We start from the raw sequence: 144,179 nt of genomic DNA on the forward strand, positions 1-144,179 counted from the left end.
GAAAATTGGAATCTCTGATGCTAACGAGCTAGACTTGTATGAGCTCAGTGCTGTGATGGTTCAGAGAGCTGGCTTGGAAGTCAGTACTGCCACTACCTAGCTGTCTTGGGTTGGGTTCCTCCAGAAGCTAACCCTGAGGTAAAGATTTGCTTGCAAGTAGTTCATTTGGGAGGTGACCTCAAGAGTACTGTTGGAGAGTGGGGAGTAAAACAGGGAAGAGAAGGTGGCTGATAAAGGGTGTGTTATTGATCAAATTCTCACTATGGGCAACTGGGGCTCCATCCCACTGGGGAATCTGGGAGACCATGTAAAACACAACTCAGAGTGATGCTGCCCAAGAAAGCAAGGAAGCTGGGGTGTTTAATCTTCTAAGTCATATCTTTCAACAGTTGAGGGCTGCTCCAAGGCGCATTAACTCCTGGCCATTCTAGCCTGCCCCGTGTAGGACAGAAGAGAAAACTTCCAGATGGAGAGTTGCAGATACTTGCAGGAGGACACGGCAAGGACTGCAAGGATGAGTACTAAGGGGACATGGATGGGCTGCCAACCCACCTGGTATTTAGCTGTGTGGACTCTCTCTGCCTCAAGTTCCCTCCCTGTGAAATGACTGACAATAGAATCTGTCTCTCATAGAATGCTGTGATGATTAAATGAAATCATGCTAGAGTGCACACACACAACCTGTTAGTGGCTTCTCTCCCCTCCATGATGTGTGGGGCCTCAGTCAGAAGACCTGAAGCCTAGGAGCTAGAATCTTTTGAAGGCTGGACCAAGGCTAGAGCATCCATTTCTAAGATGGCTTACACACAAGGCTTGTGAGTTGGCACTGGGGGTTGGTAGAAGACCTCGGTTTCTCTCCACATGGGCCCTTCCAGAGGACTGCTTGAGTGTCCTCACAACATGGCGACTTGCTTCCCTCCAGAGCAAGCTCTCCAAGAGGCCAAGGCAGAAGCTTCACTATCTTTTATTGCCTAACCTCACATATGGTCCCTTCTGTGCAATTCTCTTGGTCATGCAGAACAGCTCTGGGTCATTGTGTGAAGGGACTACCCCAGGGTGTGGGTATCTGGAAGCAAGGACCTTTGGGGGCCATCTTGGAGACCTGGCCACCTAACAAAGTGACAGGAACATAGTAAGAGCTAAGTGAGTAAGGGCTATGGGAGCTCTATTTGAGCCACTATTTATACTCTCAAAACAAAATAAAACAAAAAAACCTCAATAAAGACTTGACTCTGGAGAGACAGAGAACCAAGAGCCAATTTTCCCACCTGGCATTGGCCCTGCTCCCCCCAGCCACTTCTCCCTGGGGGTAGACAGTTTATTCTCCGCTTGATGAAAGGTCTCATCTCTAACCTTCCCTGGAGCCAGGCAGGTGGAACTTGGCTTTCAGCAAGGATCTCAGCAGGCAAAATAAACAGAGGGTGTAGAGATATCCGTAATGCTGTAATTAAGCAGAGAAAGGTGCTAACTGCAAATCCAGAGCCCCAAACGTCCTCCAAGGGGTAGTTAGGGCTGCGTGGAATCTGTTAACTGGCAATAACTTTGAAAGGAGGGTTTGCCAGAGAGAAGCCAGTGTCGGCATAGATCACCTGCAGATAACCATGGGCCGACTATACATCCAACCTCATTTGTTTTAAACTGAAAGTGCTGAGCCAAAGAGTCCAGCCTGAGTCTGAATTAATGATGAGCATGAATGAGGTTTGGCATCACCTCCCTCACAGAGAGGCAGGCATTTAATGAATTTTTCATGGCTTGCTCATGGTGCCATTTTCCATGCCAGATTCTGAGACCACAAGCCTTCAACAGCAAGGGTTCCTCACCTTTGTCATAAGTGCTATGACAGACGAGCTGGGGTGGTAGGTGGGATTGTGATGTAATTCTCCACTTGCTTAAGCAAGTGGAGACTGGTTTACAATGGGCTCTTGACTCACACTGGACTGAGTCCCATCGAAGTCCCTTCCCTGGCACTGCTGAAATGGAACCCTGAGAGAGAGAGTCCTTCCCTTGGGGTGCCTGATAGCTGTGAGTGAGGCATCTTTCGCTGACAAGTAGAAAAAAAAATCTTCTGGCGAGAGAAGGAAGGGATGTAGCAGAAATGTAGAAAGAGAGATGAGTAATAGGAACATAATCCAGATTCTCTAAAGGCCAGTTCCAGTCCATTCCTGGGGGACATATGTATATTTTCACCTCTGAGTTCTAGGAGACACCCGTTTATCCCTATAAATTTCCATTTTCTGCCAAATAGTATGAACTGGGTTTACTGTTCCTTCCATAATAAACTCACTGATGAATTATTATGTCTTGATTTTAAAAACTACTAAAATAATCACACAGACACATAGACAAAATGAGAAGGGCTTCTTCTCCCTCTCCCCAGGACCGTCCAAGCTCTTGGGTTCTGGAGCACTGTGTCAGGAAAGAATGAATAGGCCTTTGCTCTGAAGGGCTCAGTTGGAGCTGGTGTGCCTGGAGGCTGGAAGCAGGCAAATCACCTCCATGAGAATAGTGAGCCAGGAGCGAGGGCCATTTTGAAGGGACACAGTTACTCAGCTCTGCATGATTCTAGGCATCAGGGTGGGTCCCTGGGGCTGGATTTTTCTGGTTTTTCAAAAGTGGGAAGCCGGAACTTCTGTGTAAAATTTAATGATTTGAAAATGTTACAGATAAATTTTAACATGTTTAAACACCCTGAGCACCAAACAGAACATGTCTCTGGGCACTGACCTGCCTGCAGACCTCTGCTTTGAGGCCCGTGTTCCAGACCCCCAAATGATGGAGCTGGGACAGTGTGCAGTGTGTCAGGTGGAGGGACTCAGGCCAAGTGGGAGGCGTGGCCCAACCCAAGGAAGCTGATGGTGGCTTCCCTGAAAGCTGGGGTATTACCAACCTGAAGGAGGGTGCTACTGTGAAGGAGGTGCCAGGGAAGGGGGACCCTAAACATGATGGTCTTGAATGTTTTGTCATGGGTCCCCTGTAGCTGAGGCCGTTGTGGGCAAAGAAGACTACTGAGAAGGACATTTCTGTGACTGACCCAGGAAATGAGTCCAATAAGTGATGGAGACCCTGAACTTGACAGTGTGGTCATGAAGCAGAAGGAGCGATGGTAACAACAGGGGGCCTGGTGGATCAAGGACCGGATCCCCACCCCTTCCCTAAAGACAGAGTGAGACTGAGATTCTTACACAGAGAATGGAGATAAATCCCAGGGCTGTCTGATAAAGGACCTCCAGCCACACAGGTGGGACATTTAATCAGTTTAAAGCCAATTAAAGTGTAAAGAAACATGACACCCCAACCTTAGAATTGGGGTACAAAATCTTTTGGTTATGCTTGCAACCAAGGTCCTGATGAGGATGCTGCACCAAAGCCTCCACACTGGGGCTGGATCAGGTAGGGTTCCACTCTAGGTATTTTTTTTTAAAGATTTATTTATTTGAGAGAGAGAGAGAGAACATGAGTGGAGAGCTGGGTGGGGGGCAGAAAGAAAAACCCAAACAGACTCCTGCTGAGCGCAGAGCCCTACCTAGGGCTGGATCTCAGGACCCTGAGATCACCACCTGAGCTGAACCAAGAGTCAGATGCTTAACTGGCTGTGCAGGGCCCACTCCACTCCAGGTATTTTAAACAGAGGCAATTTAGTAGGAGGACTTGATTTACAGGACATGGAAGAGGATGAAGAGAAGACATTCAGGACTTAGTGAGGAAGCCCCAGAGATGAGCAGGTGTGGGAAGGCACCACCGATATTACACTAGAGGGACACACGAGCAGAAGTGCTAGTGGGGCCCAGGCTCTAGGATCCTTTAGCAGAAGCCAGGGTCATGGCATATGTGCTGGTGGGAGCTACAACCAGGGACAGAGTAGGAGAGAGAGAAGCTGCAGCCTGGGCAGGGAGCAGAGCACAAAGCACCTTGTCTTCTCCCTTCCTTCTGCTTCTGCACAATATCCCACTTTGCCTCTGTCTGACTTTTAGGTGAAATCAACTGTGCATCAGCCCCCCTGAGATACAGAACAGAGCCCAGGAAGGGCAAGGAGTGGACCTGAGGCAGATAGAGTAAAGATGGGCAGAAGTACCATAGAAGGTAGAGAATGCAGATGTTCCAAAAGCATGGGTGTGCAGTGCCAGGAGCTCCCTCCTCAGCCCGAGCTGCTCCTCGATCTCACTCATTTATAGATAGGTTCTTAGCTGGAAGATGGCCAGACTGCCATGCTAGTGAATGGAAAGGAAGAAAGAACAACGACAATGGTCACTCCAGAATTGTCACTTGTACGATAGGAGCCATTTTAAGAACCTTGCAATGTCTACCTCATTTAGAATAAGACTTCTCCCCTTTTCCACAGACAGGCAAAGTGAGGACAATAATGGTAACATTTAGCCATGCCCTTTTGGGTACCAAACCACAGAAGTTACACACTAGGAAGAGGAATTCCTTGGTTTTACTGGCAGTTTGTTTCCTTCAGGACCTAATTTGGTCTCCAAATGTATTTTATTTTGGCAGTTAGGATCCCAACCAATTTATCTGATCTTAGCCTGCATATTTATATTGTGACAAATATGCATGATAAAGAACAAGTCTGTTAGTGTCAGGGGTATAATGGATGGCCATGGGCTGGTTCGAATGTGTAAAACGAGTCATACAAACAAACACATGGCATACATCTCCCCTCAACATCGCCCGTGCTCTCCCACAGAGCCTGAAATATTAGATGGGTAGTGGTTGACAGTTTTAATTACAGGATGTCTTTTATGGATATTGGTCTCTCCAAGTTAGAGTTGAAGAACACTGATGGTTGTTCATGTCATCAGTTGTGGCTGGAGTCTCTGGGGAACTGTGATATATTGGTTTTGTGGCCTTTGCTTCAAATTCCTCTCTGTAAACAGAGGTCTGGGTTAATTGCATATGGTGGAGCTGGATGTGGGATTGGGATTAATTTCAGCCAATCTTCCTTCCAACCACTCCCTCGACACAGATCTTCTCTCCTACTTGGGCCGGTCTTACAATTACTTCTAAGCCCATCATGCCTGACTTTCTTTTTCACTTTTGTCTGGGCCATTCCTCCAGCTTGGGATAGGCATCCCATTTTTCTCTGGAAACCTTCTTCTGCAAGCCTCCATCAGGATCCATATCCTCCATGGAACTTTCTCAAGTTAATTCTATGATACAATAGCACAAATTCTGCTGGCACTTACAGTGTACAATCGCCCTCGTCATTAACAAAAAATCTCTATTGAATGACTAATACATAAAATGCACAGGGGCACCTGGGTAGCTTAGTCTGTTGAGAATCTGACCCTTGCTTTTGGCTTGGGTCCTGATCTCATGGTTGTGGTACTGAGCCCCAGGTCAGGCTACACGCTCAGTATGGAGTCTACTTCAGATTCTCTCTCCCTCTCACTCACACACACACACTCTCTCTCTCTCCTTCAAATAAACAAATAAAATCTTTTTTAAAAAAATGCACAGTGCTAAGCATGGAGGTGTCACAGTGACATAAGCTATAGCTTCTACCTGTCATGTGTTTACAATCTATTTGAAGCAACAGAACGTTCATTCTTTCATTCATTCCATAAGCACTGAGTATCTACTAAAAGTAAACACAGCATTAGGCAGGCACTGAGAAGAGATATCCATCACTATACACATATAAGCATGAAACATTCATTAAGCAACAACAGAAAAACATGCAAATGCCAAGCGACAAGTTGGTCATCATCCAGCAACACAGCAGAGTAATTAAGAGAAGGAGAGCTGGGTCTGGAGTCCTACGGTTCAGAGCCATGTGACCTTGGGTGGCACACTTCATGAGGACTCCCAAGGACATTTGGATCAGTTTTGTCCTGTCATTTGTGCCTGGCCTAGTAGGTGTGTAGGGCTGAAATTAACCCATCGGCTGCTCACCAAGCTGAGCTGTTTGGCTCTCAGTCTCCATCTTCCTGGAAGAAGGAGTGCCCTCTTGTAAGTCATTTGCTGAGTGGGTGCCATTTTGAAATTGATTATCTGTGAGGAGGCTCCCTTTCCTGATCCACACAAGGTACCAAAAGAGCTAACAGAGCCCTGAGCTTCAGTTTCCTTATTTACAAAATGGGGCAAATAATGCCTACTTCAAGAGGATTAAATGAGATAATATAAGTGATTTATCCTGATTCTTTAGTTGCAAGGCAAAGAAATGAGAGAGTCAAAGAGAAACTTCTGGCGTATGTTGTGGAGGAATGGCACGGAAGTCTCAAAAAGGAAGGAACTGCTATAGGAACAAGGTCTTGCACTAGAAATGGAGTCTCTATGTCAGGGTTCGGGAAACCAGAACCACTCCAGGTATCTGGAGCAGCAAAGAATGGAATGCAGGCAGTGGGAGTTTGCACTGGGAGTGAGAGGGCTGGAGGAGCGAGGTCAGGGGCACAGCTGGATAGCAGAGGTCAAGGGCTTTACCAAGGGTGTGGCCCAGGGTTCAGGGATCCTCTGTAAGTGCCACCTCTGCTGCCACCACAGCTGCCACTCATGTCCCAGGAAGCAGGAGACTAGACTCAGAACATTTGATCCATAAGTAAATAAGACCCACGGAAGCACTATGGGAGGGCTCTAACGAGGAAACAGACTTGTTGCCAATAGCGTCATTTCCTGGGCAGATCCATATGAAAGTTCTCTACTCTACTGGAGGGGAGGGGGGTCTCTCCTCCTAGGGCAGGATGCCAGAGCAGCCTTCTACAGGAGTCTCAGAGGGAAGACATTGAAATGGAGAGTGCACCTGCATTCTTACCTGAAGGCCTCTCCAGGGAGTGGAAGAGTGTCATCTTACCTCCACTTAGTGGGGCTAATGCCCTCCCTACCCCACACCATAGAAGTTACCTGAAGCCTACAGCCACTGGGGCTGCTTTGTGGCTAGAAGGAGCCCACATACCAAGCAAGCAGCAGGAAGCACACCATGTACCAGGGTACCCACTGCACAACACAATCTGTGTTGGCACTCTTTGGAGGTCTCCATAGACCAACCAGCGCTGCTCTAGGGTAGTGGTGAATGCCAGTATGACTAGACCATGACATGCCCCTCCAATAAACCCCAGCTCACCCACAGTGATGGTCTGGCCAGGCCTAAACGGGAAGGTCTATCTGGGGGGACAGCAAAGGCTAATGCTCCTGTTATACCGTGAGAGGCAGAGAAAAAGACACACAGGTGGAGAAAGAGAGAGACAGGGAGAGACAGGGAAATAGACAGAGTGCAAAAGAAAGAGAGACAGAGACAGATAGAAAGGGTGTGAAACCCGGGCCATCTCTTTCCTCCTGGCAGTCACTAGCTAACCTCCCAGGAGCACCTCTCCGATGGCCTGGCCGCTGAATCACCACCACCACAGTAACTGAAACAGAAAATCATGCTTGACAGAACAACCTAGCAACACCACCATTAGCAGCTATGTTTTTTCATTGCGAACTGGGGAGATAATATGCCTCTTTATGTGTGCACAGGCACAGTCAGATTTATATCTTCACCAGTATTTCAATTGGGACTGGGCCCTCCCCACTCTTTCCTTTTACTTGGTGATATGTGGGGCTGCTCATTCAGGTAACCCAAAAGGAACAGTCAACTTTTCTCTGTTACCTGAGGCTGCCCAGCTCCACGGCTAATGCAAATGTTTCTTTCACCTCCCTCCCTCCCCCCTCCCCGCCTGCCACTGCTGTCGTTGAGCTGGCACGTGTGCATGGGAGACAGAAACGGAACAAATAAGCACACAAATCCGGAACGAAAAGCGGCAAGGAGTGCTCAAATCGAGCAAGCTGTGCCTGCAGGGGAGTCTGATGTCTCCGGAGAGAAAAAGGAAGGTAGATTTCGAAGCAATGCTGAGAATGAGGTGAAGATGGGCGAAGGCAAGAAAGGAAAAGAATGATGTTCTAGAGAAGACAGCAGTAGGTGCAAAGGCCCTGAGCTGCAAGGGAGCTTAGTGGGCAGGGGCGGCCCTGGAGGAGGCTGGTGGGAGGGGAGGGCAGACCACCAGAGGAAGGGCAGGTCAGAGGAGCGAGGCTGCAGCAATGGCCCAGGGTGATTCCTACGTCTGAGAAGCAGTTAGGAGATTTTCCTGTGCATTTTTATTAGAAGCATCATCATAATGCCTGGGTCTGATTTTGTTGCCTCCTTGCCCCCAGTTGTCTGTCGCTCTCAGTGATGCCATCAGGCTCTCAAGGTGAGGAGATAAGGAGATGCCGGGGATGTGTTGGATTTTCCCAACAACAGAGAAGTGCCACTGGCCTTTGGTGGAGTAGGGAGTGGGTGACAGAGTATCAGGCATCCTGTAATATGTGGGATTGTCCCAACTAATGGATTCTGTGCCCCATCCCACACTATTTCTGAGGGGGGAGCTCATGGAGGTGAAAACCAATGTTATCGGAGCCGCAGTGTTTGTTCTAGATGTCTGAATATCGGTCTCCACATCTCCCTTCAAAGCATGGAGCCTAATGCCCCTCCCCTTGAATGGGGATCAGCCTGGGTGACTCTGCGTTGTGGAGATGAATACAGCAGGAGTGATGCTTTGTGAATTTTGAGGCTGGGTTATCAAAATGATGTCTTCTGTCTGCCCCTAAGACTCTTGGATCACTCACTCCGGGTAAGCTGGCTGCCAGGTTGTGAGGACACTCAGACAACCCTGTAGGGAAACATGCCCAGAGAGGAACAGAGACCTCCCGCCAATACCCACCACCAAACCCCCAGTCGTGGGAGTGTACCACCGAGGAAGTGTATGCCCCAGCCCCAGATGATTTTAGCCCTCACCCTTCAGAGTTGCAGCTGAGGCCCCAGATAACACAGAATCAAGACAAGCTGTCTCTTCCGGGCCTTGTCTGAATTCCTGGCCCTCGGAAACACTGAAAGATGATCCGTGATTATTTGTGTTATCAGCCACTAAGTTTGGGCGTTAATGTCATGTAGCAGGAGATAACAGGTTACATGAGCAAATAATTTAATTCCACATACACAACAGCACAGTTTTTTTTGTTTTTGTTTTTTTTTTTGGATGGTTTCAATATGTATGGATGTTTCTGGATGGATTGTTTATAGTTGTATTTCTAGAAATCCAACTACTGTGTAAATGAAGGGGTAGTTGCACTTTGTTCTGTTTGAGACTTTATCAAAATTTGTTTTCTGATGGGGCGCCTGGGTGGCTCAGTGGGTTAAAGCCTCTGCCTTTGGCTCCGGTCATGATCCCAGGGTCCTGGGATCAAGCCCCGCATTTGGGCTCTCTGCTTAGCGGGGAGCCTGCTTCCTCCTCTCTCTCCCTGCCTGCCTCTCTGCCTACTTGTGATCTCTATCAAATAAATAAATAAAATATTTAAGAAAAAATTGTTTTCTGCTGAAAAATAATCACCCATAGAAGACTTATCAAGGTATATGAGTCAGCAAAGCAAATATTCCTAACAGTCTACATTTGCAGATGCTGCGTCCCCCATGATTCCCCATGAATTTGAATATTCGGCTGACTATTGTCCTACATTTCTTAAATCACAACTTTTCTATAAGCTGCAAGCTTCTGACTACTTCCTTATGTCTTAGAAATCCATGTCTGAGGTTTACATATTGAAATGCATATGATATTATAAATAGCACTTTTTTTATTCCTTTGTGCTAACACGAGCTGGGCCGTCATTCTTTTTTCAATGATGTAAGTAGATTATACGTATATACATTTACATGTGCTGCTTACAAAATATATATACATATATATTGCAAGCAGGTTATATTTTTTAAAAGAATTTCATTTCAGGGTGATGAAGGGGCATTACGAACTATTTTTTAAGAAAAAGCTAAAACTTTTGGCCAACAAATAGAGAACATTTCACTGACTCAGGAAATGCAAATCAGCTGTTCTGACCCTAGCTACCTGGGCAAGCTTCTAGCACTATTTCCTGCTGCCTCATGTCATGAGGGCTCTCCTGCAGTTAAAATGAGTCTTCTTACTGTTCTCCACACGCACTGCCTTATGCTACATCCTTACCCTGAATTCCCTCTCCTTTCCCCTCTGCATTTCAAAATGCTGCTCATGCCTGACTTACATATTCATTCAACACGCAGGGATGGAGTGCCTCTGTGGGCCGCTGCATGTGTGCACTGGGGCTCTGGGGACGGTGACGCATGACACCCGTGTTGTGAGGCTTCCCCCGAGTCTCCAGGTAACTGACTGTGGGCACCCACAGGAAAGGGATGGTAGGTGAGGCTGACCACCTCCATGCACTGACATCATGGGGACATCAGGCAGGTGAAAAGCTTATCTTGAATTCTCCAAGCTGTAGCAGTTTTAAAATATGTTCTGTGGAGCAGAGCAAGCCTCACCTAGTCCTGGAAGGAGTGACTGGCAGGTGGGGAGGCCACGCTGTGCAAAAGCCTTCCCACCTCCCAGCCTGACGCGCTCCTCAGCTCTGAGTGTTCGTTCAGTTTGCACAGGCCTGCTCCTTACAAACTAGATGGTGGGCGCTTCACAACTAGGCAAGCCCACCCCCCTTGTCCCCCATCCTCCAAAGCTTCTGTCCTGGAGGGGCATTCTGGTGAACTGAGGCAGGCCTGGAAAATTCTAGAACTGACATGCCTTTCTCACAGCTGCTGCGTGCTAAAACTGGCGAATTGAGAGCGAACACGGGGTCTGTGGGATCTGGCAGCACCTAACTGCGGGCATTTGAAGAAGGGCTGCTGGCCAGCCCTCTCTGGCAGCCCACCTGGTCCTGACAGCTTGACAGGGGCCTGGCCGCCCTCTGCCTGCACCCCGGGCTGACTCACACACGCCCAGGTCAATCCAGCGTGGCCTGCAGGCGCTTCTCTCCCGACTTAACCTCATTTGCCCTCCTGCCTTACTTGACCAGACTTTCAGAATGCCCACGCCCATGAACACACACGTCCCACAGGGTAAACCTTCCACGGAGACTCTAAAAATTCAAGCTCCAGGTCAAAGCAGCCTGGAGAAGACGCTGCTAAATTTTCAAAGCAAAACTGTGAGGAAATAGATTTTCCAGAAGACATAGCAAAGAGAAGGTCTCTGTCCACCCCCCCACCCACCCCACCCACCCCCCCCACCACCACCCCCCCCCCCCCCCCCCCCCCGCCGCCCCACGTTCTTTCCAGAGTGGCCTGGAATTTGGAGGGGAGCCAAAGGTAATGGCGGTTTCTTGCCACTTGAGGGCACTCTGGAATCCTGAGACAAGGAGGGAGCTGATTTGTTAGTCCTTTTTACCGGAAACGCAAGCCGGTTAACCATCAGCAGACAGTCTGGAAATCCATCCTCAGAAAGGAGCAGTGACAAATGGGTTTTATAATGAGGGCTTGGGGCAAGGCGGGGCAGAGGGCAGAAGCGGCAGAGGTGAACCAAAGGGCTTTAAGTTTTACTGCAGGTGGAAAATGGTGAGCCTGACTTTTGCTTGCCACTGCTCAGAAGAAAAAGTGTTCAGTTAAGGCAGTGGTTCTCAGTGGGGGGTGATTTTTGTTTCCCCTCCCAGCAGTGAGGGATGTGGGGGCATTCGGCAATGTCTAGAGACATACTGGATTGTCGAATGGTGGGGAGAGGGTGGTATTACTTGCTGCTAAACCTCCTTCAAGGCCCAGAATGCCCCCTGCCCCTAGCAAAGAATTATCTAGTCTGAAATGCCCAGGTTGGGAAGCTCTGGGTTGACCCAAGAGGGATTTTAAGGCCTGCCTGTTCAGTGTGCAGGAGCGCCCTTTTCTACTTTTTTCCAGAGCTTCTATTCCATGCAGAATTGAATTGTGCCCTAGGAAGTGGTTTGGTTTTCCAGATGCTGTCAGTCACCAGAGGAAGAAAAACCAACCCAGGATCTTCACTGCAACCCCTTTCTTCCCTGTCCTAGGTTGGGTTTCCCCAGGAGTAGATCCCAAGACAAGGTTGGAAGCATAAGTAGTTGATTTAGAAAGAAGCCCCAGGACGTACTTTAGGGGAACAGGAGAAGGGAAGGGAAGGGTGCCAAGGGTGAGGTGGAATCTCAGGTAAGTTACCACTGTGAGCAGTGCGAGGACGATCCTGCTGAGGGGTCCAGGAGCCCGCACACATCATGCACTCCAGGGTCACCCCGTGGAAGTGAGGGCGTGGGGTCCCTATGCTCTGTCTCATCAGCCACTGGCTGAAAGCTGCTGAGGGGTGGGGGTGGGGGGATGCTGGGGCATTCATTCGCTGGGACTGCAGCCTGCCTTGTAGGCAGAGGGGCTCCAGCTGCTCCAAAGGTCTTCAGGGACAGACGTTATGGTGATGGCCAGTGTGCTACACAGACGGTCAGCATCTGCTTCTTTCTACCCCCCTCCCCGTGACCCCAACAAGTGTCAGAAATCCTGTGCAGGGCTGCTTATCATCTATTTGAGGATCCTGACTCCAATGGCATGCACCACGGTGCCTTAATGAAGGACAAGTGGATACTGGCAGTGTCTCCTTCAGAACATCAGTGTCTTCGTTCCTCAGACTAAGCAGGCAGCTTTAGCCAGCAGCAAGCTTGACCACAGAGCCCGGGGGGCAGAGGAGGATTTACCCAGAAGCTGATGGAATGTTCCAAGGCTCCCATGATGCATGGGCCCTGTGAGGTACTGTGAGTTAGTTGATGGGGTATGATAGAGTTCTAAGTCAGGGTCAACCCATATGAACCAACCCCCGAAGGCCTTGTGACAAAGCAGCTTCCGATCGAGTAGGTCTAAGGTGACACTTGATGTTCCATGTTTCTTTCCTTTTTTCTTCTTCTTTTCCCTTCTTGGTTCTGTGTTGTTGTTGTTGTTGTTGTTGTTTTTCCAATATAATTTTAAAGTCATCTCTACACCCAACATGGAGCTCAAACTCAAAACCCCAAGATCAAGAGTCATATGCTCTACCGACTAAGCCGGCCTGGCGCCCCTGATTCTGCGTTTCTGATAGGCTCCCAGGTGATGACCCTGCTGCTGGGCCACTGAACCCAGAGCAGAACAGTGGCCAAATTGCCACCAGGAAGCGTTTCTGGATAAGTATTTCTGTGTAAGCATTCCCAGGAAATCACCCAATGAGATCTCAGAAGGACATCTGCCTGTACAAGGTGCAAGTAATGCCCCATGATGCTTTTGCATTGATAGAAACTTTCATATCTAGTTTTTTATTTTTCTTCAGGGGCCCTCCCCAACAGCCTCCCCTACCAACATATAAGCCTCAGGTCTGACAAAACTGGGATCTTCCCCAAGTGTGTTTGGGAGGGCTAGCATCTCGCTCTGAGAATCTGGGACCCATGCAGCTTGATTTGTGTAACGGGAGTTGTGGAACTTGTAGTTTCTAGGTCCTGCTCCACAATCTCAAGCAGCTTTCAAAGTCAGAGGCCAAGTGAAACAGAGGACAAAGGGAGAAATTGAGGAAGGGGACTACAGCGGTTACATAAGAGGCAGTGTGAACCTGGGTACTCAAGCAGTTGGAACAGGTATGAAAGATCTAAATGTTCAGACTATTTTCATTAAGTCATTCATTCAGCAAATCTTCGCTGAGCATCTATTATGTGGCAGGCATTGTTCTAGGTGCTGGGGGGTAAGGTACTGCACAAAAGAGACAAAAACCACTACCTTCAAGGAAATGATGTGTTCTTCAGAAGGGAGATAGACAATGTGGGGGCAGGAGACGCTTTTACTCTATCCTCTTAGGTGATTTCACTGGCCCTTACAAATTTAGGTGATAAAAGGCATACAGATGTTAATATTATTACAGGCATGGAGGCTTCACAAAAAGAAATGAAAAAAACCCAAGAGGCAGTTAGACCTAAGGGCTTCTACATCATTTTAACAAAAGGCAGAATTGTGAAGAAGTGACTAGACAAAAGAAAAGGGAGGTTGGGCTTGGTGGGGATTGTAAATGTAGGCAGGTGACTAGGAAATGCTTGGGGGAGACTATGATAGATAAGAGCTCTTTATGCATACTCACCTAGGTCCCTTCTCCAGTGATAAGAGTTATCTGCCTCTTCTTGGTACTGGAGAGGGGGGTACCTTTGCAAATGGAAATTTCCTTTACAAAAGGGAAATCACTGCCCTACTTTTAGGCAGATGGCAGGAGCACTGAGAACTCTTCCTGTATCTTGTTTCTTAATTGCCTTTGGCTCAAAATAATCCTTAAGCCAAAGTGGTAGATCTTGAGGTACATTATTCTGAGTCTGCTCCAAAATAAGTAAGAACTGAGTTAGTAGATGACAAAAACTAGAGCTGAGGAGGGGGTGCAAGATGGGTGGGCATAGTAGGGTCACAACAGAAAGAGGAATCAGGGAAGATCACCTTGACATTGATTTAAGACTTGAACAGGAGGAGCACTTTAGTGTAGAATTTCAATTTCAATTTTATCCATTAGTCTACTTTTAAATTTCATATGAAATTTAAATTTTTTATTAATTATTTTTATTAATACTTTTATTAATATATAACGTATTATTTGCCCCAGGGGCACAGGTCTGTGAATCATCAGGCTTACACATTTCACAGCACTCACCATAGCACATACCCTCCCCTTGGGTTATGGACATTGAGGAGGAAATTTAAACTTTTTGTTCTAGTTTCTTTTCTTTTTCTTTGTAGCTCTGAAGGATGGAATGCAAAGAATCCCCCCCCCCCCCCCCCGCCCCCGGAAAGTTTGAAGATTAAGCTGCCCTGGAGAAAAGAAGTTTCTGGGTTACAAATGAATTAGACATCATGGTGTATTGTTACAAGAATGGAGCTGAGAAGAAGCCAGAGAAAGGAAAGAGAGGGTGGGATTTTCCCTAGCAATGAAGGAGAAGGAAAGTCTGGGAGCCATGGGAGGGGCAGTGAAGTTCCCCTCTGCTGGCTTCTTGCTTGCCCTTGAAGAACTCGTGCTCAAATCTGGGTAAGCACAAAGAGCACTGGCTCGCAGAAGACCACCATCATAATTGTCAAGAATGGCTGGCAAATCTTTGATAACAGGTTAAAAAGGGGGGGAAAAAAAGATCATTTGGTGTTTCTTCAGTGGAATATAAGATGCACTTTTCTGGGCGGGTTATCAGATTCTATTGGGGTCTGTCCCTTCTGATGTCTTTAATGAGCTATTTCAAAATCTGTACATTGTACGAAATCAATTATACGGCGATAATGCAAGTAAGTTTTGTCCAGTGGAGAGGCAATTCATCCCTCACTCTCAGCACCCCTCACCACTTGGAAGAGGATGGTATTACATCTCTCTTTTTAAAAAAATTTTTTTAAAGATTTTTATTTATTTGACAGAGGGAGAGAGAGAAATCACCAGTAGGCAGAGAGGCAGGCAGCGGGGAAGGGGGGGAAGTAGGCTCCTTTTCTGGATCCCATAACCCTGAGACTATGACCTGAGGTGAAAGCAGAGGCCTAACCCACTGAACCACCCAGGCACCCCTGGTGTTGCGTCTCTTAACAAAAACCCACGTCAGCATTTCTACCTATATATTTGTCTGCTTTTTTTTTCATTCTTCTTTGAAATGGTTGAAATACTTATTTTTTTCAGTAATTAATGAGTTAAATAAAATCTTGGACCTGTGCTCATTATTTATGTGCATAAGAATCATGCTTTTGACTTTTAAAACATATTTCTCTTTCCCATGGATCACTTGTACATACTCCCACCCCACATGTCCTGTCCTTTTCATTGACTGGCCAGTCTCTGCCTTTGGGAGCCCAGAGAATTCAAGGAGAGGCAAAGGCTTTCCACTTCCTCTCCTCTTAGGAGCTGGTGTTAGATCTCAGGAGTACTGGGGCTTATGCCAAGTCCTGAGGCCGAGGACTCCCTGCTTCCCTGTATAGAAGAGGCAGGATAGCTCAGGGTCAGGGGCACAGGCTTTGGTTTGGGTCCAATTCTACCCTCTTCTAGCTGTGTGAATCTGCGGAGCTTACACAATCTCTCTGAGACCTGTTTTCATCATCTGTGGTCTGGGCCATATTCATAGAAACTGTCCTGATAACATCATGATGATTACATCAGCCCTAGAGTTGGAATTTAATGAGTATCTGGCCCACTATCACTGATATTATGTTATTGTCACTGTGCTAGATGTTTTCCACTTTCTGCCTTCTATCCATTGTCCACCAAGTACCCTTGCCTGCTCTGTGCCCCAGGAGGCTGACTTCCTCATCCTCCAGTTTCTGGGTGGGTGTCACTAATTCTTCTCCCTTCCCCTCTTTGGAGTTGTCTTGGGTTCAGTAGCATCCCTTAAAGATCCCCACTCATGCCAGGAAGCCCTGGCCACCTGCAGGGCCGTGGGACCACACCTGCTCTGATTGTTCTGCGAGGGTCATGGCTCCCTATCACTGCCCTGGAGGGCGCGTTATCCACTGCGGAGTCCCTACGCTGCCCACTGCTTTATAAATAGTCCCTTGACTAAACACTCCGCAAATGATCCACACAGAGCACACCACCTGTGTGCTGTCACAACCCTGACCGACAGAGTTATTAGCACCCTTAGTATTCACTTCTCTGTGTTCATCTCTTTTCCTAAGTGAGCACTGCGCCTCTGTGCCTCCTGGAAACCCAGAGCCTGTATCTGTGCTCCTGTTTTATGCATTGCCAGCAGCACAGAAAGGGTCCGCCACCCATGTCCCTCCCCAGAAGGCCACATTCCTGCTCACAGCTCCTCTGAAGCATACACAAAGTCCAGGAGAAGATGCGCAATATGATGCCCTTTCCTTCTCCCTGCCAAGCAGCCAGCCTCTGGGTGTCCTTTCTCTGTCTCTGCTGTCCTCTGCCCTTGGCACCTCTCCCTCTGCAGCCCCCCTGGCCCTGCTTTGGGTCTAAGCTCTCCTTCCCTGTGTCCCTACTCCATCTCAGCAGAGGCGGTGGACCTCCACTGGGGCTCCTGTGGGAGAGCTGTAAGTCCCACACTTTCTTCAGATAGGAGCACGGTGCATCTCTGGCTAGCTGCCTAACGCCCATGTGTTCATAAGCAAATGTTATCAGTTCACTGAACAGTCTGGATTCCAGAAGGGGACAAACAACTGTGTTCTTTTCACCAGTTGGACCTTCAGTTGTGTGATGTCTAATAATCTCGCTTAATTAAGGTTCAACACATCCCTTCCATGTCTAGGCATTCAGGTTTTAAAAGCCCAGTTCAGGCTAGCTTCAAGTTCCCATCTCATCTCCAAGCTAATTCTCACTTCCCAGCCCCAGGCATCCATGGCTTTGACCCAGGGGGTCCTGTGAGGACCGGGGGCATAGTCTCTCCTTTGGCTCCTTCCCTGCATCGCTTAGCCTCCCTCTTCTGGTATGACAAGGAGTGAGAGGCAGACGAGAGAAGAAGGGACAAGCATCTCCAAACTGATACTCTCGTTTCTCTTTAAGGCTCTCCCGGCTCCTCTGGCAGTGCCTTCTGCTGGGCTGGTAGCCAATACAGGATTTCTCCTGGGGCAGATAACTAAGTTATACAGGAAGCCCTGGGAGAACAGTCTCCCCAACCGCATTTCCCTGACCTGAGACATACCTTCTGGCTAGACATCTGCCAAACGCCTCCAGGGTACATAAAGATGGCTGCAGAGTCTTTGCTACAACTTCCTTGGAGAAGAGGGATCTCTTTCCTCTCCCTTTCAACCTGGGAAGAGAGAACACAATAAAAGGGACATGCGGGACTTCTCAGGCTCAGTCATAAGAAACCTTGCCGCTGCTGCCAGGGTCTCTTGGAACATTCTCTGGGAGCCCAGAGTCGCCACACAAGAAGTCCTTGCTGGCCAGGCAACACAGAGATCCTCAGAGCAATAGTCTGAGTCCAGTCATCCAGCTGTCCCACCCAGTCAGTGGACCAGCCTGTCACCTACTGCATACCACCAAGGGACCACAGCCAGCACCACGTGGAGCAGGCGAAGTCTTAGCAGAGTTCTGCCTGAATGACCCACAAAATCAAGCAGAAAATAAGACGGTTATTGTGTGAAGCCCTAAGTTTTGGTATGGTCTGTTACAGAACAATAGGTAATTATCAGAACACCACCAGCCCCTCCCCCTCTGACTCCTGTCCGTGGTGCTGGAATCATTCCTTGCGTGGGTTAATGGCAAAATGGCCCAGATAGAGACACAATTTTTGGAATCTATATGACCCACTGCTGCACTGTGGACTTTCCTCTTTTCACATCGCTCTCCGAGACTTCACCACCTGCCCAATTCTGTGGTGAGTCTCTTGTGACTCCCCTCACTTGGCTTTAGGGATGAAGCACACCATTCCATCGTCCATGAGGAGGGATGGGAGATGCAGCAATGCTGCCTTCCAGGTAGCCATCATGAAGGAACACCTCCAAAGACCCCAGGCTGATGCAGGGGAGGAGGGCCAGGAAGGGCACTGCTGCATGGTGGCAGACCGTCATCTGCTTCTTAGTAAGGCCCAGAGATGTGTCTATTTGGTACCTCTTTGACATTTCTTTGTCTTCGACTTTGAGCCCCAGTGGCTCATTTTCTATCTTTAATTTATGTATTTATTTGAGAGAGAGAAGCACACTCTCTGCTGAGCAAGGAGCCTGAACCTATGCCCTGTCCCAGGACCTTGGGATCCGGCCCCAAGCCAAAGGCAGGGGCTCAACCAGCTGAGCCACCAAGGTGCCCCTCCAGTTGCTAATTTTAAAGTTAAATAAATACAGCTTTTTCTTTTCCACTTTAGGTTGGAAACTGAGTCATGACAAACACGTAAGGCAAGAAAAGATTAAAATACAAGGTTCATTTCTGATAAAGCCAAATCGGAGATGTATTTAGATCTGGTCAAATGACTCACTAATACTGCATCCTAGAGTCTGATGTATCTACCTAGCCAGTCCCAGGCAACACTGGAAAATCATAGGCCGTTCTCCTCAGGGGCAGGGATCTATTGCTAAATCTGCTACAGCAGACCTGTACACATACTTTCTGTGAGCAGACAGGTCCCCACCGGGGATAGATAGGGAAGGGGCTGGGCTACTGTGCCTGGTCTGTCGCAAGCTGGCTATTTAATTAATTCTTCCTCTTCTAATGAATAAATGAAGCAGGAGAAGGAAGCCAAGGTTCTCCTCTTTGAAAACAGTAACAAAAAGCCAGCCAACCAACCAACAAAAACACAAGGAGGGGAATAAGAATTCTCCCCAGTAGTAAGCTCTGAGGAAACAAGTTTCCATGTCCTGTTACACACCTCTGTTTTGTCACTCTGTTCTACTGGGTCCCTTTGTTTCTCACTCCAGATCCAATTCCAACTTGGCCCACCTGCTGTGTGCCTGGAGGGGGGCTACCCCCATGAGGAGAACCCCTGTGAATGGCGCTCCTGTGCCTGGGCTGGGTTTGCTCAATGGCAGGCACTGGCAGGAGAGCACAAGATACAAAGAGAAGGAGGTTGGGGGTTTGTCCCTTGTTCTTGTTGCCAGTTCACAGGGACGTGGCTCCGTCCCTCTAGTGAAGGCCAGGGCTCCTGTCAAGCAGCCATCACCATGCACCACCTTCCCTGGAGATCTACAACAATGGTCCTTTTTCCCTTTATATCTACAGGAGGTAATAGCTCTGACTTTTGCCAGACTTGGAATTTTCTCCCACCCCTTCCTGATCCACTTCAGCTTTACCCTCAGCTTTGCAGAGTCCCTTTATTAAACAGCCCACAAACTACCCTGTTGGAGTGAGTCATCTGGTTCCTGTCAGAACTCTGACTGTTGCATCTCTCTTACTGGAGACTGTGCCTGCTGGGGGAAAGAAAGCACCATTCTACCACACCAGCTGTTAAGGATTGAATGTCTGTGTCTCCCTTGGCCCAACTTCACATGTTGAAATTCTAACTCCCAACCTGATGGTACTGGGAAGTGGGGCCTGTGGGATGTGACTAGGACGTGAAGTTGGAACCCTCGTGAATGGAACTAGTGTCCTTGTAAAAGAGACCCCAGAGAGCTCCCTCACCCCTTCCACCATGTGAGGATACCATGAGAAGACAGCCATCAGTCAGGAAGCAGGTCCTTGCCAGACAGCGAATCTACCAGCGCCCTGATCTTGGACTGCTTAACCTCCAAAACTGTCAGAAATGAACGTTTGTTGTTTACACTCTACAGTCTATGGTATTACCATTTGAGCAGCCTGACTAGACTAAGGCGTGAGCCTCCTCTCAAAGCCCTCAGTCTGTCCTCATGCTTCAACCTGAACCCTATTCCGCCCTCCCAAGACAGTAGTGGGAAGAACCTTGGGGCAAAATGAGAATTAAAAATTCTTTCTGAGGAGGGTATACTTCCATAACCAGAACAGACATGAGTCACCTGTAAATTTTGAAAAGTGAATGAGAGAAGGATAGTATGATGGTGAAAACCCTGAGCTCTGGAGTCAGCTTGAGCTTGATTTCCAACTCCTGTGTGGCCTTAGACAAGCCACTTTCCCTGTCCCAACCTCCACCTCCTCATCCCTATGGGTAATGACAGCAGTGGAGGGAGGTCATGCTTGAGTGCATAACAAATCCTCATTCAACATGAACAAGGACAAGCACATGCAACAGTGCATCCACCAGAGCCCCAGCCAAGGGTAGAGGGGGAAACTGTTGCCCCAGCCCTCCTCAGCAAGCCAAGGCCTGCCATATGCACTATACCTGAGATCTGGAAACCGTCAGAAAATGGTGGCTGCATGAAACCAAAATTCCCTTTCGAAATGTGGCTTTGATAAGTTGATTCAAGAATACTTCGAGAGAAAGACTTTCGTTCTATCACCTGCAATTCTCAGAGTTCTCACCTGAGTTTAACCCTGGCAGAAGACAGGACAGAAGAAAGGTAACAACGACAGAGGTACAACTGCTCCTTAATGCCTTTTGCAGGCATGTGTTTGAATGGACAGAGCCATTTGATCATGAGAGTCCTAATTTAGTGGTCTGTGAGAATGGGGTGCCCCCAGAAGGCCTGCTGCAAGCATGGGATCTGTTCTGAGACCAAGACTGATGGGTGAGCAACTTTAATTACCCAAGAACTGTGTTAATGGCCCTTGGGGTATCTTATTGCTATTCTGACACTTGGGAACATGGCATTTTCCCATTAAAATGCCAATTATCCTTGAGCACTTCTGCAAATCCATCAGCTGGAGGCTGCTGGATTGTTGAGTGATGCAGTTTGATGGTTTGAAGCAAACCTATCAGATCAAGGGCATTTTATCTGGTAGTCCATGACTGCTCTGAGCTCTGTACCAGCCCTGCCTGCCCCACTCCAAAGACATGCACACACATATGCACCCACATATGCACACACACACACACACAGAGTCCACTTAACAGAAATATCAGAATCTCTAGTTCCAAGTAGCTAGGGAAGAGGAAGTGTCCAGGAGCTAGGAAATGAGCAAGAAAATCAAGATCTGGTAAAGGGCCAAAAAAAATGGAATTTTTCTTCATCTGGATAATTGAAAGCACAAGCCCAATAGAAAAACACATCTCATTGGGGAAATCAGTTGATTTACCTCATCTGACTACCAGGAGACAGGGTCTGCTTGCAAAACACCCCCCACCCCCATCACGTCTTTGTTGCAGATTAGTTACAGCTGAGGGATTTGCTAATGCTGAAATTTGGGCCTCCATCTGATGTGCTCTTCCAAAACACCTCTGCCTCAGCCCGCACAGCAACGGGTTCTTTCTCCTGGAGGAAGTGCTTATGCTGGGGGTCATACCTGGGTGCATGGAGTTTCTCAGGAAGGGGAGTTGTATACCTGTTTGGTCTTTGATTTCTTGGAATTACGTTTAAACTGAGTTATCAGTCTAAATGATTATGTAGTAGAAGATAAAGTTTGTTTTGCTTTATTTTGTTCTCACTGGATTCTATCCTAGAACAGCGGTACAGGAGTGTGGTTAAGAACACAGGTTATGGTTCCCGATGCCGAACTTCCAATTTTAGTTCTACCACTTACCAGCCATGTGAACTTGGACAAGCTATTTAGCCTCTTTGGACCTCAGTCTCCCCATCCATAAAATGAGAATAATAGTGGTATTGACCTCCCACGGTGGTGAGGATTAAATCTGCTAATATCTAAAAAGTCCTCGGAATAGCATCCAGCCCATTTTAAATGCTTTACTAGGGAGAGTATTATCATTTGAGTGTCTGAATAGAATTTTAAAATGTTCTTTCACTTCAAAGGCTGCCCCATTTTTATAACAGAAGAAGAGTTTGCTACAGCAGCTCATTCAAAGGGAGGTACAGTCTGCACAGAGCTGGTGGTTATGTCTCTGTAACAGGTGTTCTTGGTGCTGCTCCCAGGTCCCCATTTCCAGACCAGAGTGCCCATCAGGCAGCTGGAACAGGCTTGCACCCACCCTGAAGCCTGGCCCATGGTTGGCAGGAGACGCAGATTCAGAGATGCCTGGGAGATAACACAAGTTCTTTGCCCACAAGTTCTTTGCCATTCCTCCTATCTGAAGGCACATTCCAGATTCTTCTCCCTGCTGAAGATGGGCCAGGCTTAATGACTTACTTCTAAGAAGCAGGAGGAGGTAGAAGTGATGCTGCATGCCTTCTATTCGGGGTTCAACTGTACTCCCCAAAATCTATGTCTAAGTCCCAACCCTAGTAGCCCTCAGTATGACCTCATTTGCAATTAGGGTCTTTGCAGGTGTAATCAATTGTAATACAATGAGGTCATGACTTGATTAAGTCCAATGACTGGTACCCTTACAAGGAGAGACAGAGACTTAGACACACAGAGACACACAAACAGGGAGAATGACATGAATAATAAAGGCAGAGACTGGTATGACATGTCTACAAATCTAGGAACACCACAGATTGTGGGCAACACCAGAAGCTAGGAAGAGGTTAGAAAGAATTTTTCTAGTGCCTTCCAAAGGAGCGTGGCCCAACACCTTGATTCTGAACTTTTAGCCTCTAGAACTATGACAGAAACAATTTTTGTCATTTTCAGTGACCCAGTTTGTGGCACTTTGTCATGGTGGCCTGAAGACATGTACCTTTTGATGTTAGACTATAAGCAAAGATGTAGCTTGGCTCTGGCCCTCTGCTTCTGTCTCTGTCTCTCTGTCTCAGAATGTGTGCCACTGTAGTCTTGAGGCCTCATGTTAGAGGTCCAGCAACCCTGAAGCCACCACACTGGAGAGTCTGTGTGGAGAGACCACTGTGAAGGAGCTTTGACCCTTTAAGTGTTCTCTGACCAAGGACCAGACATGTGAGGGAAGAAGCTTCGATGGAGCCTAAGCCCCAGCTGCCCCTTCCCTGCAGCCTCCTGACAGTCCCCACCTAAATCAGAATAGCCCAGCCCAGCCAAGCCACTCCCACATGTGTGACCTAGAGACACAGTGACCATTAATAAATGCTCACTGCTGTTTAAGAATTTACTTTATTTTTAGTCATGGTAAAGAACACATAAAATTTGCCGTTTTAATCACTTTTAAGTATACAGTTCAGTAGAGTTAAGTATATCCACTTTGTTATGCAAGAAATCTTCAGAACTTTTTCATCTTGCAAAACTTAGACTTAACAGCTCTCTATTCCCCCTCCCCCAGCCCTGGAAACTACCATCCTACTTTGCCTCTATGAATTCCTCTATTTGGGGTAGAATCAGGTAGTACTCATTTTTTTATGTGTGTATTTTTTGAGTGATTTCTTTTCCTTAGCATAACATCTTCAAAATTCACCCATGTTGTGAGAAACTTCCTTTTCCAGGCTGAAAAATACTCTACGGTACATGCAGACCATATTATGTTCATCCATTCACCCAGCAATAGACACTTGGGTGGCTCCCATCCTCTGGCTGGAGTGAATATCACTGCTTTGAACATGGGTGTGCAGACAGGTTACCATTGATTGAAAACACTGTCTTGGGTGACTTATGACTCAAGTGGCAAGGGTACTGTATAGCAGCCAGGCCTACATACCAGGCCTGCATACCTCGTTGTGGCAGAACAACGAGGTTCAGTTCCTGCTCTGGAGCTTCCCATGGGATCACATACAGGCCAGGCTTCTGAATTCATGTCAGCCTGCTCCTTCTCCTGCTTTATCATCATCCTTCATTTAATTTCAAGGTGTCTTTTGAAAGTACCCCCTTTTTGTGTTACTTGCACCAAAATCCCCATCTTAGGCTCTGTTTCTGGGGCACCAAACAAAGACAGCAGATGCCACGTGGCCAGGGTGGTATGAGTCCTTGAGGATGGTTGCAGGGAGGCCGCCATGACCCAGAGGCACTGCACACAACATGATGGTCTTTGGTTAGTTTACTACTTGTCTGGGTGGACTAGGTGAGGTTCTCCAGGGAAGCACAATTGGCTCCCATGACTATAGAAGCTGACATTCAATGATCTGCCATCTGCATGCTGGAGACGGAAAAGCCGGTGCTACTGTTCTAGACAGAATCCGATGGTGTTAGTTTTAGTCTGAGGATAGGAAATGATTGACGTCACAGCTCAGCAGTCAAGTAGATAGAGAAATGACCCCTTTTGTTCTGTTCAGACCCTCTACGGATCGGATGAAGGCCACCCACATAGGGGAGGTCCATCTGCTTTACTCAGTTTACCACATCTCACCCAGAAACACCTCCACAGACACACCCAGAGTCATGTTTAACCAGATATCTGGGTGCTCCTGACCAGCCAAATTGACACATAAAATTAACTATCACAGTGGGTATCAACTCTGTTAGAACACTGAGTAGCAACTGTACAAATAGACTTAGTGAAGCTAACAAGGTCTTCTCATGATCTTTGTTCTCTTCTGAAGTTAAAATCCCTAACTCTGGAAGTGGTGGTAACCCAGAGCAGGTCAGGCAAAATCTCCCCAGCAGCAGAGTGCTTGGCAGTTGTGAAACATCGCGCACATTCTCTTTGTGCATCCTGCCCTCAGGCTGGGAGAAGGGTGGGGAATTGTCACTTTGCTTTACAGAGGAGGAAAGTGAGGTCCAGAGAGCTTATGAAGTGAACCAGTCAAATCAATGGCAGAGCCAGGACAAGAACAGGCCTGGTGTTTTAATGCTCCTGTGGGCTTCCCTGCTTCGACTCAGACCCCTCCTCACAGAGTAGATCCAGCAGTACTTCAAAAATGGAAATTAGACACTTTTCTTAAGACCTTACCATGACTTCTAGTCATGGCACTTAGTATAAAATACAAACCCTGCCTCATGACTGAAAAGGCCCGGCCACGGGTTAGACAGCTCTTCCCTGGGGCTTGTCCTTGAAGCTTTGGCCGCAGTGACTTTCAGGAAGGGCCCTGCTCACGTCAAGCTCTTCAGGGCTTCTGTCACCTCTACCCAAAACACTCTGTGCTGGTTGAGTTGCTTGCTGCCTTTTAAAATATGTCCACAAATTCTTTGACACTGCTTTCTGTAAAAGGTGAAGCCTCATTATCCCTCCTTTGAGTGTGTCCTGGTCTCAGTGACCCACTTATGAAAAGAATATGGCAGAAGTGACATGGGACTTCCAAGACCAGGCCATAGAAGACACCGCAGGTTTCTCCTTGTTCTCTCTCCGAATCACTCACTTTGGGGGCAGCCAGCTGCCATGACATGAGGACACTCAAGCACCCCTAATGAGAGGCCCTCACAGGGAGGAACTGAGGCCTCCTGTCAAAAGACCCTCGAACAGCCACAGGAGAGAGTGGGATGGTGTGACAGCTCTGCAGTGTGTCAACTTGACTCTGGTGAACAAACAAATTCCCTTTTCTGTGTATTTCCAGATAGGGATTCGTAGAGACTTGGGGGTGGGGAGTGGATGGTGGGCAGCAGCAATTTTGTACCACATACACCTCTTTGCTTGTCTTCTGGTTCATCTAACTGGTGTGAAGCAGGAGCTGGGCCAGGTGTCTTCAGCTCTGTCTTGAAGGGTGTGGACTATTGTAGGCCTTCCTCATCACCAGTTTCAGCCTGGGCTTGTGGGGTCTAGCTTGGGCTCATGGGATTTTAGCCCACTTATGACCTTCTATCTGGGTGCTGCTCTTTGGATTTTAAGTTCCCCCCTCAGACATGGTGAGAGCCTTGTAACCAGCTACCACAAGTCCCTGACCTACTTCCCTCCTGTTGTTGGATGGAGCTGACATGGTGCCCTGCTCAGAAGCAGATCCACCAACCCCAGTCAAGGCTGTGGATGATTGTAGCCCCAGATGACATCTTATCTAAAGCCTCTTGAGGAACTCAGAGCTGGAACCACCCAACTAAGTTACTCCCAAATTCCTGACCCAAGGAGAATGTGGGATATAAATGTCTATTACTTTAAGCATGAAGTTTAGGGATAATTTTTTATGCAATAATAGATGAACTAATATACTCCATCCCAGATGCCCTCCTGAGAATCAGACTCCTAGCCACTGCTTTGTTTTCAATTACGGCACTCTGTTTATGCCTTTTAGAACATGTATTACACCCTGCAAATATTTTACGGATTTATATACTTACTTCTTTCTTTTCTGGCTTTCCCACTAGGATGCCAACCTCACGAGGGCAGGCACCTTCTCTGTTTTGTCCATCTGTATCCCTAGCACCTAACAGGCTAATTCTACTTCCTACTAGCTATGGAGCCATGGGAAAATTGCTCTTTGTACCTCAGTTTCCTCATGTAGCAAATGGGATGATGATAATAGCACCTACCTTACTGGGCTGTTGTGAGTCTGAATGAATTAATACTTAGAAGATATTTCAAACATTTTCCTGGTACATGGTACCAGGTATATGGTAAATATTCAGGAAGTACAAGCTGCCAGTATTTTTATATTATGGTATAAACTCAATAAATACCTACTGGGGGACTAAATGAAGGAATTCATTGATCTCTCTGTCCCATAATCTTAAGTATCCAAGACACAAATAAAAAAAGTCCCAAAGGCCTCTAGACAGCTAAAACGGATGTCCCAAAGGCTAGTAGCAAAGCCCATCTAATTAACTTATAGGCAAGCTCTTAGGCCATTACTCAGGACCTAATTACTTAATAGTCTTAACAGATATTTATTAGTTACCTAACATATGCAAAGCATTGTGTTAGGTGCTGGGGGAAGGGAACAGAAAGACACAGAGGTGAATTAAGCTCATTACCTTCCCTGGAAAGAGCATGCCGTTTAGAGGGGGGACAGATACAAGAGCCACCAATCACACAATTACCAGAGAGTGAGCAAGGCAAGGAGGTGCGGAACACAGCGATGCTGACTCTCAAGGTGGCCAGACTCAATTAGTCACAATTATAACAGAGGTAACAAGCTTAATTATCTGGTTTCCTAGTCCATAATGGATTAGAAACAGCACATTAAGGGGGAGGGGTGGCTATTGCTAGAGGCAGGTATGTTGGCAACAGCAAAAAAGTGACCGATAACAGGAATAAAGAACATAATTTTAAAAATATTGAAAGCGGATGTTAGATAACTGGAGCAACTTTAGTTTAAGGTCGTTTAGTGTAGGGCCAACTGCTACTTAAGACGTGAGAGGCAGATAGGATTATGGAGCCCAACTGCCTGGGTTTGAATCCCAACCCTGACACTTACTGGTCCCTGCCTACATTACCCATGCTGCAGCTCACTCTTCTCAACAACAAAATGAGGATAAGGGCAGCAGCTATTTTATAAGGTTATTGTAAGCATTAAATGGGTTCATGTTTGTAAAGAAGAATTCCTGGCACATAGCAATAGTGAGAGCCTGTATCAGTCAGGATGCATTGCAACTGCTGCAGTAACAAACAATCAGTCAAATCTGGGTGACTTGAAATAATGAAGGTTTACTTTTCACTCATACTCTTGTCCATCATGAATAGGCAGGTGATTTTACTCTGATTCAGGACTGTCTTCACATTAGGATCCCTAGCTCATGGAACAGTTACCATCTATTATAATGTTGCCATGGCAAAGGGAAAAGAACACCTTCATGGATAACTCATTGACAACTAATCTACTAACTAATCGTTCACCTTGGAAGTGACATACTTTCTGGCTCACAGCTCATTGGCCAGCACTGGTCACAGGCTCCCACCCTTCTGTGTACTCAGAATGGGGATGATCAGAGTGTGTGTCTAATAGCACAGACCATTACCAGAGGGCCTCTCTGTACTAACACATCACACTATTGTGATTAGGTCACAGCATTAAAAAACTGTATTGCACCCAAGACCAAAACCCATTCATTTTGAGCAAACGAAAAATCAACATTCACAGGAATTCCCTGTTTCTCAGGAAACCACTGGCATATGGTGGCTTGAGGGAGGGAGTGGTGTGAAGTGAGACCAGTTCTTCACTTTGTGGGTCTGGTTGGTATGCACACTGAAGGACATCAAACACCCCAACTCCTGCCCACTAAATGTCTATAGTATCTCTTCTCCAAGTCACTGTGACAGTCAATAACAATGTCAATGACAGTAGGCTTTGGTCTACTTTCTAATACTTCTTTGGGGTAGAGGGAGCGATACCCTTCTTTGGCTAAGAACTACTAGCAAATGTTTAATGTGACTGTGTTGTCTGGAGCTAGAGGTGGTACCTAAACCCAGCTCCCTACTTCCTCGATCACAATGTGTTCATCATTATTTGTTAATTGAGAATCAGAGATCAATAGTTAAGTGGTCACCAAGAGTATGAGTTGGACCAATGATGGAGTGTTAATTTATCTGCCCCTTAGGAAACTTTGGTCATTTTTTGGCCCTGGATCCCATGAGATAGATGCCCCTGTATCTGTTCCACAAACATTCTGCTTAAACTAGTCTTAGGTTTTGGTGACTTACTACCAAATAATTTCTGACTAGGACATGCAACTCCTAGAAGCATTGCTTTCAAATATGATTAAAATTTTTAAACGTGTTGTTTGCAAAGGACAAGCTCCATTTAGTTGAACAATTTACTTTTGGGGAACTCTTCCTTTTCCTTCTCAGTCGATCAATGAACTATTGATGTGTGGCTATGCAAAATTACCTACGGAGGCTAGAGGAGAATGATGTGTGTGCTGATAAGGAATGGTGTGGAAATAGCCTCAGGAGGGTTTCAAAAGGAGCAGGGCTGAGGGTCAGCTGTGGGATTAGTATCTCTGTATCCCACACCCAAATGAGCACATAAAACCTGGGGTGAACATCTCCTGCTGGTGTGACAGGATGAGTCATTTAATGACTTTCCCTTCTGTTAATGGAGAACGTTTCTTTCAAGCTCCAGAGAAAAACTGACATGATTCATAAAACAGAAAAATAAGATGATATTAAACCTAATACAAACGTTCAAACTAAATTTATAAGACATTTTTAAAAGCAGAGATTTTGCTCAAGCATTATAATAATCTCGTACGAGGATGAGGTCTCCTGTAAAGGTTTATTTTATCCTCATGAATGATCAGCAATTATCCAAACAGCTCTCTTCTGTCCCTGTGGTGTGTCATCTCACTCAATTTGGATTTCACAGAAAGTAGATGGGGTCACCGCGTGCTCAATCACCAATCCTTCCAACACACCGTATTATAGGCATGCACTGAACACTTTGGGGACGTGAAGGTGGCCAAAATTAAAACTTGAAAGAAGCTACTTGTGATTCTCTGTGCTCCCCCCCACCAAAAAGGGTACTGTGTTTAGTAAGCACCATTTCAGGTAAAAACACTTCAAAGTTATTTGATAAAAACACAGAAAACTGAGTGTGTGTCTAGGTGGAGCTGGGTATGGAGAGGAAAGCTTTCAGTGACTTCTTTCAAAATATTTATTACTATGATATCCCAATGAATGCCCACTTGTATGGTACAGATGAACAAACCAAAGCCACAGAGATGCCCTAGATCACTGGGTAGATAAGAGGAGGAGCTCGCATATACTTCTGCTCCCTGTAATGTTCCTTTGTGTCTGTTAAATGCAACATGCAAGATGGCAGAGTGTGGAACTAGTCCACCTGGGTTCAGAGTCAGGCTCTGGTAGTTACTAGCTGAGTGATCTAGACTTTGTTAATTAGAACTCTTGGTGTTCAGATCTCTTTTCTGAAAGATGTTCAACAAATATTGGTTTTAAATTCTCACCCAGATTCCATTCTTTCCTACTGCAATGGATCCTAAGCTAGTGTATCAGGCACCTTTCATGGACCTTGAACTCACCAGGACAACCACTTCTATGTGGTCTGATAAAGAACAACACATTCCATCACTCATTAAAAGTGCTTAGGAAGACTTTATCCAAGGTACTGCTACAATGTGGCTCTGCAATAAGAGAGAGTGGGCTACCCTCCAAATACATCAAGAAAAAGTAGGGAGTTATAGCGAAGGAACAGGGAAAGGGGGCCATCAGTGGATGGAAAATTACTAAGAGGGCAAGGTAATTCTTTGCTAAACTGACCTAACAAGATTTTGGCTGAAAGCAGGCCACAGAGATCAGCTATCACCTGGAGTGGGGAATGGATGATGGATTCTGGCAAAACTGACTTAGCAGGATTCTTGCTATAATTGGGCTTTTGAGGACCTGCCCAAGGACAGAGCCTTACTGAAAGACAAAAAAGAAAGAAAGAAAGAAAGAAAAAAAGGAAGGAAGGAAGGAAGGAAGGAAGAAGGGAAGAAAATAAATGTTCAGAGGTTCAGGGGATCAGAGGCTGGTCAAGGAAGTCTTCATCACCAACACGGCATGACCCAAAGAAGCTCCTGCCTCATGCTCACAGGGCCTTCTTCTGTCCTCCTGCCAGGACGCATTGCTATTGCTGCTGAGATGCCATATGCCTCCGCACCCCCGTATGTGCAAGCCCTGGAAATGTGTGTTTTGTGGGGGTGGTAATGCTCCATGGAGCAACCTTTTGACCGGTGGGAGACAGAAGCTAAAGGGTTAAGTTCTTCCCTCTCCCTCCCATGAGCACACTGAGCTGAGATGTTCACACAGTCTGGGATAGTGATTGGAGACAGAGCAACTGGTTTCTCCTCTAACCAACTAGGTACGCACGTTCTCCTATCTGCTGGCATTTGTTCCTCACCTCATTCCCCTTTTCCCTCACTCTAGCTGCCCTGGGATTGCACTTACCCATACAGGGTTAGCATATGATCATCTGCCTCAGGCTCTGTTTTCTAAAGAACCTGGGCTAAGACAGTTACCATCATGACTCCCGAAGGAGAGTGGGATTCCAAGAATAATATGTTTGAAGAACTTCATGGCCAGCAGAAACCTTATGGGATACAGGATTAAATTAGGATTAAAACTTATATCATGCTTAAGGATCGCTCTGTTTGGGAAGGCTTTCGAGTATAGCCCTTCTCTTTGGCTGTTAATATTTAGGTGGGTGGGAAGGTATAGTCCTTTTCCCTGAACAATCTGACTTCTTGCAGGGCAAATACACTCAGAGCAGCTATAGGATGATTCAGGCTCTGCCTCCATGGTAGCAGTCAGTCCACACTGCAGGGCAGTCTCCGATGGCCACCCGGAGGGTCTCCTTTGTGCTTCCTCTTTCATTTTCCTTGGCCTTTTAAACCCTTTGAGTAGCTGAATACCTCCTTGCTTTGTCCTAACTTGTTGCAGACCAGGACCCAGAAAAGGAAGGGGCTAAGTACCATACTCCCGGTGACACTCTGATATATAAAAAATACATATTTTGGTCTTCACCCTTGGCTCCTGGCCAGAGCTCCTCAAAAGTTTTTAATTTCCAAGATGATAAAGGTTCTAGATGCATGTTTTGTTCTCCTAGTTGGTCTTTAGCCACAGTTCTTCCTACAGACCTCCTAAATCCCTCGGAATTTCAGTGGTGATAGGAGTGTCTTTTATTCCAATGAGGCAACTCTTGGTGGGCTCCTAGATTAGGGGCTGATGACAAAAAGTCCAAGCCATGATTAGAAGCTTAGAACTTTCAGCTTTATCCCCCATCCTCTGGGGATGGGAGAGGGGCTAGAGACTGAGTTAATAGTTGCTCATGCTCACATGAGGAAGCCTCCAAAAATTCCTGAAGTGTGGTGTTGGAGAGCTTCCAGGCTGGTGAACACATCCACATGCTGAAAGGCACACCCTTCCTCCATGGGGACAGAGGCTCCTGCACTCAGGACCCTTGCAGTCCTTGCTTTCTGTAACTTTTCATGTAGCTGCTCATCTGTGTCTTTACCATATCCTTTCTTTAGAACACTGATAAATGTAGGTGAGTGTTTCCCTGAGTTCTGTGAGTCATTATAGCAAATTATCAAACCTGGGAAGAGGATCATGGAACCTCCCAATTTGTAGCCCAGTTAGACAGAACGTGGGTACCCTAGGGACCCACTGCTTGCAGTTGGCACCTGAAATGGGCAACAGGCTTGTGGGACTGACCCCTTAACCTGTGGGGCTTGATGCTAACTCCAGGAGAGATAATGTCCAAATTTAACTGAACTGGAGGACACCATGCTGGTACTCACTCCCAATCTGATACCCAAGAATGTAGTTATTCCAGGACTCAGGTAAATGATGGTATACCAATATGTGCACCACATAATGTCTTCTGCCAGGGTTCTCTGGAATTTCGAGGTCCATTCAAATGAGATCTATAGTGTTAGTGCTGTGTTCCTCTTATGATTGGTACAAAGGAGTTCCTGGTCATAAATTCTTCCTTCACAGCAGACATATGCCAACCATTTCATATAAGCGTTTCATTTTTAATCAAAACTTTGTGAGGTAGATATTATTATCCTCAATTCACAAAGGAGGAAAATGAGGTTCAGATTGATATGAAACTTGCCAGAATCTCACAGTTATCTGAACAAGGATTTGGATCCAGAACTTTCTAACTGCAAAGGTTACAGTCATGAGCATAGTGCCACATTCACACCCTGCTGGGTCTTACTGTCTCTATTTGTCTGTGGTGTCTTCTGCAAGCACCTGTGATCTACCAGAGGGCTTTCTCTCCTGGCACAGATGTGGGGCTTTCAGTGCTGGGAAATGGATCCATGTCAGAGTAGTCCTCAGACAAGGATGAATGAAAGTTAGAGGATAAATACCAGCTTCCTCACCCCCTGGGCAGCTTAACTCTGAGGGATGTCCTATTCAGTTTTCTGAAAGTCCCAGGAGGATTGAGACCAAGTTGTCCACAGTGATAGGATGTTCAGCAACACACATAACTGGCCTCCTTCTCTTCCCTGTCTCATTTCCTCCCTTCCCTAGTGGGACTGGCTCTCAAATAAACAACCTGTAGTTAAATCCCTGTCTCAGAGTCTGTGTGTGTGTGTATGTGTGTGTGTTCTTTAAGAATGTTATAAATTCTTATGGAATAATAAATCACATCTCCCATTGGGACTGTCTTATAAAAACACACATACACACACACAACACACATACACACACATGCATACACACACACACGGACACAGAGAAAAAAACCAAGAATATTTCCTGAAAACAGAACTGTGTTGTTCTGTGTATGAAAGTGGCAGGAAGGAAAAACTTTTACTCTATCTGTAACTCTTAGGTTAGTGGCTAGGGGCTTGCAAATTAAACTGATAAAAAACAGACTGGCAAGAGAAAAGGCAGAATTAATCATGTACATATGGAAAGTCATAGAAAAATGTGGCACCTACTGATAAATAACTTTTTGAAATGGTAAGTGGGCTATCAGGAGAAGAGATAGGAGATATGATAGGTTGTTTTTGTTTTTTGAGATATGATAGTTTTGTGACAACTTTTGATCTGTGTGGTATGGAGACTCTAATCTCTGGTGATGAGTCAGTATTCCCTGGTAACTCCTGGGGAAGGGATTTATAACAACTGAGTTCTTTTGGGAGGCTCTACTTTTAGACAATAAGAAATTTCAGGTACTCAAATGGTTTCTCCTCAAAATAATTGTTATATCACAGTGGTATATTCTGGACTCCTTCAAGAGGCAGGATGGGCCTTGATGGTGCAAAGCTAAGGCAGCCATATCTCATTATCCCTGACTTTTTACCAAAAGATCTCAGCTTTTCTCTCTCACCACCCCCGTAAAAGGGTACAAACAGAATAAAACTTGGGTCTTTGGATTTTTCTTTTCCCCCTTCCAGGTTCTTCCAGGAAAATCCTATTTTTCCAGAACACAGGGCTGGCTTAGCAGGAAAGTGAGGTTTGCGGTCACATGGGAGGGCTCTTGGTCACTGATGTCTTACCATGGAGTTTATCTTTGAAGTTCCAGCTGTAAGCCTTTCAGTCATTCTAGCAAAGGTTGAAAAGCTCTCAATCACCCTGCTACTTATCCAGGTGACAGCTCAGGTCTTAAGGCAGGAAACAGTATGTTTTGGGAATGATCTGTCATTTCTGTGTGTTCACTCTTTTCTTACAGGAGCTCCAAAAACACCTTCTGGACTCTCATCAAAACTATATTGATGGTACAGATTCACGTGAGCAACTCAGGTTATGCAAACTTCTCCCTTCCCAACTGCTGTCCTGCACTGGGATTATCAACACAAAAATAAATAATGGGTCTACTGCTTTGGCTGCCCAGCAGCCAACCTCTTTTGCAATCCTTGAGAAAAAGTAAAAAGAGTATAGGGGGTTGAATGGTGGCCTCCTAGAAATATGTCCACCCAGAACCTATGAATGTGACCTTGGAGTGTCTTTGGAGAAAGAGTATTTGCAGATGTAATTAGGTTGGGATCTCAAAATGAGATCATCCTGGGTTATCTGGGTGAGCCCCCAACTGGATAACAAAAGAAGACAGAGAAGGAGAAGGTGTGTGTGGGGGGGGGGGGGGAAGCAGATATGGGGATGATGTAGTCACAGCCCAAGGAATGCCAGCATCTACCAGATGCCTAGATAGGCAAGGGATGGACTTGCCCAGAGGGGGTATAGCCCTGCTGACACTTTGGTGTTAAATATATCGCTGAAATTTCTAAATAAATTTCTATTGTTTTAAGCCATCCAGTTTGTGGCAGTCGGTCATGGCAGCCACAGGACACTAATAGAAGTCGCTGAACAACTTTTGGCCCTAAAAATTTGGCCCTAGAAATGAGAGCTCTCATTTCTATTTTATTTCATAAGGATTCATTTTTACCCCTTTTCATAAGCAAGGAAATGGAGAAACAGATTTCAAGTGACTTCCCCAAGCACACTTAGCAAGCAAATGGCTGACATTGGCTTCAAATCCAGGCCATCTGATCCTAAAATCTACTTCTTTAACAACCATGTTCTCCAATAATTAGCTGGACTAGGTTGCTTCCCTGCCTCCCTCTGCAAGCAGGATGTATACCTGTCAGAGGGGGCAGAGCTAGTTGGACTCTGCCTCTGCAGGGAGCAAGGCAAAGCCACAGGGTGTTTGATTCGTTCCTGGCAGTGGCAATGGTAGTATCCCAGACAGGTGCTTCCTTTTAACTGTGGGTCCTCCTGTTGATTGATCTGTGGCACTACCTTGGTTCCTGCCCATGTTTGAACACACGGTCTCCAGTACCCTCCAGGTTCCTTTTCCATGGAAGTAATGCAGAGTTAATTTCTGTCATTTAAAATCAAGAATTCAACCACTTTCTGGGGTTGGGGGAGGAGGGCTGTGAAGTGTGGGGGGGGGGCAGGGGAGCTGGCAACTGGTGAAAGCCAGGAAAGCCCACAACTCAGCTTACCCTGTGCCCACTTGGAGACCAAACTCGACCCTTTCACTAATGCTCCAGCCGCATATATACCCACTTCAAAACATACTGCAGATAACGTCGATGTTGTTGAAGACCTACATCTTGACATACATCAAGACGTACATCTTGCTGAAGATGTTGTATAAAGAACATTTATAGCACAAAACAGACAGAACTTCACAAAACTCTCAGAAAAGAATTGTCTTTTCCTGGGTCTGTCTTAGAGAGATGGCTGCTTCGTGCCCACCGCCCCAGACTCCCACCACTCTCTGCTTTCCACTCTGGCCCTCAGTTCACATTCCCTATTCCACAGAAAACACAGCCTTGAATTTAATCCTTAAAACAACAACAATAATAACAACAATGACAGCAGTGCAGTAAACATATGGGAACATACATCCTTGGGTACTTGACCGGCGTGGGATCCCTACATTCGCTCAGCCCCACAATTCTAAAGCTTCACTCTTTAGGCAACCCAACCTAAAACACCTCCCGGGGAAAGCAGGTATTTTTTGAGTGGCTGGGGATGTGCAGTACAGGAGAAGATAGCATTTTCATCTCATCAGTCTATCAGCGAAGGGCCCACACCCATGTGCCATGCTCCTTCCATTCAATCCCAGCAGTGGCTCCTTCTCTTCTGCAGGGAAGGCAGAGTTGTCACCTGGCTTCTGGCACACCTGCTGGGGGTCCAGGACTGGTCTGCCCTACTGAGTCTCTGGCTCCTTCACCCCTTCCGGGCTAGGAGAAGCAGCACACTCTGGGATGTGGAATCTGACTTCCTCTGCAGCCGCTTGGGTGCCCATATCACAACCAATCAAGGCCCTGTGGGGCTGACCAAGACCAGTCAGAGATTTGGGAGTGAAGGACCCAGCCCTTAAGCTCCCTGTACCTTATTCTGCTGGACTACGCCCCAGCACCGTTCTGCAGACATACACCCTCCATGGTCCACCTGCCAGGCTTCCCTGTGCAGCCGGGATGTTTCAGCAATGCATACCTGCACTGGCTTTCCTTCCTTCTCTGCTTTCTTTCCTTTCTCACTCATTCTTGCGACCTGGGATTGCATCCTCCCACAAAGCATTGTCAAAGAACCACTTCGGATCTGTTTCCTATGGAACGTGAACTAAAATAACTCCCAAGAAAACAGGTCCTCTTAGCAGGGTAGATTTTTCTCTGAATAAAAATAATAAATTTACCACATTATTATACCAAGGAGTGGGCCCAGAGCCACATGCCTGAAACCCTGAAGATCTTCTACAAAATACAATGAATATATGAGAGATGCTTCAAGGACTGGCTTGACCTGAGTGCAAAGAAACAATGAGCTGGGAAAGAAGGTCAAAGAGTCTGCATGAATGAAGTATAACCATGACCACTGATGTTATCATCACCATCACCACCACAACCACCAGCAGCATCGTGGCAATGACGTGGCATGACACTTTCTTAGAACTTACTGTGTGTTAGGCACTCTTCTAAGCACCATGTGTTGGGCCCATTTCATCTTAGTGACATAGCCAGGTTAGTACTATTAATATCCTATTTAACTGATGAAGAAACTAAGATTTGGAGCAATTAAGCAAATGACTCAAAATCACACAAGTCAGGAGTGGCAGTACTGGGACTTGACCCCGGACAATCTAACATCAGAGGCCAGCCTGCCAACACTACTGCTTCTACCTCACATTCTCTTTTCCCTTCACCTGAGTATCAGTGATTCAGACATGGATAAATAAAGTCTTTGAAAGAACCCATCCTGGCTCCCAATAATTCACAGAGAGACCACTCTGTATAAGAATAGGAAAATATGGGGCGCCTGGGTGGCTCAGTGGGTTAAAGCCTCTGCTTTCAGCTCAGGTCCTGATCCCAGGGTCCTGGGATCAAGCCCCATGTCAGGCTCTCTGCTGAGCAGGGGGCATGCTTCCCCCTTTCTCTCTCTGCCTGCCCCTCTGCCTACTTATGATCTCTGTCTGTCAAATAAATAAATAAATAAATAAATCTTTTTAAAAAAATAGGAAAACAAAGAAGGAGAGATTACTATTTGTGGCAGTGAAAAGAGGACCAATTTGAAACAATAAGCAAATTATTTTCTTACAAAAAATTAAAAGTTGAACACTTTATCATTAGTCTTTCTTTTTTTAAGCTTTTATTTTTATTTATTTGACACACACACACAGGGAGAGCGAGAGAGAGAGAAAGAGAGAGAGCGAGCACACACAGCAGGGGAGCAGCAGGCCAAGGAAGAAGCAGACTCCCCACTGAGCAGAGACTCCATCCCAGGACCCTGGGATAATGACCTGAGACAAAGGCAGATGCTTAATAGACTGAGCAACCCAGGCACCCCTATCATTAGTATTTTCAATATGACTCAATGGGGTATCATATCTATGAAATGAGGGCAGACAGTATGATCTGAAAACCATACTTCAACATCTGATAAATACTGGAGGGAGCTGGAGAGGGAGATGCAGACTTCCCTGCTGAGCAGGCAGCCCAACACAGGGCTCCATCCCAGGACCCTGAGATCATGACCTGAGCCGAAGTCAGATGCTTAACAGACTGAATCACCCAGGCGCCGCAAAGATGGATGTCACATTTTAAAAAACACAAGAGATTTTATACATCAAAGATATTTCAATAAAGCTGCAACACACACACACATACATATACGCTCACTCTAAAAGTGATGTCTTTCCTGGGATAACACAGAAAACTAAGATCAGACAAACATGCTTATGAACTTCTTTAATCATCCTGCAAAAGAGATTAAGGAGATAAAGAAAATTAAAAATGGTAAGTCCATAAGATCTAACACACATATAATAGAACCCCTAGATGGAAAGAACAGATGAGACCATCTGGAAGTCAACTTGAGGGCCTGACTTAAGCTCTCACCTCTGTACCATCAGTTACTTGTAGAAGAATGGACACCATCAGAAGGTACCTTGTGAAGAATTAGTTGCAAGGTTAATTCCCTTAAATTGTTCTCTGTCCTCCCAAAAGAGTATCACTGAGGTCGATGTAGCAGTGGAAGTCTATAAACCTCTTTTTGTCTGAATTCCATTGTAGATCAGCATACTGATCCCCTGTGAGGTCATCAAGAGACATGATTACCATGTCCCCACTCTCAAAGAGGTTCCAGTCCACTGAGGGAGGCAGGATACCCCTAAGAGATCTGAGAACCTGTATAAGAAAATTCCCCCCTTTGGGAACTTGCTTGTCTCCTGCAAACTGAATGCCATAAAGACTCTTTGCACCCTCGTCCAGGGCTCCCTCAATGACATCAGCACTAAATCTCTGTCATATTGTTCTGAACTAGCCAGCTTACTTTTTAATACAGTAATTTAAAAATGATGAATTTATGCTTTGTTCATAATCATACCTCGATCTATAAAAACAACAGCCTTGGGACCAGGCAGACCTGGGCTTGAGTCCTGGCTCTGTGTGACTTTCATTGGGTGACTCAACCTTTCCGAGGGTTAGGTTTCCTTAATGGTATAATGAATATAGTAGTGCAGCAGCAGAGGGGTTCTCAAACGTTTCACGTAAACAGACTGCAATTTTCATCCTGTGGTGGAGCCCCAGAGTCTGCATTTCTGACCAGCTCTCAGTCCTACTGCTGCTTGAAAGAGAGTAGGGGTTGGCAATCTCTAGCTTTTTGCCCAAGTTTATTCAGCTCCATAAGCCAGGAATGTTTTTCCCATTTTTAAAGGATAGTAAATCAATAAATAACAAAACAAAGAGGAATACGCAACAGAGCCTACATGTCACATGCAGGGCCAAAGAGTCAAATCTTTACCACTTGGTTCTTTCCAGAAGCATGTGGATTCCTTCTGTCACACATGCTTTGGCCATTGCTGCCCCATCCCCTATAGTCCGGGCCCATCTGAGTTCACCGGCAGCTGTGGGCAAAGGCTTTCTCCAGCCTGCTGACAACTTCCTGCCTCACTGGCCTGTGCTCTCCCTTCTCTGCCTAAAGCCTTAAGCTTGCTAGGGGCCCAAAGGCCTAACTGGAGGTGGGGAGGGTTAGGAACTGAGGGGCCACCACAACCAATAGAGGAGGGAGTCTGACGAGTGTCCCAAAGACCCTGTGGATGCATGCCAATGGGCACTTCGCGTTGGTCCACAGAACACACCACTGCAATGTGTCCCACTAGCCCACACCAGGGACCTGCTCATTTACAGCATCTCTCACTGGTTTTATCCATTTACCTCTTCTGATTCGCTGGTGCCACCCTGCACTGGTTTGTGAGAGCCAAGTGTGCTTCTCTTTTCAACTCTGCTTAGTGATATTTTGATGGCACATTTACCCCCATGGAGTCACCAACTGCTACACACCAGGTCGTAGTTGGTGGAAAACCAGTGGACACACAATCTCCGCACACCACTTCCTCACTCGTCCTTCCTGGCACCCCTGCTGGGTCAAATACCGACACCCTGTATTCGTCTCAGGTCAGCTTTAGGTGGAAGCCAAACTAAGAGACGTACCTACCTACCACTTGGTTTCGATGTAAGAGAAAAACACAGCAGGTCACATTTGAGAATTATTACCACAAGACTTGATATGAGACAGTCCCTTAAAAAATGTCCATCCCTTCCCCTCTCCTCCCTTTCCTTTGGCAAAGGGGAGACTCCACCATTTTCCAGGACACCTGTATGGCAGGCTTTCTGTATCAAAGTCAACTCCCACTCACTGGGCCATGTGGTCACTTTCCTGGAGGTTCTGGAATGACTTCCTTGGCATACTTCCATGCACAGACTACCCCATACAATGGGCAATAGGAGATGGGCTGAAACTTTAACCAGCATCAGGAAGGAAGCGTATCCATTACAACCTCATGAAACTGAAAACATGAGAGCCAGGCAAGCATGATGGCACCGAGAGTTCTGCCAGCTTTGGTGAATGCAGTGCAGACAATGCCCTTTTGTGCAGAGCTAGGGATGTACACCAGGGATGGGAGGTTAGTGGCTCTTTCAGGTGCTGTGCACTGAGGATGGAACTCAAAGCAGGACAGGAAGAGATGAGGCCCAGAGAGACACAAAGGAGAGGAAGAAGGAAAATGCAGGGATGGGAAAGGGGTGGCTTGAAAGAAACTGTGAAGTGCCACCCAATATCCATCTTCCTTTCCGATTTAGTAAGAGACCCAATTTTTAATTCGGTGCTCAGTGATGAACCATGTGACCCAACTTCCCTTGCAGTTGGGTATAGCCCACATTCTAGTCAATGAGCTAAAGAGTACAGGTTGAGTGAGGAAGGCCTCTGAAAGAATGTTGGTTCATCTGACTCATCATGCTGTTTTGTCCTCCTCTGCTTTCTCCTTACACCAGCCCGGGATTTGGTTGTGACAGCAGGCACTCCAGCAGCCATCTTGGATAGTAAGTGGACCTGGAGAATGAAGCCAGTGTTGAGGATGATGGAGCACAAAGACAGAAAGAACAGCAGGGGTTCCTGCTGACAACATAGCTAGCCTTTGATTGTTACCTCAAGATGTCTCAGAAAGAGAGAGACAGACTTCTTGCTTGTGTCAGCCACTGATAACGTGCGCTTTTCTGTTACAAGCACCTAACCTAAACCTGATTGATACAAGAGGTGAAAATGAACAGGAGGACTCCAGGGACAGGAGAGTGGAACAGAAAAGGAAGATAAGACCTATGGAGTGAGTGTGAGTCTCAAACTGCAAGCTCCAGCGGTAAGAAACACCTTTATGCCTGATTAGCAACTTCAACTTTATGCCAAGCCCCCCCTCCCCCCACCACCTCCCAGTGTGGCAGAAACATAATTTCTGTCACTTCAGAGCCCTGTCTCTTCTTGGTGTAGAATTGCTTCAAAGCTCTGCAGGGTGAAACTGACAGGCAGAATGCACTGCTATCCTCTTTCCAGTGGCACCCTGGCATGCCTGTTCTGTCCGACATGCCTGTTCTGTCTGGCCTTGGACGGCGCGTCCTGCCCGGTGCTACAGGTCCCCCTCACCTTTCAGGACCGCCAGCTTTCTGTGCTCCAGCAATGTCCCTTCCCTGAATTACTCAGGCCTGGGACACTGGCTGGGTCCTTGGCAGATGCCTACGTGCTTCCCAGGACAAGGATGCAACCTAGATGACCCGTCTCAGTGTGGGGGTCCTGCTCTCCCTTCTCCAATAGCACTCAATGCTCTTGTGGGGTCAGGAATGCCCAGAACCCAAGCCAGCTCTTTTCCTCCTGTCCCCATATTTCCTCACACTGCTGCCGAGACTGTTGGAACTTTATAAACGGCAGGGGGGTACACAGAATAAGATAACCTCTCTCTTTCATTTTATATTATTCCAAATTTTTAAAAACAGTTCGAGTTGGGAACACAAAATCCTCAGAATTATCTGCCTGGTCCTCAGTGCAGCCTTTCCCTGCAATAGTCAGAGCAGGTGGCCCAGCTGTCCAGAGCGGGGTAAGGGCTGGCCACCATAGGAAATACTGCAGAACCACAGTGTCCACTTATACCTCAGTTTCTCCTACCCTCCTGAGAAGGCGAAGAGAGACCCGGAGAAGAGCCGAAGAGCATCAGTGTCAGAGGCATCAGAAGTCTGTATTGGGGATGACAGTGGGCATGCAATTAAGAGACAGTGTGATTCACAGTGTTAGCAAAGAACCCCCAAAAGGCGGGTCCTGTAGTTGTGCCCTCCTTTCCCTCCATGTCTAAGCCCACAGCAGAGGCCTCACTGATCTTAAGAGAGGAGGCTGGTCTCACTCCCGCCTTTCAGAGATGGGAAAGGAACACCCTTCTGGGGATGCCCAGGGATGAGAAAGGGCCTGGGCCCTTGAACAATGGGAGCACAGCCAGATTTTCTAGACCCTCTAGCCAAGTAGAGGGGCTCATCTGGGGAACATGGCCTGCTCAGAAAGATAACACTCACTTCTTAAATAATTTCTTATTGATAAGATTCAAACGAGTCAGCCTGTGGCCCAGGTCAGAGTAACTGAAGTTTGCTCAGAGTCATCAATGGGTGTTGAACCGGATGGGTAAAGTTTCATGAGGAACAGCTACTCACATGGTCTCAGAGACTCTTCCCACCATATGGGTGTAGCTCATACGGAGGGAAATGGTCATGTGACAGCAGAGAAGCTTGCCAGACTCCCCCTGCGTCAATGTTAGCAAGCTTCATGTCACCTGTGAGGGCACCGGCAGACACCGTGTGCCCTCTTATACCGAGCACTGAGGAAAACACAGCACTTTCTGTGACACTGTTGCCAAAAACATGTAACCTGAATGGAATCAGAAGGAAGCAGCAGACAAAGAGAAACTGAATGGCAGTCTCCCACATAACTGGCCCGTTCTCCTGAAAAATGTCAGAGTCGCGAAGCCTATAGGAATGAATGAGAAGCTCTTCCCAGCCAAAAGGGGCTGCATAGCGACCATGACCCAAAGCAATTCGGCCCTAAGTTTGAGCCTAGACCAGAGAGGAAAGGATATTTATAAAGGACAATATTGAGGCAAATAGCCCCATTTTAAAGGGGGCCTGGATTGGATGGTGGTATTCGTCTCAATGTTCATTTTCTGATTTTGGTAACTGTATTATTTATGTATAAAAAGACTTGCTCCCAGGAAATAAACACTAAAATATTTAGTGATAAAGGAGCATATTCTGTTTCTCTCTCTTGCTCTCTCTCTTTTCTTCCCCTCTTCCCATCCTGCCTCCCACTTTCCTTCCTTCCTCCCCTAAAGCAGCTGTGGTAAAATGTGCATCAGTGGGGAATCTGGGTAAAATGCATAGGGGAGTTATCTTTGGCATTATTCCTGTGAGTTTTCTATAAACCTGAATGTATTTTGTTTTTTCTCTGTTTCTTTTAATCTGTATGTATTTCAAAATTAAAAGTTACCCTCCCAGCTCCTACTCCACAATGACTGAGGAATGGGCGAACTAGGACCTAAAAGGGGCCTTAATGAGCGTGAAGTCTCACCCTCTCTTCTTACTTCTAAGGCCCTAAGATCTTAGAGATGTGCACCCACTTAGGTCTGCTGGACCCCGAGCCAGGGCCTTAGCACCTGCTCCCCTACCGAGTCCCTCCTCTGAATCCAAGCCCCACCACCTAGTAGAGCTTGGGTGAGCTACTTACCCTTTCTAGCCCCCAATTTTCTCATCAGACAAATGAAAGGATAGGGAGGTTCCTTGAGGAGAAAGCTGAGATAAAGTCCCAGCCCAGAACTTAACACAAGGCACACCCACTAAATGCTAAATCAGTGTTACTACCAAACTCCAACTACTCTACTGTCATTATTAATTATGCCCCAGCTCAGTGGCCTGGATTTACAAAGAAGGAAACAGACTGCTGTAGCTATTAGAATGCTCCCGCTTCAAGAAAGAGAAAACGCAAGGGAAAGTACTTTTTTAGTTAAAGGAAAGATATCATTTCCTGTAGTAGGAAGTCTAGATATAAGATGGGTCCCTGGGGGCTGGGGGCGCGGGGAGACTCATCCAGTGGCTTCTGACGATACCAGGGATTCAGGTCTTTCCTGCTGCCCACTCTGCCGACCTCTGCTCCACCTTGGGTGTACTCAGTATCCCTGGGTCACTTTTGCAGTTTCAGCATCACATCAAACAAAAACAAGATAGAAAAGGAAAAGGAAGCTTCTGTTTGTCTCACTCTTTAAGAGTAAGGAAAAATTCCTAGACTCCCACTAGATGTTCCATTATATCTCCTTGTTGAGAATAAATTCACGTGCCCAAGGCTGAATCAAGCATGGAAGAAAAGAATTAGCATGTCTATGCATAACAGTTATATTTGCTTGAAAGAAATGGAAACCTCATATCACATATGAAAGACAGAATTTGACTTTCACATCTGGAAGTTTGGCCGGGCTGCCCAGGAATCTCTCTTACTAATCTCCTCTATGGTTCTGTCCCGTGTTGCTTCACAGCCTAACATGGCTGCTCCAGCTCCAGTCCTCCAGCCTTTGTGCCAGCAAGAAGAAAGAAAAAAGGCAGCAGAAAGGCAAAATCCCTTCCTATGAAGAACACTTCCAGAAATTGTATGCACCACATCTGTTTACTCCCCCTGGGCATAACTTAGTCACACAGCCTTACTTAGCTGTAACAGAAGCTGAGAATTGTCTTACTCTGTACAGCTATGGGCCCAGCTAAAATCTGGGATTTCTATTACTACAGAAAATGATGGGGTGGTGGGAAGCATGGATACTGGCCACCAGTCATCTATGCCACATCATGACTCCATCATAGGACTGAGGAGGATCTAGCTTCCCTGAGACTATGGCTGTCTCATACCTATACAAAATCTGGGAGCTGCTAACATGAAGATAGGGAACAAGTGTTGGATAGGAAACAACAGGTTCCTGACACTAGCAAACTCCTATCACTTCTTCCCAGGTTACCCACCAATAGAGATGAGCACACCCAGTTTTAAAAAGAAGGCCCAAAAAATAAAAATTAAAAAAGAGCAGGTATTCCTTTTGGACTCTTCAACGTACCACAGCTTCCTCCTACATAAAGTCTATAAAGCGTGCAGCAGGCGATTGCCTTACTCATGAGTCAGTCACGTGACTTGTGTTCAGCGAGAGCCTGAATCACTCGTGAGACTAAGAGCACAGAACATTGCACCTCTGTCAGATGAACTGGGGGGAGGAGGTGCCATTATCCTGAAAGTCATTTGTATTGTACTAATCCACCCTCCTTTGCCAAAATGATTCATTTTTAGTTCTCACAATCTTTCTTCCAAGAATAGCACTGCATATGTGTGTGGCAGGGTGGGGGCGGGGGAGAATTTTATCTCCCCAAAGCTCGACAATTGTGGCTCTGTTGACATTATTTCTAGAGCTCAGAAGGAATAGAATTTCTGGGATAATAGAGGCTGTGATTCCATGACGACAAGACCCCTAGAAGAAAAGGCACAACTGATTCAACTATGCAGATGTTTTACCTACATATTTAAATATGGTGTGTCACGGAAGTCTCATGAAGAATGCTCCAGATTTTAATATCTGGCTAGTCTATTTTTACAGAAGACACTTAAATTATTTTTCTCTGTCTAACATCTAATTCTTCAACTTTTGGTGATAGAATTTCCCTTGGAAAACCAGCCCTCATGGAAGCTTGGCCCACACTGAGCTTAACACTGCCTTTGTCTTCATGGTAGACATGTTACTTAGACTGGCATGTGGAACACTGTATTCTCTTGTCCAGCACAGCTGGTTCATAATTGGTAGAACACACTGGGTCATCCAGGGTGACCCATTATATGGTTTTTCCCAGAATGGTAGCAAAGATAGAGGCTCTGTTTTCTGAAGCGACTTGACTTGGGTCTGAGAAGATACAAGTCTAGAGTGGCTGGGTGCCACAATGTAAAGAGAGGCTATGGCAAAACAGGAGGGTTTCCTAGTTTCAGTAACCTGTTGGTTTCTGGTATAACAAGCATTCCTTCACTCTGTCATTTTAGCAAAGTAGAGCTAAGCAGTATAGAGAGCTCGAGTCCTCATGTCATATGTTGAGACACTACATCTACTATTTCTGAAGAAATCCCTCTGAAATCTTTTATTTGGTAAGTTAACATTTTTGCTGAAGTCACTTACACCTGAGTCCCTGTTACTAGCAATAAAAAAAATGCCAATCAATATAGCCATCTCAATCACTGACCTGGTATGTATGACAACAGGATACAGTCTGCTCCTCCTGAAATGCTCCCTTCTCCTAATTCTGAGTGTCCTATGCTGAACTTAACCATGGGCATCTCCAAAGCTCGGTTTTTGGTCTTCTCATTTTATCTTTCTCCAATCACCTTTGAATAATCTATCTATTTCTAGTACTTCAAAATTCCCTCTAGGCTGAAGAGTACCAAGTGATACCTGGTCTAATTTTTTCAAATTTTGAGTAGATATCCATTCAACATGACCAATGAATGACAGAGACAAAGAATGCCTCAATGTGTGCAATTCAACGTTGCAATCAAATGAAACTTATGACAAGATTAATCTGTCACGAATCTGATGAAAGTTAAATCACAACCTTGGATGTGTGGAAGAAAAAATTATTCTGACACTTGTTAAAATGGCAGGAAGACTTTAGATGATTGTGATAGGTGTCAAGACTACTGCAATAAGGGAGAGAGATTGGCCTTAACTTCACTCTAAATACAGTAATGATGACTGGGGATTTATTGCCAAGGAGCAGAGGGAGGGAGGAATATTACTAAGAGAAAACATCAAAGGTACACGAATTCTTGCTAATCTGATTTAATAAGGGTCTTGCTGAAGGCAGGCCAGGGTAATCAATTATCAAGGAGTTGGGGGGTATGGAATTCTCTTTAAATTGACTTACAAGGTTTCTTGCTAAAACCAAACTCAGCAGTTCAAAGACAAGAGCCAAGAATGAGGTGTAGTTGAAAAGAGGGCTTAGAGGAGACTTTGTCAAAGGTAGGCCAGATTAGGTGTAAATGGGGAGTCTTCAGAAAAGATGAATGAATATTGTGGGATTACAGTTTTTCCCCATTATGCATGGGGGATACGCTCCAAGACCCTCAGTGGATGTTCGAAACCTTGGATAGTACTGAACCCAACATAAACTCTGCTTTTTCCTATTTATACACACTTACGATCAAGTTTAATTTATGAGACACAGTAGGAGATTAACAACAACTAATAATTAAATAGAAGTCTAACAACATACTGTAAAGTTGTAATAAAAGTTATGACTGTGTTCTCTCACAATATCTCATGATACCGAACTGACCCCTCTCCTTCTTGTGATGATGCGAGCCGAGAAAATGTCCACGTGCAGAGGTGTGGTGAAGGGAGTGATGCAGACACTGTGACCTAGTGTGGGGCTGCTGCTGAGCGTGTGACATTCATCAGGAGAGTCATCTGCTTGCACCACAGGTAAAAGGAAAGCGAAACCACGTTAAGATGGAAGTACTGTGTTTTTACCCACAGCAAGTCCTGAGCAGTTCTTCTCCCCTACAGCTTCATTTCACTGTCCGAAATTGCTACTCTTCGGCACGGAACGCCCACATTTGTATGGGGCCACAGACCAGCTACGCTTCTCCTGGCCTCCTCCCTGTGCCTTGTCCCTTGTCCCTGCCCTACCCCTTCCCTGAGGCCCCTGCACAGGCAGCTGGCTCTGTCTAGAACTCCGTCTTCAGTTATAGAACTCTGAATCATCCTTTGGCTCTCTCCCTACGCCTGGGTTGGTTTCCTCCCCGGGCCAGGGGTGCTTCACCAGCATCTCTGACTAGGACACACCCCCATGGGGATCAGATTCCGAAGCACCAGGTAAGGCTCCAGCAGGGCCCCCCCACAGGTGCAATGTGCACCGTTTAGCTGAGTGTTTGGGTGATGTGCGGCTCCCTCAGTACCCTGCGGGCTCTGAGAGGGAAGAGACGGGGTGCCTTTGCTCACCCACATGTGGCCCACATCAGGCACTTCACACGGATTGACACAATATCCGCGAACCAGGAGGTGCACAGAAGGAGGCAGAATGACCGCTCTCCAGCTTTGAACCCCTCCATTCAGAAAGAAGGGTTGAGACAGGACTCATGTAATTCAGCTGCTCGAGAAGGACATCATGAGAGCTAAGAGCAAGCAGAGCTGCCGCAGGCCCCGTGACTGAGGGTGGCCCCTGCTGACACGCACCCAGTGACAGTCTTGGCCAGTCCCCCTGGGGGATGTGGAGCTAGCCCTGCTCTTTAGAATCCGGCAACACTGGACCAAGGCACTCCCCTTTGTCTTGTGCATGGGGTGTAGGCTGCAACAGGAAAGGGCGGGATCTTAGCAGGACATGACTGGCGGCAGATGGGCAGCAAGACAGTCACTGAGTGAGATCTGGAAGGTGTGGAAGGCAGGGCATGGAATCTGCCTCACCCCTTCAGCCTCATAGTGCTGACAGCTGCCGAGTTTCCAGCTCACCACCCGCCCCCTGCTCTCGCCACCCCTGCTCTCGCCACCCCTTGCCACCTCTGTGCCATTCCAGGCCTGGTTCTGTCCCTCCCGCACCTCTGCAACCAGTCCTCATATTAAACTCTCCTGTAGCTACGGCTTTGAGCATGCCCTCTGCTTCCTGCTGCGCCTTGACGGGGGTCACCTTAGGCCCCCCTGCAGAGGGTGGGGAATACCATACCACCAATGTCAGGTGGCTGGATTGTGTTTCAGGACTATTGTGAGACCTATCCAGACCACTGCAGTAGGGGAGGGAGCCAAGCCTCAACTCTGCTCCAAATATACTTAAGACAGCCGGGGCTTTAGAGCCAAGGAGCAGATGCAAGGAAACATTTATGGTGGGGAGGTCCACTTACAAGGGACAGTTCCCTTGTGCCTGGAAATTTCATAATTCTGGCATGATGTCACCCTCCACTTCACCCAACAGAGGAACACCGCTCTACAATCCATCCAGATCCTGCCTTTGGAGATAACTCTGATTGTGAAGCCCAGCTTAAATGGCTAAACTTACCTTCCTATGAATTCCCCGTAGGATTTATTTATTTATTTATTTATTTATTTATTTATTTTCTCCCATAGGATTTATTGTCAAAACTTCTGGAAGCCATTTATCTTATCTTGCTTTGTATTGTAACTTTATTATTTGGCTCTTATTCTTTTTTCTGGTTTTTAATGGGTACACATCTCACAGCCTCAGTTAGAGTGGATGTGACAGCACTTCCCTGCATTTATCCTCTCTACCTTTCGCAGCACACTGCCTTACAATCCTCTCTACCTTTCGCAGCACACTGTCTTACAAATGGGCACATTTTGATGAAAAAGAAAAAATGATGAATCAAAGAATGTACAATTTGGAAACTAAAACATCAATCCCATCAATCAGTCTCCAGAGGGGACTGACTTTTCTACCTCTCTCTCTCTTTATTTTTAACTTAGTTATACTTGGAAGCTAGAAACAAATTAGCATTCAACATTAGCACGTGCCTTGCTCTATTCATGAATTTGTCCTCTGTATAGGAAATGATACATGGTACTTCTCCCCCTCGTTCTAACTCAGGGGGCCTGTAACATGAGCTGGAAATATGAGGCAATTAACCATGTAATTCAGACAAAATCGCCTGGAAATGTACTTCGTGAGTAGGTACACAGCCCAGTAATGGAAGACTTGAAAAATTCATTCATGATAGATATGGAATCATTTATTAGCGGAAGCGTGGGATGTGCCGGGAACATTTCTAATCTGTTAAAGTCAGCATCTTGCAGGGAAGCAGGCTTGATGACACAATCCCTCGCGTTGCCACCCTAGACACAGCATCTGGGACTGAGATGAGGGGACCCTGCTTTGTGCAGGGATGGGAGGGCTTTGTATTTTTGGTGCTGGTTCAGGTTCTAGGTGGCAAGTGACAGAGACTGAATTGCACGATCAGGCCAAATTAAGGAAAATAAAGAATTGATTGGAAGCCACTCTCAGCAGTGGACAAAAAGCTGGAAATGAGGCTTTTGGAAAAAAATAGAACCAAGAAAGCTCTAGGTTCCCGGGTAGCAGGAACTAACACTTGGACATTTTCATGTGAAGTCCCAAGGGGACCTGCTCTCCCAGCACCCCTCACCTCTGCCTTAGAGGGTGCCAGTGTCAGGCTAAACCTGCTCCAGATGCTTTCTCCTGATGTTTCCCTCTGCCATGTGCCTTAAAATGGGTTAATTATGCGCAGATTTGTATGACATGTTGGTGGGTCTTTTCAGCACTCATTCATCCATTTAATAAGTATTTCTTAAAAATTATACAAACCTTGTAACAGGTATTATGGAGGATTCAAAAGTAAATTCATTATAGATTCTACTCCTAAAGGAGATATAGGGAGATAACTATTCTAGTACTTGTTAGATGGGATGAAAGGCTGCATATTCATCAGGATCTTTTCATTACATGGAACAGAAACCAGTCTCAAACCATCTTCAGAAAGGAGGAGCAACTGATTCAGATAAAGGGAAGTCCAGGGGCACAACACCAGCTGATACGTGGCAGAGGCAGGCACCAGATGGTAAGGTCAGGACCCGGTCCTCTGTGTGATCTTGGCTGGTTTTGTTCTCAGGGAAGGTCTCTGCAGCAAATCCTATAGGCTCCTGTACACAGCCCTTCCACACTTAGCATGGCACCCAGGGGCAGCTCCTGTGAGTCTCATCAACCTGGAGCTTTCTCTGGCAAAGAAGCTAGTTCAGGCTGTTTGTTGGCCAGGGAACTAACAGTCCTGAAGGGAGAATGCGTAGTTTCAAACATGATTATCTTTGGAGGGGACAACTCTGGGCCATGGTCTCTGCTTTTCTCTAGATGTCTCCAATAGGATTAAGCCCCAGTTGCCCATGGCAGTATCCCGCTCACCAATGCACTTTGCTTGGGCTTACTTCCCCTTTCCTATCTCACTTCTCTATTCTCCTACCCATGCCCTTCAGGAACACCTGCAAATAAAGCTTTTGCACATAAACCTTTGCCCCAGTCTTCTTCCTGGGGGGCCTAGCCTAAGACAACTTTAGTTACATAGTGGCAAAATGGCTGCAAACAGCTGTAGGTTTGCAACCTGCCAGTATCTGGTACAATGCAGAAACAAGTTGCCTACAAACACTTTCATTTAAAATACAGAGTCTGGCTCTCAGGGTTCAAGGCTGGCCCCATTTTCACCCCTGGGTTGAAATATACCTATTGACCAGATCTGGCCACCTATTCAAAGGGAGCCCTTGCAAGCTGGAGCTACATCTGTTCAATTGCCACGGTCTGGGGGAGGAAGAAGGATGGATTCCTTATGAATAATCAGGATGCCTGTACCAGGTCTTTGCTGTAAGGATCATTAGCAGGTCAGATCACCAGGTGTTCACAGCATGTGGGCCCCCAAACAGGGACAAACAGCTCAGATGAACATGATGTAGGTTTTGGTTTGGTGGGGGAGGGTCACAGGAGTTTAATGCTGAAATTCCACCTTCTGAGTCTTCCACACTGAACCCCTTTTAAATTAGCAAGAAGCTCAATAATTTTCTTTGTCACAATAACCCTTTGTTTTGTGTTTTGAAATATCATGTCATTCAAATGCAACAGCGAGCAGTTAGAAGTAATTAATTCTTTCTCGCACTTTAAAAATTAATAATGGCATTATTGAGTCCATGTTCTCCATAAAAGAGAAATATACACTTTCTAGTGGTTCTCAGAAATACAAGAAAGAGCTTCTAGTCCCTTTTGTTCTTTTTTTTTTCTTTTAAGATTTTTATTTTTCAGTAATCTCTACCCCCAATGTGGGGCTCAAACTTAGAACCCTGGGATCAAGAGTTGCATGTTCTACTGACTGGGCCAGCCAGGTGCCCCTATTTTTTTTTAGTCCCTAGGAGCTGAGGGACCCTCCTCATTTGGTGGTTGAGGTCCTCCAGCACACACAAAATTTCAAAAGAATACTGGCTAGCAAATTGGACTATTTCATTTATATTAGTAGACTTCATGGCTTGGTAAATTGTCCTTCAGGTCACATTTGCAAGGGAATTCCCCATGCCTCATTATTAGAGCATTTATAGACTAGAAGTGATTTCTCAGAGATTATGTATTTCAACTCTTAGCTAAAAAAAAAATCTGACATGAAGTAATGTACCCAGATTCTTATATCCATCCATAAACCTGGGATTTTGAGCAACTATTATGTGCAAACCTATACTCTAGGATCTCATGGAAACTAAGTGAATAAAAGGGAGAAGTTCTCTGTCAAGTGGAGAGGCAGACAAAACATCATAATAAAAAACATCACTGGTAAAAACAAACAAACAAACAAACATCACTGGTTTCTAGTCCAACATGTGAAGAGCAGACACTGTCACTTTCACCCTTACTGCAAAGAAAAAAGGTGAAACAAAATGAAAGTAAGCAAATCTTAGATCCAAGGGGGAACTGAGACCCAGGGAAAACGGCTGCCCCCAAGACCAAAGTGACAGACAGATGGACACAGAGAATCGTAGCTTACTGAGAACAGAAGGCCCAAGACTGTGGCCAGTGAGTAGGAGCAAGCTGAATGCTAGCTGACAAATTGCTGGGACTTCCACATGGACCAGCCAGAGAGTTAGAAATTCCATGAGAGGGTCCCATCATTTTGTGAGTCTTACCCCAGGGGCCCTACCAGGATCTCACAGTGAAAGTAGGGAAAAAATACCTTCACACTTCTGGCATGACCAAGGGGGAAAGGCACCATTTTGAAAAGCTTATACTGCTAAGCATGATGAAGGTCATAGAATGACTATGAAAAAGCCTCAAACAAGGACCTTGATGGAGGGGACAGCAGGCACCACCAAGCCATGGGGTGAGAAAGAATTCAGCCTGTCCCAGGGACTGGGAGGAGTCCCTGCAGCCAGGGCAGGTGACAGAGGGGGATTGGGATGGAGGGGACTATAAAGGAAGCAAGGTCAGAGGGCTCAGAGTCATGGGAGGGATTCTGGTCTCCATGCTTCCTCTAAGAACTTCATTCTTCATATACAAGCTTGAATGCAGATGAGCTGGGACATGAGACCACACGGCCCTGCTCCACTCTCATGCCTACTTCCTACAGCCCTGACACATAGATGACTAATTCTGGAACGCACAGTCTTGAAAAAAATAGATTCAGAAACAGGAAAGATTTTCAGCAGCCTCAAACCATGAAGCCTCCTACAGGTACAGAGAAGGAGTGAAACAACCATGTATAGTTGTGCAGTATGAGTACAGACTAACTATTGTCAAGTTCTGGCTCTGCCACTGACCAGGGTTGCAGTCTGGGACAAGTCACTTTACTTTTCTGAGTTTCTGTTTCCTCTTCTAGGAAGAGGAAATGATAGAAGTACCTCTAGATAGAGTTGTTGAGGCAATTAAATTAAATGGGATGAAGACTGATTTTCCCCAGTGCTGCTCATTCCCAAGTTTCCTAGCTCCATAAAATGGTACTATCTCCTACTCAGTGTAGTGGTTCAAGACAAAATGCTCAGTCATCCCTGATTTGTTTCCTTTCCCCAAATCCCAAATCTGTCAATAAGCCCACATGATTCTTTTCTGGAATACAACCCGAATGTGTGCACTGTGGTTTCTCGCCATTGGCCAGATCCTAGACTCAGACACTACTGTATCTTCCCTGGTCTACTGCAATGGTGTCCTATGTGCTCTCCCCGATCTTCCTCTTGTTTCCTACAATCTACTCTTCACAAAGCAGCCATTTGTAATTGTTCAGTGTAATTATGTGTAACTTCTTAGATTATCCCATCCAATGGCTTCACAGGGCATTTAGAATGAAATCCACAGGCCACCTCTCTATTCTTGCCCCAGCCTGTTTCTCCAGTCCTACCCACCTCTTTGCCATAGAGGTGGATATGCATTCCATTCTTAATGTTCCATGACAGCCCTGCCATGTCTTTACATGATAGAGTAGACTTCCTGATCCTTCAACTTGGGACTTGGACATGAGATTTGCTTTGGCTGGTAACATGTTAGTAGTTATGATGCGAGAAGAGCCCTGCAATTACTGTGTGCTTAGGCGCAGCCTCTTGTGTGTGATCATATCCCTGTGATCTGCCAGGAGAAGAATGTGCCCCAGGTAGCTACTTGCTCAAGGACAGTGAGGGAAGCTGTGCAGCTGATTTGAGCCCACCCTACAGCTGGGAGCCAAGCCTAGATAAGTAGTGCCTGAGGCAGAACCATCCTGAAAGACCCCAGAACAACAAAAAGAAATGACATGCTTGCAGTTATAAGCCACTGAGTTTTGTGGTAACATTGGAGCATTATTGCAACAAGAGCTGATGAACAGACTCAGATCCTCAGCTTTCTTTTTGATTTCTGCCAGTTTCTTGCTGTTCCCTCTCTTTGAAGCTATCCTCCTTATCTGGAACTGAATTTTTCATCCTGGCACTATTGACATTTGGGGCTGGATACTGGTTGTGGGGACTGTGCTGTGTGTTGTAGGATGTAAAGCAGGATCTTGGCTTCAAGCCACTAGAGACCAGTGGCTCAGCTGTCCCCAGCTGTGGCAACCAAAACTGTCTTCAGACATGATGAAATGTGCCCTGGGGTGGGTAGAATCATCCTTGAATGAGAACCACCGGTCCAGATTGGGCATTCCCAAGATCTCCCTGGACATAGCTCTTTATCATTTACTTCCCACCTTTGAGATCCATGACATTGCTCGTTTCTTTCTTTACTTGTTTTTCTGCCTCTCCCTGTCACTATCACAGTGGAACCTGGCACGTGAGACAGGCACCTTAGAAACTGATTCTAACAAATGAAGGTTGGAAAGCATCTTGTCCACTGTGTTGACCGTAGAGCATTACGCAAATTAATTATAAAAGTAATAATAGAGAGAAAAGTCATCAGAAACAGATCCACACAGAATCTAGCAGCTGGGAAGTTTCTGATTTTCTGTAATTTCCCCTTCTGCAGCTGCTGTCCTCTGAATGTTGGACAGAACTACCATCAGAATGAATGTTCTGGAGCCTGAGCTGGGTTTGATTGACTAAGAAAGAAAGAGCCCTCATTGGTCTTAGGATATCTTTAGAATGGATTTAAACAGCAAAATAGTTCAGTGGACGTGATTTAATTTGTTTCCCCCAAACAGCTGTGCCCCCCACTGATATCACTGGCTTTGTTTGCATATGAAACCTTCAAATAGCCACAAGTTAATAGATGGGGGAAGACGTGTCAGAGTAGATGAATAGGGGTGCCAACCTGTTTCTTAATAATTAATTATGCATGGAATTTATCATCACCCTCTGCATATCCTCTTCCTTAATAACAGTTGACAATGACAGTTTTCCCACTGGCGTCAGCCCATCACAGTGAGGTTTCTCTTTCTTTCTTTCTCTCTCTCTCTTTTTTTGCCCCCTCAAATGAAGACATCACCTAAATACAGAATCAGCAACATCAAAGGGTTTGCTCTAGCTTTTGGTAGTTCCATGGATGGAAAGGCAAAAAAACGGGGGGGGGGGGGGGGAGGGGAGGTGGCACCCGCCCTCGGGGCCCAAATCACACTTTGATCTGTGAGTTAATGAGACAAGAAATGGCCCATGCTGTTCTGGGTAATGGCAGTCAATGAGATTTGGAGCAAGGAGACAAAGACAGACAAGGTCTTCCTGGATACCAGCCAGGACAGACCTGCTTGGACTCCATCTGACAGGACCTGAGACCCCATGGTAGATTCTCAGAGCCTTACAATTCCTTTACAAGTTTTCCTAAAGTCTGATTTAAATTCCGTGTTCCAGTCTCAGCCTATTTCACCTCGATCTTGCTTTTCTGGAAGCTGTGGAAAGTTGCTTCCAACTAATGATACAATGCCCACTGACACAAAGAAGCTGTAATTAGTTCTACCTTGGCATCCTCCCCCCTGCTCCTTAGGTCCCACCCTGTCTGTCACTCTGCCTGCCCAGTAGCCATAGTTCAGCTGAGTTATCCTTCCCAGGGACATCTGGCACTGACTCAGACTACCTGAACCTATCCCTGCAGTACGGAGCTCCACAGAAGGCAACTGGGTCACATTCCAGCAAAGCACTAAAGAAGAAACGACAAGCAGGGCAGATCCAGCCAGCAGACGTTTTCTTTGGCTTGCAGGATTTTTTTTTTTTTTTAAACAAATTGGAAACTTCACTCAAAAACCAGATTTTCCGTTCCTCTTAGAAAACTGGACCATCTGGCCACATTATGCCTGTGCTCCTATAAGGCGTAGACCAGCTAAAGCTGAGTAGTGCCCTCTTCAGATGGGGCATCTGCTCGACCATTGTTCACACCTTTTTATTACTGCCCTCATTTTTCATTTCTCCTAATGTGGGAAGCATTTCAGTTGGAGAACCAAAGATCTCAAAAAGTGGGAGGAGCAGCCCCATATCCGCTCTGTTGCAGCCTGTTTGCTTGACGTATTGATGGAATCCATGAAAGATCCTGTATCTGTTATGGGCTGAATTGTGTCTCGCATCCCCTGCCCCTGCCCCCCCCCCCACTGCCCTCCCTATCATCCCTGCCCCACTACATTCATATGTTGAAGTCCTAACTCCCAGGACCTCAGAAGATGACCGTATTTAGAGGAAGGGTCTTTCAGAGGTAATTAAGGTTGTACCAAGTAATTAGGGTGAGCCCTAATCCAATATGACTGTGTCCTTATAAGCAGAGTAAGGGATAGCAGGGATGCACATGCATAGAGAAAAGACCGTGTGAGGACACAGCAAAAAGGTGGCCAATTCTCCTGCTAAGTGGGGGGACCGCAGAAGAAATCAGCCTTTCCCATGCCTTGACTTCAGACATCTAGCCTCCAGACCTGTGAGACAGTTAATTTCTGCTGTTCAAGCCGCCAGTCAGCCTCCCTCTGGTCATGGCAGGAGCACACTAAGGCAGTCTCCCATCAGTGAAACCCACCACCCCCGCCAAAAGTAACTCTTCAGGTACTTGCAGACTCAGAGTCTCCATTAATGAACATGTTTTCCTCTGCAAGGTGATAAGTTTCCTTCATTTTACCTAGGCTCCTTTCTTGAACTTTTAATTATATTTTACTATAAGTACCACATTCGAAGACTAATAAAATAAGGAGAATGAGTTAAAGTCTTGGCCAAAAAAAAAAAAGGCAAGTCAGAAATGGAGGCAAATATTCATCCTTTCTTCAGGGCTGGGTTAACACATCTGAATACTGTGGCTAGACAATCACTAATATCCACATCCTCAGAAAATATGAACTGTCTGTCTGAAAGCGCTCAAGGGGGTATTTAGATCATGCCTTTCCAATGGGGACCCTATGACAGCCAAGAGAAAATTGAATCTCAGATGCAAAAGCATCTTCCTCTTTATGTACAACTCACGCATATACATACAACACACAGATGGATCTACATTACTTGTTTTAAAATTTCATGGGAGGCTTATCAGAGAAAAATGCCTAAGAAAGCTATTTGGAGAGGAGAATGATAAAAATGGTTGAGAAACATTGACTTATATGTTTGGTGTGGTGTTAATACTCCTTTCTTGGAAGGCACTGTGCTTTGGGGACTTTGTTTTCAGGTCCTTTGCTTGGTGATACTAATATGGACAATTTGGGGGATTCCTAAGGAGAAAAGGGATCTTCCTTTTCTACTCTTGTGTAAATCAAACACAGATAAAAGTATTTAATCTTGCTGACTGAAGGGTAAGGCTAACAAAGAAGGAACTGGTGAGGGTCTGGCAGACACAGGTGGATGTCTGCCTGACAGTATCCCCTCCACATCTGTTTTGGCAAAGGAGCTTCCCAAGATGGACCCTGAAAACTGGATACTTGTTTTCTCAGACTCCTTTGCAACTGAGCATATAAGCATGTGACCCAGGCCCCAGGGATGCAGGTTTCTAGAAAAGAGGCTCTTAACCAGTAAAAGGAGTTTCAAGAGAAGAACAGCTCTGTCTCTCCTTCAGTGGGTTGCTCTCATGTCCCATATGTTGCTGGACAATGTGGCAGCCATCTTGTGGCCGTGAGGAATCAACAAGCTAAGTGAAGTGAAAGAAGCAAGAGCTAGAGTCACCGAGGAAATGAATCAGGGAGCCAGAAAGCGTCAAGAGAAAAGAGTAATGAATAAAACTGACATTTCATAGCTAAAACTTACAAAGCTAAATTTCGGGAGCAAGTGATCAAGTACAATAGACCAAGGGGAAAGTAGAAGAATAAAGTCCTGGGTCTTAGTCTTGGTTCTAGTACTACACAGATGGGTAACTTTGGGCAAATTTTTCAGCTTCTCTAAACTTTGGAAGGGAATATTTATCCATCTTTCTTTAGAGGGTTTGTTGATCTGCATTGTCGATTTGGCTAAGCTGGAATGACATTTCCTAGGATCCTCTTCCCTGTGTGTATCTGGGTTGCTATTGGTAAATTAATTAATTTTAATTAATTAATTTTTTAAAAGCATGAATTTGGAAGGGAGAAGTGAAGTAGCAGCCCATGGCTGCTCTTGGGCCATTATGCTTGATTAGAGATAGATGAAGCGGTACCAGTAGTTCTAGCTTGGCTTCACTTTCTCTTACCTGACTTCCAACTTCTTCCTTTTTCTTCCTTTACTTTCTTTTTTTTTTTTTTTTTACGATTTTATTTATTCATCTGAGAGAGGGTTGGGGGGGTGGAGAGAGAGCATGAGCAGGGAAAGGGCAGAGGGAGAGGGAGGAGCAGACTCTCTGCTGAGCAGAGAGCCCGATCTGGGGCTCCATCCCAGGACCCTGAGATCATGACCTAAGCCAAAGGCAGATGCTTAACCAACTGAGCTACCCAGGTATCCCCCACCTCTTCTTCCTGACTGCCGTCCTATGTACCAACAATGACTCCACACCTCCCATCAGACTCCATGATAACAGCCTTCTGAAGACTTCATACCTGGTTCTCCTTTGCTGCCTGCACTGTGGCTATAGGACATGCCTGACTTCCCATATTCCCTTGCAGATTCCTGCCTATTTTCCACCTGTATCAGCTCTATAGGGGGACTGGTTCAAGAACTGATTCTTGCTGACTTTACTCTGATCCTCCAACTTTTCCTTTTGGACCCTTAGTTTTCAGCTTCTCCCACAACTGTGTGAAGTCTTCCTCAACAAAATCCTTTATTCCAAAGTATGCACAGTGGTTGTGCTTTCTGGATTAAACCCCAAGTGATACAAGAATCAAATGAAACGTGAATCCAAAGCAATGTCAAGAACTTAGTAAGTTAGTAACAATTATTATCAACATCTCACTATCAACATCTATCTCACTATTAATGCAAAAGGACTCTGAGACACTACTTTCTAATTGCTTCATTATGCAGAGAACTGACCTATGATCCTCCCAGGTTAAATGACTTGCCCAGGATAATACAGCTCAGGTATGACCCAAAAAGCACCAGAATTCAGGTCTTCTGATTCCTAGTCCTATCACTTTTTGCAGATCCTGGCCTGCTGCCCAAACGATCCTACTATTCTGGTTTCCACACAATACAATACCATGGGCTGCAAATAGTATAGTACACAATTCTAACTGGCCTAAACCACATGTAGGGTTTATTGGCTCATGTAGCCAAAAAGTCAAGATGGAGGGTTGACTTCAGACATACTATCATGACATCAGTAGGGCTAAGCTCCAATTTTTCTCTCCTCTCTTTCAGTTATGTCCCTATCATGGCTCTCTGCTCAGAACTAGAAATAGCTACTGCAGCGCCCAGCCTCATACTTCCAAACTACAGCTGTCTCAGGGAAGAGAGAGTCTTTGTAAGCCAAAGGACTGAGATTCAATATGATGGGATGGCTGTGGTCCATGTCACGTGCCCACCTTCACCGAATCTCTGTGGTGGGAGAGGAAGACTTGGCATGCAGTGACTAGCTCAGTCTAGGTCACATGCTACAAACGTAGGCCTAGTGGGATCAGAGGTGGGTAGGGAGAATCAGCCTTGTCAGAACCATGTGGATCCATTAAATCAAACTAGAGGTGGGGTACGAAACTGGGAAGTGACTTCTGGGGAAGCAACACGCACAGTTATTACATTTCTTGCCTTAGTATCTTTTCCCAGTGATCCTTCCCAGGTATCTGGGATGAAGCCAGATGAGTACCATTTCTAAAAGAAATGCACAGTCGTAAGTGATGTCTTTAAAAGCAGTGCCCTGAGAGTAAATCTTTATGATCATTTAGTATAATCTAAAATACACATCAATGTGAGGCTCCTGAGTCACGTGGATGTTGGGGGCATTAGGACTGCATCCAACTCCTGGTCTGTCCTATTAGTTGGTTTAAGAAACAGAGTGCCCTCAACCTCCTCCCAGGGGACATCCCATGGGATGGAAATGTGGGATGAGAAATCTGCCAGGATATAATAATTCTGTCCTTTTGGAGAGTACAGACCAAGGAGAGAAGCAACAAATTTGTCCTGTACCTAAAAAAGGGATTCTTTGTGGGTTTTTTTTTTAATGGCTAATCTGGCCCATAAATAATGTAGAAGAAGGTGTAAGAATCTTGGGTTTTCAGTTTTATGTTCTGATAATTATATATGCCTGGATAACCACCATTCAAAACAAGGTATGGGACATGCTTATCACACTAGAAAGTTTCCTCACGTCCCCTTGCAAGTCAATTCCAGACCTCTACTCCAAACCACTCTCTGATTTCTATCACTGTGCATTAGGCTTTTGTCTCTTCTTAGAGTCTACACAAATGGAACAAGACAGTATGTGTCTGGCCCCTTTACTTACAATGTTTTTTGAGATCCATTCACATTGTAGTGTGTAGCAGCAGTGTGTTCCTTTGTGTTGCTCAGTAGTATCCTACCCTATGGTCAAATGATAATTTTGTTTATCCATTCTCCTACAGATAGACATTTACATGGTTTCTAATTTGGGGCTATTATGAAAATAATGCAATAAACATTCTTGTATAATTTGTTTTGTGCATTATTTTCACTGCCCTTGAGCAGACACCTAAGAGTGAAATTGTTGGGTCATTTGGGTGGATGTATGTTGCATTTATCAGAAACTGTTAAGAAGTTCTCTACCAGTGGTTGTGCCATTTTATACTCCCAGAAGGGTATGAGAGTCCCCATTGGGGGGGATCCCCATTTCTGAAAGAGGCTGGTGACATGTTTGGTCCCCAAAGGTCCATTTCTTCACAGGTGAGAAGGGGAATGCTACACATGGAAACCCAGCAATGGCAGCTTTAGGGTGAGCGAAGTGTGCATCCCTAGGTCTCTTTGCTCCCACCCCCATCCATTCTTGCCTACTTCTGCTGTGCTCTGTATCATAGGAAGCTCCTGGCCTCAAGGCTCCTGGTTGGTTGTGGCTACTAAAAGAAGCTGGGTTGGGTGTGGCCACTGGAAGGAAGCTATTGTGAGTTTGGAAGGTGGAAGGGATATGGCAGATTCTTTCTCTTATTCTCTGTGTCTCTTGCAGTGACAGTATGTCTTTCTTGGCATCAGCACAGACCTGGCCAGCTCCAGACTCTGGCGGGTGGCTCTAGCTCCTAGACCCAGGTAACACCACTGGCTTCCCTGCTCTCTCTAGCCAAGTAGTGGTAGCATCTTCTTGCTGGTGCAAACCTCTGGGTTGCCTCTCAGTTCTCTGTCCCTTGCTTCTCAGCCCCTTCCTTCAGCTGAGTAAACAGTTTCTTATGTTACATTGCTTTTTGCTCAAATACTCTGAATGGGTTCTGTTTTCCTGGTTGGACCCTGACAGATACACGCAGCATCAAGGATTAACAGAGACCATTTTGAGGCCAAATCACATCTGAGGCCTGCCAGGCAGATTTATTGTCAAATCCTAGAACTGCAAAAATAGGACAACCTTCTTCAGAAACACCATCTGGTACCACAATATTCCCCTAATGTCTAGTCTAAGTCCCTGCTGTGACAAAGTTTGCATCTGATAACCAGACAGAACCAAGTCACTTGGCCACAGGAGTGAATGTGAACGTTGGTATTAGTGCATTCATGGGCCATGTCTTAGAGCTGACAGAAACCGTAGTTATGTTGGTGGGAGAAGAAAGGGAGAGTTTGGGAGGAAAAGGGATATTTCTAAGCAGCTACCATAATTGGATGGTTTGACCCAAATTCTAGGTTGTCAGGCCACATGCTTGGCTTTCAAAGGAGGTAGTCATTTCTGCTTCTCCTCTGCTTCTTTCTTCAGGACTCAAAATGATGCCTGCCAAATAGGATATACTCAGTAAATATTTGCAGAATTGCATTTGCTCATTCATTCATTTGTTGAATACTAAGTGAGTACTTGGATGATTTAGGAGTCTTGATTGCAAGTGACAGAAAGCTGAACCACACTGATTCAAACAAAAAGGCATTATAGTAACCCACGTGATTAAAAAGTCTAAGGATATATTAGCTTTAGGCATGGCTAGATCCAGGTGCTCAAATGATGCATCAGGAGTTGCTGGCTCTCCATCTTTCAGTTCTGCTTTCCACTGTGTTGATTTCATTGCAGATAAACTTTTCCAAGGATAGTGAAAAGGCTTCCCATAGCACCCAAGTGACATCCTATCAGAGCAATAATCATAGGGGAAAAAAAATAATAATCATAGGGGAAGGAGAGGACTTGTCTTTTTAAATACCTTTTTGTGAAATTCTAGGGCTCATCGCTCACCAACTCTGGTCGTTCTGGCCTGGGTTTCCTGCCTCTCCTTAGCCAGAGAAGGAGCCAAGGTGCTTTGATTCATACTCTCTCCAAGACTGTCTATAATAGGGGAGGGGTGGTTCCCCAAAGGAAAAACAAGGAGCTACTGTCAGAAGAAGGACAAATGGATGCTAGACAAGCAGATATGACAAATGGTCACTATGAGGATGTCTGTAACAGGCACTGTGGACCAGGGGTAAATGCAGGGAATGTTTCATAATCTCTCTGTCCTCAGATGCTTACACTCTAGCAGAGAAGCCTGGTGGGGAGCAAACACCGAGAATCAAAGACATAAATCTTATCGTACCACAAGTACAAGTTGTAAGAAGAGCAATCTCCCCCAATGTTTTTCATAAGTTACTATTCCAGTACCCCAATGTCCTCAGATTTGGCCAGCCTGGATGCCAGGAAACTAGCTCTGTGTCCACACTGGATTCTCAGAGTTTCAGTGATGTCTTCCAGAAAGCTGGAAGTTATATAGTTCCACTGGAGCTATAGTCTGCAACAGATTGCGCAGCTTACTTGAAATGCCAAGAGTCTCCGGGAGAATGGACTGTAAACAATTTGGTCCCATTGTGGCAGGGGGCAAGAGGGCACAGAATGAAAACTGCTGGGTTGAAATGCATTCTGGGAAGTCTTCCAGCTTTCAACCAGGTGGGAAGAAAAAAAATTTCATTTTTTCCAATTGAACTTTTTTATGTTCACCTGATTAGTTTGACTTGAAATCACAGGCAGTGATACAGAGAGGTCCCATGTATACAGCTCCCTGGTCTCTCGATGATAACATTCCGCAAGAGCAGCAGAATACGAGGACCAGGTTTCTGACATGGATGCCATCCACACACTGTATTCTGATCACCCCAGTTTTACTTGGATTCACTTGAATGTGCATCTGTGTATTTAGTTCTACGCAGTTTTATCCCATATGCCAGACAGCATAGCCAGCACCACAGTGGAGATAAAGAACAATTCCACTCTCACAAGATTCATCCAGTGACTTCATTATAACCCCTCTCGAGGAGCTCATCTTCCCTCCTCCCTAGCCCCTGGTAACCACTGGTCTGTTCTCCATTTCTATGATTTTGTCATTCCAAGAACATTATGCCACTTTTTGAATTGGCTTTTTTTTACTCAGCGTAATTCCGCAGGGATTCATTAAATTGTTGCATCTTCGGTGGTTGGTTGCCTGTTATTAGCAAGTGGTATTCAAGGTTACAGTTGCACCACCCAGGGAAAGACGTCAGCCTTCTTTCCCGTAAAGATGCTATGAACTTTTGTGCATAGGGTTTTCTGTGAAGGTGAGTTTTCACTTCTCTGGGATAGATGCCCCCAAACCGTGGTCCGCTTTGTGCTGTAGCTCACCCATATCTGTGCCTTCCTTGGCGTGACCTCCTCCCCTTGGAGACCTCACTGATGCTGACCAGCTCAGGTGTTCCCCAAGCATTTTTAACCACTCAGAGCAAGCTGACATGGATCACTCATTTGCTATTTCCCAACATTCTCACTGAAGGGGTACTGCCTTGTGTTTTTAAGTGTTTTCTTTCTTTTCCCCGCTAGTCCTACAACAGCCTTTTACTTCCTTTCTTCAGCTCAAATGTTATCTTCCTTCCAAGCAGTTCTGTCCTCCCCGTCTGAATGCTGGTCCCTGCCAAGTGTCACTGTATCTTCTGTGCTTTCTGCCCTGTCACACATTGCATTTCAGGATGGCAATTCCCCGATGCCTTTATTCATGCTCCCAACACATTTTTAATTACCTACTACTTTGTGCCAAGACCGAGGGAGACCTTGGCAAACCGACCAGATACAAAAACACAATCCTGCCTTCGTGGAGCTTAGAGTCAATGAGGTGTAAGAGATCAGAGAGGAAAAAATAATAAATGGAGCAATTAAATAAACCAGAGAGATACATATTGCCATGAGGGCTCTGACGGAAATTACATGGGACCGCATGAGTCGGTGACATGAGGGAGGTGCGCAGTGCTATGTGAGGTAGTCAGGAAAGGCTGCTCTGAGGATGTGGTATCTCATCTAAGACAGCCCTAGCTCGAGAACTCCTGCGCCACCCTCTTCCTCCCAGTGCCTGTGACAGACCTCCTTCATCCATCTGCACACAGCTTCAGAATCCTTCTTAACACTCTGCTGAGGAACACATGAAATGAAACTGTCTTGCTGACTTGATGGAGTTGTCCTTCAGTGTACTTGGGGGAAGAAAGAACACACCATCCTCCAGGAAGAAAGGACACGTATTATGGAACTCATTGAATCAATAAAGAAATAAATCCAAAGGCAGCCTTCTACTTGCCTAAAGCCTGAAAGCCAGCCAGGGCAGAATAATAAGCAGAGTATAGCTGCCCCAGGCACAAACGTAACTGCGCCACTTTCAAACCTACATGGCAACAAAGTTATGTGGCCTGATGGATGAAGTGCAGGTTCCTGGGCCTTTCCCCAGAAATTCTGCTTTGCTAGGTCTTGGGTAGGACTTACATGACTATATATGCACATATATTTCTGGTGATTCTGATGCAGGGGATCCATGGGATCTCACTACTTCCCATCTCACTACTTCTCACTGCATTAAGGACTTCCCCTTGATAACACTGATCACAGCTGCAATTGTAAACAGCAATGCTGATTAAAAACCTCTTTACCAGGGTGTGAATAGGGAATCTGTCTGGTTTTATTCATGTTTGAGTCGCTAGGACCTATGGTAGCGCTTGGCTCATAATAGGGGATGAGCTGGCACTTTTTTAGGGGATGTCTGGGCACTTTTGCTCCTACATAGCTCTTCAGTCCTCCTAAAAGACCTCTTTTCAGGGTGCCCTTTCTGCCCTACTGTGAGTCCCCATAGCACCCGGCTGTCGCTATCACTACATGTATTGCAAAGTTTCACCATTGGCTGGTTTCTTGTCTCTATTTCAACCCACCCATTCCCTAACACACTAGGAAACTCTAAGCTCCTTCAGAGCAGGAGCCATGCCTGTTCTGTTCATGCTTTGTCTCCCTGTGACTTGGCTGGTGTGCAGTCATTGCAGAGTCTGTGCTGAGCACTCGCTAATTCTGCCAGTCTGCCCTGGGACTGGGAGGTGGGATGGGGAGGGGAAGATGACCCCTGCGCGGCACCTCTCCAAGAGACTGACTGTAAGAAGGCTGGCCCCTAGCTCACTCTGCAGGGCAAAGTCTCCTGTTGTGCCAGCGATTACTATAATTCGAGCCACTTCTCACTCAAATCCCATTGGCTGATAAGAGAATGAATTTAGAGCATTGTCTTTCAAAGAATATCTTTATTCAGTCCCTGCCAATTTCCTATTCAGTCCCTGCCAATTTCCTACAATGCATCCCCCTAATAAGCCCTGAGACCCAGAAGCCAGAGGCAAACAGGTGCTCCAGAATGGTCAACCTTGCCATCCCAGGCAGCCCTTGAACCCACTTTCTCAGCCTTTACAGTCAGATCTCTGCAGAATAATAAGACCCACAAATCTTTTGTCTGGAAAATTATCTTCCCGTTAACACTGGAAGCTGTTACCATGGAAATAAAACAGCCTATTAGCCCAAATCTACCAAAACACGGGAGCGGCCCGGCTGCATTTCCAAGGCCCTTCATTAATAAGGAGAAAAGCAGATTAACCTTTAAGAGAATTGACAAGAATGGCCACGACTTGCTGGATTATGATTTCCACGTTGAGTTTATCGGAGCTAATATCTCAGCCCGGAGCGGCCATGCTGGATGGGGAAGGAATAAAAGACACCACTCAGTCTGAAGATTCAAATGCCTGCCTGGTCTGGCCTGTGGGTCTCTGCTGCCCCCGGGGCTCCTTTGGTCCATGGATTCCTGGGGAAGGCTCCTCCCTCGACTGGGTCTGCTGGAAGGAGAGCAATTTTCCTGTCTCCTGTGGCGCAGCTGCTGAGAGAGGCAGGGCAAGGCAGAGGACTCCTAGCAGCACAGCCAAGATGCCAAACAGAAGCCGGAGACAGATGGAACTGAACCCAGCCTGGCCTGGTCTGCCTCCTGCTCCCTGAGACTCCCTGGTGCCAAATCCCAGACACGCAGGCTGCCGGGAGAGGCAGCAAGGACTCTGCTGGTGCCAAGCAGGGGAGTTTGCAGCCCTCAGCAGCCCGGGGCATCCCAGGGCCAGGCAGCCAGCAGAGACTTAATCCCTGCAGTGCCCTCCCATCTAACCACAGGCAGGTGGGAAGTGTCAGGGTCTTGACAGGTGTTCCAGAGAGACTCTATCCTCAGGAAACTGACAACAGGGCACAGAAACTTGGGCTGTGCTTGACAACAGCTCACAGATTTCTGGGGATTTCTTTTTCATCCTGTTTTTGCTTCCAAATTCAATGTAGAAAGAAATGTGTCCCCGTGAGTGCTGGTCATCATTATATCATGAAATACATCCTGATATCCCCCTCAGGTATCTTTCTGTGCCTCTGGTGACTGACAGCAAGGAAATGAATACAAGGCACCTGTTACTGTCAGCAGTGGCCTCAGGGTCAGAGACACGAGGTATGAAAAAGGCAAGGTCTTCTGTATGTCCTTCCACTCCCTTTCAATAGGAGTGGCACAAGTTGTATGGTAATGTTCCCCCTGAATAACTACCATTAGGCAGCCTCGGTGATTGCTATAGCAAATGAGTCTCAGATCCCAGTCCTTTCAGACAACAGAAGAGCCTTCGGAGGCCCAGATCCTCTCCATCTGGTGGCTCTACCATTTCCCAGGGCCTTGGGACACCCTACTGGATCCTTGTATCTGCCTGGGAGTTGATGAGGAACAGTATGGAAGACCTGAGTGGGGGGAAACGGGCAGTTTCCAGAGGCCAGGTCTCCTGCTCTCACCCCATTGGCCAAGACTAGGCACAGATTCTGCCCCTAGAGGTAAGGGGCATGAGAAAAACTCGCTAGCAAGGTGCTGGGGTTGAAGAGGGGACCTCAGGTATCAGAGATATAGCAAGAGGCTCTGACACAAACACTGGGTCCCAGCTGATCATAACAGACCCTCAGCTCCCTATATTCACTGTTGAGCTTCTACCTATAAGAGTTAAGGGAGTTCCTAGCTTTTGTGCTGTCCAACATTACCCAAGGTGTATGTCATGGAATTTAAGTCCTGCAATGTGCTTTTCAGAAACTGGTTTCCTTGAATAGATATGTTTGGGAAATAAGGAAAAAGACATTCCGTTTGGGCATTCACACCATACAGTGGAATAAGAAAGGCTCTGGTAAGTCCTGCATTTCAAAAATCTTTCTTTAATTAAAACATGCCCCTCATTTACCCAATGAGTAGACCTGGTTTTTTGAGATGAAAATTGAGTAACATTTCCTGGAGTTAATGTTCTAAGTGATATACTTTAAGAAAATAGACCTAATCCAATCCCGTTTTTGTTTTTTTGGCACAGAAATGCACCACGGCTCAGAATGAGGACCTGCCTTGCCAAAGATCAAACAGCTTCTGAGAGAGCTGCAGTCCTACACCAGATTCTCGGTGTGTTCCTTTCTCTAAACTTCTCACACAAGGTTGTGTTTCCCAGGAACACGAGATTAGCAAGTATACGCTAAGCTGCAGTGTAACCACAGCATTTCTTAGTGGAGGTTTTTTTCGTTTACCAAATAAATGAATAAACTGTGCCTCAGCTTTCTCACCTGTAAAATGGGATAAGATTGTGCATTTGAAACACTTAGCCCAGAGCAAGGCACTGGGCTGCAACTGGACAAACATGGCCCCTGTCCTCATGGACATGACCCATCATAGAGGTGACAGACAGATAACTACAATAATCATGAACTGTGCAAGTGCTAAGCCGAAATCACCCAAGAGGCTGAGAATAAGCAGGTGGTGAATGAGCCGTGCTTGGGGTATAATGTAATTAAGATTGTGACAGTTCTGATTTATGGGTCTTTTCCAACACCACCGAGCAATTCTTTGAGATGCCAGCTGGCTGACCTACAATTTCACTCTGTTCTGACAATACCTACCTGGTAATAGCATCAGATCCCACAGGTTAAGGGCTCGGTCCTACAAGACTGCCCTCCTGCCCCCATTTAGAAGCTAGTGGAAAGTCCAGATTGTCACCTGTGCTTCTGAACAATAGGCTATAGATCAGAGGTTCCAATGATCCCCTCCTGGGATTTGATTAATTAGCTAAAGCAGCTCACAGAACTCAGAGAAACACATCACTAACAAGATTGTTGGTCCATTATAAAAGGAGCGTCCCCATCCTCTCCAGGCACGCCAGTCACCCCAAATATCCATATGCTCGCCAACCTGGAAGCTCTCCAAATCCCTTCCTTTTGGCTTTTTGTGGAGGCTTCATTCACAGGCATGGCTGATGAAAGCACTGGCCGCTGATGACTGAACTCCATCCCCAGGGATGGGGTCTGAACAGGGTCTGTTCTCCTGGCAACCAGCCCCCATCCCTAGGTGTGGTCCCAGACCCTCCTCATTAACATAACACAAGACATCTTTATGGCTCTCATCACAGGAAATTCCAAGAGTTTTAGGAGCTCCATGCCAGAAATGGGACAAAGACCAATCTATTTTTCTCATTCTAAATCACAGTTACCACTGGAATATTTGGAAATTTTCAGATAAAACACTTCAAAGAAATGTCCCCTTTGCACCCTCATGCACTTAGGGCATGCCTTTTCTCTTCCCACTGCTCTTTGTGAATAGGGTTAGTTCAGAAGGAATGCTCCAGATGTCTTCGTGCCGGCCATCGCAACCCGAGCAGTATGGACGTTTGCGCAGATGACCTGTCTTGTGCCTAGTATGATGTTGCAGAGCATCCCTGGCAGCTACCCACTAGATGCCAGAACTATTCTGCCCACCTCTAGCCCCTACTTGTGATAACCAAGAATGTCACCTGTGGGACAAAATTACCTTCAGGTAAGAGCCACTGCCTCATGTCCACTCAAGCATTTCATTGTAGAGATGGGAAACAGGGACCATAATATTACCAGACCTTCTCTTTTCTCCCTCCTCATCTGCGCCCTTCTGGAATGAGTGGTGTACCAGCTTTCCAATCAGAACAGGTCTGGAGGAACTCTGTCTGTGCTTCTCTCTCCTCCTTCCCATGCCCCAGAAAAGTCCAAGTTAATTTCCAGCCATCCTGCTACAATCTCTCAGGAGAAGAAAGGAAAGCTCCTTGGTTTTGCATTCCAGCGGCACAGCAACCCGAGCCCTTTGTGTTTCTGACATCCTGTTTCTGATTTCTGAGCTAGGCTTACAGTAGGGAATAAACCCTTCTTTGAAAGCCCTGGGCATTCCAGAGAAAATCAGTCAGCAGCCTCTGAAGAAGAGAGTGTGATCCAAGGACTCATGGGTAGGAGATACTGGGCCCATCACAGGGTGTGCAAAGAGAAAGAGTGGCAGGATGAGTTGTGTGCATGTTCACAAGACATGGCTCTTCATTGCCCATGTGTCTCTGCCAAGTCACTTGAACAGAAGCTGCTTCCTCGCTTGTAAAAGGAGAGCAACGCTGTCCTTACTAGGGGCTGCCATTTAGGTACCATGCCGAGGACCACATCCTAATGATTCTCACCCTATATGACTCAAAAGAATCACGGTGAGTGTTACATTAGGTCACGTGAATTTAAGGGCTTTGTGAACAGCAAAGTGCTGTAAAAATCCAAGGTCTAATTAGAGTTACCACCTGCTTCAGATATTTATTCCTACAACTGAACAAACCTCCAGGAGGCAAAACAGCAAAGTGGTTAAGAACACAGGTTCCAGAGGCAACCAGCTCTGCTGTCAAATCCTGGATAGGGCACCCCGGCTGTGTGACATTGGCCCTATCAGTCAACCTTCCTGTGTCTGTGTGCGCACATGCAAAGTAGAACTAAACAAGGTTTTTCACAGAATTTAATACGTTCATTTAAAGCACTTGCCACGGGGTCCCCCACGGAGTGACTCCCCACTGACACACTTTCTGTGTATTGCTCCATCCCAGAGGGAGGGAGGGTTCTTCAACAAGAAGAGGACAAAGCCAGGGTTGAGAGAGAAGGGAGGTGTAGGGAATGAGGGAGCCTGAATGTGCCAGTGGAGGGGGAAATACCCCAGATCACAGGAATGATTCTGGGACATTCTGACTCAGAAGGCAAGGAATAATAAGTCTTTGCATGTGCTATGCCAAGTGTGATCGAGTGCAAGAGTCTTACCAGTAACTCTTCTCAAACTTCGCATCTGTCTCTACTGCCAGGATGGGCTCCTTGCCCATGTTACTCCATTTTTGTTGTACCTGGGAGGCTGGGGCTAATCCCTGGGGTTCTTCCTGTGGTCAGGCCAGCCCCCACCCCTGCACACGCACGCAAGAGTGTGCGCATGCTCACACACAATCGCCATGGGTATTTCTACCTCAGCCCAGCCCTGCTACCAGGCAGTCTTGCCCATCCACTGGAGGAGGCCAAGGAAGAGGAAGGCAGGTGGCAAGTGTGCCGCAGAGAACAGTGCCCTCAAGCCTATGACAGTATGAGAACAGAAACATTAGTGCTAACCAAAGACACTTCTGTAGATTTCCAGGTTCTTGCTCTTTAATTCAGATCTCCCAGGTGGCCCTCTATTGTGGGGAACTCTCTCCCCTATCTTACAGGCAAAGATTTGAGTACAAATAGTTTATTTGGGAAGAAGCACAAGCGAGGGGATGGGGCAGTGAGGCAGGGAAGGGAAAGATGCCAGTAGAGGGCACTGTTAAGCAAGGTCCTGTTGGGGACAGTTGGGGCCCATTCCTTCTGGGGAGCCCTGGGAGACTGTGTGGATGACGCCTAAGAGTTACCCCACCTGAAAATGCACGGCTGGGTCTCATCCATCCATCATACTGGCTGAAGGTGTGTCCTAACCCATTGGGGCTGTCATATCAAAAACGCCACAGAATGAGAGGCTTATAAATGGCAGAAAGTTATTTGTCATGGTTCTGGAGGCTGGAAAGCTCAGGATCAAAGTAGGAAGGGATTCCGTGTCTGGTGAGAGCCTGCTTCCAGGCTACATGTTCTCCCATAGTGGAAGGGGCAAGAGAGCTCTCTGGGTTCTCTTTTATAAGGACACTACACCCATTCATGGGGGGGGGGGTACTTTCCTGAGGCCTCACCTTCTAATACTGTCACCTTGAGGGCTGAATTTCAGGGAACACAAACATTCAGTCTATAACAGACTGCTCCCAGAGTACCCATTCTCTGCTCTACCTGGAGCATCTGTCCTATGGGGAGAATGCCCAAAGCAGAGTCTCAGTGGCAGTCAGCAGCAGCCTTCACCAGTAGAGATGACTCTCGAAAGCATACAGTGGGTCCCCTATATTGTTTGCTCCCCTTTCCTCAAACTTCCTGAACCTCAGGGCCCTAGACATACGCCTGGCATTGGCCATGGCAGTGGGGCAGAAGAGACATCAGGGACCCTTCCCTCTCCCCAGCCTCCCTGGGGGAACCATGTTGAACCTGTTGAAATATTGATGGAACTCTAAAAATTATGTGGAATCCGCTAAGGAACTTGGAAAACATCAGTCACAGTTCTGTTTATTTGATGCCTCTCTAACCATGGCAAATTTTTCATCAGGAGAGAAAATTAAAACAAAGTAAAAACTATGAGCACTCTCTCCCAGGAGAAGCCCAAAACTCATTTTTCTCTCTGTTCCCAGCCAAGCCCCCTCAATGCTAATACTGAAATGTGTTTTAAAAAGCTCTCCTCGCCCCCATCTCCCACCCCCTACCCCCAGTACTGCAGATCTCAGTCCCTCTCTCATTAGTCTGGCAGGCTGGGCTGGGGGAAGGGGATGAAGGTTCGGCAGTGTTCTCCGTAGAGGATCTCCCCCAGATCACAGCAGACTGCCCTCTGTGTGAACCTTGCCCAGATGCCGAATTCCCTGAAACTCCCTGGTAATAAGAGCACCCACCTCTAGGGGCTCTTGTGAGGACTGAATGAGATCATAACGGCACACGCTGAGCACCATGCATGTCAAGAGTCCTGTCCTGGGGGTGCAGTGACGGGCTTCAGCCCCCGACTCCTTCCCTTCTTACAGTTTTGGTCCCCTGAGTCTCACTCGATTTTGGTGATTGATTCTCTAAACGGGTTATGAAACCTTTAAACAAAAACCCCGGGTGGCCTGCCTGTGATTCCTTCACATGCTGGAGCCCCAGTGGGGGACATTTCCAGGAGCCTGGCACATTTTCCCAGGAATCAAGAGAGGGGAGATAATGCTCTGTCAAGGGCAACTGCCCCTCGGTGTTAGGGTTCATCCTAGCATTCAGGAGTCAGTATAAAGAGGAGCGTGGAAGAAGGGGGGCTCCATTCCCAGCCAAGGGGTTGGTTTCGACCACATCTGCATTATTCTATTTCTTCCTGGATGTCACACTCTGAGGGATGCTTGCACATGGAAATACTTTTGAGATACACAGATCAACGGCTAGGCTGTATGGGACATGGCGTGTGGCTGGAATGTGTGTAGAGAAGGATGGAGGGGATAGGGGTGAGGCAACCGTGACATTTTTAAAGCCTCTAATGCAAGAGGCTCAGTAAATACTAATGACATCGAACTAATGAGAATATTAAAACATAAAGCTGTGCATATCAGATCAGACCATTTGTGCATAATCATAATTTAGCAGCAGGTAGCAGCTCAAGATCTCAGGAATACTAAGCCCAAAATGGAGGGAGACATTCCCTTCATTAGAAGGCTAACTGCTCAAGCTCTAAGAAAGAGTAAGCTGAAAACAGAGGGGGAAATCCCCTTCTTTCAGGAGGCTACTGAGATCCCGAACCATGGGACTCCCAAACATTGGCAGTGGGGGAAATTAGCACATCTCTTCCCACCCTCTCAGCGCCAGCCAGCATCTGGTGCCCTGCTCCTGGTACGTCCAGTTGTCTTACTTCTAGCAGCTGTCTCACGGGACCGGGGACCAAGCCAGCTCCTGTTCATTCCTAATTCTATTTGCTTTGGCCAAAATATCAGAACAGAGGTGTTAGATGTGGTCCCTGTTTGAATGTAGCTCACAGGGGAGACTGATTAGGGAATCTGAGCAGTACGTGGTCATGAATATTCAGGGAGAGAGAAAAACAAACAGGGTTTGTGGGGCATGGAACTGAAGACAAATTCTCAAGCAGAGTCACCAAATGGAGCTTAGGGATCATGGCAGCCACTTCACCAAGTGGACTCCCTTGGATCCCCTAGTAACAAGGTACCTGGAAAATCAAGGCCAGGGGTGTAGCTCTTGTTTGCTGCCCTATTCTCAGTGCCTTGCATGGTGCTGACCCCCATTGGGAGCTCAATAAAGATTTGCTGAATAAAGGAAAGACCAAATATCAGAAGCCCCCAACCCCTTTCCTGTGGACGTTTTATTTGTCAGAAACAGGATTTTAATACCTATTAAAGTTAAGTGCTATGGTAAGCAGAATTCTAAACGTAGTCCCCCAAGATTCCCAACCCATTATTCAAACAGGAATCTGGGCCCTGCTGTGAAGCGATTTTGCGAATGGAATTAAAGTCCCGAGTCAATCAACCCAATTGAGATTATCTGGGTGGCTCTGACACAATCAGGCAAGTCCTTTAAAAGCCAAGCTGTCCCCCACCTCCCCACAGGTAGCAGAAGGGAAGTCAGAGAGATTGACAACACAGGAAGGATCTGACACACTGTAGTGGGTTTTCAGGATGGAGTAGATGGTGGAGAAGCACCCAAGAACAGCTCTAGAGGCTGACATCAGCCCTGGGCCTACAGCCAGCAGAGAAATGGGCACCCAGTCACACGCCCACAAGGAACTGAATTCTGCCAACACCACGAATGAGCGTGGAAGCTGATTCATCTGCAGAACTTCCAGATAAGGGCCCAGGCCAGCCAACACCTTCATTTTGGCCTTGCAAGATCCTAAGCCCAGATGTCACTTGAGCCCATTCTGACTTCAGTCCTAGAGAACTAACTGTGAGCTAATGAATGGCTGCTGTTTTAAGCTGCAGAGTTCATGGTAATTTGTTATCCAGCAATAGAAAACTAATACAAGTGTGAACATAAGAATCCAGAAGTTTCTCTTCTGACTAACAGTAGAGCATGGTGGTTAGGGTCTTGGAGTCACACCTCCTAGAGTCACTTCCCAGTTCAGCCACTTTCCAAGCTGGAAGACCTCAGGCAAATTATTTACTTCCCCTGGGCCTCAGTTTCTTCTGCAAAGTGATGGTAATAATAGTACCTTCCTCTTAAAGTTGCAGCGACAATCAAATAAGGTACAATATCTGAAGTGCTAACAGCAGTGCCTGGCATGTTATACGTGCTTTATAAATTCTTTTGTTATTGTTTTGAAAAACATTGCTAGAATCTCCCTACAAAGCCCAGGACCTGGGGAAAGCTGGGCCCACAGACCCATATGGCAACCGTCATCTGAAGCTGCCCTTTCTACCCCATCACTCCTGATTTTCTCCTATCCAGCCATCTTTGTTCATGTGTATTTCCTGTAGGCTTTTGGTCTTGCAATCCCAAATCCTAGATTGATGAGCTGGAGAGTCAGGCAAAACCTCAGTTCCGACCTTCATCTGTGAAGGCAGGCCAAAATCCTCATTCATTAGCTGAGTGGGCACAGTTTTCTCCAAGCCCTATTCCGTTTTTCTTTGGAAAGATTTAGAGGGCTGGCTGGAGTTTGGCTTGAAAGGAAATGCGCAAGGACTCTTACGGGTCTTTGAACTGAAGATCCCAATGGACGAAGGAGAAGTGGCCCGTAAGTGCTCTTGAACATCTAATCCATTTGGGGCTGTCATTGCCTCCCCGCTTGATAAAATAAAGGACAACATGAAGCCTGTGAAAGTTGCCATCCATCCCTCTGGTGGTCTCAAAGTCCAAGCCCACTAGACGCTCAGAACTGTGAATGCTGGCCGCTCAAGGGCCCTCACGCCCCCCTCTCCTGTGGTCCTAAATGATCCCATGGCCTTGGAGCGTTGCCAATAAGGAGGAAAATGCCACTTCAAGCCTGAAGCCATCTTTCTGTCTAGCTCCAATTAGCCCAGAGCATTTGTGGAAGCTGTGTGTGTGAGAGACCAGCCGCAGGGCAAGCAAAGTGCCTTCCAGCCGGCGGGCAGATGGACGGGAAGAGGGCCAGCATTTGTGTTCAGTCCAAAGAAGGGCCTAGGGTGGAAAACACAGGCAGCTCCCATCCTATCTTGGAAGGGTAGTCTCTAGAGGCCAGGAGGAAATGCTTCCCTACTATAGTACCTTAGTTTCCCCTCTGGGACTCTATGACTTCCCCAGCCTGTGAAAATGGACAAGTGACAATAAATTCTTCACCATCTGGTTTTCAGCCTCCATTTGGAGCAAAAACAGGGGAGTAGACTAGTTAGCTACAATCATCTTTCTAAAACTCTCTCTCTTTCTCCCTTCCTCCCTCCTTCCTTCTCTCTCCTTCTCTCTCAGTCTTGTTCCTAGAACTCAAGTTTCTGAGTGGTACAAGAATGTTTTGAAATATTAGTTGATGGTCCTGTTCTTTGTTCTTTCATGCTAGAATTTTCTTTTTTCCATAGAGCCTTGCTACTCAAAGTGAGCTTCTTGGGCTAACAGCGCTGACATCACCTGATTGTTTGCTGGAAATGTGCAGTCTGTTCCAGACCTGTAGAATCAGAAACTGCAACTCACCAAGATCCCCTGGGGATTGATCTGCACATTAAAGTTTGAGAAGCTGGGGCACCTGGGCGGTTTAGTCATTAAGCATCTGCTTTCGGCTCAGGTCACAATCCCAGGGTCCTGGGATTGAGCCCCACATGGGGCTCCCTGGTCTGAGCGAGGCCTGCTTCTCCCTTTCCCACTCCCCCTGGTTGTGTTCTGTCTCTTGCTCTCTCTGTCAAATAAATAAATGAATAAATAAAATCTTTAAAAAATAAAAATAAAGTTTGAGAAGAAATCCTTAACCTAGGGGTCTTTCTCTTTAGCCCAGATAAGCCCCTGCTTTGTGGGAATGCAGTTATCATGGAATATATGTTTAAAAAAAAAAAAAAAAAGAGGAAGAGGAGGATGCAAATTCCCAATTCTTGGGTTTAAAAAACCCACTATTTTAAATTCAAGGCAGAAATATTTACATGCATACTTATAGAACACGTATTTCCCCCACTGCCAAATAAACTGAAAGATTCCACCCCGGGAGAGAGAAGGAGAAGAGGGACCATGGAAGCAGGAGCTAAATGAGACCAAGAGACTCCAGGTCCCTGGGAGTGAAGCCATCCCTTCTAGTGCCAGGAGGCCACATGGCAGCCCCGTCAGTGCTCAGTTGCCCTTCTCATCGCCATCTGCTGGGGAACACTAACGGACATGTTGCCAGCCAATCATAGGGGAGGACTGCAGCTCTTCTGTGCTCAGAGAATTTGCCTCAATCCCCACCTGACTACCCACCACTCCCGTGAGGCCAGCCCCAGGGGAATGCAGTAGGGGCCCTAAGTACCTAAAGAGATAATGCGGCCTGGGCAAAAAGCTCCACTAGGACCACACTGGCACTCATGTAGCGGGCTCTCAATCCCTCGTCAAATCAGGGCTATCTCACCAACCCAACCTATGCTTTTGATTTGGTTTCCTCCTTGCATGACCCTTCCTGCGAAGAGAAGGCTCTCAAGCTTTCAATTTTGATCCTTCAAGGAACAAGTTGAGACAATGCAGTACACATAAGCATAACAGATGGTGAGAGCTGGGAATTACCTACCATCCATCCAGTATTCCCTTCCTTTGACAAACACTTATCGAGTATCTCCCACAAGTCAGGGATCATGCTAGGTACCAGTGTACTCATTCCCAAGAAAATCAAATCTAGACCTTGTCCTCAGGTAGCTTACCTTCTAGTAAAGAACTGTCCCTAAACACATGACAGGAGTACAGCATGTGGGTTTACTCAAGGTCATGCAGGTAGTGACAGAGTGTGAGTTCTCATAGGTGGTTTAGAGCAGGGTTTCTTAGGAAAATGGGGAGTGAAATCCATTTTTTAGAATAAATAGATAAGGTTAGACAGAAGCCATATGATTGCCTCTCAGCTTTTCCCTTAGCAAACCGGGCCAGGTTGAATCTGTGATAAGAGCAGCACTTGCCACCACATAAGGTCATATGTGACGAAGTAGGTCCACTTTCTTATTTATGTTAATGGAACCCTGCCCATTGGTTTGTTTCCTTTAGCTACTTATCAGGTACCGCGAAGGAGGGAAACACAGGATCCCTGAATTTGGAAAAAGTGGGAAGGACTACTTCTCCAAGAGATAAACTGGAAGGATGTGTCCCTTTAAAAGTCACTTTTCTAGTGATCACTGACAGTTGTCACAGTTTTGCTTTATGTCAACCACTAAGCTAAACCCTACTTGCATCATGTCCTTCAATCCTTGCAACAATTTTATGAGTCGGGTTCTATTGTGCTTGCCATTTTATTGATGCAGACACTGGGGCGGTGGGGAGGTTAAACAATTTGCCCAAAGTTGCAGAACTAGTGAGTGGCAGAGCTGGGTTCTGGATCCCAGGCTCTACCTGGGATGGGAAACAAGGTGTAGAATTCACAACACAACAGTTATTTCCATCCAGGGCCAGTTTACTAGGAGTCAAAGCAGTGCCATCAGCTAGGGCCCACACTTAGAGGGGCCCTGCTCCTGGGCGCTAAAGGTCTATGGGTGTGCCATCTTGAAATTCCCAATAATTGTAGGCTTGATTTGGGATTTCACAGGTCACTTCTTTTTTTTTTTTTTTAAATTTTATTTATTTATTTGACAGACAGAGATCACAAGTAGGCAAAGAAGCAGGCAGAGAGAGAGGGGGAAGCAGGCTCTCTGCTGAGCAGAGAGCCCGATGTGGGGCTCGATCCCAGGACCCCGAGATCATGACCTGAGCTGAAGGCAGAGGCTCAACCCACTGAGCCACCCAGGTGCCCCTCACAGATCACTTCTGGTGGGACAGTGAAACATGTGCTGTGCTGCCTCCTATTGCATCTCCACCTTTGTCTCCCAGGATGAGTTCTCTGCTGCCTGCTTCTGTCCCCTCTGATACTCCACAACCCTGCTTGGCCTCCCCCTCTCTGCCTCTGCCCAGTGACTGCAACCACCCCTACCACCTGGCTCCCAGGCCCCACCCAACGTATTCCCGCATTTCTGCTGGCTGGCTCCGAGACCAGCACCCAGTCAGGATCGGGTGGCATCTCGGAGCAGAGCAAGGCACGATAGGCAGTGGCATGTTTGACAGGCCGCTGACTGGGAGTGAGTCTTTTATGCATCCTGATTCATAGTGGGTATGTTCCAGCCAGAGGCTGCCTGTTCTCTGTGGAGAGGGGGTTGGCTTCTCTAGCCCTGGCTGGGACAAGGGGCTTTAGTCTGGTGGCTTCTGGAACTGGGGGAAGCTGCTGATGGGAACTGGAGGGGTGCTAAGTGTTTGCATTTGAAAAGCTGCAGGGTCCCACGTGTCCGTGTCCGTGATGCTCTGCATGACCCCTGCCTGAGGGAGTGGGGCATCAAATAGCAAACAGACAGACAGGAGAAGAAAGCCAGAGCCAGATAGTGGAAGAACGGAAAAAGTTTTTCTATTTCGGTACCTTCAAGGGCATCTTTTTCTTGAGTTTTGAACAAGAGGCCTTGCATTTTCATCTTGTGCCAAACCTCATTAGTGACTTAGTGTGAACTTTTTGGCTGATGGGATGGAGAGGGCTCCTATTCTCACTGTGTCTCTGAAAGACCCTTTTCTCATTCTTACCAGGAGGGAAAGACCATGCCTTTGAAAGGAGCTCCCCATTTAAATCTCCATGCTCCAACCTGGAACATTCTGACAGGTTAGATCTACACGTATTCCATCCATCTAGCTTCTTCGAGTTCATTCCCTCTTATTTTATTTAATTTTGAATGCATGTGTTTGAATGTTTACAAGAACTGTTTCACTTAATCCCCGCAACAGCCCTACCAGGTACATGGCATTACTATGTCGGCTTTACCCGGGAGACGGAGGCTTGAGAAACTAACGAGTTAGCCTATGACTGAGGATCTATCTGCTGCTCTCTACAGACCCAGCTTTGCCGGGAGACCCCTTCTTGGTACTATAGCCTTCCTCCTCATTCCCTTCTAGCCTCACAAAACCTAAGATTCGTGGACTTCCAAACATCATTCTGAATGCATTTCTAAGGTGCCTAGGATCTGCCCTGGACAAGCAGGGAAGGACCAGCTGCTGGGCCTGGAAACCGCTTAAGGAGACAGTGGGAACACATCAAACAAACTGTCTGAGGGGTGTATGGCCCGGCCGAGACGTTTCGAATACAGCCAGCAGGCAGCTATGTATGCCCAACTGGCCCGTGATTCCCCAAGGGAAGTCTGCGGCAGGTAGACACACTGCAGACTTTCTTCTGCGGGCCTTTCATTGCCAAGAGACACCCTAAGAATGTCGAGGTTATGAGCCCTGGCACCCGAGAGCCATGCTGCTGAGCGAGAGCCGAACAGAGCGCTCTTTGCAAGGCCACGCCAGGATTACCGTAATCGCAGGCCGGCTGCCGGCTCTCTGGCGGCGGTGCCCAGCGCAGGCTGCCAGCTGGCCCTGCTAATTACCTGTCGCCCAGGATGGGGCGGGGGGAACTGGAGAGAGAACTGGAGAGGCCCAGACAGAAGGCACTGGAGTGTGGCAGGTTGGCATCTCCAGGATCCAGGCCGCCCAGCCGGCCCCATGGCAATAGCTCTGTTGTTGCGGAGAATGACTTGGCATGTTTCTGCCTTGTTCCTCCCAAACAGCTCCCTTGTGCGGGCCTGCCTGTCTCCCCCTCAGAGCAATGAACCTCTCTAGTCTCAGGCTCTCCCCAAGGTACCAAGAGAATTGCCGAGGAGGGATTTTTGGGCAAGAGCTCAGAGGGGGTGGGAGCAAGAGGCTCCTTCTGGACCTGCGCTGTCCAATAGTCACTTAGCATAAGCCACAGATGTAATTTAAAAATGCCTAGCGGCCACATTAAAAAAAGAAGAAAGGAAAAAGAAACATGTGAAATTGATTAATAAGAAATCCAAAGCATTATCATTTCCACATAAATGATAATCAACATAAAAGAGTACTGAGATATTTTCTTTGCACCCAGTCTTCAAAATCTAGTGTGAATTTCACACTTCTCTGTCAGGGTTAAGTGCCAAGAGCTACATGGGGCTAGTAGTTACCATATTGGATGGCACGGCTCCAGAGGACTGACAAAATATAACTCCAGGGGCACCTGGGCAGCTCAGTCAGTGAAGCATCTGCCCTGGGCTCAGGTCATGATCTCAGGGTCCCAGGATGGAGTCCTGCCTCAGGTTGTCTGCTTGGCGGAGAGCTGCTTCTCTCTCTCTCCTTCTGTCCTTCCCCTGTTTGTGCTCACACACTCTCTCTCTCTCTCTCTTAAATAACTAAAATGTTTAAGAAAACAGAAAAGAAGGGGTACCTGGCTTCTGCCTTTGGCTCAGGTCATGATCTTGGGGTCTTGGAATCGAGCCCCCATCAGGCTCTCTGCTCAGTGGGGAGCCTGTTTCCCCCCTCTCTCTACCTGCCTCTCTGCCTACTCTGTCAAATAAATAAATAAATAAAATCTTCAAAAAAGAAAAAAAAAAAAAACTCTGAGCATATCATTTGCTTCCTTTGATCACATTTGAGTTTTGTCGTCCAACTTCCAGTCTTTCTTTTCTTCTGGGCTTGACATTAGGTCCTGTAACTCTGTGTATGGGCTGAAGGCCAATAGCACTGAGGTCACCAGGAAGCTTGTTGGAAATGCAGAATCTTGGGCTCTGGCCCTGACCTTCCAGATCAGAATCTGCATTTTAACAAGTTCTCTCAAGTGATTTGTGTGTGCAGTGAAGTTGGAGAAGCGCTCTCTCTTTCCCTCCCCCTCAGGACTGCGTTTGGCTTTCACTTCAGTCTCAGGCTCCCTTGTTGCCTGGATCCCCTTGCCCAGCAACTGACACTTTGGCTATTGCCAAGTAGAGATGACACCTGCATTATCTGCTACTGTCCCTAGGGTTCAGAAAGCCAGGGGAGTGGAAATTGAACAACAACAAATGAAACCATTAACCTGGCTCCCATTCCCTGAGCACTTACTCTGAACCAGGCACCATGCTCAGCACTCGTCATGCATCATCTCACTGAAGCTTCATCTACTTTAGAAGTCTGATGCATTACTATACCCATTTTGAAGATGAGGGTGAGAGACTACTGTCCATACACAGCCCATTTCTGGTGGAGTGAGAATTAAATCCTGGTTCTAACCTGATGGGAAAGCCTGTATTTTCAACACATTCAAATACATATTGTTTTAGTGTATATGTGGTGGCTGGAGAGAGTATTTACTTTCCCCCCCTTTTTTAAAGGTTTATTTATTTGAGAGTGAGTGAGCAATCATGAGTGGGAGGGGCAGAGAGAGAGCATCCCAAGCAGAATCCGCACTGAGTGCAAAGCCCGACACAGGGATTGATCCCACAACCCTGAGATCATGACCTGAGCCAAAACCAAGAGTCAGACACTTAACTGCACCACCCAGGCACCCCGGAAGCTCCTACTCTTGCTCAAAAGTCTTGTCACTCTGATTTGTTCATTCTCCATGGTCTTTGTCACAATGGCTACTGTACACTTTGCTGATCTTGAAACTCAGCCTCAACCACACTTTCTGAAAATGCCTCCTCCTTCTTTCCCTTTCTAAAGGAAGTTCAAAACCATCACACAGAATGACTTCAGGTTCTTCCTTCTCAGTCTTAAAAATTTCTGTGCGTCTTTGCTAAGTCTTGACTTCAGCTCTGTTTCATGGCTCCCCAAACAACCCCATGACTTCCAGGTTTTCAGTTGGCTTCAGCTGGGAATCTTTTTGTGAGGGAGGAGATACACTACTGAGCCTACAGTAGTATTCCTCAATCTCCCTGGCAATTGGCAAAAATTCACTTACTCTTAGTTCACAACTTGGCATTCTGATCTATACCGACTCTTGGAGACTCTGTTAATGTGTGTCACTCTCCAGGGCTGGGTCAACTCAGGATGCACGGCCCCCAGAGAGATCTGGATGCACAGAGTTGAAGAGCTGGGTGATACACACAGTTATACCTTGCCATGAGGTTCTAGCGGAGTTGACTGGACTTCATCTCTCTCTCTCGGTGTGTAACAGAGGGGCTCCTGATAGGGCTCCTAACACTTATCACTGGTTTAAAACCCTGCCACCTTAGCTTTAAAGTCCTTAAGGTATGGCCTTGTCTCCTGTATCTCGTACTCTAGGAGCTGGTATAAAGCCTGTGTCTCTGAGCTACCCTGCCCCAGGGTAAGGGAGCCAGGATTTTATTTTTTTATTTATATAGCAATTCCTATCAGTAATTAGCTGTGAGATGCTCAAAGGAAATTCCAGCAGGAAGAGAGAGCTCCCAGGTAAAGAAACAGAGGTGCTAGAAATCAGAAGTCAAAGCGGTATATACTGAATGGGTAAGAGAGAGGGGTGAAGGTGAGGCCTGGTAGTGTCTGACCTGGCACACCAGATCCATGACCTCCTCACCATTACCAAGTCAAGAGGAAAAAAACTACATCTGACCCTTTAATGCCTAGCTCTTGAATTCTTCTAAAGCCATCTCTGGTTTTCATTTTTAACCAGGTATCACTCATATTATAAAACTGGAATGAGCTAAGGCATGGGTAGTTGACCCATCTGGTGACTTGCTCCAGACCCTGACCTAGAGATGCCTTTGGAGGGATCCCTGGAAAGACATGGCCCCACATCCCTGTTTGATGGCTTTATGATGGTTTCTGGTGGCGGCTCGGAGGCTCAGCTGTAAAGTCAGGCTCTGTGGGAACAATGGAGTCCTATCCCTCTCCTATGCCGTGTTGTCCAGCTTGACAGACTAAGACTTGCTGGGCAAAAACGGACACACTGCAGCTCAAAACACCTGTTTCAAATGCTTCAGCCACTTGCTTGCTATCTCTATGCTGGGGGCAGATATGACTTCAGGGGAAAATAATCTATCCCAGGGGAAGAGATAAAAGATTATATATATATATGGTTATAGTTTTGGAAGAGACATTGTGGGGAAAGGTCAAGGACAAGAGAAAATGTGTCTTGGCAGTAATGCAAAAACCCAGCAGGAAAGGGAATGATAGTCTGGAAGGTTGGGACCTCATTTTGCTGAAATCAATATTAGATGGGTCTATGTTTGGGTCAGTTTTCTCTCTAGAATATTTATATTAACATTACTCTGTGGAAACACTCCATGCCTTTGACATTTCCATCTGTTCAGAGTGCTATTATGCATTCTAAGGAAATGAGAGACAAGGGTGTGGAGAAGAAAGAAGGGGGGGGGAGGTAAGGGAAAAGGAAGTAAAACTGAACTGAAGATTGAAAAGCAAATTTAGTGCATCCTGTTAAAAACAGAACAAGGCAGGGCATCAACATACAACTTTGGGAGGGGACAGCCTTCAGCCCATAACTTCTTTTTTTTTTTTTTTAATTGATTATTTATTTAAATAATCTCTATGCCCAACTTGGGGCTCCAACTTATGACCTTAAGATCAAGAGTCATGCTCTCCACACTGAGCCTGCCCCCAGCCCATAACAACTTCTAAGAGGATCCTGAATTCGCAGGCAAGTCCAATCAGAGACTGGGAGACCAGGCAGATGGCTGCAGCCGTAACTCAGATGAGAGATGAAGATGGCCCAGAGTGGAATAATGTCAGGGCTGATGGAGAGCACAGGGTAGATTCTAGATACAAAGGCCTGTGCAGAGCTGGTATGTCTGCTGTGGACTGGAAGTGGTACGTAAATGAGAAGAGGATCAGGAATGACTCAGGCATTTGTAGCTTGAGCACCCAGACAGTAAAGACTCCTGCAGCAGGGTCCTCCTGTCTCCTACATTGTATCCAGCTGCACTTGACCCTTGGGCTCTTCCAAAACTAACCAGAAAGCCCCAGGTCTGAAAGCCAATCCCAAAGATTCTGAGACAGGATCTCTGTTGGATACATTGTCTTGCTCCCAACAACTGACACCAACTCTGAATACACAGGGTGTTGTGAATTTAATTGTGACCCCGCCCCCCCCACATCCTAACCCCCAAACTCCTCAGATTGTAACCTTATTTAAAACAGAAATATCAGTATTTCTTGCCCTATTCACTACCAAATCAAGATGCCACACTGGGGATGATTTACAATACAGAGAATTCTCATGGAACCAGAATTTGGGGGCTGAGCAAAAATTCAGACAATAGAAAAATCTTCACTACAAAATAAGAGAGAGAAACATAGGTCAAAAGAAAATAGGTGATTTTCCCAAAGACGGCATGTCCATTTTGGAGGGGTATGCATCTGACTTCGAAGCAACAGGCAAATTCTGAGAAGTTACCAATTCCAGCAAACTCCAGAAATCACCTAGTCCTTTTTCCTGCACCACACTGAGAGTTCACAGATATAATTACAATTTCCAAGAGATAAAGCTGTATGTGGGATTCCAATAGAGGATCAATCTGTAAAACTGATTTGTTTTCTCTTTAAGGAAAATTGCTAGACTCCTTCCTTAAACAAACCGTAAGTTCTGAGACACAGACAGAAAGTAAGTGCTGACTCATATCCAGCTACTTCTTGCAAACCACTGGCTCACGATCTGACTATTCTAGCCTTCAAAAGGAAGACTGGTTGAGGAAAAACCTATAAACTGGAGATACCCCACAGTGGCTGCCTACCTACTGGGCTTTTTCTCTAGCGCTTGAAACGATTCCTTTTCAGAAGCAATAATAAGGGTTGGTCTTACTTTGTGGAGCCCCAGATAATGTCAGGTGGGTGAAGTCCCATGCCTAAATGACCCATAGGAATTTTTTTTAAGCAAAGCAAACAGCTTTAGTACTCACCAGATACCCAGAAATACCTTAGAATAAAAACTTTTTCAAATGCATGCTCTTTTCTCTACCCCACAGCACCTTTTTATAAATAGTAATAGTCCTGGAGTTTTATAAACGTGACTTTCACACACAATTCTGTGTGACCCAGAATTTGGGGGTTCTGCCCTCCTCTCCTACCCAACCAGGTCCCACTCTCCCCATGATCATGCCTTCCCAATCATACTGACTTTTTCTATAGTTTCTAAAACAAAATGGTCCTCTGTACCTCAGGCCCTCTGGACCTGTTATTCTTGTCATCTGGAATTTGATCTCCTGGCTTTTAGATGTAATTCGATATTCAATGTCTCAAAGTTTAAGTCTCAATTCAAATATCTCCACCTCAGAGAAGCCTTCCTGGATGACTGAGGACACCCCTCCCCTTGCTATCTGTGATGGTCAATTTGGATAAACTCCCCAGTGAGTCAATGAAACACTCTAGCTGTTGCGGGGAAGGTATTTTGTAAATATGATTAAGTCTATGATCAGTTTCCTTTAAGTAATAAAGATTGTCTTCCATAATCTGGGTGGGCCTGAAACAATCCATTGAAAGGTATTAAGAGCAGGGCTGAGGGGTTTTCCTGAAGAAGAAATTCTGCCAGTAGAAGGCAGCTTTAGGTTGGGCCCGAGCTCCGGCCTACCCTTCCTGATGGACTGCCCTACAGGCTTTGGACCTGCCTACCCAGCTTCCATAAGAAAGCTGGATATTGCAGGACATCTCCAAATACAGACACTTGCAATAAATCTCCAAATAGAGATATCTTACTGGTTCTCTTCAGTAGAGCCCTGAATGATACACCATCCCAGTTACTCCACTTACTTCCTCAGTACTAGCTTTGCCTGACTTAGGAAATAAAAATGCAGGATGCAGTTTTGGTAAATACATCTAAAAACAGTGGTTTTAAAAAACCTGATATCTAAATTTAATCGGACAACCTGTATTTGATCTCACAATCCTAGAGAATAGCAGAAGGTGGCTGAAGAGGAAGACCCTAGGCTCAGCACCACATTTACAAGCAGAAATTACTCATATCCACGGAAACAACCTGGAAAGTGATCTGAAGAACAAACTCCACAGCTAAAATGTAGAGAAGCAGCAGCATCTGAGAAGTGAGGAAGGGCCAGATAGAGGGAGCTGTGGGCACAGAGAGCACCAGGGAGCCCAATGGGGGGAATCCCCATGTCTAGCTTTGCAAACCAGACAGAGGGCCTGAATTCCTTGACTTTGTATAACCAGCGGGAGCGTGGACCCTTAAGTCAGCTGACTAGCCCTGGGCAAGCCAGGAGGGCAAGTGATCTGATAACCCTACTTGTCACAATTTGAGTTTACCCTGTTTATGGATTTGCTTGCATGCTTATTGAGGGTCTCCCCATCTAGTCTGGAAGTTCCAGCAGGGGACCTACATGGAGAGTTCATGGATTAGTTATCTTTATCCTGAAATGGTAGCTAACATGGAGTGGGTATTTAGTAAATCTGCATAGAGGAATGGATAAATGAATGAATTTATATTATCTGCACATTCATGCTTTCTGCTTTGAGAGCCTCAAATCATCCTTCACTCACAGAAATCAGGTTTCAAGTCACAAGCAGTTGAATGGATGGTATTAGACCGTGTGGTCTGCCCTTCCACCTTGCTACTGTGATTGCCCAGGAGAGTATTAGTTAGTGTGATTATTTCACTGTTTTAAGAGCACTTGGCTCTTATTATTTTGGAAAAACAAGCAGAAAACGGGAAAACAAAAGTGCTGATAGCAGTGATAAGAGGCTTGTTTCATAAACTTAGTATAATCATGATGACAATGGAAATCGCAAGGCGTGCCAAATACAGCAAATCCTCAGCCCCCATCAGAAGCTTACAGAACTCAGACTGCTTGGCTGCTTAATTATGAATGGAGGAAAAAAGAGCAATAATCACAATGTTCATGGAGTCCCAAAGCTCGTCACTGAGGAGTGGCTGAAAGTCAAATGAGGAAGTTTTCCTTTTAACATCTGGAGGCAGAAACCACTTTCAAGAAGTGAATCTATTGTTTGATGTGGGGCACTGGCCTTTTGTTCTGCCTGCAATTTAAGCTTCTGTTCAAGTGGCACCTCCTCCCTGTAGACTTTCCAGATGTCCATCAACCCACCCCCAAGCACCTTTCTCTCTTTCTCTTCCCTGTGGAAGTGTAGGTTTTGCAACCATTTGAAACACATGTTCTTACTTTCACTTTTATTTTAGTTTCCAGCTTATAACTCCACCTCCCCTTTGAGAAAGCAGACTCCTTAAAAGTAGGGAATATTTTACGACCCCCACCATCCCCACACAGAGCCTTGTTGTGTAATCAATCTGCACTTAAAGTTGAAAGGCCTGCGTTCGAATCCCAACTCTACCGTTTGAAAGCCACGTACCCTTTGACAAGTTACTTCAAGCCTCTTGGAGGCACAGTTTCCTCTTCTGTCAAGTAGGGCTGGTTAATATAGTACTGAGAGTTCTTAACGATGTAGATTTCAACAGAAACAAGGATAGGAAATGTTGGCTGAATGCGAGTCTGCATTGGCCCAAAATCGTCACAAGAGTTGGAAGAGGGTATAAAACTCAGGTTTATGTTTAGGCAAGAATGTCTCTGGATTCTGGTGGAATAGGGCTATCAGGCCTATTCCTACCTGTCTACCAATGGACACTGAAAATACCTGTTCCTGAAGAAACTCTGTCCTTCCTACTCTAGTGCCTGAAATCTCTACCATTCTGATCCTGCCCTTGGGCTGAAGCATCTTACCTCTTAACTCTAGGCTGAAATCAATGTACCTCTAGCCAGGCTCTGTAGGCTCAGTGGGGGTGAAAAGAAAGCAGTGCATTGGAGACCTGGACAAAAGGACTTCTGCTCCAGCTCTGCTATATAGCACCTACTCAATCTTCTACGTGCTTCTGTTATTCAGCCTCTCTTATCTTCTTTTCTCACTTATTAACCATTCATGATACACCCACATTCACAGGATTGATGAGACATGATTTCTCAATGTTAGCACTATGTACATTTTTGTCTGATTATTCTTTCTCATAGGGGCTGTCCTGAGCATTGCAGGATGTTGGGCAACATCTCTGGCCTTCACCTACTAGAGAGGACCAGTAGCCCCCTCTACCAGTTGTGACAACCAAAAATACCTACAAATATCCCCTGGGGGACAAAATCACCCATTGTTAAGAGTCACTGCAGTAAGATTCTGATGCTCCCTCGAAAGCCACAAGGACCACTGTGATAATACTGGACTTGCCCGGATGATCTCATCACAAGATCCATAATCACATCAGCAAAGTCCCTTTAATGGTGTAAGGTGACCTACTCCTAGGTTCCAGGCATCAGGACGTGGATATCTTTGGAGGGGGACATTATTCAACCTACAGCAATCCACTATCTGTCCTCAGAGTTTCATGTCTGCCTCACATGCATTTACCCCATTCCAAGTTTCCCAAAACTCTCATCCCATCACAGCATAGCTCAAGTCCAGAAACTCATCTAGGTCTCATTAGCTCAGAAGTCTCAGATCTCACCCCCTAAATCATCTAAATGAGGTGTGGGTGAGACTCTTTGTATGATCCATCCAGGGGCATAATTTCTCTCCATTTATAGACCTGTGAAGCTAGCAAACAAGTTATCTATCTCTGGTGGGCAGAAGCCCCCAGACACATTACAGACATCCTTATTCAAAAAGGGAGACAGATGAAAGGCAAAAAGGAGTCACTGGTCCCAAGCAATTTCTAACTCTGAGTGGGCAAACTCCAGCAGGGTTTCGAGGCCTGGCTCCCAGCTCTGCCCTGGGCCCATGACTCTGCTGTTTTCTTCCTTTTTCTTTTTCTTTCTTTTTTTTTTTTTTTAATTTTTAACATTTTTATTTTTAAGATTTCACTTATTTATTTGAGAAAGAGAGCACGAGTGGGGATAGAGGGACAAAGGGAAAAGCAGACTCCCCACTGAGCAGGGAACCAGATGCTGGCTGATCCCAGGACCCTGAGATCATGACCTGAGATAACGGTATATGCTTCACCTACTCCCACCCTCTCCTTCCCATTTGTTTCCAGCTGACTAGTTTTATCAGCCTGCTTTCTGCTTGTAGATGTTCGGAGGGCCTCACAGCCTTCTCTGACTTTTTTTCTCTGTCCCTTTCAGTCTGAGCACAGTATTTCTGCTGACAGAACACTCTTCAAAAGTCTGGTAGGTCTCCTATGTATGTGTCAGGGATTCACTACATTTGGCCTTCAGGCCAAATCTGGCCTATTGCCTCGATGTATAAATAAAGTTTTATTGAAACACAGGGACACCTGTTTGTTTATTTATTGTTGACGGCCAGATTACTTTCATTATCCAGTAATAGAGTAGAATAGTTTCAAAGGATACAATATGACCTGCAAAGCTGAAACTATTTACTGTAGCCCTCAAGCAGAAAGTTTGCTGATCCTGGAAAAAGAGTAGACACTCAATAAGTAGTAGCTTAAAAAAACAAACAAACAAACTGACAGGCTTGAGTTGGTTACAAAACCAGTGCCACGTGGAGGTGGTTAGTGGTTCAGAGGTGCTCATGGGAGGCATGAGGAAGAAAGTGAGAGGAGGTGAGGCAAGAACAAAGAGGACAGGACAGGACAGACTTGAAAAGTAAACTTGATCTTTTCGGTTATGCTGCCTTGGAAGCGCGGGGGCAGAGTAATAAGCAGTAAAAACACAGTGCAGGAAAAAAGAGTCAACCAAAAGAAAGTAAGGCAAGAAACCCAAAGTGGGCTCAACTGAAACAGAAAAATCACACCTGGAGTGGAGTATCAAGCTCCTTCACCAGGCAGGAACCACGTTGATTCCTCGTCATCCTCCCTCTGACAAGAATTCTGCTGTGCATACATACATACTGGGCAGCATTAGCTTAATTCCGTGTGCCAGTGTTCAGGCTCCTCATCAGCCTCTTGCCTTTGCTTTTCCTCAATGGAAATGAGAGCACACTGAAAGTGAGGTCTGTGTGCGGTTTGGGGGGCTTTCACAAAGAGACAGCTTGATTAGTCTTCTTTAAAGTATGATTGCTCCTTGAATCCCTGTGCATAAATCAACCTGAGGTGACCCTGCCTGTCACAGCGTCCCCCTCCCCCTCGCCTGGTTACCAGCTCAGACTGTGCTCTGGTCTAAGCAAAGCGGGACAAATTAGGGCAAAGACCCACTCGGGGTCCTAGACATTAATAGAAACTGATTTTCCCTTAAAAAACAGCTCACTTTGGGAGTTGTAAATAGGAAGAAATAAACTACTCCAAAGAAGTTTTGCAACCACGGCATGGAGCAGCCTTGGCTACTGGAATGGAACCAGTTTGGGTTTTGGGGTTTGGGTGGAGATGGCATGTCAAATTTTGCGGTTACTCCCTAAACACACACAAACTGTCTCAATACCAGATTTGAATATGCAGCAACTTCCCCACCCCGGTGGCCATGTCTCCTCCCCAGACAGCTGAGCCAAGAACCCAGGACAGTTTGCTCTCTTTGCTGATAGACTTTCTGGGGTTAGCAGGCAATGTATTCTATTTCAGGCAATCAGACCAAATAAAAATCATTCCAATTAAAAAGCGCCACTGGGCAAATAGAACAGCAAGTGCCCACCTCACACAAAACAGATCAACCACAGAGTTCGGCCTTTCATATGTGTTGTTGATGGCAGAGTCACTGCCTGGAGTTTATTCAACGGAATAAAAGTCGCCTGGTAATTTGCGCTGAGAGGACTTTTTTTTCCCACACAGCTGTCGCAAAGCATTTTGATCTGCTTATCATTTACAACAGCTCAGAGGAGGTGAGGAACCTAAAAGTGATTTTGATTTCAAATACTACAGAACCTGGTAATTAAATGCCTTATTAATACTGAGCCTCAAATAATCACCAGATATAGTTTGAGAAACACATGTACCGACACAAACACACACACACAGACTCACCCCTCAAGCCCTCTGAACGTGCTTCAATAAACACCTGAAAAATGGGGCATCCTGTAAGGGTACCTCTTCTTGTTGAGGGAACTGGGCTCTACATTTTCATAAAGATAAAAATGAGCAACAGTTAGCTTTTGGAAAATGCCGTCAAATGCCCACAAGTCCAGCAAGACGCTCAATGGTGAGAGGCCAGAACGCACCCTCCAAGCGCCCACCGGCTGGGTTGGGAGGAAGGTCTGGCTGGCCCCGTGGAACCGTCCCGCACTTTGCTTGCTCTCTTTGCCGAGGGCATGACGGTGAATTTACTTTAGTCCAATACGTAGGTTAAGGAACCTGAGCCTGATGGACAACTCCAGGAGTGTAGGTCCCCAATACCAACAAGAAAAGCACTAGGGTGCTTCTCGGAGGAACCGTTCCTGAACCCCGGATTTGCTACTCCCTGATGATGAAGACCCTCTCTTTTCTCATCGACTAAAAACACTACCAGTGTCCTCCACCACTTTTCATTTCTTTTTCTCTCCTAAACAGGCAGACTCCGGCACGTCAAGACTGGTTAAGACTTTGCTGGTTCCCCACCCCCCATCAGCATTCCCAAATGCAATGCTCAAAGCTTCCTATGGAGACAATGCCCCGGAATTTCAGACACCTCCAGAGGACTCCTCTGTATGCTGGTACAGGCATTTGAGCGTGGAATACTCAACCTCTCCAGCACAACCTGCTTTCTGGAAGTTAGAAGGTCACAGGCGGACCTACGAACTTTGTTGCCAGACCCTTTTAATTTAAAGGGCCAGGAGCCAACTCAAAGCTTAAGGTAAGGAGACAATATTTTTGACTCATGCCAATGAAAATCTACCTGTCGTATCGGCCTTGGGATTCTAGTGATACGAACGATGAAGATCTCTCCAGGTGTTGGAAGGATTCCATCATGTTTGCGGGTTGGGTGTCCAGCATGCTTCCCTCACACCACCTCCGCTTACTGCCTTCAAAGGAAAGAGGTTCTCTCGCGCAGAAGCAGCCCACAGAAGGATTCTGATAGGCTCTGCCGGGTCACGTGCCTCCTCAGCCCAACCGCTAGGGCGGGAGGGATGCGGCTCTGTGATTGGCCGGCGTTCGATCTGGCACCCACCTGGTGGCGGCCAGAATGTTGGAAGAAGGAGTTAGGCAGCCTGAGGGGCTCCGTCTGGAGCTCATGGCGACAAGCAGTTTCCTAGGAAAGATGAGGGGAGACTGCAGGTATAGTATAAAGGAATGCTGAGAAACAGCCCCCTGTTCAGCTCAAGGTCATACAAAAACATGGAAGCCTGTCTCACGCCTACCCTCCCACGTGCACCCAAACATCTTAATGACCCTGCCGTTCTGCTAACTTCCCCGACTCTGTTTACGACACCATTCTGTGACTGGTCTGTGTCTCCTCAGCAGGTGGCCCCCAGTCGTCAGCCCTGAACAGAAATCTGCAAGTTGGAGAAGGCAGGAAAGCGGTGTTTCTCCAATTCCAGTATCTACTCACTTAATAAGTTAGGGTTTTGCAGGTTTTATAATTACAGTGGTTTACCCTTAAAACAGAAACAGAAATCCAATGCCATAATTGCTGCCCGTTCTTGTAGCAATTTCTCCCGTTGGCTCCACGTACCACCCACATTATCCATCATCTACCACAGGGTGGACTGAACCTTTGCAAAGCAAGCATTCTGCTGCCATTCAAGGCGGCAAGTCACCAGCCAGAGGTCACACTAGTCTTTATTCCTTTCTCTTCCTCCTTGCCTGGAAGTGGGGTCTCTGGGCTAGCAGCGTCTGTATCACCTAGGAACTTACCTAAAATGCAAATGCTTGGACTGCGTCCCAGACCCACTAAATCTGAAAAGTAGAGGTGGGGCAGCATGGCCTGGTGTTTTAACTAGCCCTGGAGGTGATTCTGATGCTAAAGTTGGCCCAGCCCTGCCCTATATAATGCTCTGTTGTCACGGTGACCTCAGGCTCCGGAGGTATGCTTCCTCTTTTGGTTTCCTGCTCACAAACTACCCATTGTCTACAGAATAAATTACATACCCAGCTTAGCCATTCAAAGACTATAGTCATCTCATCCTCCAAGCTTACTGCCTATTAATGTGTTTATTGTTATGAATGGTGTTTATTTATTGAGCACTTACAATGAACCAGCACCCTACAAGGCCTCTGACTGTGTATTAGACTGCTCAGGCTGCCATAACAAAATACCATCAACTGGGTGGCCTCAGCAACAGACCTGTTCTCATAGTTCTAGAGGCTAGAAGCCTAAGAGCAAAGGTCAAACTGCTTTGGTTTCTGGTGAGACTTCTCTTCCTGACTTGCAGATAGCTATCTTCTTGCTATGCCCTCACATGGTGGACTGACAGCAGGATCTTGCTTTCTTCGCCTTCTTATAAAACCACCCTCGTGACCCCATCTGACCCTAATCACCTCCCACCGGCCCTGGGCCAAATGCCATCACATTGGGGGTATAGGGTTTCAATATGTGAATGGGGAGGGAGGGTACACAGTTCAGTCCATAGCATGTTGGTTCATGTAAACCTCCCACCAAGCCTATATTTGTGAGCCCAGGGACTGTTGAGAATATAAAAGCTTAGAGAAGCTAGGGAGGCTTTGGTCCAAGACCACAGTTAGTAGAGTGGTGCCAGAGTTCAGTCTTGCTCTGGTCTTTAATCCCACACAGGGAGTCCTGTGGACTAGACTAACCATAGGTGCCCACTTTTCCAGACAAATCTCATTCCCCTCCTTCCTTGATAACTTGTTCACAGCACCTCCCTCTGAATTGTCTCCCCAGACATCCCCTTTGTTTGTTTAAATGCATGGAGTCCCAGAAAACAAATCCATCTTCACCTATTGTCCCAACCAGAATGATTTTCCTTTCCTTTTCTTTTTTATTCTTTTTTTTTTGCAGTGACTTTCTTCATTCTTTTCCTCTTCTAATTCTCCGAGTTCTTTTGCTCTTCCCCTTGCTATTTACTTAGCCTGAGCAGTGTCCAAATCCCCCAAATTCCTTACTAATTTCACTTCCAAAAGCTCAGGGGATACCCCCATAGACCATTATTAATAAAATTATTCACATTTCTAAACATTTTGCAACTATCTATTATAGGCTTCCTGGGAAACCCAATATACTGTCTAGAACAAGGTCATGACCTCAAGTCAGCAAACTGAAACAATGGGTACAAAGTTTATTTGGTCAATAGTTGTCAAATATTTTCTTTTCCTTTTTTCTTTTTTTTTTAAATTTAAATTTTAGGGATAGTCGAGTTGAATGAAGCAGTAACAGGACAGGGTACATTAGAAGGAAGAGTGTATGAGACCACTGCCAGTGGTTAGTTCTGATGTAAGTATGACAGGCATATAAAGGAAGGATCAGCAGACTCCATCCTGAATCATGAACCCCAAGAGGGCTGTTTAAAAACAGGTTACTGCCACCTTCTCTCTTCCTTTCTGATCCAAGAAGACAGGATGGGGTCTGGGAGTTGGCTTTTCTAGTAAGTTTCCCGGAGATACTGATGCTATTGGTCCAAGGACCATCACACTTGGAGAACCACTGATCCAAAAATCTTCCTTGTTGTTGCAGATTCAGAGAGGGATGGGCATCCATCACTCAGATGCTTTGTCAACAAGTAACAGAAAACCCATCAAATACAGTTGGGATGGCAGGCATTATGAGAAGTAGATGGCCAAATGATGACATGATGAAGGAGCAGCTCTTTCTATCTTTCTGTCCTACCGTTTTTCTCATGTTCACTTCACTCTTGGACTTGTCACTTCCTAATTACAAGGTGGCTGCCACAGTTCCAGGTATCACATGGGAACTCAGTAACATTTGCCTGAAGAAGAGGAGGGTTTTCTTCCATGTGTCTCTTTTTATTCAGGAAAATGGTCTCTCCAAGACCCTCCCAGCTGACATCCCACTGAACACCGACCAGCTATGAGAGCCACATGCCCTTGCTTGTAGGCAAGGGTAGTGAAATTGCCACAGTCAAATGAGAAAAAGCAACAACCCCCTTGTAACATTGGATTAAACTCTTGAACTTGCAAGGATCTGTCAACTATGAAGAAGGTGGAGTAAGGTCCTTCTGGGAGTGAAGTGACAGTGTCAGCCACCATCAACCACTCCAACTCTTCTGTGGGTGCCACCTGTGGAAAAACTGATGCGAGGAGGCAGGTGGGGACCCAAGTATGGCAGGGCTTCCTGGAACACTGCATTGGGGACTGTCTGCAGTGCACATCTGTGCTTCTCCTACCCAGCGTCCAAGTCCTCTCTTCTACCAGCAGCATCCCAACTTCCTCTGGGAATCACGCCACCCCCATTTGGGAATGTCTTGATGGGTTGGTCAAGCAAGTGTGCTGATCCCATGTGGCCTTCCCCATCATGCAAGCTTGACTGATCTGAGTGTCTCTTCTGGGGATTTTAACCTTGCATATAGTGATAGAAGAATAGGACATGTTTAGAGTGGGGAGGTGTCCTCCTCTCCAGAAAGACAGAATTTAAGTATCCCTCAGCCCTTATCATTCTACTCCTCTTCTCATCTTTTTGCTACATATGCCAATGTTCTGTTGGATATTTTATATACACAACCTAATCTAAGCTTGGTGAGAATCCTATGGGGGTGAGTACTGCTACCCCAGTTCTACAAATGAAAAAACAGAAGGTCTGAGTGGTTTAGAACTAGTAATTGGTAGAGCCTGGTATTGAATTCACACCTATCAGATTACAAAGCCCTGTCTTTCTTACTCTTCTACATTATCAAGAGAAACAGGGTTTCCCCAAACACCGTGGTAAAAGGTCTTTTGTCCTTTTTTTCCTCCGTCCACATACCCAGGAGTCTTAGTACCCACACCACACTAGTGGCTAATCTAGGCTTGTTAGGACTAGGCAGTATTTCACAATCCCTCTTGAGGATCTTTCCTCCTGCTTTGGATATCCACCCAGCTTTTCTGTGGCTCAGGAGTTAACTTGCTCTATACTCTCCCTCAAGGGATGGTGTGATACTGTGATTTATAATAAGAAATGTGTATTGGGTCAGCTTCCCATTTCTGGCACAGAGCTCCAAAAACCCTTGGAATTTCCTGAGTGAGGAGCCTGAGAAAGGTGTCTTCTGTTATTTTAATGAGGTGACCTTTGAAGATCACCTATGGATGTGGGGCTGGTTGCCAAGAGAACAAACCATGTGATTAGAGGGTTGGACCTTTGAGTTCCACCCCACCCCTCCACCTCTCGGGAGGGAAGAGGGGCTAGAGATGGAGTAAGGTGGGCAGTGATTTTCTCTGTGCTGAAGCCTCCGTAAAAACCCAAAAGGAGAGGGCGCCTGGGTGTTTCTCCTAGTTCTGTGAACCGCTCTAGCAAAGTCACTGAACCCGAAGAGAGAGTCATTGGAACCTCTGCTCTCGAGCAGGGAGGCCAGATGTGGAGGTGACCACCCAACTGGCAGCTGTCCTCTAAGGCATGGGGCCAGGGCTGCTGACTGAACACGTGACAGTCACTCACAGAGCCCCTGTTGTGGGTCCAGCATGGTGCCACACACGGTTCGTGCAGCATCTCTGGATCTCCCTGCCAGCTCTCTCTGTCACTACTGTTCTCTTACCTTTGGACAGATGGGGAGTGAAGGCTCAAGAAAGCAATTTCTACAGGGTCTCTCAGTCCAATAAATGATAGAGTCAAAAATCCAAATCCAAGAGTCAGACCCCAAAGCCCGAGAGCTCTGAACTAACATGCGCCACAATTTTTCGAGTAAAGACCTGTGTTGTCTCTTCAAGGTCCCTCATTAAAGTGAACCTCAGCCATGCAGAAATGTGACTTTTTTTTTTCAATCCCTAAAGAATGTTGGGGATGAGTTTTACCGAGACTCCCCAAGGCTCTGGCTTTCACCATGGGTGGCAATTATCTAGTGCCTTGAGCTGCCTAATTAAACAGGTGCTGTCACACTGATCTTCTTAATTCAGTTTCCTCTCTATCTCTCTCCTCTGGCCCCCTTCCTTTGAACTCTTCATGCTCTGTTTAGGTGACATCACCCACTCCCAGGTGTTCATTTCCCCTTTATATGGATGAATCTCAAGCTAGCACCTTTGGCCCAGACTTGGCTCCCAAATCCATTGCCTTAGTTCCCCCTGCTGCCATGATCTTGGCACCTGGATTCTTCCCAGGGAAGTGGAGTCTGGGATGCCCACCCAGATCCTGCAGGATCCTTCTGCTTCCCATTTCTCAGCTGCTGAAGCCAAGGCACAGCTGCCTCACCAGGGGTTCCTGCCAGATCCCTTACCCCCACCCTCACCTGACCTCAGGCATGGATATGGTAAAGGGAAGGTGAGGCTTATGGGCAGGGACTTAAAGATTCTGTTCCAAGAATCTGGTACGGATTCTTAGACTAGCAATTAATACCTCTCTAACCCCACTATAAATCTTCCCTCCTACTCAGCCACAGAGCCATCCCTCAGTGTCCAACATTTCCTCTGCTTTCTGGCCTTCTTGTCTCTGCTTGAAATGCCATCTCTCTTCCAACTGCCAAAATTCTACTCATCCTTTGAAGGCTAATGACAGGCCCCTTTGCCCATGAGGCATTCCCAAATTATGCTTGCTAGCTTACCATATGTGTTGCTCTTTGATATGCACAGGTCTCTAGTTACCATGGTCGAGATCGACTGTGATTCAACTTCACTACCTCTATTATTTTTTTAAGATTTTATTTACTTAACAGAGAGAGACACGGCAAGTAAGGGAACACAAGCAGGGGGAGTGGGAGAGGGAGAAGCAGGCTGACTGCTGAGCAGGGAGCCCGATGTGGGGCTCCATCCCAGGACCCTGAGGTTATGACCTGAGCCAAAGGCAGACACTTCACAACTGAGCCACCCGTGCATCCCAACTCTTCATTATATCTAAGTGCTATGGTTGAATCATGTCCCACTAAAACCTGTTGAGGTCCTAAACCTCAGTACCCGTGACTTTGACCTTATTTGGATATGGGGGTCTTTGCAGATGTAATTAAATTAACGTGAGGTCATTAGGGTGGGCCCTAATCCAATATGGCCAGTGTCCTTGTGGGGAGTAGAGACACAGAAGCCCACAGGCACAGAAGGAAGACAGCGTGAGATGCATAGCCTAAACAACATCTTAGCACGGAGGCAGAGATTGGAATGTTGTATCTACAAGCTGAGGAATATCAAGGATTGTTGGCAACCCCAGAAGCTAGAAGACAGGCCTGGAACAGATTCTCCCCTAGGATTCTCAGAGGGAGAACGGTCCTGCCAACAACTTGGTTTCAGACTTGAAGCCTCTAGAACAGAGAGAGAATGAAGTATCTGTTATCTCCTTTCAGCCCTGTCCAGTTCGGGGTACTTTGTACTAAGCAACCCCAAGGAACACTCTCGGCATCTCACACAATGCCTTACACCACCTAGGTAAGTGACAATGGCTTGTGGAATTCACAGGGGGTGACTTCTTTCTCTCATGAGTTCTTTAGAAACTAATGTTCATTGCATGGCAATATACTTTGCAATATGTTGGTAGAAACTCAAATTTTCTAAACCTCTGATTGTTTGTCATCCCATACCTGTAAGCTACCCTCTCCCCACCAACTGCCTTGACTGATAAATCCTGTATGTGTCCTATTTATGAGGGAGAAGAGAGCTTACACTAATATATTAGTAATATAATGTTGCCCTTAATAAGTGTTCTGTAAGGGACTGTCACATTGGTCAGGTTCTGTGGCCAAAGAGGGTAATATTTGTGGTCAGATGAGACCTTTGGGGTCTCCTGGGTCACCTCTACCATGCTAAAGAGCGGAAGCTCTAGAACTACAGTAAGTTCAAGTACTGGCTGTGCCATCTACTGACTCTTAAGAGTTCATACCTCAGGGGGTGCCTGGCTGGCATAATTGGTTAGCATCCCACTCTTGGTTTCAGCTCAGGTCCTGATCTCGGGGTCGTGAGGTTAAGCCCCACACTGGACTCCAGGTTGTGTGCAGAGTCTGCTAAAGTTTCTCTCTCTCTCTCTCTCCCTCCCCCTCCCCACCTCATGCACTCTTTCTCCCTAAAATAAATAAATAAATCTGTAAAAAAAAGAGTTTGTGCCTCAGTTTCTTCTTCTATAAAATGGGGATGTCAATTATATGTATCTCAATTCTGCAAGGTTGTTATATAGATTAAAATGAATTCATGCATGTAATAGGCTCAGAATGGTGACCTGAGTGAGTGTTCAAGAAATGACTATTCTAATATTTCTTAGCCCTTCCTCTCCTCCTAATCTGACCTAACAGGGCCAACCTCACAGTGCATACGGCTCCATCCAGCCAGTAGGATTCCCAAATGCAGCAGTCACTTGGGATACTGTGTGGGACCAAATGAAGTTGGTAAGAGAAGCAAAGAACTCTGTTTTGTTCTTTAAGATTTTATTTATTTGACAGACAGAGATCACAAGGAGGCAGAGAGAGAGGAGGAAGCAGTCTCCCTGCTGAGCAGAGAGCCTTATGCGGGGCTGGATCCCAGGATCTGGAGATCATGACCTGAGCAGAAGGCAGAGGCTTTAACCCACTGAGCCACCCAGGCGCCCCGCAAGAACTTTGTTATTTGTTGAATGGCTCTGGCTCAAACCTCCCTGGGTAGGAGGGTCTTTATGACTGTCTTTTGAGAAACTCTGCAGGGCTCTCAGCTGGGAGTCAAGCCTTGGTTTATTGTATTTTAGAATAATTCCCATAAGCCCATGTAATCAGTCTCTGGGCTATAGGCTGTCCAGAGAAACAGAGACACACAGCCAAATGTTACCTCTCAGATGAGACTGAAGAGGTTTCCACTCATACCCTGCTCTAGCTTCTCTGCCCCTCACCCCAAAGCTGGTAGGTGCTGAGGAACCTCTGCCCTCTGACTCTCTCTCAATTCTTCATTCTCAACCTTCTGCTCCCACTTCCATGGACACCCAGGCTCCAGGGTCTTTGAAGCCCTACCACCCTTCCACCCAACCCTCCAGACCCATCTCTCTCCACCATCCCCGGAAGCTAGAGCACCAAATCTTGGAATGGCCGCAGATCGGACTCTCAGGAGAGGACCTCAAGGAGGAGGAACTGAGGGGAGAAATGAAATCCCCCTTGGCTCCAGGTATGAGGGGTAAGGGGCAGAGGGAGGGAGCTAGCTACCCTCTCTCACACTATACTCTCTGGCTTAAGGCAGACACTTCAAGCAGGCCACCCTACAGTCCCCTTTGCCTGTGGTGTCTCCCCTCTCCTGCCTTGACTGGTTGCCCTTCCTTCCCTCAAGCCTGGACACAAAAGTCTCCCCTTCAGAGAAGCCTTTGCAAGTGTACTTATCCATGTAGCCCACCCCTCTCTCCTCTCCCTTGCTTTCATCCTCAGCCATTTGGATTTGTTTTCTGTTTGGGTGGGGTTTTTTTTTTCCTTCACATGTACCACAATTTGTAATCATTTGCTAACTTGCTCCCCTCCCCCTCCTTTTATCTATCAGTCTCTTTAGAATCCAAGCTCCATGAAAATAGAAACTATATAGAAACATCCCCAGAGTGAGGCACTTAGTAGGATTCCCAGTGAAAAGTTATGAATAAATAAATGATTGTTTTAGGTGTTCAACTCATGAGTAGCTGTGTGATTTTAGAAAAAATCACTCTAGGCTTTATCCTACTCAAAATGGGAGGGTGAGACCTCCTGTGACTTCTCGCAAGGTAGTCATGAGGACCAACCTCATCTAACCACCACAAAACAACCTCAAAATGCAAAGCATCATGATGTAACAGCACTAACTGAGTCGTGAGGTTGACATTTTGTCAAGATTCACACAGCGCCCCACGGCACGTGTTTCTACACAGAGGGATACATTTTGCTGGTCCATTCTCTCATTTTGCTGTTTCACCCTTTTAACCATCTCCTGCCCCCATGGTAACTTGGGGGATAAGCACCAAAAGGACCATGTAAGCAAATAAACAATCTGCTGGCTGGGCACTGCCCCTCTCCTCCTATGAGCCTGCAAAGTGACCCTCTAAATGGAGAGCAGCTTTTTCTCAGGAAGACACACGTCCCTTGCTACTGCTGGGCTGGGCTGTCATCATCTTTTTCAGCTCCCAATGCATTCTGCAGCCTGCTGTCAGCAACCAAAGGTCTCCAGGAGAAACAGCACCTGGCCTTTTCCAAAAAAAGAATGGGTTTTGTAGAAGGGACTGAACTCCACCACCCCACCCCCCCGAAAGAAAAACTCTACCCTGGGAAGAAAAACCACCTAAGCCCTCAGCCTCATCCCACTGGAGCCTGGCTATTATTCAGCTGACAAAATGCTCGCTTTCCCTGTTTGCACCTGTAGCCACCCATCAGTCACATCTGGTTGCCGAGCGATTTTCTGCATCGTGATTATCGGCATGTGCTCCTGCTGCCTTGTGGCAGCGAGGGTGGGGACCAGGGTAAGAGTCTTACATTTGTTCTAGCACTTGAAATTCATCTTGCTTCTCACTTTGCCTTCTCTCCCCTAGCCATCTGCTCGCCCTGCCCCACCCTACACACAAACTGCACTTACCCAGGGCTAGGGAAGATATGGCCATGCTCTTGATTTAAAATGAGTGGAAAATAATCTAGATCCATCCACCCCCCCCCCATGTGCCAAATTGAATGTATTTCAATTTTGTCCCATCTAAGTGAATAACATTGTCTGCTATCTGTATGCTTGGAGCAGCCAAAGGAAACAGATGGTGGCTAATTACCAACTCCCCCCCCCCCTTTCCAGAATGTTCTAGAGTAATGCTCTCCAAGAGAACTTCCTACAGTCATCAAAATAATCTCTATCTGCCCTGTCCAATGTGGTAGCCACTAGCCACACGGGGCAACTGGAGCATGTGACAGGTGGCTAGTCAGACTGAGGAGCTGAAGTTTTTATTTAATTTAAATGTAAGTAGCCACATGTGGCTAGCGGCAGCAGTACTGGACCATATGGTTCTCGAGCAGTGTTTTTTCAACTTCAGTGTGGACAGGAATCACCTTATGAAAATGCAGATTTTTGGAAAAAACTTAAAAGATAAAAATAAATGCAGATTTTGAATTAGTAGGTCTGGAGAGGAGCCTGAGAGTCTGCATTTTTTTTTTTTTAATTTTTTAAGTCATCTCTATACCCAGCATGGGGCTTGAACTTCCAATGCTGAGATCAAGAGTCACATGTTCTACCAGCTGAGCCAGCCAGGGGCCCCTCTCTATTTCTAACAACCTTGCAGGGACACTGATGATCCCGGCCGTAGGTTCACCCTTTGCCGAGTGAGGAGCTGTGGTTCTCAGACTTGATTTCACACCGGGCTTCCCCTGAAGACTGCTGCCTGGGTCCTAGCCCTGGCGATTCTGTTATAAAGGGTCAGGGTGTGGCCTAGACACAGACGTGCTTAAAAAGTTCCCCAGGTAATTTTAGTGGACAGCCAAGGTTGAGAACCACCCACATGGCACTGCATATGACCTAGTTAATGCTTTTTAAAATAATTCATCATCCCCGAGTACAGAGCACTGGCTTTATAATAATCTCTGAAGGGATCTTATTGGTACACGGCCAAACCTTCAGGGAGTTTAGGCTGATTTTGCCCATCCAGACTGGAAAAGGGGAACAAGTTTTTGACAGTTAATCCAGTTGGAGCAGAGGTGGCTCAGGAAAGCCAGGAGGGCAGGGGTGAGGCAGGCAGAGCTGGGAGGGCTGTGAGGAATCCCCCAAGGCGGGGGTGAGTGGGGTGCGTGGGCACTCAACCTGCAACCGCCTGTTCCTCCCCAGCCCCCATCCCAGAATTCTGTGTCAGCCCACAGTGCCACAGCTGCTGTCTGCTTCTAGTCCTTCTAGAGGGACCCATGGCCACAGGGAGGAAGACCACAGGCTCTGGAGTCGGAGTACCTGAGTCTGAATGCTAACTCTGTTGTGCCTCAGATCTGTGATTCGCACACGTCACCTAAACGACCAGGGCCTTGATTGTCTTACCTCTAAAGTGGGACCACGAATCACACCTTCCTGACCTGTGTGTGAGGAGTTCCCAGCACTGCAGGCACAGTTCTGTGCCCGCTGTGATGATGACCCCATCACATCTCTATCCCATCCTGTGCACCTGATCTCACTGGACTCGTTCAGTTCCTGAAGCCCCTGAGCTTCCATTCAGACCAGGGCCTCCACCCATTCTTGGGCCTTCTGCCCGCCATCAGTCCCTTCCCCATGAGGCATGGTCACCACTCTGGATGCTTCCGAGATCAGCCTGATTGGCACTTCCCCCGAGAAGCCTTTCTTTTCTAGTCCTTGTGAGCCCCAGACTTGTCAGTACTTGGTACAGTTCATTCATTCAGTAAGCATTGCTTGAGTACCTATTGTGTGCCATGTACTCTTCTCAGCTCTGAGAATACTGACAAGAACAAGAAAGACTTCAAAAGAGACTGAGATAATCTCTGCTCTCATGCGGCTTGCATCCTGGCACAGACTGACCATCTACAAGGAAACAAAAGTGAAAAGGGAACTAGGATGCTTGGTGGCCCTAAGGTCCTCCGTGAAGAGTGACGACTGAGGAAGAACTCTGGACATGTGTAGCAAGCCATGAGCATATCTGGGGGGGAAGCTTCCAGGCAGAGGGAGGACCAAGTGCAAAGACAAAACTACAAGGTGACATTTTGTGAGTCACAGGAGGCATCTCTACCATGCAACATAGGTGATAGACTCTGTGGCCGGGGAAAGGAATCCCATGCTTTGTGCTCAGTACCTGGCTACTGGGCATGCAGTAGGCACTTAATATGTATGGAATGAATGCCCTCACAGGGTATCCCAGCATTTCTGGAGAACCTGTGTGTTTGGGACTGGGGGGTGGCAGAGTGGTTACGGATTCGCTGAAAAATCTGTGGCCATTCTCACTGCCTCTCACCTGTGGAAAATAATGATGGGGAGGAAAATCTCTTGAAATGGAGTACTCCTCCTTTCTTTCTCACATTTCCTTTAAATGATCGTCCTTCTACCCAGCCAGAGGGATCCATCATGGAAAGGATGAGGATTGCGTGGTAGGAATGCACAGAGGGAAAAAGAGCTGATGTTCAGATTTTAACTCCCAAAATAGGCACTTGAAGCCCATTTCCGAGAATTCAATAGTCATGAAAGCCAACGCGTTTCTGATGTACAAAACTGGTGTCTGTGAAAGGAAAACATTTAATAGCTTTATAGAAATGGGTTTTTTTTCCTCCTCCGAATCAAAAGGCAAAGCCGTGAAGGAAGAGGGCATAAATTTATCTACAAGAAATAGATTCAAAAGTGAGCAGATGCCGTGGGGAGACCCACGCCAGCAGGGAGGGAGGAGAGTTGGAGGAGCTGGCATTGGGGGCGCTCACAGGGCCGGGAGGCTCACTCAGAGACAAGGCTTTCATCCTAGAGTGGCAGCCTGGTGTGTCTGTCAGTCAGGGTCCCCACAGAGTGTCCAGCTGAAGACCCTTTCCTGAGGACACCACTGACAGAGGTGAGGGCAGGACGAAGGAACCAGAAAGGGGGTGGAGATACCCTGAGACCAGCAATCCAGGCAGGAGGGGTGAAGGGGGCTGGGGTTTCTGACCCCAGGGAGAGCTGGCCCCCAGGGGCTGCTGTGATTTGCACACATCAGAAGCAGAGCTTCTCTCTTCTCTTACCCTCTGATCTCCTGGCTGGTACTTCTGCTAGGCCCCAGCACCTATGCCCCATATATTTTGGGGTATCCCATACCATGCCCCCTGTACCCTCTATGGACTTCAGCCATAGCTACGGTGAGCTGTGTCATAAAGCTCTGACTCGTGTCAACAACATCCCATTTCCAGGCACCTACTTCCCGCTCAGGGTCCTCCCCAAAGGCGGAGAGCCCTCCCAGCCAGCACACAGTGATGCCCAGGAATGCGGGGCCTGGAGAGCCCCCGTGAGCAGCTCATGGGCGAATGCCCCCACCATGGCAAATGTCAGGAGGTCTTGGGCCCTTCTTGAAGATCCCTTCTAGGCCCACTCACTCAGTCTGTGGGTGTGGGTGCAGAGGAGGAGGCGGGAAGCCCTCCAAAGGGAGGGCCCGGCCTCAGGCAATTCAGCGGCTGGGGTTGGGGTGGGAGGGCAGATCCTGAAGGAGCTGACTGTCCTGCGCCATCAGTCCTGCCTTGAAAGGGGATCGGAGGAGCAGTTTCCTTTTCACCGGACCTCTGAGAAACCAGCAGTCAAGTCCTCTTGTCAGCAATCAAGTCCTCCTGTCTTCGTCGGAGGCTCTGCTTTAGGGGAAGCCCAAACAAAGACAAAGAGTGAGGCACTGCTGGCGTCAGTGTCCCTGGGGACTTGGGGGGGGGGTGCGGAACTGGGTAGAGAACAACCTGGGATGGGAGGGGCCCGCCATGCTCACACAAACATGGCTCACGCCCTGTGCCAGGAAGTCCCGGAAAAGTGCAGTGAGCCAAGGGCAGTCTTCCTCTGTGACCGAGCTCTCCCCTTCAAACACTGCCTACCTGAGTGTCATGGAAAACCTATGTGGTCCCTCAGGATACTCGGAGAACCCTGCAGGGAAAGCCTTCCTGCCACGCCTCAGGTGAACAGCACAGAACCTATTCACTGACAGCCCCTGGAGCTAGGGGGTCATGAACTCTACCCTCATTTAGGGATCATCCTCTTTACAGCTTTTACATGACACTGAAGAAAGCATTGCCTAGTGAGTGCCTACAGTGACTTCTGCATTTAGGATGTGTACTTTCTTTAAGAGAGGAGGAGAACATGACTCAGAGAGGTTACATAGCTTATCCTAAGTCACACAGCCCAAAGTGACAGAAGCAGGATTAAGAGACATCCTGAGTGACTTTACATTCTGTGGAGTTGGCACCATCAGACTGTCTCAGGAAGTCCTCTGGCCCCAAATTCGCCCCCATCACCCTGCCACCCGCTGAGGCAAAGCTGCAGCCCGGATGGTGCCTTTGCCAGTTGTTCAGGAAGGCCAAAATCAAGCCGGGAGCCCCAGCTGGATTTCCAGCACATGCACTGTCTGCCTGTCTTCCATCATGCTGTAACAACCCTGCCTTGTTCATCACTGCTTTTCCTTCTCTTGCCTCCTCTAATTTCTCTCCATATCCTTTATGATGAGCCATTGCATAGAGAGTGATTTACAGTCTCTACTCTCATCTGCCTAAGGTTGGGGGGTAGGGAGAGGAGCAGAATTAAATTGGATGGAGCGCTCCAGGAACCTGTCTCTCACTTCAGCCCCCCTCGTTTACCCAGTGATGCATCACGCTGTGTTCTAATGGCATCATAATGGGCAACTTAATCTGCCATTAAACTGACTCTAGAAGCACCTCTTGCAGGAAACCTTGGCCGCCGGTCTGCTTGCTGAACCACGACATCTGTGTGGTAGGGCCTGTCCTGAGATTGGTCGGTGTCCTAGAAGGAAGGGCTTTCTTTTTTCTGGGGTCACAGACGCCAATGCTGAGGGGGTCAGAGAGGGTATGCAGGTAAGTGAAGCTGCTGGTGGGGACCCCGACCCTCGGTCTAAAGGCACCATCCCAGCTCAGCAGCCCAGACTGTTGACTTGGGGGATTTGGGCCCAGATCTACCAATTTCTCAATGCAAGCCGGGAATGCAGAATCTTCTGTATAATCTCCCCTGTTGGAAAATGTCAGCATCTATTTAAAAACATTTTTTAAACACTGGGCAGGCCAAATAAAACATGTCAGCTGGCAGCTTTGGTCCCAACTGTGAACTCCGTCTCAGAGAGACCCACAGACTCCCCACTGCGTCCTGCCTCCTCTGAGATTTCCTACAGCTCTGCTCAGCAGGGATAAGAAAATACTAAATCGGTCACTTCACTATCCAATTAGCAGCCAGGGCACATTCCTTCCTCTCCCAGCTGGAAGAAAAACAAACAAACAAACAAACAAACAATCAAACAGGAAAATCCTGCCTTGTTCTGATTTGGATCAAGCCAGCAATGTTACCACCTATTTGAGGTGGTCTGGGCCTTGAGTTCTGGAGACAAATGCAGGCCTCTGCCCCCAGGAAGCTCCTCTTACATACGGGTCCCACAGGCCAAACTGCGGCTACCCACCACAAGCCAGGGATACATCCCTCCAGGCCCCTTGGGAAAGGCTACTCAGTGCCCAGAAAAAGCCAGGGCAGGGGAACCAGGGAAAGTGAGCCTGGGGCTGTGGCTGGCCTGAGGCCAGCGTTGTCAGGCTAACTGCAACTTCCAGACCTCTTCTCTGGAGCTCACCAGGGGCTTTCTTTCACAGGCTGTAGTCCATTGTCAACATCCCTGCCACAGAGTCCCTTAAAGTTCTGGAAAGCTGCCATTCTCGAGGTGTGGTGCACAATGTGAACCCTGGGGCCAAACTAGCTAGGTCTGTTTGTCAGCCCTCCACTTACTATCTGCGTTCACTTGGGCAAGACACTAGACTCTTCTGGGCCTCAGTTTCCTCATCTGTACAATGGAGCTGATAGTTGAACAGACTTTGAAGGTAAGGATTAATTGAGTTAACAGATATGGGACATCTACAGTAGTTCCTGGCACATAGTGAGTACTGCGTAAGGGTGAGGAATTATTACTACTATTATTATTATAATGGGGAGAATCTGTTGTCCCCTCAGCTGAGAGAAAGAGGGCCATCCGTCTATGGGCAGTCCCATAAATATGGACTGATGAGCTCTCTCCAGAATGCCAGACTCCTCCCGCTTTTTATACATTCTCCTCCCTCTCCTCCGTTGACGTTCTCCCCAGCGTTCAAAACCCATCTCCAATACCCCTTCCTTCTCCACACCAGACGGAGTGATGGCCACCTTCTTCTCATCCCACTTTCTATGTTACGGGCAGGTAGACGAGAACACTTTCACAGTTGATCTTAGACCAGAGCTATGTGTGGATCCGTCTTACCTCCCTGGAGACAATGACCTCATCTTATTCTTGATAGCCACGGAGCACTGTGTCTTCAACATAATAGGTGTTAAGTCAATATTTACTAAAGATATGTTAAATGAATACATGAATTACATTCCCGGAAATAACCAGGGAGATTAGGCCAGAGTCTTTCCGAGGTTTGAGGGCTCAGAGCCCTCAGAATGGATTTAGACTCAGCCAAGGGAATTTGAGGAGAGAGCAATTATAGTAAGAATAATAACAATAATAAAAAATAATAAAAAAAACAACAATGGTAGTACTTCCTGAGCACCTGCCCCTATGGCAGATGCTGTTCTAAACCATTTACCTTGGATATCTTCTGGAATCCTCACAACCATCTTGCGAGATTGGTTCTACTTTTGCCATCCCCTCTTCTAGGTGAGAATGCTGGGGAAGGTGCTGGATTCATCTGCCCAAAGACCAACCACTAGTCAGTGGTAGAGAAGGGATCTGAACCAGGTATCTTGGTTCCGATGGAAGCAGATCCTGAAACAGGTGTCTGAGAGCAAAGAGTTCATCTGGGAGGTGGTTCCAGGGAGCGCTGGAAGGGAACAGGGAAGTGAAACAGGAAAGGAAGCTAATGGAAAGCATGAGTGCGTAGGGTACCTCTGTGGGCAGTCGGGACTCAGTCCTGCTGGGGACCACAGGAAGACCATGTAGGACATTCTTCAGGGATGAGGAAGCTGGGGAGGGGCGCGGTGTAGATTACCTACTAAACCCCATTTATCTTTGGTTGGGGCCGCTGCCAGGGGCATCACCCCTGGGCACATCCAGCCATGCCCATCTGGAAGTTGAGCACACTCCTGTGGCCAGAGAAAGCTCCAGATCACTGTTCGCACAAGGCAGTGGTGAGCACCAAGGGGTGGGGGATGGGGTGAGGGGCTGCCAGCATCTCTCACACCAGGATAGGCTAATCCCAAAGCCATTCCTCCTTCCATCGAGGCCAGTCATACTCATGAAAAGGCTCAGAAAGCCCACGCTTCCTGACACTCTTGTCTGGGCAGCAGATGTGTCCTCTATGGGTATTTTTGCCAGTTTTGAATATGCCGTGATGAGTTCCCTCACCTCGGGGTCCTACTTTATACTTCTTAAAACATACACACATGTATCACAAACATAAATCTATGGGAGGGATGGCCTCCATTTTGGAAGATGTAAACAAACTTCGAAAGGTTAAAGGAGCTGACTCAGGGTCACATATTTGGCTCATGATGGAGCAGTGGGCAGGTGCGGGCCTTCGGTTTTACAGAGTCCAAAATGAGGCTTTTAAAATTCATTCATCCATTCATTCCTTCAGGTGAAAATATTGGCCTTTTGACTGGCCTGATAAATATCAGAAATAAGCTCTTGTGGCTGAGGTGAAATTTAGGACACATGGGCTGGCCAAAATCCTTCAGAAATGTGTCACCCAGGTGAGCAGGAATGGCCACTTCCCCAATATTGTTTCAGCACGCAGTGACAGGGGAAGAGAACCATAGCCAAACATCACAAGGCCCACTTCGTTTTCCCTCTTGCCTCCCCCAGAGAGCCCTCTGGCAGGCGGCACGGGCCAGAAGTGGGCGCCCTACAAAGAGGCAGGGTCCCTCAACCTGCTGTGGTTGGTGGTGAGGACTTCGGATGGGAGTCACACATCTTGTGGAGCTCTGGTTTCCTCAATAAACAAGTGGACATAAATAGTAGCACCTACCTCCTCACGTTGTGGTGGGTATTAAATGAAGTACACACGGTACTTGTCCCAGTGCTAGGTGACAATGGGCCAGAGAAGATGGGCGGTTAGGGGACAAGTCTCATGCTTGTTCTCAGTATTTGTATTGAACAGTTGCTAATGAAGCAGGTGGGGGGGTGGGTAGACAAGCGTGAGCCATGCCCTGTCCCACTTTGCTTCTGCGTTTTAAAGAGATGAACTCCATCTACTATTATTTTATTAATAAGCGAGCATAAAACAGTGACAAAACACATGACCTATTCTGTTGCAACCATGTCTCAACGTGAACGTTTACGGAGGCATTTAGTGACTGTGCCTAGTGATTTTCTTAGGGCTAAGCTTACAGACCTCTCTGAATTCTTAAACCCTCTTCATAAAAACTTGTGGATCCCTCTAAGGGATTGAAGCCAATCCGTGTATTGTAAATGCCTTTAGTTTCGCCAAAGACACACACTTCTAATATTCATAAGGCTGGTCGGAGGTTGATATTTACACACACGCAACCTCATTCCCAACATTACAGATGCTAAGGAGCAAAGCTCTGGTTGTTGCACAAGGTGTGGGAAACAAAAGGGCTTGTAGCAGCCCTCTCTAGAATGAGCCTGTCTGGCTTTTCCTGGGCCACACGTTCTGCTATGTCAGCGGAGGAAACCAAGGCGCAGAAGTGGGGAGAGACAAGTCCAAAGTCTAAGTGACAGTGGTGGAGTTGGGACAGAACTTGAAATCTCCCAGTTCTGTCCAGAATTTTCTTATCTATTTAACTCCACTGTGAGGAAGGCAGATATGAGGGTAGGAAAGATGGGGAGGGGATAGAGCAAAGATTTTTAGGCACAATCCCATAGCCTGGAGCAAAGCCCACCTCAATGATAAGACAAGTGACCCCATTTTCTGGAGCACAGACTATATGAAGTGCTTTGGCTATTTTAAACCATAATTTCAGTGAATTATCCACAAAGGTGGGTATTGTTATTTTACCCAGATTATAGGAGAGCAATCAGACTCAGGGGAAGTCATTTGCTCAGGGATGCCCAGCTGACAATGATGGGACAATTTCATTTTGGAGTTCTCTCTCTTCCCTAGTGTAATTTGCTGTTCCCTGCTCTCTTTTTCTAGCCCTCTGAGGACTTAATTTCTTTCCTTGGTTTATTACTCCTCCTTTCTCTTTCAGAACTACAAGAGGAGGAAAATTATCTGTCCTATAAATGAGTGTTTAGGACCCTGGCAGCCTCCAACAGGGGGAGGAACGTGAGATCAGAAGGCTTTGGATTCAAATCCTGATGTCACATACTGGCTCTGTCCCCTGTCTGAGCCTCTTGCTCTCTATTGGTAAAATGTTATGTAGAAAACTTGTGATTATAAACACTTATATCCTAACAGGGCAAAGCCTTTCAGACTCTCCTATTTTAATCTGTCCTCACCCACGGAGTTCAGAGTAAAGATGGTCTCAGTATTGATAATTGTTATAGCAGGATGAAGTGTGAAGAGGGAGAAGGCAGTTGGTATTCAACACAGTCAACAAACCAACGGCCATTGGCCTTGACGTTGGAGCTCAGTTTTCCCATCTGTACAATGGGAATGAAGATAACAGAACCTGCTTCTTAGGGTTGTGGGGAGATTTGAATGAAATAACGTGTGGAAGTGCCAAGCCTGGTACCTGACAAATGGTCAATAAATAATACTGTTATTATCATCATTCTGGAGACAGTGGCTGGAGTGTCCTGAGAGTCACCCCTGGACACAAGCTGTAACGTGGAGAAGAATCTGGACTAGTTGTTCTGAAACATTAGCATGTATCAGAATCCCTCAGAAGCAGTGTTGTCTTCATGCGTGCTTAGAGGACTCCGTGTTTTATTCAATGATTTGCCATCACCTCCTTGAAATTCTTCATTTCTGAACAAGGGATCCTGCGTTTTCTTTTGGCATCGGGGCCCCACAAATTATGTAGCCACTTTTGTCTGGAGAACTTATTAAAACACAGAAAACTGGGTCAGCCTCAGACTTTCTGATTCAGGGGGTTTGGGAGGTGAGTCCCCAAATTTGTATTTCTAACAAGTTCCCAGGTCATGTTTGTTTACTGGTCTATGGACCACACTTTGAGAATCCATGACTGAGACAGTGGCTGTAAACACTGATTTTTACATGAGAATCACCAGGAAAGTGCCTGGGTTCCACCTTCACCCAGCGGAGCGGAATTGTTCCGAGTACATTTCTGGCTTCAGTATTTTTGAAAAGTTTGCCAGGTGATCCTGATGGACAGGTGGGACTGAGAACCACAGGGTCACAGCAGAGAATCCTGACTTCTACTCAGGAAAAGAAACCCCTGAAGGCATTACCCATCCAGCCCCAGGACCCATCTAGACCCAATCACTGCAGTGGGGAATCTCCAGAGAGGGGCCAAGGAGGCTGTGTGTTCCACAGACAGTTCAGCTGAGGCTTACCCCGGGACAATGTAGGAAAAAAACATTGAGAATGGCATTCCTCAAGCTTTACTGTGCATGAAACACCCCCAGGAAACATCTGGGATCTTGTGAGGGAACAGATTCTGATTCAGGCAGCCCGAGGTAGGGCCTCGGGAATGCTGATGCTGCTGGCCCAGCGACCACGCATAGAGTAGCCCAGATCTAGGCTGGAGAAACAAGTAAGTGACGGCGGCTAAAAGTGAAGGTGGCTAAAATTCTGGTGATGCCATCCCCAATTGTCCATTCCAAGAAAATGGAAAGAAGGTAATACACCCGAGCTTCTGCTGGAGCATAATGTCTTCATTTCACTACCTGACACATCATTCCAAAATGGAGTTTGAGATGTCTCCTCGTGGTGCTCCCCTCATTCTGCAAATAAGGGCCTCTCTGCATTCGTAGGGTTTCAGAGGCCAGTACTAAGCCCCAGAGGAGTTCCTGTGCTCCACCCATCAGAGCCTGGGCTCGAGACACGGCTTACATTCTAGCTCTGCCATTGGATGACTTTGAAACCTGGGAAGAGGTCAGAGCTACTATCTGGGCTTTGATCTCCTTGGTAGCAAAAGTGGCGTAATAGCCATTATTCTTACAGCCTCTTTTATCGCTGGTTCTGGACATCAGAACGTGAAAGATGTTTTGATAGCAAAATTCCACACCAAACATTATTCCTGTTATTTCTGCATACTGACAGGTTCTTACGTAACCGCTTCTCAACTTTCCCACACCTTCTACGTGACACAGTCCAAGATGTGACATGCTTCGTGACCCTGGAATGCTTTCCCTCCAGTGAACCACACATTTTTCTCAAGGGTCCCCCCGCCGCACCCCCGGAACCTACCAGCTGGGTGAGCTGAAAATAAGGACAGGAAGAGGCAGTGAGGACGAATGACAAGTGAGACCAGGTTCTCTTAAAAAAAAAACTCTCCAAAATGTGGAAATGGGGAAGAGTTGGCCCAAGAGTGGGTGGAGAGGAGTGTCCAGGTAGGAACACCATGAACAGACGAGCTATATTCCAGGGTTGGTGAGGATCCAGGCTGCTAGGATGTGATGTTGGAACAGGTCATCTTAGGCCCTCCTCCAAACACCATGCCCCCAACCCAGCTCACTCCTGCAGGGACACTGAGGCTCCAAATGAGGAACTGTATGGACAAAGCAGCTTTCAGTCACAGGTAACAAATACAACAGTCCCACGGAAGCCTGAGGCACCGCCTAAGCCGGAGATGACTTTTTTTGGTAACTGAAATGACAAGCGCCCAGCCCACCTGTAGGCAGAACAGTCAGCAGCAGCTCGCCTTCGCCAGAGCGCTGTCATAAATTAATCTTTAATTTCCACCGCCGGGTCTGTGGCGCAGCTAATCACGACCACTAATTGCTACGACAAGCTTCTCCCTTCTCTTTTTATGTTTCCATATTAGCCTGTTTAGTATGCTTTGTGTCTGTTTATTTTATAGCCGGAAATACTTCTAACAGCCTAGTAAATTGAAAATGGACTTTACTACCATCTGACTTTACCAGAGTTTTACAACCATTCAATTAATGGTATCAGTAATCTTCCTTCATAATTAGGCGGTTAGTAGCTTTGTCAGGCACTGCTGTTAACTAAATTAGTACTCAGCATCCACCTAATCGTATTTTGGGGGGCTCCAAATGGGAAACCCTCAAGCTTGGGGGCTGCCAGGATGGAGTGCCACGATTAGTTGCCTGTAAATACCGCCCGCAAATATATGGTTTATTATAGTGATAACGGGCGTTTGTAGCTTACATAAATCTGAGCATTCCTGCTGACAGAGGAGAAATGGTTTTCCCCGGTTGCTAGGAAATAGAGTTCCTGGGTCTCACATGCTTCATTGCCTTCTCCAGGCAGCTGATGGATTCTCTCCATGAAGGAATGGCAGCCGTCAGCCACCCCAGAGCGAAGGTAGAGAGCATCCAACCCCATGCCCCCCATGTGCCCACTGGAGGGGGTCTCCCCAGGGCCAGAGGACGCCCGTGTGCTACAGCTGTATGGAAAAGGCAAACTGAGGATGGGGCTCGAATGCGGGAACAATGATCCGAGGGCTGATTTTTGATGTCGGGAAACAATCACAGTCTCATATGCCGGAGAATTTCTGCCAACTGTCATACTTTGAAAGAAGACAGATTGTGGAGGAGCGTGCGAGATTGGCAACTGCTAACATACAACCCAAGAGGTCCTATTTCCATATCTGCGCAAGTAAGGCCCCCCAAATGTACTTCGGTGTTTGATCAAAATTAAGCACCTCTGAATACATAAGTAAATGCTCCCTGTTAGAAACAGCCCAACCCCAAATATTTCCCGTAATTGAAAAAGTGAAAAGACTGTAATTTCCTAATGCAAGCGCATTTGAACGAAACTTCGGTAAATTATTCAGTTGGGTTTCTGACACTCTCCTGAATGTTCAGATCATGGATTTCAAATGCTGACTACTTACTACCAGAATTCCATTTAAAAAAAAAAAATCTGCCTATCTACCAGCCTTCCAAAACTTCCAAATTCTGACAACACTTGAAACTGGACTGAATTGTAGGTTCTTGGAATATCAAGAGGCTCTCACTAGAGATTTGGAAGACCGAGTCTTATGGGAACAGGGAAAAGCAAATAGATCTCTCTAAGTGGAAGCACCATGATGGTTTAACTGACTTTAATTAGGAATTCAGCACTGTAGAAGGAAAGTAAGGCCATGCCACTGCCTATGACCAGCTGTGTGGCCCTAGGCAAAGTGCTCACTCTCTCTGGGCCTGCTTTCTTCTTCCCCAAATGGGGATGATGATATGCGCTTGGAGAAGTGTTCCGAGGATTAGCAGGTGTCCTATAATGTGAAGAAAGCTCTTGCTACAGGTCAGAGCTGCCATAAATGCCAGCTAGCATGTCTTCCTCCTTATGCTCTAACATGTCCTACCCAGACTCCACTCCTTTCCCTTCAGTTCAGCAAAAGCCACATTCTGCAGAATACACAAAACTAAAGCCCTCATCTCAAGGCTGTTCAGCTACTGGACTCTTTAACCTCCCAAGAAAAACAAAAACCAAAACCCTGCCATTGAGGGAAAAGGGGTCTTTTCTCAAACGTGTAAGGAGTGTCTGAAATTTCTATCATGCAGCCTTCTATAAAATGGCCTCTGGAAGCCATTCACAGGGAGTGACTGTGGGACAGGCAGATGCAGGGACTGACTCTGTGGCTGATGAGACGTCTAAGAAGGTAATTCACAGTGATAGCAGCTTGCCGGGTTTCCTCCAGTCCCAGCAAAATAAGAAGCATAAGGGCAGACGCAGATGCTTCCATCCCAGAAGACTGATCCCTCATAGTTAAGGAAAAGTGACTCCCCCATCTTCAAGACCACACAACATCCTGCTCACTCGTAAGAAACTCAGGAAGGTCAGGGAGGTGCAGGGAGGAGAGGGTAGACTGGGGGTAGCCTGCAGAGGTGGGCAGGAACCCTAGAGTGAAGAGATTTAGAAATCTCTCAAATGGGGTAGTTTTAATTTGGGAGCCATAGAAAAGCATGAAGGAGCCTGAGGCAGATGATTCACTAAGTCAGAAGAGGTAAGGATGTAGGGGCACCTGGGATGTACAGGGCACCCCTGTAGAGGCTCAGTGGGTTAAAGCCTCTGTCTTCAGCTCAGGTCATGATCCCAGGGTGATCCCAGGGTCCTGCATCGGGCTCTCTGCTCGGCGGGGAGCCTGCTTCCCCCTCCCTCTCTGCCTCTCTGCCTACTTGTGATCTCTGTCTGTCAAATAAATAAATAAATAAATCTTTAAAAAAAAAAAAAAAAGAAGAAGAAGAAGAGGAGGAGGTAAGGACGTGACTGAGCAGAATGCAAGGACTGAGTTGGGCAGAGTTCAGCCTGAAGACTGTGGACGGGCTGGAAATGCGCCCGGGCTGTCAGCTATAAAGGTGCTTGCTTTGTGCTTGGGGCGGGGGAGTGTGTGGGCAGCGGGAGGCAGTCTGACAAGAGCTGATGACTTAGGCCTGGGAGGACACGGCCTGTGAAAACCTTATGGGTCCTCAGCTGTGTCAAGCTAAACTGAGGAATGAGGGTGTCTACGTGTAATTTATGTACCTGTTTGAACCCAGAACTTGCAAATAAATTTAGCTCCTGGCCAACAGCCTGAGCACGTGTGTGTTGGGCTGGAGGACTGCCATGGAGGACAACCAGAGTGGAAATTGAGAACAGATGACATCCTGTGCGATCACTCTTTGGAGAAAAGCCACCACCCGCCACCACCCACCACCACCACCACCACCATCCATTCTGCCATTCAGCATCCACCCACTCAGGCCCCAGGGAGCTGCTATCAGGTGAGGGTTCCTGAGACAGAGCTTAGCCTCCCTCCCAAGCTGCTTTGTCTTCTTCCAAGGTCACATTTATGAACTGTGTGAACTTGGGCAAATCAGTCTCTCTGTAGCTTCAGTTTCCTCCCTTAAAAAAAATGGAAATGATGAAACTGTCTACCTTATAAGAATTAAATAACTCAATATATATATGCAAAACACTGGGAGCTTAGTGTGACAGTCAGTACTCAGTATGGGTGGGCTGCTGTGATCATTACCATCACAATGGCTAAGAAAGCCTTTGGACACTGCTCGCTCCACAGTCACTCAGTGTCCACCTCTATGGGTTCCTGCAAAGGATACAGAGATAAACAACACACAACCCCTGTGTTCTAGGAATTACTCAATATCTGCATTTTAAACTTCAGCTTTAAATAACTGAATCCCAAAATGGCAGAGAACTTTTGAGAATTTCTTGCACCTTAGTAAAGCCACAGAATGTTCTAGGCAAGAAGACCTCTGGGCAACTGTTCCTTCTTCGTCTCTCAAATGCCAGGAATTTCGCTTCACCCTCCCAGCAACCCAAGGAGGTAGGAGCTATTATTGCCACCCCTGCTTTATAGGTGGAAAACAAAACAAAACAGAACATATCGCTCTTTGTTATACAACTAATAGTTACACCATTAATAAGGACAGAGGTAGGATTTGAATCCATTGTCTAACTCCAGAGGTCAATCTCTAGACTACTGTGTGTTTTAATGCCTCTGAGGGTAATAAGATATGGATGTCCAGTCAAGGAGAAGGTGGTACAAATTGCAGCAAGATGAATTAAGGAAGGTATTTCTGAGAGCAGAGACTAAGACAAATGAGAGAGGGTCAGCCAGGGAAAAAGGTGACACTCTCCATAAGTTTAATGTTTCTGTCAGGAAGCAAGAAATCAATGAAATAATTTCTCAAGGTACAATAGTGACTGCATGCCCATTGGACACGTGCCATTCTGCCTCTCTGGGGCCTGGAGTTCAGATGTTACTGCCTCTGATTCGCCCTGGAAACATTACAGCACAAGGGCACCTTCCCACCGAATACTGAGGGAATGAAATGCTTTACCCTACAACTCACTGGGCTGCTGTGAGCACGGGGCAAGATTTAACATGCCAACTACAGGACTGGTAATAAAGCAAAGTGATTAAAAACTTAGAACCATGGGGTTCCAGCTGTTTGCAATTAGGAGCAGGACGGCCTTCCCTCCAGGGTTGAGTTTGGAAATATGTGGAGGTAATTCTGGTTGTCCCGGTGGCTAGGAGGCCCCCTTGACATTTCGTGGGGAAGGGCCAGTCTTGCTAAACACCCGGAAATGCAGGTGACAACCCCCTCTCAAAGAATCCCCCAGATATCCTTAGCAATCCTGGTGAGAAACCGTGGGAGATGTCTCCAGGTCCCAAACCCTCCAGAGCCACTAACCATGGCCTTGGGGCTCTGCTGAGCAGGACCTACCTCTGGCTATAGGCCTGGAGATGGTGACAGAGAGCCACCTACTCCTGGGTTCACTCACAAGGAGGTCAACTTTCCCTCTATCAGCCTGCTCAGGCTACCATGACAAATTGTTACGGAGTGGCCTAAAAAGAAGATATTTGTTTTCTCACGTTTTGGAATCTGAAAAGTCCAAGTCAAGGTTTTGCCTGATTTGGTTCCTGGTGAAGGGTCTCTTCCTGATCTCTCTGTGTGCTCCTGTGACCTCTTCTTCATGCATACATGTGCAGAGAGAGGGCAAGCAAGCTGCATGTCTTCTTATATGAGTGTACTAATCCTATCATGGGGGTTCCACTTCCATGACCCCTTCTAAATCTAACTGCCACCCAAAGGCCCTATATCCAAATCTCATCACATTGAGAGTTAGGGGTTTAACATGGGAATGGGGTGGCCAAATTCCTCACCGGGAGGTCTTGGTCCGTGGCTATTTGAACATGGCTATTGGAACATGGCAAATTACACTTTTCATGCAACATCAAGAACTCAGGCTAAAAAGCATGTAACTATGAGCCTCAGCCACAGAAGTAATTCCAGGAGACAGGCACTAACAGCAAACAAAGTCAAGCTCAGAGAATTCTTCAATAATACATGGGATAAAATATTGGTGAAAATTCTAATAGTTTTCCAGCACACACTTGTGGTATTGCTAATCTAGCCCTGAGGTGCTCATTTATTTTATGCTCATTGAAAAGCTTTAAGTGATAAGTGTAAGAGTACCCATTATGTCCTTCTATCATGTTTCCTTTTGAGAAGAATAGGTAGGGCCTGGGAAGGAGTCCTTCCAAAATCGGTGACCTGTGTCTCCTGAAGTCTCCTGCTATGCCTCTACTTAGGACCATTTCTATCTTCGTGGTAGACCATTGTATCTTGTGGGCAAGAGTTCTCAATAAAATCTAAGATTGTACACTAAGAAGTAGTTCTTTTCTCTTTCCCAAATCCATGTGTTAAGATCCTACATTAATATCCAGGAGAGGGGTGGTATACTCATACCAGTCAGAATCTTGTTTTTAAATGATGGAGTTCCCATCCCAATTTGCTTTGGCAAGAAACAGAATTCATCACCCTGCCATCAGAAATACTTTGGCTTCAGGCACAGCTGGATCCAGACACTTCAGTAATGTCACCAATAGGTACAGGCCCTTCTCTGCCTCTCTTTATCTCTTCCCTTTACTTTCTTCTCCACTGGCTTCATTCATTCTCAGGGCAGCTATTCCATAGTTGGGGCAAGATGGCTGCCAGCTGCTGCCACTGGCTGGTGTATAGTCCTCTTGATCTCAGAGGCAATCACCTCCTTTCAGAGAGTGCCAGCAAAAGTTCCATGGAGGACTGCAATTGGTCCAGCTTGAGTTGGGGCCCCAAACCCATCACCGTGGCTGGGCAGCAACAGTACCTAGGTCATGGGACCACTCCTTGGGTCTGTACCACTTGAACCTCAAAGCCAGAAAATGGGGGTTGAGGCAAGCACTGGCAGGACCCCGGCCCTAATTCCTGGCACTCACTGTTCCTACACACCCATGGATAGCTTCCTAGTGGAAGCTATGACTTGTGGCTACCTGTGACTATCTATGAGCTTCCACTAGAGAGGGGGGCATGCACTTCCCATGCTCAGAAAGGGCAAAAGTATCGAGAATTAAGACCCCCCCCTCCGAGGCATCCCCCAGTCAGCAGAACACAGGAATGGATCAAAAATTCTCCAGCTTCCTTGCCCACTCCTCCCTCAAGGGTGGAACTCTGAGGTCTCCCAGGGGTCTCCTATGGGGCTCAGTTTTAGTTGCCCATGATGGTGGCTTTAGCACACCCTCTACTGGCTTCTGGGTCCTCCCTGTTTCACTTGCCCACTCTCCTGCGGCTGACTCAGCTATCTTCCATCCGAACTACTATAGTCCAGTGCCGGTCTCTGTGCTCTTCTGGGGGGACCCAAACTAAGGCAGGGATGCTGGGGGTTCAAAGTGCTCTCTCTGTAAGAGGTGGCTGCTCTGGCAGAGGGGGCCTTCTTACCCTAGTGTTAGGGGTTCACATATTTGTCAAAGTATGTATGTGTCAGTCCAGGTCCTGAGGAACAGAGGCCAAGATGGGATTAGATGTGCAAGATTTTTATTATGGGAAACACTCATAAGAAAAAAGAGAAAAGGAAGGAGAAGAGGCCGGGAGAGCCTTCAGAGCAAAACACCCATCTGAACCAGCCTGAAAAGAGAATGAAAGTGGAGAGAAAAGCATCCTGGGATGTGTGAGGACTAAGGAAAAATCAAGAAAGTTTAGAGCTAAAGTCAGCATTAAAGCAGTCTGTCTGTCCCAGGATGCCTACTCAGTCACTGGCTGGGAGCAATGTGTGAGAAACATGGCTTTGGTGTAAATGAATCTCGGAGCCCAGGAGCTGGGATCACGGGCCAGATACAATGGCTCACACCCAATGCCCCACATACATGATTAAAGAAACCCCACACATTCCGAGAACTGAGATGCTCTGTCATACCTTTTTGAGTCTAAGCCTCAGAGGGTCTATTTGGGGCTGAAATTTAAAAAAATAAATAAATAAATGCACAAGAGCCAGTGGAATCAGACCTCAGGGACCACGAACACTGGTGGCATTAATGGTCTTGTAACAGAGTTGTGGGAGAAAAGCAGACAGTAAGCAAAGCCCCATTTGGAGGCATGACCTCCTGTCCTCTGTAAGCCATAAAGCAGAGCACGTTCCCAGTACAACAGAAATCCCAATGCCCAACGATATTGTTTTGTTGTTTGTTTTAAGAAGTACCTCTCTGAAAGTAAATCTGATCAGTTTAATCTCAGAACCATTAAAAGTGATTAAAATCTCATCTTCTAGAAGCTATTTCAGAAATCCCTAAGGCCTTTTTGTGCATTTCCTTAGAAACAGAGTTCCCATCATGTTCGTGTGAGGGATGTTAGAGAAAGCCCGTCTTTGGAATCCCTCCCCCACCCCATCAGGAAGTCGGTCCTTCCTGCCTGCAGAACAATTTCCATCCCCAAACCTGCTGGGGCAGTGCCCATAACCTCTCAGTCTAGAGCAGGGTCATCAAACTACAGCCCATGGACCAAATCAGAAGCAGCTTGGTTTTATGAATAAAGTTTTATTGGAACACAGCCACACCCACCTGTTAATCCTTTGGCTGTGACCACTTTACTTCTACAAAGGGAATGCAGTAGTTGCAACAGAGAGTAGAGGACCCCCAAAGCCCAAGATGTTTCTTATCTGGTCCTTTAAGAAAATGTTTGCTGAGTCTGGTCTAGATTATATCCAAAAGGGAAAAATGAGGGGGGAAAAAAGAGACTATAGGAGAAAAATATAAGAGAATTATAGGAGAGAACAGAAGGGGAAAATATACACATTTTAACTTTTTAAAAAGATTTCATTTATTTTAAAGAGAGAGAGAGCAAGCATGAGAGCAGAGGTGGGGAGTGGAGGAGCAGAAAGAGAGAAGTATAAGCAGATTCCACACTACGTGGAGCCTGACATGGGGTTGATCTCATGACCCTGATCATGACCTGAGCCAAAACCAAAAGTTGGATACAATAAAAGCATTTATTTAAAAGAGTGCATCACCTTCCTAACAATCTAGCGAGGCTGGCATGAAATATGAGGAGACTGAGGCACAGGGGACTTAAATGCCTGGATCAAGGTCCTGGGTCGGTAAATAATGGACCTGGGATAGGCACTCAGGTCTCTCTGACTCCAGAGTCCATGCTTTTCCAAAACAAAACAAAACAAAACAAAGTCCATGCTCTTGAACTTGATTCCACACACAGAACCTCTGTGCCACCAAGGGGTGACCCTGATATGATTTCACACAACAAATAAAAATATCCCCTCTTACAGAAGTTCTCTGAATATCACATAACATTTACAGGAAGGTGCCTTAAACTCTAAGAAAGGCCAAGTGCTTGCTGCATCAACAAGGCTTAAAGAGAAGTTCACCAAGGTTGTGAACTCCTCAAAAGTCCCTGTTCTGAGACACATGGAGAAACGTCGGAATTGCACCTGATGACAATAATGTCCCCTAGAACTAGGGCCACCTCTGAAATTCAGACACCATGAAGTGCATCCTGTCTGCCTTACAACTCCTTGTCTTTCCTTTGGATGGTTCTTACAAATGACGTAATGTCTCTGGGCCTTCGCTGCCTCATCTTTAAAATGGGAATAATAAAAACAAACAGAATGAGAATAGTCAGACGGTTGTTCTACTCCAATGATCAATGAGATAATCTACATAAAACTTCCTTGTGTCTGGGACAGAGCAGGTGTTCAATAAAAGTGATGTCCTTCTCTCCTCAATTGCCCCCGGCAACACCTACCCAGACTTTTTATTACAATGTTTCCAAATCTAGTATTTGATCTTCTGAAATAAAACTTACCAGTCCCAGCTCCTTTCCCTCAAAGCTGGTTTTTGTTTTTAAGATTTTATTTGACAAAGAGAGAGAAAACATGAGCAGCGAGGAGGGGCAGAGAGAGAGAGAGAAGCAGACTCCCTGCTGAGCAGAGAGCCCAATGTGGGGCTCGATCCCAGGACCCCGAGATCATGACCTGAGCCAAAGGCTGAGCTTAACTGACTGAGCCACCCAGGTGCCTCTCCCTCAAAGCACAGGTGTGTTTTAAACAAATTGTTTCTGGGAAATGGGGAAGGAGATGGATGTCTAGTTACTGTTTCCGAAGGCATGCTATCCTCCTGGGAAAGACAGTCAATAATATACATGGTCTAAAAGGTCCAGAAGTTTTCAAACCCCAAAATCCTGGAGCTTATTCCTATCCCTCCCCAACCCCCCATTTCCCCATGCCCAGCTCTAGATACCCGGGAGAGCCAGCAATGCCCCTGGGCTTCAGTCTGGAAGCCACAGCACGTTCGCCTCCTCACCAGCCCTGCCTCTCCTCTGCCTGTGCCCTCCCACTTCATTCCCACCACCTCTGCCCCAGTTGTTGTCACCAGGGCTCCCCTCCTCCACTTCCTAACTTGACTCCTGCTTCTCCAAAAACCTGACCCAGAACCGGAAGGCCTACCACTGCTCAAGTCATGGCCTGCACAAAAGCCTTCCAGGTTTCTCCAGACTCAAGGTCCCCACACCCGGATCTGGCCCCCAGGGTCACTATGACGATTCTGGCTCCCCTGGCCAGCCCTAACTCCATGACCCTCACTAGGGTCAGGGCCAGCAGTGTCCAAATATCTGGCAAGGAGCCACAGGCACTGACCAAGCAGAGGACAGGTCAGCGGGGCCCAGCCTCATCCCTTCAATTTCTGGCTCTGGGAAAGACCTTGGGGAGGACACCTAGGGAAGCAAAGGCTACCTACCAACAGTGGAACCCATTTCAACATTTGACGACTATCAGACTTCCCTGGGGCTGCACAGAACTCACCATTCCCCTTACACACCCTTCACATGCCTCTCTGCATTTTACAAATCCGGCCCCTTTTCACCACCTTAGTTGCCATGTTTTCAACATAGGCCTTGTAGATGTCACCTCCCTCTACTACTCTGCATTCCCATAGCATTTCCTTAATGTGCTTGTGTTCGAACCCAGCACTCTTCCCCAACACATGACGGTACCAGCATACATGTCTTAGATAACCTGGATTTACAGACTGACAACCCACAGACTCTACCCAGCTTGCACGTACTTGCTAAACCTGAAATAATAATAATAATAATAGCAACATATAATAGCAATAATAATAATAATAATAGCAACATATTTATTATTATTATTTTTAGCAAGAGAGTTCAGAGTTCAAACCTCTGTGCTTCTCTTGAAGCACAGGTGAGCTGGGCCATGCTGGGCTTATGGGGCGGTGATGGCTGGGTCTATGCAGCAGCCGTCCCCTACAAGGGGATGGAGCTGTCAATTTCCCCACAGGGCCCACCCCGCCTATTGCTCTCCTTTCCATTTCCTGCATGCTCCCTATCACCATTTGCATTTGCAGCCATATTGTAATAACCTTGAGGGCAGAAAGCATCCTTCTTAATCTGCATAGAGTGTGATGATTAAAAGCATGGACTCGGGACCCAAACCAGTTAGGGTCCTACTTCCTGCTGCCGCTCATTAGCTGTGTGATTTTTGGCAAGTTACTTAACCTTTCCTTGATGCGGTTTCCTCTTCTGTGAAATGTGCATAATAATACCGTAGTACTGGCTTTATAGGATTCTCATGAAGGTTAAACGTGTTAATACATAAAAAGTTCTTAAAACAGTGCATGGTGTGTAGGAAGAAATCCAATGTCAGCTTTATACACTCCTAAGAGTTACAGCAGAGGGAGTAGACTGCTCCTCACAGAGCCTAGCATACTTAGCAGGCATTTGCAACCACAGTCAGAGAAGAAATGGAAGACTTCAAATACTGTGCACAAGAGCCTCACAGAAAACTCTGGGCTCATCCAGATGAAGGGCTGATGTGGGGGAATGCCCTACATGGGTAGCCCATATGAAATATCAAGGGACAACTGGACACTACAGGGCTCCCTCAGTTTGGGCCTTTGGAAAAACATCTATGCATATATCCCAGAAAAATAGCAAATAGAGTTTCAGTAAGATTGTCTGACTTCCGAACAGTGGCACTGAACAATTTCCCTCTGGAGATGCTTGGGGACAATATGGCGGAAGGGAAGGGAATGGCTCGAGGTCTTGGCATGGATCTACGTCTACATCTTGGCATGTGCATCTACAGAGAATCTCTTTATTTTTACTCAGATTGCATGTTCGTTTTGAATGGCTGGAGGAGGATGAGTGGGTAGAAATTATGAGGGAATTTTAAATTTCTTCCCTGATCCCGACCTCTTTCAGTTCAACTCACAGTCTATGTCAATGGCCATATACTTGTTGAAGGAATTAAATAGTAATGAAAATAATACCTACATTCAAATGCAGAGAAAACAGATATTCGGCTTCTAAAAACATTCAGCTCTCTGCAATGTCTCTCAAGAGGAAGATGTAACAGTGCATACCAGGGTGTTCTTGGCCCTATCCTTGAACTTATCGTTAAGGATTCTAATTAAAAAGTGATTTGTTTCCCTATGGTGGATACTTTATGGAGGAGGTTTAGCTAAGTCCAAACCAGAGGAGGAGTGCTCCAAAGGGGAACTTTATCGTCCTCACAAAAGTAAAACAGCTGGAAGAGATTTTATACTCTTTCTCATTAAGGTAGATTTTTTTTTTTTTCTTTCTGGAATCCCTTCAGGAATGACCTCAGGGAGAATGATGTCAGCGGATCATCATCCCAGGGCCAAAAGTTCTTCCTTCTAACAACAAGATCCCAGAACCCCATCTAGAACTGACCCACCCAGACTTGGGCGCCTTAATCCTCAGGCCACAACTCAACCCTAACTTAGGGGAAAGGTGAGCGGGGATGGTTTTGAAAGCCCAGGTCTGGCATAGTCTGAAACTCATGTGATAACAAGTTCTCAGCCCCGAATTTGGAATATCTCCAAGGAAATTTCTCTCCAGAGTACCAAAGGAAGCCAAGAGAGATTACAACATCTGGGACCACTGCTGCACATCTGAAGGTGATGATTGTTTAGGCGAGTGATTTACTGGTGACCTGCGGGGAAAACAAAGTCAAGCAGAGGAGGGGACTGACGTGGCAGGGGGAGCAAGCCAGTAAGGGCTGTGCATATGAATCACAGCTGGCCCTGCACCAAGACCAAGTACCTGCCGCGAAGTAAGGGAAACTGGCAAAGAGAGCAGGGGAACTGGGTCTGGTCCCAGCTCTGTGGCTTCTTTTCTATGTGACCTGACACTATCTTCTTCTTCTGACCTTGTTTTCTCCCTTTGTAGGATGGGAGGAAGGAGATGAGTGCAGAAGTTAAATTTCAAAAGCCTTCAGGGACCAAGCTGGGAATGTCAATGCAGGAAGGAGTTCAGGTGAGGCCACAGGGAGGCCAGGTGTCTTCGTGACCTTGCTGATAGGAGCACATGCTTCTGGCTAAAGACTCAGGTGTGTGGGTGGGAAATCACTGCTCTAGCTACTATACTTCCCGTCCCAAGCAACCTTTGGACTACTACGTTCAAGGACTGGGCGGTGTCCAGGGCCACATTCCACCCCAAGGCCCTGGCATCTGAGATCCTCAAATGGGTCCAGTCAAGATGCACACCACACTCTTGCCTTAAATACAAAGGAGATGGGGTAAAGGACTGTTGCATTAAAAATGTGGGCTTCCAGGCAATCAGGGCTCCCGTCCTCTGTTCAGTCACTAATAAGGAGTCTCGCTTGTACTTCCAAAGTTCAATGATTTAGCAAACCAAAAGATTTTCTTTAGATTTGTGGAAAATTCACTTGGTGGCAAAGCTGATCTGAATTATTTAGAGGTATTTCTTATACCGGGGGTCAGAACACATTTTTTTTTCTATAAAGGGCCAGACAGGAAGTATTTTAGGATTTGTGGGTCTCAGCTCCCCAGGTCTGCTCCTGTAGCAGCCATACAAGTGGGAGGGGTTGTGTTCTAATAAAACGGATTTACCAAACATGTGGGATTTGGCCTATGAGTTACAGTTTGCTAACCACTGATATATACAATTTGGCATGAATGTATATATACTTTGCTGCAGAAATATTAATGATTCTGATTATAACAGCTTTCCTGGGGTTATGAAAGAATAAGGGCCTGGGGTTGTGAGAGAATAATGGCCTCTGAAAATGTCAGTGACCCAATTCCTAAAACCTGAAAAAAATGTTACCTTCCATGGCAAAATGGACTGTTATCTTCATTCTAACTGAAGGACCTTGAGATAGCAAGGTGAGCTACATTATCCATCTGGGCCCACTGTGATCACAGGGATCCTTCCAGGAGGCAGGCAGAAGGCTCAGAGACACAGGAGCCAAGACGGCAGTAGCAGAGGTCAAAGAGAGCAAGTGGACAGGAAGAGGTTACAACTTGGCTGGCTTTGAAGCCAGAGGAAGGAACTCAAACCAAGGAATGCAGGTGGCCTCTGGCGCTAGAGAAGGCAAGGAGACAGATTTCCTCTAGAGCCTCTGGAAGAAACACATACCTGCCAGCACTTTGATTTCAGGCTTTCTGACCCCCCCCCCCCCCGAACTGTAAAATAATAAATATGTGTTGTAAGTCATTAAGCTTGTGCTTATTTGTTACAGCAGCAACAGAAACTCATACAGAGATCGAGTGTGATGTGCAGTGCTTGCTCTAAATTTCCTGTCTGAAAGAGAAAATTCTGAATAGAAAACTCCTGTTCTGGGAGCATGAGGCACTGGCTGGTAGATTTATGGTTGCATGATCTTGAGTCAGATCTTCCAGTTCCTTAAATCTCAAGTTCCTCATCTACAAGATGGGTCTAATGTCACATCTTCCCTCAAGGTCTTTGTGAAGGACATGGTGATGCTCTTCCTAAATTCCCCTTTAAGGAAGGCCGTGGTGCTCAAGGGATCAGAAGTGCTGTTGGTAGTTCAGCTGATGGGTTTTCATCAGCCCCCAGGGATTGTTTTAGCTGCAGAGAGCCCTTGAGGGAGAGGGCACATCTACGTCTGATTGACGTGGGAGATTATGAAGGCCTGGCCATTTCCAAAGAGCTGAGACTCACAATTTCTAGTTGTCAGCAAACATTTCTCTGTTAACTTTTTTAAATTGGGGAGTCAATGTGGGCATTTCAAAACAGTTTGCTAAAGTCATAAGACATACCTAGTCTCCCAAATTTTAAGTGGAGCTGAAGATTATGGTAATTTTTTTCAAATGAAGAATAGTTTGCTAATTAATTATACAAGTTCAAAATGTAAGTATTTTAAATTATGAATAAGCCAATGTATTTTCAAATTATCTACTGAGATAACATAAGAATCCAGTCAAATGATTAAAAACACGAGAATATAAGAAAGGAAGGGGGAATGATCAAGTCCTATCAATTGGGTAAGCCACACCTACAAACTTCAGCTACCCTCAAAGGCAAAGCTGGATTCTCAGGGTCCAACCCTGATGTATAAATGTTTGTCTTCAATCTAGCTACCATGCTTCCTGTAGGTTTAGCCTGGGGAGACTGTATTGAACTTCTAGCCATTATAATTGAACTTGCATCCACAGGCACAGTAGGAAGCTGGTAATGGGAAATTTACCAGAATTTAGAAACTTCTAGAAAGAGATAAGTAAAGGAGGGGAGAAGTTGCTTCAACCAATCTAGTCTTCTTCCAAAACTAGATGGAGAATTTGGGAAAAGAGGAACCCTAATAATTTCAAATCAAGACAGCTTAACATGGAAAAACTTCAGGCAACAAAGACTTTTCAGAAGGAAAAAAAAATTCCATGGGCACTTTGATTAGAAACCCCTGGCATTCGTATAAGTTTCTTTTAGGTATCCCAGAAACACCGGCAGTCATCGTAGCCTGGATATTTCCTATTGTCCCTTCCAGATCTATGCTGTGCCCTTTCTCATCTTGCTCTGTGCCCCATTCGTATCTTCCCCCAGCTGGGTCAACCAACAGGGAGCACCAACAAGAGGATGCCAAAGGGAGGGAAGAGAAGTCCAGGAGGGGGGTTACCCTTTCCTCCTGGTTGCAGCTTTGTCAGATGGCCTTCTCTACAAAACTCTCCAGAAGCCCAGGAGGGGGATTATCCTTCCCTCATCACAGCTTTGTCAGATGGCCTTCTCTACAAAACTCTCTCAGTGTCAGGGTTCCGGTGAGCCTCTCCCCCCTCCCCACTTCCCTGAGCAGGGGTGGTAATAGCCCTAGGTAACTGCACCCTGGAGCCTTTTGATGTCCCTACAGCCTGCCTACACTCTGTAAACAATCTGTTTGTTAAATTCTCCCCAAGGGGTCCAGTCAGAATCTACTGTTTCCTTCCTGCCGTGACCCTCACTGATATAAATGATATCGGCATTATTAAACACTTGCTGTAAGCTCTGCAAGAACTATTTCATTTAATCCTCTTCCCCAAGAATTCCCTTGGGTCCATGTTATTATTCCACCTTAGAGACAATGACTCTCAGACCTAGAGAAATTCCAAATTACCCACCAGGAAATAACAAGCCAGGACCTGAACCCAGGCTGTTGGAGCACCAGCTGGGGTTTGAACCACTATGCTGTGCTTCTGTGTTGCCTGTCCAACCTCACTATGTACATGACTTCGGCAGGCCCATAATATATCTTCAGAAACTGGTCACCGCCCCTCGGCATCAGAGATCAGTAGCTGGTCTATACATGATGAAACTGAGCTGCATTACTGCTGATGACCCTCAGAGGTACTCACCGCAAGGAGCCCTTCCTCATACTTTTCTGATGGGCTAATAAAAGTTTGGGATCCAGGAGGTCTGCAGGTGCTGGAGTGTAAGTGGTAGCAAGAGAAAGAGTGCTGAGAGAATGAAAAGGTCTAGACAGGCAGGTCATGCTTAAATATCAAGTCATTGCTACCCAGTCTTTGGTCTTCAGCAAGAGGGTGGCAGATGTACACGCTTTGAGTGTTGACCTTTGAAAGGGAGAGCAAGCTTTTATAGACAGCATCTCATCTCTTGTCCGACAGAGGAAAGGCTTATGTGCTCTGGATAATGAAATTTTTGTCTGCCAAATTAGACCAGCCAGCGGCCCTTTATCTTTAAACCAGTGGTTCTAGAAACTGCAGTCCCCACTTAACACTGCCATAGATCTTTGCAGCCTCACATTTCTTTTTCAAAGCCTTCCTGAATATCTTGCCCATACAGATGACCTTTAGACTCCATTAAGCAAGTTCTTAAATCTATCCTATCCCACTGAGATTTGGGTTGGAAAAGTGTGAACTTAACTATTAATCTCAGTGAGACCCATTGTTGTCTCAGTTAGGCTTCTTTGTTGTGGGCAACAGAACCCAACTCTGGCCAACCTAGGCAAAGAGGAACTTTTCGAAAGGATGTCAAGGGCTTGTGAAATTTATAGGAGACCTCCATGATTTATGGGGACTGGGTTTAGGACGGACAGGAACCAAAGAAAGAGGGAAGAGAGCTCCAGTCTGGAACCAGAACAGTCTGATCTGAATACTTTTAACTCCCTGGGAGACTTCCAAGCTGTCCCTCCTCTTGTACTGCTTAGGACCCGAAATTTGTAGACAAAAATGCCTGGGGAACTCAGCTGAGGTCTTATACTCCTTCTCCCACACCTCTTCCACGCTCTCCACCAACTAGCTTTCCCTGTGGGAAGTGGTGACCAGGAATTGCTCTCTGGAGAAGCTGTCAATGACCATCTTTATCCTCTTGTCCTACACCAGAAGTTACCCACATGTTCACCTATACACAGACTCCACCTCTCCCTGGCCAATGGGCTACCCTCAACCAATAAGGGACAGGGTCTGGAGGAGCCACAATCCAGCTTCCCTGCCCTTCAGAAAGAAATTTAAGTCTGTTCCTTCTCAGAAGGTCCTCAGTGTGATTGAGCCCAAGTGTCCACAGTGATAACGGAAGTTTTAATGCAAATAAGAAACAATGCCTTCCTCCCTTCCATGTCCCACTTCCATACTCTCTCAGGGTTTCCGGGAACCTTTTCCCACATAACTGCTTGCACTCAAATTCCTGTCTCAAGGTCTGTCTTATAGGAACTCAAAGGAAAACATTTTAACCAGACTTTCTTCATAAGGGGAGAATCACATCCCTGATAGGAATTCTAACCGCTGTGAGGGGCAGGGAATTGAAACAGTAACGGCAAATGACAAACAATTGCCACATCCATTCACAACAATACCAAAAAGAAAAAAAAAAAAAACTTAAGATTTTTAAAAAGGGGGGAAATCATAGAAAATGTTTCCTAATGTAAGCTTTTATTTTGTTCTTTTATTTCAGGACAAATTAAGTAAGATTCTCAAGTTGTACCTTCATGTTTCTGGAAGTACACCTCTATTAGTTATCAATTGCTATTCCCAAAACTCAATGGCTTAAAACAAACATCTACTATCTCAGAGTTCCTGTGGGCCAGGGCTTTGGGGAGTGATTTTACTGGGTGGTTCTAGCTTGGGGTCTCATGAGATTGCTGTCAAGATGTCAGTGGGGAGCCCTGTTCTCTGAAGGCTTGACAGAGGCCTCCAGGAGGGCTCGGTCCCATGGCCATTGGCAGGAGGCTACAGAAACTCACCACACAGACTCGCCTATAGGATTGCCAGAGTGTTTTCCAGCCATGACAGCTGGCTGCCCTGAATGAGTGATTCAAGAATAGCATGATGGTGGAAGCTGTGGTGTCTATTAGGGACCAGCTTTGGAAGTCACATCATTCATTATTGTAGAAGTCTACTGGTTACACAAGTCAGCCCTATTCAAAGCGGAAGCAGTCGACATAAGAGTATAAATATCAGAAGGTGGGGAATCCCAGGGGGCCATTTTTGAGGCTGGTTACACAGTACCACTTTCTTCTAAAAGAGCCAACTCTTTTGGAAGTCTTTAAGAAAGTGACCGATAATTCTACCAAGTGGAGTCAGGGACCCCGTCCTACAACTAGTAGGTCCACAACTAGATGCTTTAGGGTAGCAGTTTAATATGTAGCCCAATTGTTTTGGGAAAAGAAGGACCTCAGTGTCTTTCATTTCACTTGTGCTTATGATTTGGCCTGGAGTCTGAGGATAACCAGATCTCTAGTGTTGGAACCAAAATGTGACTTGTGCTGGCTAGACCTGTGTTTGGGTAGACAGTCTCTCCCCTGCCAAAGCTTCCTTTCCTTTTCCATGGGGATCAGATCCTAAACTCCAGCAAGAAATAAACAAAAGAGGGAAAATTCCTTTGTCAGCCCACCAGAACCTAGTAAAAACAGAGCCATATGCTGCAGAACCTAATCCGGAAATTCCAGCTTAACATAAAAATATAAAATACCATCCTCATTGAGCCAAGCCTTTATAAAGAAGATGAGTGACTCTGCCAACCCAAATAAGTGGGAAGGCCACATGAGTTAAACGCCAAGCACATTTTAGAACTACCCTCCCCCGCTCAACCAAATCATAAATCTAATGTAAGGAAGGCCTGTGGATAAGGGCCTGGGAGACTATCTTTCATGGAATTTCTCTTACTCACCAAGAGCCCAGGGTTCAATCCGTGCATGTTGTAGATTGTACTGACCCAGAGCTCAAAGGGAGAATAACACTGTTACCTGAGAACCAACCCCTAAAAATAGACTCTAACAAGGGCATTTCTCTTCATGAGAGATGGAAATTATAGATATTTGGAAAAACACTAAAATTTATACAATAGCACTGTCATATGTGTTGATTTAAATAGTGGGACATTTTACCACAAATTTGTGACATAAATACAGTGATTCAGATGACGAAATGCCAGAGATAAACAGCATTACAAAGCTCTTTCACAGAAATGCTAATTGTGTGCTCTCTGGGTCCCTCACTCAGTTAACTAACACTAGCAACCATGTGGTTGTTCAGACCAGAAAAGTGGGAAGCGTCCTTGACATTTGTCCTTCGTGTGCTCATGTTCCACTTCCAATTTATCATCAAGGTTTCTGCATCCTACACCTTCTTCAATGTTTTCCACATCTCTCTATATCTACCAGTCCACTCAGGCCTTTTGCTTAGCCAGCGGCATATATCTTGAAACTCTTTTCCCAGCTTCTAATCAGGTCGTGCCCCTCCTCTACAATAGTTCGCATTTGTTTCTGCTCTCACAGACAAACTCAAAATAAAAGAGAAGTGTGAAGATTAGCAGTTCAGGGGTGGTATGACATTCCTCACATCCGGGGAGACCCAGCCTTCATTCTTGTGTTCCGTGGTGTGGATTCTGTTCCAAGGTCACCTCATGGTACAAAATGGCTGCCAGAGCTCCAGCCAACACATATGTCTCGAAGCTAGCGGGAAGAAGGAAAGGGTTGAAGCCATGCCCAGTCCTGTAAGGGAAAGTTCTCAGAACTGTATACACAAATCTTTATGTTGCATTGTCCATAACTTACATAACCACACTTGGTGGCAAGGAAGACTAGGAAATTTAGTCTTTATGCCAGCCATGTGCACAATACAAATCAGGGCTGTTATTACTAAGGAAAAAGAATAGGGTAGTAATTAGGAAGAGCATGTTAGCAATTCCCCATTAGGGACTTGATTCTCCCCTTACTCAGTGAGCCTGGTTAAGATGTCTTAGTTTGGCTTCCCCTAAAACAGACCTTGAGACAGTCTGTCCTCCTCCCCTAACACATCACCTCAGCCAGAAAATTCTCTTTATATGCCCTTTGAAGACTTACTCCTGGAGGCCCCACAGGCCATGGTAAAGAGTTAATTTGGTTGTACAATGAGAAGCCACTATGGGGCTTTGAACATGAGAGTGACAAGACCAAATTAGTGGTTTTCTAAGTTCCCCTTGGCTATCATATGGGACAGACTGTAGTAAAGCAAGTACCAAGAAGGGAGATTATACGAGAATGCTGCATGACTTCAAGGGACAGGCGAAGGCAGCTAAGTACAGATGAGAGCAGAGAGATGCAAGAGAGACAAACTTGGGTCCTACCGTGGGTACACAGCCAACAATATCAGCTGTGGGAAAGGCTCCAGGATTTTGCATGGTGACGCCACTCACTGAGAGGGGACTGGCTGGGGGAGGAACAAGCCCATGGAGGAAAAAAATCAGAAGTTCTCAGGACAAGTCAGCAGTGCCTAGCAGGCATCCAAATGGAGACACCATGTAGGCAGCTAATACACTAATACAGCTGGGTGTGTAAGCAGAGACTCACCACTAGAGGCGTGTTTTTTGGATTCATGAGCACATGATGATATTTAGATCTGGGTTAGATCACCTGTGGAGAGTGGAGATGAGTAGATCCAGGGAGGGAAGGTAGGGGGAGCTGAGGACAAAGACTCACATGCTCCAACATGTGCCAACTCTAGGACCCAGGACACGGATCTTGGGAAGATTCAGCTCCCCGCTGTGCAAAATGCCAACATGTCTGGCAAAGTGGGTGGGACGACACGCAGTGCTTTAAAAATGGAAACAGTCCATATTTCTGCATCAAAAGGTAAATAACTTGGAACAACTGGTTACCTTTATCCAGTCAACTGAAATGTTTTATAACCAACAGAAAAATAAGCTGTGATTTGATTGTGTTTAATATAACTGTTTTGAGCTGGCTTTCTTTTTTCCTATTAGTTTATGTGTTTAGGCAGAGCCCATGAAACACCATATAAATGTAAAAATTGTTATTAGAAGTGTTCATAAAAGCTCCTTCATAGTTCTCTTGTTTTATGTTACAAATGACATCCCTAAACACTCCCACAGAAAAGGATTTGGAAGATAAACATTTAAAAGAAGAGAAAAAAATCTCTTTTATATGGAATGCAATTCTCAGATTTTTTACATTTTTCTGTATACCATAATAAAAAACGAAAGGAAAAATGGCTACTATTTCTTAAGCACCTTCTACATGCTGTGTAGCTATATGTGATTATGATTCTGTATTGTGATTATGACTGTGTACACTACCTCATTTGATTTTTTCCCAAGTCCCATAAGAAGAGGGTATGAGGAAATGCAGTTTACAGGGAAGAAACCAAGACCCAGAGAGCTTGAATTATCTTGCAGTCTGGACAGTGGGAGAACTGGTCTGTACACCCAGTTTAGGGTGGCTCTGGAACCTTCTTTTCTTCTAGGGTTTCAGAACTGTGACCTAGGTTGTTTCTTCTATACTTTCTTTCCTATTGCTGCTGTAACAAGTTAACACAAACTGGGGGATTTTAAAACAATGCTAACTTTTTATTTTTCGGTTCTGCAGTTCAAAGTCCAAAAAAAGATCTTAGGGACTAAAATGAACACGTTTACAGAGCTGGGTTCCTTCCGGATGCTCTAGGAAAGAATCTGTTCCTGTTTGCACTGTCTTATGGAGTTTTTGATTTAGTGGGTGTGGGGTGAGGCCCAAGAATTTGCTTTTCTATCAAGTTCCCAGGAGATGCAGATGCTGCTGTCGGGGGACTTTGAGAACCTGAAATATAAGGTTGAACATTATATTCCCTCTGTTAAAACAGTGTGTTGTGTCTTCTTGTTTTCAAGATGGCCCCTGACGGATCCAGTGGCCTTCAGCGAAACAATGCACACCCAGATCCATGAGTTTGGTTTGGAATGTCAAATGTGGGAGGATAATCCCAACACCCACTTCCAAGCTGAACTTTTCCATGGCACTGAATCCCTGTTCCTCAGTTCGTGGGCCCTTCCAGCAGTGAAATCAGTGTGGTGTCTGCTTCCACGATTACGCCTCTCTGTCTAGCTTGAAACCTCCTTCTTCTCTCTAATCTTGGGATCACACTGGACCTGCTGGGATAAAGGGGATCGCACTCCCACCTCAGGATCCTTTCTTCACCATGCCTACAAATCTCCCTGGGCCACGTAGGCTAACACATCCAAAGGTCTCAGGAATTGCATGTAGACACCTCTGGGAGCCACTGTTCTGTCTACAAGACCTGCCTGGCTGCTCTTTCCTGCTCCTATCTTTCCATTTGAGGAGGAAATCTTGCTAAAGTATTTTGAGCCCTTCACTCAGTATCAGGTCCCCTTTCGGGGCCTTTGCCCACCTCTATCGGTCAACATTTTTACCACGGGAACCATGGGCCTTCAACAGAATGGGGTCCCTTGCTTTCTGATGAAGTGATGCCCCCCATTCAGTTATTGTATTAAGGTTGAATACTCAGACACTGGAGAAATGTGGGTGAAATGCGTGCCTCCCCTGACATTTAACACTCTGGAGACAAGACTGCTCCCCCTTCAAACAGCTCCCCTGACCTCCATATCTTCCTCCCAAGCACAGAAGGACGCTCTGCCCTGCATTCCAGGCCCTTCATGATCCAATCGTATCCTCCATCCTCAACAACATGGCCCAGCTCCAACCTCAGCCAGCTCCTTCCAGCCCTGAATACACCCTGCCCTTCCATATATCACTCCCTTTGTGCACACACACACACCACTCCTTCCAATGCTGCTGGGCTCCTCTTCTGTGTGAGAATGGACTAATCCTTGAAGAGGGCCCACATGCCATACCCTTCAAAAAAACTAAGTTGATTCCCCTTGTCAGGATCAGTGGGACCAGCCTCTGGGTTCCTAATGACTTTGTTCATACCTACTATTTAGGCAGGAAGCCTTCAGTTCAGCTCAAATAAGGCAGGTTCTCTATACCTATATCCAGACTCAAGCAGGGGATGTTCAGGAGCAGGTCTAGCTTCAAGCATGGCTGGATCCAGGGTCTCAGACAATACCATCAACTTCCATCAGTTTCCTCTCTCCTTCTCCTTTGTCTCCATCTCTTAGTTCTGTCCTTTCTCTGGTGTCCTCTTGTATGCAGTGTGGGACCATGACTGCCATCTACATGTAATCCCAGTTTAGCAAGCCAGGTGGAAAACAAGACTCTCTCATCATGCAGATGGCGCTCCCAGGGAGGTACCCTTGGCCCCATTGTTCCCCTGCCCATCAATGAACCCAGTATTTTGCCCAAAGAAGATAATCTTTTCAGTCATTGGCTGCCTGAGGTCATGGGCCAAACATCGGCCTGAGGATGCAGGGCTCTTTAGATCAGCTTCTGTGGGACCCACAGCATGAGGAGGGGATACCCAAAGAAACATGCCAAACAGACCTAAATTACACCACCACAGACTCCCGCAGCCTGGGGTAGGACCGACCACTTGGTATTTTCCTTTATCTGTTTATACAGTTAGCTATTACTAATAATCACTTTAATAGAATCAAAAGTCACTAGGTTCTAAGGACTAGAATCTTCCCACTACCCTGTGTGAGCTTCGTGAGGACAGGGCTTGAGCCTTGCCCATCTCTGTCCTCCAGCATCTAGCCCCCCGCAAGTCAAGCACCAGCTGGTGCTCAGTGAATGTTTGCTGGAAGTGTGAGTCAGTGAACAGAGGAACGCCCCACCTCAGGATTCTCTGTCTGAGGTATTCCCACAGGAGGCAGAGCTGGGTCAGTGGGATCCACAAAGGGGGATCGGGGGAGAAGAGGGGAAGGAAATAAGGACAGGATCTCAGTTAGCTGAGACCCTCTTAGTTATTCTGGACGGTGGTGTTATGGACTGAACTGTGTCCCCCTATATTTACATGTTGAAGTCCCAGCCCCCGTATCTCAGACTGTGACAGTATTTGGAGAGAGGTTCTCTCCAGACACCATCAAGTCAAAAGGAGGTCATTAAGGTGGGCCCTAATCCAATATGACCATTGTCCTTTTTATTTATTTTTATTATTTTTTTAAGGATTTTATTTACTTATTTGAGAGAGAGAGAGTAGGAGAAGGGGGAGGGTCAGAGGGAGAAGCAGACTTCCTGCCAAGCAGGGAGCCCGATGCGGACCTCGATCCCAGGACTCCAGGATCATGACCTGAGCCGAAGGCAGTCGCCCAACCAACTGAGCCACCCAGGTGCCCACCATTGTCCTTTTTAAAGGGAGAAGTATGGACATGGAAATTTCCATAAGGAAACATGCCGTGGAGACACAGAGGGAAGAGAGACAACTATAAGCGAAGGAGAGAGGCCTGCACCAGCCTCTCCCTTACAGCCAACCCCGACAACACCGTGATCTCGAGATTCCAGTCCCCAGAACCCTGAGACAATACATTTCTATCATATAAGCGACCTTGTCTATGTTACTTTGACACACCAACCCTAGGAAACTATATACGTAGACTTATGATGTGTGCCTACAGGCACACACACACACTCACATGCACACACACACTCACATGCACACACACACTCACACACTTTTTTCATTAAAATAATAATAATTTAAAAAACCCCTAATGAAATGGTGAACCATAATGGACACTTAGCAGATAAATCAAATTTCATTTACAGTCCTCACACCCTCCCCACAACCATTAAAATAAACAGGACTCATTTAAAAAGAAAAACAACAACAATAACAAAAAAAAACACAAAAAATCCAAAACTTTCTCGTCTCCCACTTTCTCCACAAAAGGTTCACTCAGGAGAAACCACCATATGAAATCCAAATTTATCTGGGTTTTACTTGGAAACAGCCTCACCGGAATGCAGAAGTGGAGCAAGAGATGAGAGAGACCGTCTGGAAGCCAGGCGCGAGCTGTTGCTCGGGAGGGAGCCCAGCGAGGAAGCCAGGAGCTGCAGATGTAGAGAAACACACCAGGGGCCTCCAGCACTCTCTTTGCCGGCCTGGGATTCGGGGAGGGGTGGGGTTGGGGGGGCGCAGTTCCCGGAAGCGCCGCTTGTGGGGCTACCCCTGGGACAGTCCTGTCTGGACTGTTGGTCTCCTTGTGGTCCTCTGCACCACTGTGCAGCATGTTATGAGAAGAGGCTCTCGGGTTAGAGAGCCAAAGCTAGGACCCTCGAGTCCCGACACCAAAGCAGGGCACACCGCTCAGCTCTCCCACAGAGGGAGGAAGAGTCAACTCAGTGTGAGATGGGGCAGGAGGCTCAGAGCCATTCTGTCTGACCTCACGGTCACGGGCAAGGCCTACACTGCCCCTGAGCAAAGCCCAATGTTGTTCTGTATGAGGCTCCATGGCTTCTATGCTGAAGGGCTAAAGTAGAGGCTGGGACAGTGGAGGAGGCAATGCCCCCCCGCGTGACGTTCTACTAGCCAGGATGGAGAGCAGCACATGCATGCTCCAGGCTCCCTGAACAGCAGGCACCTTTCTGTCAGGTGTTCTCTATGCTTCTCAGAAGCACGCCCCGCCCCCCCCCCCCCCCCCCCCCCCCCGCAATTTGGTTACTGCAAGTTGCAGTAAATTTGAGAAGCCCCTTAAATTGGCCTGGTCTCTTCCAGGTTACCCTCCGCATTCCCTACCCTCATACCTGCTTGCTGGGATCCCCTCTCAAGTCAATCCCCTGCACCCAAACTCTTGACTGAGGGCTCTGCGTTCAAGGAAACCCATACTTACAAAGATTAAACATCACAAGCAAGCGTAGCCAATGCCAGACAGGCATTTTTAAAATGCCGACTGTTATCACTGTTCACCTAGGGTCTATAGTTCATGGGCACTGGGAAACCTTGCTTCTACGGTGGGCTTAGCTCGTACCCAAGAACCTCAATAGGCTTTTAGTAAGATATCACGTGAGGCCTAAAAATGGACTAAATCCACCTGTAGACTATTGTCATTTGATGAAGCCAGAATTTGTTCAAAATGTAAAGGCCTGGAAAGGAAAATGGAAATGCTTGAAGTACTTCATCAGGCCAGATGAGACCACTTTATTCTCCTAAGTGTAGAGAGCGGTGGGTGTGTAAAATTATAAACCTCTCCCTGTTGGTTTTTATGCTCATGGTCTAAGGGGGAAATGGTAAAAGAGAAGTATGCACAACAGCCCAACACAATGGCGTGGTATTTCTAGTGCAGAGAGGATTTTTGTTGCACCTTTCCATTGCTCATTTAGCTTTTTATACAAATAGCTGCAGGCAAGTCACCTTGTAACAGAAATGTTTCTGAGATTTGCAACAGGACAATCCCTTGACATTAAGTAAAGAGCAAACGAAGTACACAGTTGGAAATGACTCTGGAAGTGGCTCTGGGGGCTTAGGACACCTTGCTATAGTAGCTCCAGGGTCAGACTGGATTTGAAAAAAAAAAAAAAAAAAGTGAGGGGCGGCACCTGGGTGGCTCAGTGGGTTAAAGCCTCTGCCTTTGGCTCAGGTCATGATCCCAGAGTCCTGGGATGGAGCCCCGAATCAGGTTCTCTGCTCAGCGGGGAGCCTGCTTCTCCCTCTCTCTCTGCCTACTTGTGATCTCTGTCAAGTAAATAAATAAAATCTTAGAAAAAACAAACAAACTGGTTTTCCAGAACACAGTCATTTGAATAGAAACCATTTACCCAAGTATTTCTGCCTAGCATTCTCCAGATCCACGGTAAAGAAGAGCATTTTAAATTCAAGCATTTTTAGTGTGTTATGATGCCTGTTAGCTAGTAATTTACAGCGAGCTGGTCCTAGGATGTCCAGCCATCACCAAAGAGCCAGCTAGACAGGGACTGACCGGGGACTCCAGGGGTCAAAATTGGAAGAAATGCTCCTCTGAGAACCTCCTTCTTCCAGATATCTTAAAAGAGACAAAGCAAGAATAATAGCAAGCCTAGGATTGGGATGCTTAAAACAGCACTTCCACTTTTGCGTAGATGAATCTCCCCCTCAACTTGTTAAAATGTAGATTCTGATGGGTGGGGGGTGGGTTCTGGGACAGAGCTTGGGAACCAGTATCTCTAACAAGCTCCCAGGTGATGCTCATGGTTCCCTGACCAAACTTCCAGTTGCAAAGCTTTAAGGACCAGGGCTTATAAAACTAACTCTCAGTCGTCAAGAAGTCTGGCTCTGAATTTTGGCTCCACTACTAGAAGTTTGTTCAAGACTCTTGTCAAATCACTCAGGGGTGTGTGAGACCACCATCTCCAGAGAGGCCAGAGAGAGACAGAGACCCTAGGAAAGACCCCATGTAACTACTTCTCTTTCAGTGAAATCAGAGAACAAAGCTAATTCCTCCGGCTACTCATACGATTCCCGTACTGAGAGATGTTTTAACGAAATAAATACATTCTTCGTCACCATTTCCTAACGAAACTGTCAGCACCCAGCCCCTGTTAGCAAGAGAATCAGGGAGTGTTAGTCCTGGGAGGGCCCCTAGAGATCAGTTTATCCAATTTCCCCCCCAAATATGGGGCCTGAAAAGCAAACTTCAGGGGGCCAGACTACTGAGCAAGGCTTTTCAAAGGAAACCATTAGGAGCAGAGTCTCAGCCTGTTGATGCTGGGCAGGAAATACGGACTATTTTTACTTTTGTAGTTGCTGCCACCTACACTGCCCTGTGGACACCTGTGCCCCCCAAGCCCCGATTCCATCCGTGCTGCCCCAAGCGATAAAGTATTCCTTAATGGATTTTTCATCTCATTCCCTAACTTTGCTATCCCCAGTGATCATTAAAGCTGTTTCTCTTTGGATCTTAAGGCATAGCCCTATTCATCTGAAAGCTCGACTCTAACATGTGATTGAAAGACATGGACTCTTCCCGAGGATGGACTAAGAGCAGAGTCTGGGGGTCTGCCCTGACCACAGAGCTTGCTCCCGCTTCCCATACAAGCAACCCCCGCCCCCCACTGCCCCCACGATGGAGTGAGAGGAAGAAAACAGGCTTCTTTTTCCTTCTGCAGCCTAAGCTGAGGTTGCAGCCTCCTCCTGCTTTGATGTTTCTGGGCTCTCTATAGCGCGATTCCGAAGAAATCATTCTTAGTGAAGTGTTCGGTGGAGGTTTTAAAATGTGCGTATAAAGTCTCTAGAAGTGCTCTCCTTATGGGCCAGCCTTCATGACTTACTTCTAAGGAACAGAATCCTGCAGAAATTATGCCATGGAACTTCTGGGCTAGGGCCGAGAATGTGATCCAAATTCCATCCAGCCCTGTCTCGGGGGCACTCGCCCTGGGACCAGCCACCACGCCATGAGGAAAGCCTGCGGCTGCCCGGGAGGCCCTGGGGAGCTGGACAAGCTGGCCGCCCCAGGGCAGGTCCCAGCCAGCAGCTGGTGCCCACCACCACTCCTGCCAAGAAATAAGCCCTCTGGTGATTCCAGCTTCCACCTGGGATGCCCCACTCGCTGAGGATGAGGAGATCCGAGACAAGCTGTTCTTGCTGAGAAATGCCCAAGCCACATATTCTCCATAAAATAAGTCCTGTTGTTTTGTTCACCTCCTCCAGGATGGGTGGCTTGGTTGGTGATAGCATTAGATAGCTGGTGCAGCAATCCTTGGTCCTCTGGAAAGCCCAGTGGGGACTTCCCTGCCATTTAGACCCTCGAAGCAGGAGAGCTGGTTCAGGTTCGACATCCTCCTGCCCCCACCCCCAGGTTCTGTTTTGGGGCCGTCTGTCTCATAGCTTCTTGTTACTTAGATCCCTGCACACAGAGGCAACTGTCCTGGTGGGACCAGCCAGCCACCCTCTCACAGAGAACCACTGACCCATGTGTTTTACTCTATGCGGGCTGCTGTAACAAAGCACCATAGACCAAGGGGCTTATTCACAACAAAAATTTATTTCTCACATTGTTTGGATGCTGGTAATTCCAAAATCAAGGTGCTGGAAGATTTTTTTATAAGAACATAAATCCCATGCATGAGAGTTCCACCTTCATAGCCTAATCACCTCCCAAGGGCCTTACCTCCCCCAAGACCATCACCTTGGGGGTTGAGATTTCAACCTGTGAACTGGAGAGGGGGAAGTGAAGCAAACGCTTGGTCCACGGTACCACGGAAGACTGACTTATCCTTGGTAAGCCAGAAGGTGGGCCTGCAGGCTATCCCATTTCTTCCAGCTGCCTCCTGCCCCTTCTCCACACTCAGGAGCCCCTGGCCTGGGGCTTGACAACTTTGAGCCAAAAGGGCCATCACCAGTCTCTGATTTGTCTACTTTCCATCTTCTAAGGGGTGGAGGGAGAGAAGGGAAAGGTGGTTGCTCTTCCATATACCCCTGTGGCTCTCAAATACTACCTCCCTCTCTCTTCTTTTCTATGCATGGACGGCAATGGAGAAAGGGTGCTGATCGTAGTGAGGATTCTGCCAAAACAGGACTCCTCACAAGGTCTGCAGAGAAATGCCTGGTCTCAGTAGCGAGTGGCTCTCAAATCTGGGTGGAGGTGTGCTTAACTGCAGAAGCCATGTAAGGCTGTACATGTTGGGCACTGCACACTAGAAGGCAGAGGTCTACACATTTTTACTGTAATAGTGAATATTGCAGGCTTTGAAAACTACATGGAGTCTGTCTCAGATACAAAGCTCTGTGGTTGTGGCACAAAAGCTGCCACAAACAATATATAAATGAATGAGTATAGCTATGTTTCAATAAAAGTTTATTTACCAAAATGAACAGTGAGTAGATTTGGCTCAAGGCTGCAGTCTGTCACCCTTCACTCGAGGGGATTCTATTCACAAAGCTCAACACGCACAGCTCAAAGCTGTAGCTCTGCTCAGCCCTGCCTGAGAGGGAAAAGAAGGGTCTCAAAGTGGGAAAACAAGAATAATTGCAGTGAGGGGCTACCACCAATATCCGGGTGGAGTGGTTTTCAAGGGTAGGGCAAAATCCTTGGTGCTGAGTGTGGGATCTTCCTTACCCCTTAGGGAAACTTCTTGGATACTCTACTCTTTCATTCATTGACAAAAAAACTTCTGAGCACCTATAGTGTGTCAGGCTTATGTCCAGTGCCAGGAATGTAACAGAGAACAAGGCAGACACAGCTCTGGCCTCCATGAAGCCTGCAGAATGGTGCAGAAGACGGACTTTGAATGGGTGGTTATACATGGGATGAGTCTTATGAAAGGGGAAGCTGGGAGGCAATGGTTGCTCTCACAGGAGGACGAGGCCATCTCAGGGTCAGGAGGAAGCAGAGGTCTTAGGATGGGAAGGAATCAGCCAAGCAAAGAGTTAGAGGACAAGTGTTTCAGGCAGAGGGACCAGCATTTGCAAAGTGACTGGACAGCACGTGTGAGGAGGACAAACCCTCAGTGACCTCTTAAGCCACGGCTTTGTCTCTCTCCCATCTACCTTTGCTCTTCCTCAGATAATTAAGACCAAGGTCATACCTGGTCTGCAGAGCTGTACTGCTTGGTACCCACAATGTTTCAGAACACTGGAACTATTTGCTAATATTGGGAAGTGAAGGGATTTCAAGGAATATCTGAATTGGTTGGCTTCTCAAAAAATTCCTGGGCGGCAAGTCCCATTCCTACACGGCAACAACTGGCTTGGAGCCCCTGGCAGCGGCCCCCTCAAATGAGATGCACATTCCCCATTCTGTCCCTCCCAGTCACCTCTGTCACTGTCCCTCGCAGTCACCTCACCATGACTGACTCTCCTTCCATGACCTGTCTGGCCCAGGCAGGCACCTGACTTCTTACCCAGGCAAACCTCATGCCACAGAGGCAGACGTGGATTCAAGATGGTGAGAAAGCTGGAATTTATGGGGACCCATTCTCCAAAGATAAACGCACACTGCAGCAGTTCGCGTGGCCCGATCTGCTCAATTTCCCAGGTTATGCTCCTGAAACCCTGACCAGGCTGGATGCTGCAACAGGAAATCTCTTTTCAGAGCCCTTGCAGAAACCCTGCCGTGTTTGAGGACAGCAAAAGAAGGCTTTGGAAAGAAGGGACTGAGCAGGAGACCGGCCCCAGTGGAGGCCGTCTTTTCTCATCAAATCAGGGCTCTCCCTCTCCAGAAAATCAGTTCCGTGGTAGGGAGGCTGTTCTCCAGGGCGGGGTTTATCAAAGCACAACCCATAGAAGAACAGGCAATCCGAATCACACTGATGGGTGTTTCAGGAACAAACAGTCCTGATGCGGGAGAAATGAGGTCGTGTAGGTCC

Source organism: Mustela erminea, chromosome 1, assembly GCF_009829155.1.
Source record: "Mustela erminea isolate mMusErm1 chromosome 1, mMusErm1.Pri, whole genome shotgun sequence".
NCBI lineage: Eukaryota > Metazoa > Chordata > Mammalia > Carnivora > Mustelidae > Mustela > Mustela erminea.